Source organism: Rhineura floridana, chromosome 17 (assembly GCF_030035675.1).
Source record: "Rhineura floridana isolate rRhiFlo1 chromosome 17, rRhiFlo1.hap2, whole genome shotgun sequence".
NCBI lineage: Eukaryota > Metazoa > Chordata > Lepidosauria > Squamata > Rhineuridae > Rhineura > Rhineura floridana.
The window spans coordinates 7,273,662-7,383,781 of NC_084496.1; the positions used below are offsets into that span (position 1 = coordinate 7,273,662).

The 110,120-nt window shown below is 46.7% G+C and overlaps 2 protein-coding genes and 2 pseudogenes across 4 annotated transcripts in view; 1 reads left to right on the forward strand and 3 right to left on the reverse strand.

Moving 5' to 3' along the window:
- Positions 1 to 16,511, reverse strand: part of XPO6 (exportin 6) — a 61,127-nt gene extending 44,616 nt beyond the window's left edge. The window contains exons 1-3 of one of the 2 annotated variants that reach the window (XM_061599258.1): positions 15,497 to 16,511; positions 4,623 to 4,713; positions 1,404 to 1,516 (exon numbers count right to left, since the gene is read on the reverse strand). In XM_061599258.1, coding sequence (XP_061455242.1) covers positions 1,404 to 1,516; positions 4,623 to 4,713; positions 15,497 to 15,499 — 207 coding nt within the window. In that variant the 5' untranslated portion in view covers positions 15,500 to 16,511. The remainder of the gene's footprint in view (positions 1 to 1,403; positions 1,517 to 4,622; positions 4,714 to 15,496) is intronic. The other variant, XM_061599257.1, reaches the window with a different exon arrangement.
- A 17,473-nt stretch (positions 16,512 to 33,984) lies between these two features.
- SBK1 (SH3 domain binding kinase 1) lies at positions 33,985 to 98,538 on the forward strand. 2 transcript variants are annotated; one of them, XM_061599550.1, is made up of 4 exons: positions 33,985 to 34,046; positions 94,645 to 94,847; positions 96,474 to 96,676; positions 97,597 to 98,538. In XM_061599550.1, exons 1-4 carry the CDS (start codon positions 33,985 to 33,987, stop codon positions 98,383 to 98,385), a joined length of 1,257 nt encoding a protein of 418 aa, XP_061455534.1. In that variant the 3' UTR covers positions 98,386 to 98,538. The 2 variants fall into 2 exon arrangements, with proteins under 2 accessions (XP_061455534.1, XP_061455535.1); XM_061599551.1 differs by lacking the exon at positions 33,985 to 34,046 and adding an exon at positions 62,241 to 62,464.
- LOC133372136 (5S ribosomal RNA) lies at positions 69,372 to 69,490 on the reverse strand (annotated as a pseudogene).
- Positions 74,193 to 74,311, reverse strand: LOC133372140 (5S ribosomal RNA; annotated as a pseudogene).
- Positions 98,539 to 110,120: the final 11,582 nt, after the last annotated feature.

A 110,120-nucleotide genomic window follows, 5' to 3' on the forward strand; every position in this document is an offset into this window, starting at 1 on the left:
AAGGTCTGCCCAGGGATTCTACCTGCATTCGCTTGAATACAAATAGAACTCTCCATGTGATCAAGGATCTTGATAAAGCAGGATGCCCAACTGCGGAGAGTTCTACTCATATTCTAGTGAATGCACAGCACAGGAAAGGTAAGGAACTGAGCAGGGGGGGGGCGCAGCAAGTGATAACACTGAAGGCGTGGCTTGCTTGTGTGCCCCTTCACCCCTACACAGCTTGGTGGTCAACTATTGCCTTTCTGACTGCACCCTGTCCACACAAAGAAATCCAATCAGCTGTCTAGATACAACCTTCTGGGTTCTCCACCTGAAACATGCCCCTGTTCATGGCCAGAGCATAAAATATTTAACTTTTCAAGACAACTAACCAAAAACAGGGGTTGTAAGGCTACAATGAAGTTATTGGGAAGCATCCTCTAAAATGCAACGAATAAATTTGTTGTTATGTGCCTTCAAGTCGATTATGACTTATGGCGACCCTATGAATCAGTGACCTCCAAGAGCATCTGTCATGAACCACCCTGTTCAGATCTTGTAAGTTCAGGTCTGTGGCTTCCTTTATGGAATCAATCCATCTCTTGTTTGGCCTTCCTCTTTTTCTACTCCCTTCTGTTTTCCCCAGCATTATGGTCTTTTCTAGTGAATCAGGTCTCCTCATGATGTGTCCAAAGTATGATAACCTCAGTTTCATCATTTTAGCTTCTAGTGACAGTTCTGGTTTAATTTGTTCTAACACCCAATTATTGGTCTTTTTCGCAGTCCATGGTATCCGCAAAGCTCTCCTCCAACACCACATTTCAAATGCGTTGATTTTTCTCTTATCCGTTTTTTTCACTGTCCAACTTTCACATCCGTACACAGAGATCAGGAACACCATGGTCTGAATGTTCCTGACTTTGGTGTTCAGTGATACATCTTTGCATTTGAGGACCTTTTCTAGTTCTCTCATAGCTGCCCTCCCCAGTCCTAGCCTTCTTCTGATTTCTTGACTATTGTCTCCATTTTGGTTGATGACTGTGCCAAGGTATTGATAATCCTTGACAAGTTCAATGTCCTCATTGTCAACGTTAAAGTTACATAAATCTGTCGTCATTACTTTAGTCTTTTTGACATTCAGATGTAACTGAATCAATAGGAAATGGGAATACCCCCCTTCTTTTTTGGATTCACTCACACATCTGCCTGGGAAACCCATCTGCAAGGAGCACAAGTGACCAATATCTGCTAGCTGTAGATGAAAGGTCCCCAAAGTATGTTTAAATGGATCATCTGCTCTGCTCTGTATGGAATGGGAAATACTCATAGTCCTGCATCAACTCAAATTATTGCAACAAAGGGTTAACTCAGTGAAACATGAGGCATGCTTTGAGCAGGTTTGCTCTTGCCTGGAATCTTACCTCAAACACTGTCAAACTGTACATCATTACATAGTCATTTCGTGTGCTTGACAGGAAATAGAGGCAAAATCTCCAGGCGCCAATCTGCTGGGCAAAGTTGTTCAGGAGCTCCTCTGGTAAAATAAAGCATTCACTCACAAAAAAATGGGCATTAAAATTCATAATGTCTGAAGTCACTTAGCAATTCAATGGCCAGTTCCAAATTAACATTTGCATCTTACATGGAGGGGGCCCTCTCGGGTTCTCAACCTCAGTCACTGCCAGATCCACCAGGAAATTGGTGGCCTACTAATTATGCCATCTGGGACACCTTATGTAGTTTAGTAGCTTAGTGAAATCTCTAAGCCGGCCTTTGCTAACCTGGCGCCCTCCAGATGTTACTGGACTGTCACTCCCATCAGGTGTGCTGGCCAGGGCTAATGAGAGTTGTAGTCCAACAACAGCTGGAGGGCACCAGGTCTGCAAAGGCTGCTCTAGGCTATGTACTTTTCTCAAGTTCTTCTCCAACAGAGAAGCTTTATACCATCAGTGATTAATCAAGTGGTTCAGGCAGATCCAAAAGAAAATATAGTAAAGCAACTCAATTCTCCAAGAGTTTTTTTTAAAAAATGAAAAAGATGAAACCCTGAATACATCAGTGGTAGAGATATATAACAGTAGTAGATATATCATGGGGGTGAATGTCTACAGTACCAAAACTAAAAGCATGGGTTCCCGATTCAAAAGGACCAGGAACAGTCCTCATTTGGAAACTAATCGTTCATAAAAATCCACAAAGCCTGCCATCTTAGATTTGCTTTTACTTGAAGACATTAAACACCACCAGAAAGAATTCTATACTATAGGTTGGTCTTGCTGCAATACAGAATGACCTCATATCTTATGGGATATTTCCATACTTCACAATACCCAGTTCATATGACGGCTGAGGTGGCCAATATGTTAAATACACGGCTCATGAGTGTGGTCTATTTGTGTGATGGTGGGGGCCAGAAGATATCCAGCTCATGGAACATCACAGAATAACTTCCATGAACAGGATCTTCCAGTTTCAGAATAGCCCTGCTTGGATGCACAGCAACAGCAGAAGATGCAGACTACTAAAGTCATCTAAATCACCATGCCCAAACAGAGAACACACCTTTGGTGAGATTTGCAAAGTGAAGTTCTTAATTTTATATTCCTCAGTTTACCTTAATCTAGCCTTAGAAGTAGTCTAAACCAAACCTGGATTCAATGCTTTTTTCCCTAGTCTGTCTCATCAGCAAAAGGTGGGGGTAGAGGAGATAAAAGGAAAGAGGGTCAGAACTGTTGCCTCCCTGGGTTTAGCATTCTGTGGTAGAAAGCAGGCAAGGCCAAGCAGCTGTCTGCAGGAAACAAGTTTCTGATAGAGCCAAAACACACACGATTTGGACCAGTCTAAAGGACTACACATCATCATTAATATTATTATTAAGTCGCTTTTTTCAGAAAAATGAAACTCAAAGCAACTTACAAAAGCAAACATTAAAAACAAGGATTAACATAACCTAAAATACACAAATTATATATAAAAAACAGAACAGATGCAACTCAATCCCACTCTACTAAAAAAATAAGCAGAAAATTAAGATCCAAATGCCTTAGAGAACAAGATAGTTTTTGCCTGTGCCTGAAAACATAGTGATGGAGCCAGGCATGCCTCCCTGGGTAGAGAATTCCATACACAAGGAGCCACCACTGAGAAGGCCGGTTCTTGTGTCGCCATGCTCCATACTTCCCTCAGAGGGAGCACACAGAGACATGATCATAGCAGGCCTCTCTCTTTAAAGGCAGCCCTGACCGATCATGTAGGATCAAGCAAGGGAAGGGGCATGGACCCAGTTTGAGAACAATGGAAGACACAAGTGAGGAATATTAATCACGTCCATGTCCATGCAGGAAGACAGGCCGTAGGGAGGGGGGTGAGGTAACCAATGAGCAGGAGGGGGGAATTCAACCCCCCGTCCTCCTCATATACACCTTTTGTTCTTAAAATTGGACCTCCCACATTATACATGATTGGGCCAACTCCGCATTTAAAGAGGTGTGTGTACTTCTGCATCTAATTTGACTCGAACAACAAATGCTTGTCAAAGAAACCTGAGAGAAAGATAATAGGGTTTCATGATGGTTCATGTCAGGCTTGAATCACCCTTCCAACTACTGGATGCCTAAAGAAAATGGCCACGCATGTAACCCATGCCTCCCGGCACAGAGATATTCTTTTGAAACAGCTCTCTGGGGGACATATTGTGGAATGTAGACTATTTCCGTGTTCAAATGCATGCAAGAGGTGGCAGCAAGTGGGAGAAACAAAGAACTCAACAGGATGTTTGAAGTTCTGCAGTTGCACAGAATGCTAAATAACTCACACATACTTTCTGAATTCCATCTGTGGTATGAAAATGCATTTGGGTTGTGTATCTACTAACTGAAACAAGGCAACAGTGTTTCTATGGCAAGGGTCCCTGACTTTTGTGGGCCTGGGGGCATATCTGGAAATCTAAGGAACTGTTGTGGACACCACAAAAGACCCATTTCACAGAAGGAAAAACTGGCAATGCTTAGAACAGTCAACACCCTCAAACAAGGTAACCTCCTTAAAAGTCATTTTCTTAAATAAATAAATAAAGATTGGGAGGAGCAGTGGTTTTGACAGGGGCCAAAGAGAGCGTGTCTGAGGGCGCTGTGGTACCCATGGGGACCCCACTGGGGACCCCAGCTCTACAGCAGCCCCCCATGTAGGGAAATAAACCTTGCCATTATCCACTTGCCTGAAGTAGTAACCATTCTCTCTCTGAAGTTTGCTAACCCCCAGCTCAAAGTGTCTTACAACACATTCATTCACTCATGCAGGTAGGCATGTGGGCTACCTAAGCGTTTTGGGCTTCTATGCCAGGCTTGATCAAAAGCCTAAGCACAGATGTTAGTACTTTGCTTATCCAGCTGCCCTCCAGTCAAGGGAGGGCTGGACTGTCCAGCTGGAAACTACAGGGGTCCATCACCTCAAACACAGCAAGTACCTGGGACTCCTTGAAAGCGTGCATTTGAAAGGTGCTTTAAGTATGCAATACAATATGAAATGGACATATAAAACAACACAACTGATTTTTAACTATGAAACCTGTTGCTGTTCCTTCAGGTGCCATGCCTAGCCAAAGACATTTGGTACAGAAGTGGAAATGTACATGGGCTTACCTATCTCACGCTTCCTCTCATTAGTAGTGCAATTGTGGAAAAACTCCGTCATTAGACTCTCCAAAGCTCGCAGAGAGGCCTCTTCTGACGCCTGCCGATGACATTTCAAGAAAAGTGTTAACATTATGCAACCTGGATGACTAGGGTTCTCTCGTTCGATCTAGCATTCCTCCAGGGAGCTTTTATTCATTTCCAATGGCTGCCTATGTTCAACCTCCACACTTCTCCTGCCTTCCTAAACATCTTCTCCTACCCCAATCATTCTCCTTGGGGGGAAAACCCCCCTCAAACTTGCAAGCAAAATTATGCAGAGTAGATCCATTCAAGTTTTGTGTTACAAGCACATTTGGGCATTCTTAGTTCAGAATCTGAAGGTTTTCAGGAAGAGTACAACACAGGCCTTAACGGAAACAAGGCTCAGTTTAAGTAACAGAGTCAGGGTTTACGGATCAGGATTGAGCATGCATAGGTAGAAGAGGAAGGGAAATTTGCACACAAAAATGGAAGAGTAAGTAATAACAAGTTCTGAATGTCTAACGGGACCCAAGTCAGTTTACTAACAGTTACAGATGAAGAGACAGATGAATTATTGGTAGGACAGGTAAGAATTTTCTTTTTCAATGTTACACAGAGAACATAGCCTGACTATTGTTGAATGTTTAGTATTAAATGTCAAATGTAGACAGTCAGACCCCAAGAAATCCAACGTAATTGTGATAGGCAGCTCTCTCTAAGATTCTGCCTGAAACAAACTATTAGTGCTTAAAATACAAAACTGTGTTTCTAGCAAGCCCCAGTCTATCACAATCAGATTCCCAGAATTTCAACTAGAAAGAATGGTACAGCAGAATTACTTTACCAATTCTGAACTCAGAACCTCCTTTAAAAAGCCGAACTTAGGCTGGCTCACACACTGCAGTTTGTATCTTAGCAACAGAATACTGCATTTTCATACTCTCTTCATAAGCTTAAAATAGAATGCATATCCCATAATCCCATGTCTGTTTAGAGGCCATTCCAAAAATTATAAAGAACTGACGGTTGTCAAACCAACCCAGCCTTTATATGCTCAGATTCTAAGGACTCCATCTTAGAAAGTTATTCTTTGATCATATTTTTGACAGTTAGCAGATTCAAATGCAGAATGGTATCTACATTCTTCTATCACCCTTTTTCTTCTGTTCTCGCAACTATTTTGTATGTCATTACATATAATTTCTTTGAAGAGACTTTTGTTTCAAATTCTGTCCCAGCCTCATGCTTAGCCAGAATGCTTAGACCAGCTATTCTGTACCCCTTCGCCTCTTTGCACTGGGATTCAGAATCCAGTGCCAGAACAGGAACGATCTATAGCTCAGAGGCAGATCACCAGCTTTGCATGCAGAAGGTCCCAGGTTCAATCCCCAGCATTTCCAGATAGGACTGAAACCCTGGAAAGCTGCTGCCAGTCAGTTAGATGAACCAACAATCTCACTCTGTAAAAGGCACCTTCCTAACAGAGGTAATAAAACAGTAACATTGTCAAATAACGTGTCCCTCCATAGCAGCAGACAGTACACCTTCCAAGGTTACCTTCTAAACTCTGTTCTGGTCCTTACATATACAATGCTGGAGAATTCTGGGAAACTTGGGTGTGGTGTAGTGGTTAAGGTGTTGGACTAGGACCTGGGAGACCAGGGTTCAAATCCCCACACAGCCATGAAGCTCACTGGGTGACCTTGGGCCAGTCACTGCCTCTCGGCCTCATGAAAACCCTATTCATAGGGTCGCCATAAGTCGGAATCTACTGTGGCTCATACTGTGTCTGCCCACTTTCCTTATCTGTAAAATGGGAATTGTAGTCATGCTGCAATTCCACCTGCCTGAGGAAAATACTTTGGCGGATCTATTATAGTGTGTAGGCATATTTTTTCTCTCTTATAGGCATGCGAGTTTCCAAACATTTACAAAACAATGTGTTTTCATTAACTGGCATGTAGTTCCAAAGAAAGGCTCTCTGGAAGAGGAAACACGAAGATGAAGCAATTTTGTTTTCTGGTATGCAACATTTATGCACTTCCCAAAGCAGTAACTATACCTACATAATGTATCTCCTTTGCTTGCAAATTGTTTAAAGTGAAAACATTGGGGGAGGACAGTACAAAGGCATTATGTTTTACTCAAATAATGGTATCTCCATGAATTCCTATAATCCAGACTGGGTCTCCAGTCAACTCTTTAGAATACAACACACACCTATTTTCTGTATCTCAACAGCTATACCTAAACACTACTTACATAGTCTCTCCCCACCCCCCACCCCCCAAAAAATCCTCTCCCTGGGACTAATGAATTCAATGTTGGTTTGGTTGAGCATGGGCTTGAGATATTTTTAAAAGCTGTAATGTAATGATTTGCTATGTCAACACAAGCTGTTAACCTCACTGTCTTCAATTAGCAGCTCAGAATATCGATTGCAACAATCGTTATGCTTTAAATATGGTAAGCCCTAACTCAGTGCTTAACTTAGCCCCCGAATTGTGGAATAGCCTCCCCAAAGAAATACGCCTGGCGCCGACGCTTCTATCTTTTCGGCACCAGGTTAAGACCTGGCTATGCTCCCAGGCATTTTAATGCGTTTAATGTTACAATTTTAAATCTCTTTGTTTCAGTTTATTTATTGTGATATTTTGTATTTCTGTACTTTTAACCTTTTGTACACCGCCCAGAGAGCTATTCGCTATGGGCGGTTTAAAAATGAAATAAATAAATAAATAAAATAAACTGCACAGAGTGCTTAACACCAACGGAAACAAGTGCTATTTGCAGCTGTAATGCATGTAGATATTTAAAGAGATATTGAACTATACTCAAAGCCCAATAAGTACTGCTGCCAATACTGGAAATGGATTGATCTTCATCATGTCCTTCCCACTTCAAGGAGCTCAGAGAGAGTAGTCTGTTCCCCCTCTCCATTTTGTGCTCACAACAACCCTGAGAAGTAGGTTAGGCTGAGAAGTAGTGACTGTCCTAACATCATTCAGGGAGTTTAATGGCTGAGTGGGAATCTGAACCCAACTCTCCTTGCTCCAAGTCCAATACTCAATCCATTATGCTAGTTCTCCACGTGGGAGCAGTTCTTCCTGATACCTGAAAGAATATTTCTATAACCTGAAAAAATTCCACATTAGACCAGCTTCTCAAATGGAAAAGTTATTAACAAATGCAAATATTAAATATGCTCAAAGTTACATATTACTATAAAAGCAGCACCCCACATATCCAATTCATTCAGCTTTCTTCCAGCAAGGTTTCCTCCAAAATTCATCTCTCCATACAGTTAGAATTTTTGAACTATGATTTCCATTTCTGTGCTATTAGCATTCTTGCAACTATTTACAAATTAAGGACAAGTTCAAACTCATTCCCCCCTCCCCATTTCTATAAATGATCCAATGCTTCTACTGATGGGTCCACTGATACTCTTATTCCCAATATTTTAAAAACTTTCAAGAATTCGTACAAGGGCATTCCCATTGTATGTGTAGAAGATCAGCCCTTGTGGCTTCAGATCACTATTAGGCCACCCTGTGGTACTGTTAGACTTTCAGAAACCTCCGAACTCTAAAATCTTTTTCCAAATCCATGTAGGGAAACAGGCCTTCTGAGAGTCTAATGTATTTGATGTGTGTAAGGTAATCATTTACAGCCTAATCTAACCACATTCTCCACCCTATGCTATAATCTCTCCCACATCCTGAAATAACTTTTACAGCACTTTTCAGCCAAGAGTAATTCACAACTCTAACTTATTTTCGGATGGGGCCTGCACTGTAAAAAAAAAAGTCACACCCTCTCTCTGCTTTAGAAGGGCTGACCCAGCATGCTTTGTGGCTAAATGAGAGTTTGTCCAAACCTAACATTCTAACCTTTGTACTTGTTAGTAGGTGCTCTGAATCAACCAGCTGTCTCTCAACAAGTCAGCATAAACTGATATGATTTCTTCTGATAAAAGTAATGATATTCAACATACGAAGCAAACTAGGTCTGGGGACAAGAGAATGGGTAGGCCTGATGTACTGTGTTTTCATTTTCAACCACAAATACATAAAAGCTTCCCTGTAAACAATGGAGCAGAGGCTGTTTTTAAAAGAGACTGAATTCCCCTTTGTAGTAGTCCCACCTTCCAAAAACACACACAAAATTATATCTGCAAAAATAAAATTCAGTTCCTAGTTTATGTCATTCAGACACATTCTAGGATACGGCCGGAATGTGACCAAGAAACAGGACCAAAGATGGAATTATGCAGGTATGAGGAAGTTTGATTCTGAAGGGCTTATACTGAATTCTACAACCGGCCCCTCCCCATAACTTAAGGCAGATTTAGCCCTTATCACAACTTTTACTTTCCATGCTAAGGCCACCATTTGCTCCTACGGAGCAGCTGTAATGCATGTAGATATTTAAAGAAACACTGAACTAAACTCAAAGCCAAATAAGTACTGCTGCCAATACTGGAAATGTATTGATCCTTCATCATGTCCTTCCCACTTCGAGGAGCTCAGAGTGAGTACATGGCGTGTCTGTTTCCCCCTCCCCATTTTGACCTCACATTTTGTCCCGGGGTAGCAAACACTTCCCAGCCACCTGTAGTTGACTGTGGTTGATAAAGAGAACCCATGGGAGGGGGAATACATGGTGCCCCTCTCCCAATTCCAGCAACTCCTACCTGCACACACATATCCCTAGACACTAATAAAACACTGACAAATTGCTGCCATAAGCAATGCCACAACATAATTACTTCTCCACCCCACTTTAAAGCAACATCCTTTACTTGTCAGAAATTGCTTTCCAACTTGATTGCAGCAGCCTCAGACGACACCACTCACTGTCTAACAGAGGAATCTTTGCAGGGTTGTTATCTTTCCTGTTGCCAATCCAAAATCCATTAAAGGGTCTCATTAAAACTAAGACCACATAAACCTTACTTGCAGCTTTTCTCTTCCTCACATTCTTACTCCTCCTTTCCTTTCCAGTGATATTTCTAAAACATCTCAACTCTTTGGCCCATTAACAAGTAACAAAAAAATCTAGAAAATGAATATGAATTTATCTCCTATTTTAAAAAATTCATATGCAATAAAATAATTATACAATTTAGCAGCATCAGATCAGGGACTATAATGAGCTATGAAATATACAAGTGAGATGTTTGTTCCAGTATATTATTTTGTTTTAAATATTCAGTATCCTGTTCATTAATCCAACACTGGTTCTCAGAACAGCATCAGAGATAGTAGACCAGAATAAATCAAGTACGGAACTAACCTAACTAAGCCTGGTAAAATAAAAATATATTCACGTGGTGCTGTAATATACAAGGTTCAGTGCTAGGCATGCGTCCCAGAAAATAAAACTCTGGACAGGTTCACATACCTGAGAAGACCCTATCTGTGGCCACAACCTTCCTCATATCAATAGAGTGACCCAGAGAAGGGGCATCAGGGATCTTAACACACAGGCAAGAATCGGAGCAGATAAAGCATCTTATTACAGTTATCTTTTGCTTTCTATAAGAAAAGCCTGCTGGATCAGGCCAATGGCCCATCTAGTCCAGCATTTTGTTCTCACGTGACCAACCAGTTGTCCATGGGAAGCCTGCAAACAGGACCCAACTACAAGATCACTCCATGATGAAACTCAAGGCAGCGTACACAGCATTTCAGATTGTCTCCCAACTAGGCTCTGACCACATTCTAATATGTGTAGCCATATAGTGTGCCTCCTGACCACGCCCCTGGGATACTTTGGCCTGGTGTAACTTCAGGAGTAAGTCAAAAGTACATCTACCTTGTGGAGTGCGCTCCAGTAAAGTAAAGTGTGAAAGCCAGTCTGGCCAGATTTTAGAAGACTTGGGGAATCAGGTTTCTTATACTGGCACACAAGTAGATCACAGCACAGGTAATTAGTTGTTAGGGCAGTGCTTTGACAAGTGCTCAAATGTTCTGGGTCATGTTCTTAATTGACAATCACATTTGGGGATGTAAACTGAACCCAGCTCTCTTCTGGGGTTTCCCAGCATTGTTGCATTCTTCATGCTGCTGCAGGTAAATAACAGTGCACTCAGAAGGCCAAGTTATTCAGCCAGCTAATGAAGCATTCGCATGGACCAAGGAGTTCCTTCACCACCACCCACCATGCTACGCTTCCTGATTTGACACATGTCAGATCACAACTACTTTTCTGCATCAGTGGGAAGTGATGTGGAACTTGAGAAAGGAACTTATAATAAACTTGTTACCAAAAAGAGAGACAGCAAAGAAAAAACAGGCTGAAAACAAAGAATGGCATGGAGTTTGTATTAAATTACTTAGACAAAGAGGAATGCTGTTTTCTACAGCAAAGACGAGGAAGAGTGAAATAACAGACACCAGTGTTTTTAGAAATATGTTACAGTGAAGCTGTAATTTAGAAGACCAGACCACCCTACTATGCAATGTACACAAAATATGCTCATAGTATTTGCTCAGACTGAAGCCTGCTTGCTCTGCTATGTTTCCCTACAATTTCTTACAATGTATTTAAGTAAGTGGATGGAAGTTACACACCTGTCACTTTAATAATCAGATATTTCAGTAAGCAGCCTGAAGAAGCATGCCAAGAACCTGTCTGAGATTAGCATTCTTCAAATCCAGTTGCATACACATTTTAACTGGGGGTCCACAAATTTTGAGTGGGCTTGGTAGTTGGCTGGATTTCTGCTTGCCTTGATCCTTCTCTCTGTAGGGGGAAAGACGGTGTCTTGCATTGCAAGGTGACACTTTGTGCCTGCAGTGCCGAGTAAAGACATTCTAGGAAGCAGAGAGAAGTATTGTTGCTCTCCAGGTATCTACAAGGCTTAGTACGCTGTTAGGAAGATTCCACATCCTTCTACAAGAATTCTCCCTGATTCTACACTTACCAATGACAAACTGGCAAATGTATTTATCTAATGCTTACAGGGGAAAGGTACACGAAAAGCAGCAAATAACTTAGGTATAAGACACAAGCTTATGGGAAGAAGCAATTCCATGTATGACCGTCTGTTCAAGAACTTCTCACAGACCCCAAGCACCTTCTTGTTGCCCCCTCCCCTCTGCACTCCACTCACAGAAGCCTGGCTAGCAGAGATAAGGGAAGGAGCCTTTTCCATCATCCTGTCCAAACTGTGCAATGTTCTCCTCAGAGAGGCATCTCTGGCTCCCTCATTGCCCATTTTAAACAGGTTTTGAAACAGTATTATTTCAGCTGGCTTTTTTTTTAAGCTAAGGCCTTAATTGGTTTATTTTGCTGCTTTGACTTCTTTTGTCCTTATAATAGTATTGATTTTTTAAAATATTGCTTAATTACAATGCTTTCTTTTTAAAGTTGTTGCAAGCCACTTTGGGATGACGTGTGCTTTACAAAGGCAAGATACAGCATTTCATTATAAATAAATAATTTTAATTAAATCTTTTAGAGTTAGGGTATTGTTGGGGCTTAACACACTGAACTATACACCTGGGAGGCATCAGTTCAAGTCTCTTCTCTGCTATGAGCCTACTAGGTGCCTTTAGGTTACCTATAAACCTTATCCCTGCTTCCTCTCCACATTTGCAAAATGAGGACAATAATACCGACTTATTTACGAAGATCACTGAGATAACATGGCGGAATGGGCAGATTCCACTTTGCCACGAAGCTCAGTGAGGACCTTCAGCAAGTCACTATCTCACAGCCTAACCTTAGAGGGCTGTTGTAAAACAGAATGATCCTTTTGTACACCAACCCTGAGCTTCTGCAATAATGTAAGCACTCTGCTCAGTGCTATATAAATGCTATTGTTGCCATCATCAATATCATCAAGGTTCCACAATCCTGCCTGCCATGGCAAGTGTTCCGCTGCCCTCTGATGAGCTCCCGGCTTTCTCCGAACCTTGCAGCTGGAGACAGGGGCAGGGAATGTCTCCACAGCTGTGCTCATCTTCTGGGGATGTTCCCTGCACCTTCCTCCCCAATGCTGGGAGGGTGCCTGGGACTTGTTTTGGTACTGCTCCTTCAGAAGCACATCACTCTCTTCACAATGCATTTCAGAGACACAGTGTGAGGCCAAGGGCAAACCATGCCCCTTACAGTAGAGTCCCGATGGCTACAAAGTTTGGGTTGGCTTCCCAAGACCACTAAAATTTGTGGAGCCCCAATCATCATCACCACCACCATCATCAAAGCACCATCTGTGCTAGCAAATCCTTTAACCATAAATGCTCCTTTTACCATGGAAGATGGTTATGACCAGCAGAGAAAAGCTCTCAGATCAATGATCAAAACAGTACACTGCTGCAGAATTATGAAAGACATAGTTATGCTCCTTCTCTCCCTTGCTACTTGGAAAACAGAATTAATAAATTCAGTATGACTCAAATTGCTCAAAGGGAAAAGGAAATTTAGTGGCAATGAACAATTTTAGATATGAGTCTGATGCCTGGTAGTGCAATGATTAAGCCATCCAATTTATATAAGAGTGTGTGTGATATGTGTGTGTGTGTGATATATGTGTGTGTGTGTGTGAGAGAGAGGGGGGGATGTTTGCATATATGAAGTCGAAGTCTCTTGGAGACATTGTTTTAAAAAAAGAAGGCAAATAACACTGCTGGAAAAATCCAACAGATGGCTGCCCAGAGGCACTTAAACATTTGAGGCTGGGTCTGAAGAATTTGAAATATTTCTTCAGCAATATATATGAGTCTATGGATGACACACAATAGCATCATTTGCTGTACAGCCTCTCCAGCAGTTGTTAATTCCACATCCATGCCTCTCTTTAGCTTACATGTGGGTTGGTTATTTATCACTTTGCTTGCTCTTTAAAAAAACTTCCTTTCAACCCAATCCCCCCCCCAGTTATTAAGGCAACAACATTTGGACTCCCCCAATTGACTGCACAATCGGCAAACTAGAACTCTAACACACACCACAGCAATACTAACATCCCCCAAAAGTTACTAGCATCATCTTAAGCACTTGGAAATGTATCCAGATTTCCAGACAATACTAACAGAAACCTCACTGTGGTAAGTGCCCCACAGATAATCTATTTCTGGGTCACAAGATAATGCTGCCAGATGACAGCTCAATCCATCCTTCATTGTACAAAACCTCACCAACATGCCCAACTGGCGTAAGAGATAGGATCATAAATGGGTTGTTTTCAATCTGCGCTTCTCTAAGCACTGTGAAGGCTCCAGATGGCCTCACCTACCTGGAAAAGTATATGAGAAATTAGACATTGCTTGTGCACACCTAAGACATGCCAATATTGTCACTGATATTAAACCCAAAAATGTTTTGCACCTGTAATCTGTTAGATTGTAGAACAGATCATTGATCTTGCATTTTCACCCAAGTAGATCACCCAGTAAAAAAAATATTTCTGGACAACAAATACATAAATTCGCAAACTTTGTCCTCAGGGAGTTCTTTTTGTATCTGACATGGAACACCTGCAAAGATGTTGGGGTGGGGGACACTCCATAGGTCTGATCAGAGTTTATGAGAAACACCAGCCAGCACTGATGGGCTTTTTTCTGGAAATCTTTTGAATTAGATAAGTTTTCTCCTCACAAACTCGTCAGTTATTTTTCTTTATGCATCTCTAGAAACACTCAAAGAAGGTAAGGGTTTATCTACCTACTTACCAACTTGAGTGGCAACATGCATGATACTGTATTCTTGAATATATGAGGCAATGTACATTTACTTGTGTCAGGTGCTAAATTCAAGACCATTAAATTAAAACCCAGATTTTTATTTTGAAAGAAATAAAACTTTCCATGCCCTCAACACACTTGCCTCCAAAAAACTTAATACACTTGCAAAGCAGGAGGTCCTAAGACTAAAGTTTGGGCTGATAGCATGCACCTCATATTGTGCTGGATTTCTTGAAGGCCTCTTCTAGAAATCACAAGAGCAAATTAACACTAACAGCACTAGATATTTCTGAATATACTCCAGATTTGGTCAAATAGAGCAGACTTCTACAAATGCTTGCAAAAAATTCAGTGAAACTTAATTCAGATTAAGCATTTATACTATAGGATGGCATCTTTAAACGCAAAACCCATTTTTACACTCTGTTAATCAACTTCCATTTTGGATCCAGTGCTACAGTAAACGACTCACCCAGTCAAGCTGTTACATTCGCACAAATCTGGGGACAAATATTCAGTGAGTCCACCCACCATGCTAGACTTTTATTACATTTTAAGAAGGGATTCTGCAACACTTCAGCTGCATGCACTGATATTCCTTCTTAAGAACCTGGCTCTCTAGTAAACATACATAATGACAACCAGCTACCTACGATGGCAGCTGACCAAAAATGAGGATCCTAAACCACGAAGTTCACAAGCATCCAAAGTGCTTTACTAGCACAATGCCAGTCATTGGAACCTAACACATAACTCCATTGCAAGACAATGCTATTTTCCAACAATGGCATCTTATTAACATGCCCTTATATTCATTTAATATACCTGGGAAGACACATCATCAGCTAAGCATCCATTCAAGAGTTGTTACTAACACCAATGTATCAGAGTAGCTAAGATAGTAACTATGAGATTAGCAGGTAGCCGTAGGCAAATCTGTCCTCTAGGCCTCAGCATCCCATCTTCCAAATCTCTACCACAAGGATAACACTGGCTTCCCTTTCACACCTTTTTTAAAAAAAGAAATATTGAAACAAAGCATTTTGAACGCTAAAATAGCAAAGTATGTCACAAGTATTATTATACTTTGAAGACACCCACATGACAATCCATCACATACGATCATCTTAACAGGACCAGCTCAAGACTATTCTTAAAACTTACCATTATGGCTTAGGAGGCGTCAGGGATGATTTGGCTCTTAAGAGCTTGGCTTTTTTTCTTCCCCTCTTGCTTCAGCTCACGTCATGGTCAAAGAGATAGCTTCCTAGGAGGGCCTTCTTCCTCCATTTGGGTAAAAAAAAAATTAAAAACGCCCCCCCAAACCCCTTCCTATCTCTTCCCTTCCTAAATGAAGAGGTGAATACACCCTCCCAGTGTTTGGCTTCAGGAACCTATCAGAGAGCAGTACCTAGCAGAATTTTTTTTTAAAACCCAACACGCCCCCCTCCGCTGTCAGCTTCCCCCTATTTTGCGTAAAAAAGAGAAAGTATTTATAGAGCAAGATAATTTATACAATGAGTTTCTTTTTTAAAAAACGAGAGATGTCTATATGGAGACACTCAAGTGCAAGCAGAGGCCTATACTGGGGTGGGGGGAGAAGGGGTTCGTATGGCATGTATTTCTTGAGGAGGGGGAAGAATAAAAAAGGGGAAGATTAAAAAAAATAGGACATTGGTGGTGGTGTTGCAGGAGGGAAGGGCTGAGGGCCTATGCTTAGTGCGTGTCTGTGTGAAGGGGTGTGTGTGCCTATCTCCTGGAGGAGGTGAGAAAGGCAGGGCCCCTCGTGGGAGGGATGAGGGGCCTGCCTGCCTGTTGGGGCCTGCACCTTGGAAACTCGCCTTATCGCCTTTCTAGAGCCCCCCTCATCCTCCTCAGCTGACACCCCTGAGCAAGCCGCCGCCGCCGCCGCCGCCGAGCCTTCCTCAGAACGCTCCTCCTCCTCCCGCTCGGTTTTTCCCCTCCCCCTCTTCTTCTTCCTCTCAGCCTCCGGGTTGGGGGAGGGGGAAGCCGCCGCCACAACCGCTAACGCTGCTGCCGCTCCGCCCACTGACGCAGCCCAACAGCCACAAACGCCTTTTCTCCTCCTCCCCGTCCCCCCCCGTAACTTGGCTTCGTTCTTCCTCCCTCCTTCCTTTCCTTCCTTTCCGTCACACCGGAAGCTACCCGTGAAGCCAATCCTGAATGGCGCGCGCGCGCGCGAGCGAACGAGAGTGTGTGAACGGGCGGGCCGACCGACCAATCCGAGCGAACGGCAGGTGGTGACACTGCCGAACCGAAACCACGCCTTGCCCTTCCCTTCAGCCAATAGACAGGCAGGCAGATATGTACAGAGGAAGGGCGTGAGGGAGAGGATGAGGGAGATTTTTATGTACAAAGATTGATAGATGGATATGTAAGTGTGTATAACACACACACAGAGAAAGAGAGCGCCAGTGCCAGTGCCGGAGTGGTTAGCCAGCTGGACTACGACCTGGGAGACCAGGGTTCGAATCCCCACACAGCCATGAAGCTGACTGGGTGATCTTGGGCCAGTCACTGCCTCTCAGCCTCAGAGGGAGGCAATGGTAAACCCCCTCTGAATCCCACTTACCATGAAAACCCTATTCGTAGGGTCGCCATAAGTTGGGATCGATTTGAAGGCAGTCCATTTCATTTTTCATCATTGGTAGTTTCCCACTAATAGCAACCTTGCTACCTACTGTGCATTTCAAAAACGACAGAAGAACCTAGACTTCAATCTACCTGGATACAACACTGTCCATTCTGGGAACATCTTCTGCTTAGGGGTTTTTCCATGGGAGCCCCTGGCTTGCCACTCTGAGAACAGGATGCTGCCATAAGTCAGGATCGATTTGAAGGCAGTCCATGTCATTTTTCACACACACAATATATATACATATATATATTGTTGTTATGTGCCTCCAAGTCTACAACTTATGGCGGCCCTATGAATCAGCGACCTCCAAGAGCTTCTGTCATGAACCACCCTGTTCAGATCTTGTAAGTTCAGCTCTGTGGCTTCCTTTATGGAATCAATCCATCTCTTGTTTGGCCTTCCTCTTTTTCTACTCCCTTCTGTTTTCCCCAGCATTATGGTCTTTTCTAGTGAATCCAGTCTTCTCATGATGTGTCCAAAGAATGATAACCTCAGTTTCATCATTTTAGCTTCTAGTGACAGTTCTGGTTTAATTTGTTCTAACTTTTTTTAAATTTTAATTGTAATTGTATTTTAATCTTTGTCTTAACCTTGCTTTTAAAATGTTTTTATAGTTGTATTGTACACACACTCACCTGTATTTTAATGTAGTTTTATTCTGTTGTACACCGCCCTGAGAGCTTGTCGCTAAAGGGCGATCTAAAAGTACAATAAATAAAATAATAATATAATAATAACACCCAATTATTGGTCTTTTTCGCAGTCCATGGCATCTGCAAAGACACACACACACACACACACATATACAGAGGAAGGCAATGGTAAACCACTTCTGAATACCACTTACCATGAAAACCCTACCTATTCATAGGGTTGCCATCAGGAATAAAAGTACTAAGTGCTAAATACTCATGACGCTAGAACTCAGGGACATCCGATGAAGCTGAATGTTGGAAGATTCAAGACAGACAAAAGAAAGAGCAGCCCATAGCTGAGCTATGGAATTTGTTCCTAGAGGAGGCAGTGATGGCCACCAACTTGGATGGCTTTAAAAGAGGATTAGAAAAATTCATGGAGGATAAGGCTATCAGTGGCTACTAGTCATTATGGCCATACTCTCCCCTCCACAGTCGGAGGCATTATGCTTCCAAATACCAGTTGCCAGAAACCAGTGGTGAAGAGACTGTTGTTGCGTTCAGGTCCTGCTTTCAGGCTTCCCAAAGACATTTTGGTTGGCCACTGTAAGAACAGGATGCTGGACTAGATGGGCTACTGGCCTGATCCACGCCAGAGCTTTTCTGATTTTCATATGTAGTGTGCCAGCAATGCCCTCTGCTGGAAGATCAATGCCATAGCACTGTCCTCCATGCCTTGGTGAATTTAAAGTCTGGTCTCTACTGGCTGGTTTGGGAACCAATACTAAGTTTCAGCTGTACACCTAAGGTGAGTCATAACAGCAGCACTACCACCCTATGGTAAAAAATTCAGAAGTGAGACACCAAACATATGTTTGGGCTAAAGGTCCCAGATCTGGAAAAGTAGAAAACTGCTGGCTAACTAGAGATGCGGAATCTTTGGCCTTGCAGACGTTGCTGAGCTGCTACCATCCCTGGCCATTGGATGTGCTGGCTGGGGCTGATGGGAGCGGGCATCCAAAAAGAGCCACAGGTTCCCCTATCCCTTGGTTAAACTACTATAATGTACAATTATATGGGGAATTTTTAACTCATTAAACTACTCTGCAAAACATCACAGGGCAGTGACCTAGGAGCAGGCATTTTTGTACCCTTCCCTTTGTCATACGTGAAGCATCATCCATCCATTGCTGGCCCCAAAAGGTTGGCCACCCCTCTAATGGATTCCAAAAAGGCTCTATTTCAGTTGCAAGCTAGTAAGCTTTAATTGGTAGAGCAACCAGTTCGCGTGCATGCCTGCTGAGGAAATACATGCCTTTCAACATGGTAAACGTGATTGCAATCAGTAGGTTGTATCCAAGAAGAGGGAAGGGCCAAAGAAGCTGAATCACCTTGCACAGCTCCTTGAAAGTCCAGACTGAAACTGCCCCACTGACATGGAGTTGGTGTGATGCTGACATCTGTTGGGCTCTCCCTCCCATTTTCCTGGCCACAGATTTCCCTGGTGGCAGAGACTAGGGCCCTGTCTGTACTACACATTGAAAGCAGGCATTTCTTATACATTGTATTGTACTGCAATTTGAATTTCACATTCAAAATTGGGATACGATAAAGCACAATATAAGACAGAAAAGAAGCAATACAAGCACAATTAAGAATCAATATAAATATGAGTGCAATGGATGTGCCACCTCCCATCGTCAATCACAAATCCATAGACATGCCATGGACCACTGAATGAAGCCTGTGGTCCACAGACCACAGCTTGAGAACCCCTGCACTAAGAAAGTCCAGGCCAACAGCCTCGTGCAACTCTTCACAGCCACTACAAGTAGGAACAGCAAAACATGCCTGAGGACTACTCTTTCAAAATTATTTAGATGAGCAAATAAACAATGAACGCATTAGCTGACACAGAAGTGGAAGAGTACAGTATATGAACACCTGTACACAGTAGTTGCTTCAGAATATTCCTAACAATATGTGTGGATTTACATTTTCTTGTGATCTTGTTCCACCAACAAATTAACACACATACACACATCTCCATCCAAATCTCATATAGAAAACTCAAGGGGTGCCACTTGATTCAGTCATGAGTGGGTCAAGAGGGTAAGAATACGGTTAACAAAGAACAGCTTGGCGGATCAAAGTGGATAATTCTGGCTTGCCAATTAAAGATCTTATTGGACTGAAGAAGGCACACACGCACACAATTATAAGAAGTCCTGGCATCAAAGGCGCTTATGGTTTTGCTTGAAGGAACACACCATTACATCAAAGAGCTCTGTATTGTGTTGGAAACTGGGTAAATGCAGCTGTCAGACATAGAACAGCTTCATTTTGGCAAGCGATTCAGATGGAGTCTGGGAGCAGCGCTTCCTTGCTATTTTTAACAAAGCGCTATCAGATCCAAGCCTTGAGCTTCACAGTTTTGGGCTATGAACTCTTTTCCCTTGATCCCTGACCTCCCTGTCACTTGGGGTGGGGGATTGTAAGGCACCAGGACATCCGGTGATCATGCCCCAGCCAGCATTTTACCTCCTGTCCCACTGAGGCAGCATGCCTAGAGAAGGGATTGCAGCGGAATCAATTGTGCAATCCGGGGGTTTCCAGCAAGTTTAACGCCGAGCTGCACTCCAGCAAGTTTAGCTTCTTTTGTCTGCCTGAATCTTCCAACTTTCAGCTTCATTGGATGTCTCAGAGTTTTAGTGTTATGAGAGAGGAAGAAAAACTTTTCTCTGTCTTCTTTCTCCATGTCATGCATAATTTTAGACACCTCCGTCACATCCCTCTCTTTTCTCTAATCTAAAAAGCCCCAAATGTTGTCACCATTCCTCACGGGGAGTTGCTCCAGCCCCTTGATCATTTTGGCGGCACTTTTCCTAACCTACAATGTTCTTTTTGAGGCAAGGCCTTTGGGAGAAGGAATCAGGGCAGGCAGGCAGGTGTCAGCAAGCATCGTGGCCTCTGCTAGGATGCAGAAGCCCTAAAGAGCTGCCCGAAAAGGCTGTGTGCTGCTGACTATTTTTGTTGTGTTCTTCCCAGCCACTGGGTTTGTTAGGCCTTTTTCTAAAAGATGGGATGCCTTATTTAAGCTGGCTATCTATTCCTAAATAGAGGAAAGAATATTCGGTTGAATATTCTGCCTTCTAAACACCTAGATGGCAAATGGATATAGTAAAATTTGGCTCACAAGTTGGCTACAAGAAGCTGATTTCTGCTTTTGGGGTCATCCAGGTGCCTCTTCACTTTTAACGACTGACTTGAGCTCTGTTGTGCTGGGATCACAGTGCTCTGCCTGGTCCAACCCTACTCGGGTTTAAAAAGCTGCATCACTCTCCTTACGACTCCAAAACATTTTGCTGCAAAATATACACTAGGCCTCAACTATATTAAACCAATCTCATGGCCCCTGCTGAAATTCCTGTCACAAGAAGCCCACCGCCACCCAGAAGCCAAGAAACACGGCACTTGGAAAAAAACCCTCAAACTATTCAAGTGACAGTACATGAAATATGCTGACACGGAGTGCCAGGAGCCATGCAAAAATCAGCCACCCAGCTATTAAAACCTTGCGATTTGTCAGAGACTGTGATCAAGCTAATGGGTTTTTATTGAGTTCTATATTGTATTTACACTGCAGGAAGGGGAAGGAGAAATTAAGCGGGAGTGATGAAGGAAAGGTCTCTTATCTGGACACCTGACATGAGATTCTTCCAGGACTCTCGGATTTTCCCGGAACTGCTGTGGTTTGAAAAGGAGTGACTCAGTCTGTGCTTATGAAATATCATCAATGCACGGCGGGCCTCACTTCCCCAGGGAACAGGAACGCTGCTTCTACCAGCTTAGCTACCAGCTACTATACGGTGCCTTTGGGTTAGCCATCTCCTATTCCTGGAACTCATTAGGGGAGTCCCAGGGGCCCGGATGTTTGTCAGTAGATTCTCTCATTCTCCATCTTACTACCTGCAGTTTGCTCTCTCTTTCTGAGTCCCATTAGCTGACAACATTAAATTTTTAACATTTCTTTTCGTGGCCATGTGTTTTCACTACCTGCAGTAGCCTGAGCCAGTCCCAGAGATTATCCCCTTGCATTGGGGACTAAGGATGCATCCAATCTCAAACAACGTAGGGAAAAGCCTGTTTCAGTTTCAGGATTTTTTTTTTGAGGGAAAGCTGTTAGAGTAGAGCGGCCTGACAGGGACGGGCGAATCTGTCAGTTTTGGTTCCTTTGAGTTTCTCATTTCCCCAGTCTTAAATTTAGTTCTGCACTTTTCCAAATCGGTTTGTTTTTTGTTGTTGTTAAAGAATAATCCTCATGAAACTTCTTCAGCGTTTTGGTGCAAATCTCTCCCAACGTAACATATTTTTGTATGCCATTTTTGCCTAATACGCACAGTTTTGCAAAGCAATCTTCCCGAATACAATGCATTTTTGTATGTTGTCTTCCCGTATATATGCGTTTTATCCTAGTATATGCATTTTTGTACATATTACCTGGCTGCATAGCAAAATTTGAAGAATGGCAAATTTTGAAGGCTGGCTGTATTTTGCATCACGTATTCTTTTGGAAAAGGCAAATTAGGTCGGTTCACCTTTAAATGTGCACTAGGGATGGAATCAGTTGTCAATTTCTGTTCTCTCAGGTTCTCATTTTTCTAATCTTAAATTCGGCTCTCCACATTTCTGCAGCAACTTCCAATTTTTTTTTAACCCTCCTGAAAATTCTTCAGCATTTTAGTGTGTTTTTTTCCTAACAAACACATTTTTGCTGGCAGTTTTGACTCATGTACACATTCTTTGCCAACAATCTATCCTAATATAATGCATTTTTGTGTGTTATTTTCACCAATATAGTCGTTTTGTGCAGACTGTCCCCTAAATATATGCAATTTTGTAAGTTCCAACATTTCGGTGCAACACACCGTGCTCGTGTCACGCAAAGAATGATGGGGGGGGAACCCCCTCATCTGCTCCTGAATTGTCAGCAGCAGCTTGATCTTGATCAGGAAGCAAGAATGTATTTTATATATTTCATTTCATTTTTTTTATTTATTTAAAGAATTTTGTTTGACCAATTTCTCCAAGGAGACTCAAGGTGGCTTGTAAGGTACAGAATGTAATGCTATGAAAAGCTCCCCTGGCTGATTTGCGCAGATCAAGATGCTGCAAAAGGGGCAGGAGCAGTCAATGGCAGCTGGTGTCCATTGGGACTGGTGGGGCGGAAGGCAGGGAGCCCAACAGCAGGCGGAGCCAGAGCCAATGACAGGCAGGGCCAGAGCCAATGACGGGCAGAGCCAACCGATTCTAGTTTTGTCCCATTTCTCTTCCCTGCTGAGTTCTACATGGGCAACACTGGGACTGAGGAGGAGGAAGAAGCTGACAGCCAGTGCCACCCCGTGGACTGGTTGTAAGAAAGAAGACAGGGAGGTGGGAGCTGGGTGTGGGCAGACTGAGCTTGGTGGGGCAGTGCTCCACTTGCCCTAATCTACCAGCCACCACTGGGAGCAGCTCAGGCCTGGTTGTATCTAGTCGGTTGGCCATCCTAGTATCAAATATACTCATTGCACACATCTGGATACAGGCTCACAGTCATGATTTCACCAAAGATGCTTCGATTCCCCCTCTGAGGTGGGCGCTTACAAAGAAACAGAACTACCGAGATGATGGCCTAACATTTCATCAGTATCAGAGGCCAAAGGGAGGCCATTCTGATCACATTCATCCCGATAACATCATCACCTGCACATCGCACAGCCCCAAGGCTACCCAGAGGTTTGTTCTTTTGGAACCTGTTTCAAGCTTCAGGGAAAAACAGTTGTTCCACTCTGAGAGTTTTGGGGTTTTTTTCTTTGTTGTTGTTCTATACACTCAGGAGAATTTCAATATCGGTCGAGAACACTGAGGCCTTGAAAGGCCTCTGGCTAATGGGGATGATCTTACAGTCTGGGAGGGCCCTGGGAGGCATCTGCAACGAAAATGGTCTAAGTGGTTGAATGTTAAGGCCGGGGCCAGAAATAATGCTCTCTTGGACATACTTAAAAGTTTCGTCCGGCCCAAACTTTAAAAAGTTGGGTTCCACTGAGTGGAATTCTCTGGATTCATACAGCACATTTCAATCTTCAGAGTGTTTCACATCCCATTAACTCAGCCATCTTTACAACAGTCCTGTAAGTTAGGTCTAATTCACCCCATTTTGCAGACGGGGAGACAGAGAGAGTGACTTGCCTAAGGCCACTGAGTCTACTGCTGAGTGCATAAGAGGTGACATAATAGAAGTTTGTAAAATTGTGCATGGCGTGGAAAGAATGGATAGAGATAACGTTTTCTCCCTCTTTCATAACCCCAGAACTCGTGGACATCCAGTGAAGCGAAGTGCTGGGAGATTCAAGACAGATGAAAGAACTGACTTCTCCACGAAGCGCATAGTTAAGCTGTGGGACTCACTCCCAGAGGACGCAGCGACGGCCCCAACTTGGAGGGCTTCAAAAGAGGATAAGACAAATTCACGGAGGAGAAGGCTATCAGAGGCTACTAGCCACGATGGCTATGCTCTGCCTCCACAGTCAGAGGCAGTATGGTTCTGAAAACCAGTTGCTGGAAGCCACAGGAGGGGAGAGCGGTGTTGCACTCAGGTCCTGCTTGTGGGCTTCCCCCAGGCACCTGGTTGGCCACTGTGAGAACAGGATGCTTGACTAGATGGGCCACTGGCCTGATCCAGCAGGCTCTTATGTTCCTATTTATGTTCTAGAGGAAGAAGCTTGGACAGGAGGAGCAAGATAGAGATTGCCTTCATAGTCCTAGCAAACTGAGCAAGTGGCCTCCCTTTGGTTAGGCAGATTGGCCGACTGGCAACAAGAGTAGCTGCCTGAGTGGCTAGGAAATACCTGGAGGAAAGATACCTCTCGCCCCACCCTAGCTAAGGACGACGTGATTGAAACGTCTGCCCGGGTCAGACACCGAGAGCTCTGTAAACATCTGATGGTGCTGGACCCTGGCTGCTGCCCAAGGATACCAGATTCTGGCGCCGCCTCTGACTCCGGTCACCATCGCTGGATCTACGGAGCGTTTGTGGGAATGCAACAGGCAGTTTAAAGTCAGAAACAGACAAAAGAACGTCAGAAGGGCCGTGCTGGATCAGGTCTGCGGCCCATCTAGTCTAACATCCTGTTCTCACACTCAGTAGTGTAGTGGCAAATTCAGAAGTGCAGGGTCCCTTCATGATAGTCACACCACGGCCCCTCACAGCCATGCCCCAGGATTCTCTGTCTCTTCTGCACTTACAGAATTATTGAACCAGAATGAAACTGATGTTTGCATAGGCTTCCCTCACTCAGTCTCTTCTCTCTCTGGGGGTCAAACATTGCCAGAAACATTTTGATTTTAAATGAAGCCAGGTGTGGGATGAAGATTTGGGTGTCCAAGATACTTTGCCATGAAGACAGTTAACTTCTCACTTACCCTAGGAGCCAATCAGCATGAAAGGGAAGGTGTGTGTTAGCTACTGAGAAGAGTCTTCTCAGTAACTTACCTCCTTTCACTTTGATTGGCTCCAATCAATCAGCACGACAGGGCAAGGAAGCATGTTGCTGGCCACGTGAGAAGACTCTTCTCAGTGGCTAACATGCTCTCCTTTTATGTCAATTGGCTCATACATAAGGACCTGCTGGGACACTGCTCCCAAAAATGTCAGGGGTCTACGACCCTCCCCTGACCCTGAACAACTACACCCCTACACCCAGGGGCCAAGAAGATGCTGATGGGAAGCCTGCAAGCAGGACCTGAGTGTGAAAGCCACGGGTGTGATTCCCAGCAACTGGTATTCAGAGGCATCCTGCCTCTGACGGTGGATATAGAGAGCATTGCTGTTGTGGCAAGCAGCCATCCATAGTAGACACACTTGGGGTGGAGGTAGGAAAAAGAAGGGTTTTCGGAAAAGATGGGAGGGGTGGATATGTTGAAAATCAAGGTGGGGGACATTCGTGAAGAAGAGAGAGGATGGGGCGACTGTTAGGATGTTGCAAAACAAAAAGGGACTTGGCAGAGCAGTTAGTGCCTGTTTTGGAAGGCACTAGTGCTTTAGCTTAGAGAAAAGGCAGGTAAGGGGTGACCTGGTAGAAGTGTATGAGATTATGTACGGTGTGGAGCCAGTGGATAGGGAGGCATTTTTCTCATAATACTAGAACCCGGGGCCATCCAATGATACTGAAGGCTGGAAGATTGAAGAGAGACAAAAGGAAATGCGTGTCCACACAGCACATAGGTGGCGAAAGTGCGGGACTCGCTCCTACAAGAGGCAGTGACAGCCACCAACGTGGACGGCTTTGAAAAGAGGACGAGACACATTCCTGGAGGAGAACAAGGCTATCAGTGGCTAGTAGCCATGATGGCCAACTGTTCTACTTCCAGTGTCGGAGGCAGCATGTCTCCAGATGCCAGCTGCTGGGAGTGACAAGTGAGGAGAATGCTTTTGCGCTCAGGTCCGGGTTGCAGGCTTCCCATAGACATCTGGCTGGCCGCTGTGAGAGCAGGATGTTGGGCTCTTACTGGGAGGAAGGGCAGGATATCAATGTAATAAATAAATAAATAATAGGTGGGCCCTTGACCTGACCCATCACGTCTCCTCTTATGTTCCTCTGCAGTTAGGGAAGCCAGAGCTTGCAGTGTTAAGAGGGAAAGGACGTGTAACGAAGTGCAGACGGCACCTGTTTACCTCTAGACATTTTGGAGGACTCAATGCTAAAAAAAAAATGTGCTGGTGCGCAGAATTCTGCCTTCCTTCCTCCTGGCCTACTCAGGCTCCCTGCACAGCAGCAGCGACCAGACATCACTGTCCCACTGGATCGTGCAGCCCAGGCAACAGTTCTTTCTGAGCTGCATTCAGAGCCTCCTGGCCCCCATAAATTAAGGAGCGATTGATTTTTCCCATTAGTAGGGGCAGGGCTAGTCCAGGGAGATGCATTTCAAACAGAGGCACGCTAAATAATTCAGCAGGAGAAATGACAAAGCCCACAGTGGGGGAGGAGCCAGCCACGTGTGTCCACACCCCTCCTCTCCACGTGCCCCAGAACGCAAGGTCATCACTGCGGCACTCAGCATTTGTCTAGCTACAGGTAGAAACAGCACACCTTCAGGACAGGGACTCAGACTCCGTCTAGCTTATGGGGGGGATTTGATTCAGATTTGCATCGAATTGCGTTTTAAGGTGAACTGACCTCATTTCCGAAACAATATGTGAACCGAAACATAGCCATCCTTTGAAATTCGGACTTCTCTGAATTTTGCAATGCAGTTCTCCAGCCAAGCGATGTGCACCCAAATGCATATGCTCGGACAAAGCGTGCATAAGGATGCATATATCAGTGAAAATAACATATAAAAATGCATTACATTTGGGGGAATTGCTTAGCGGAAATATGTATATCAGGCAGAACTGCATATAAACACGTATATATTTGGTAAAATTTGCACTACAAAGCTGATGAATTTTCATGAGAACTGTTGTTTTTTAAATCGCAAACTGATGTAGAAGGGTGGAGCTGAATTTAAGATGAGAAATGGAAATTGAAACTGAGACATTCATCCACTCCCGGAGACAGGCTGGCCGTTTCAATCATGATACTTTTACAATCTTTGTCACGCAGAAGAATTCTGTGCAACTCTGAAGCCTGCCTTAAGAGTCTTGCACAACCCAAAAGCTTGCATGTTCCTAAACCAATCTGAGTGGGTCAGTTCAAAAATGGGTTTATCAGATGTGCACCTTCCACCCTTTGGGGGCAACAGAGAGCTTGCTGCTGAGTCAGGGCCACAGAAGACAAAGCAGATGGAAATCAGGGATTCATCTGCTGAGAGCAATGGAGGCGGCTGGTCCATTAGGGCGCATGTAGTGTTGCCCCACCACCCTTAGTCAGCCCTCACCCAGCTTCCACCTATCTGCACAACCAACCCAGGGGATGGCACTGGCTGTCAGGGCCCTCCTCTTCCTTGGTCTCAGTTTTCCCTTTGTAGAACTCAGCAGGGAGGAGGATGCAGACAACGCTAGAATGAACTGGCTCCACCTGTCATTGGCTCTGACCCCGCGGATATCACTTTGTTTCGTGAACATCCCTTTGTTTCCCTGTTGGCTGTATGCATGTACAGCGGCTGCACGTAGGAACTGACTCCACTGAACATGAATAGCACGTGGAGAAGGACACCTGTTTTGCCTGCAGAAGGCTCCAGGTTCAGTCCCACCCTTCTCCACCTGAGGGAAGGCAGAGAGCCAGAACCAGAGACAGATCTGAGAGTTCGAGGCACCTTATGGGTGCATCTCTCTCTCTCTCTCTCTCTCTCTCTCTCTGGAACTCTGATGTAGGACAGCCTTGTAAGTAAGTCGCCTGCAGGGGGAAAACTTCCTAGCATACTGGGGGGGGGGGCTCCTCCAGCTGCCTGCTGCATTTTCCTCCCAGGTACAGAGGAGTTGTGGAGTGTCACTCTGGGGGGGCAGTGTGAAACATTAACATGACCCCCCCGCCAGCCCTTCTTGAAGTGCTGCTTGCAGAGAACAGGTTGTACAGCCCATGATAGTCCTACTCAGAGTAGACCCTTTGGTTGTTAATTTATTTATTAAATTTATATCCCACCCTTCCTCCCACTGAGTTCAATGAACATGGCTAACTGACATCAATTCATTTCAGTGCCTCTGCTCTGAGCAGAACTCAGCTGGCTACAGCCCATTGTCTATGATCATTCTCTTTATTTCTGTAAGGCCAGTCTATAACTTGGATCTCACAGAGACACTGAAGTGACGCCTTCCCTAGTTGCTGCTTGACATGCTTTGGCCAGACATCATCATCATCATCATCATCATCATCATCATCATCATCATCATCATCATCATCATTATTATTATTATATTGGGTTAAATTCTACGCAGAGTTGACCCATCAAAGTCAATGGACCTGAATTAGTCATATCCATTCCTGTCAATGGGTCTACTCTAGAACGAACATTGGATGCGGTGGCGGCTGGTGGCTTCGTGCAGTGGGCCAGTGGAATACACTCCGTGATTTTGGCTGAACTTTCAAGGAGCTGTCCAAAGTACTTCAGCTTCAGTGCCCTGGACAGCTCCTTGAAAGTTTGGGCTAAAACCCGCAGCGGATCCCACTTCCCCACTTCAGTTGCCTTATCCCAGGTCAGAGCTTTGGTCCACCTAGCTCAGTATTCTCTACACAGTCTGGCAGCATCTCTTCAGGGTTTCAGACAGGGAGTTTCTTCCAGCCTTCCCTGGAGATGCCACTGGGGACTGAACCTGGGACCATCGGCATGCAAGGCGGATGCCCTGCTGCTGAGCCAAGGTCCTTCCCAAACCCAGAACCTTTATTTATATGAGGCCACCCTATCACTTTGTTCCATGGCCCACCAGCAAAGGAAAGAGACCACCACTTTGCCCAAGGTGCTCCGTCATCGGGAGCAGGCCAGTAGAGCAGTGGCAAACTCAGAGCGGCGGGTTCCCTTCATGTTAGTCACAGCCACGCCCCCTCCCCATTTTTTTTATTTTTACGCTGCTGGGTTGAGAATGAGATCCTTGTTAATGCCTTCTCCCACAACAACAGGCATCCCTAGGAGCCTATAAACATGAAAGGGGAGGGTGTTAGCTACTGAGAAGAATCTTCTCAGGGGCTGACTCACCTCCTCTCACTGGTTGGCTCCAATCAGCAGGAAAGGACAAAGAAGCATGTTAGAAGGCCCTTCTCAATGGCTAACACACTCCTGTTTCATGCTGATTGGCTCACAGGATGCCAGAGATATTGGGACCCTGCTGGGACCTGCTTCCAAAAAAGTAAAGGCTCTAAGACTCCCCTGAGACCCTACACGACTACACCCCCGGAGCCGGCTCCAGCATCTGGGCGCCTTGCTCCTGAGCTTCTCTTGCAGACGATGCCACTGTCCCTGTAATGCAGGGACAGAGAACCTCAGGCCCAGGGGCCAAATGTAACCCTCCAGAACTCTCTCTCTGGCCCTCAGAGCTCTCCTCAGGCCACACACCCCTCGAGGGCCCCACTTTGCACCCTCCTTGGGGTTTTTTGTCTGGCTGGAATCTGCCCTAGAATTCCGATCCTGCTTCTCGCTTGCCTGGACGGAGGATAGAGCAGGGTGTGTGTGAGTGTGCGCAGAAACCAGCCTGCTGCGCAAAGGTGAAGCTCACATTTGTTGCTCCACCCACTTTTGCCTCTGGCCCCGCCCATCATTTGGCATGTGGCCCCCGGAAGGGAAAGTGGCCCTCAGGCAAAAAACCTGGAAACCTATTATGAAGGATGCAATATACTTTCTTAAGCATTTCCCCTCTCCTCCATCATGACTGCCTCTGTGCAACAACAAGTTAGCAGTCCATAGGAAGGTAGGAAGCTGCCTTATACTAAATCAGAGCATCTCTCCCAGCCCTACCTGGAGGTGCCGGGGACTGAACCTTTCTGCATGCAAGGCAGATACTCTGCCACTGAGCTATGGTCCTTCCCCCAGTAGGGTGACCAGGGCAATTCATTCCTCCTGTGCCCTGCTTATTTGAAATATGGATCCAATGATAATACACGATAATACACAATTCGTGCAAGGGAGGAAGAAACTGGGAGCTGTGTGATGTTGCAGAATACATTGTAGACACAAGAGGGCTGTACTGCCACACTGGAGAGCGAAAAGTGGCCAAAGATATCAACCAACTTTTGCATCTGTAAGCTTCTGCTTGTTACTTTCTACAGGACCCATGATGATGATGATGATGATGAATTAAATGTGTATCCTGTCCTTCCTCCTGAAGGAGTCTAGGGCGGCAAACGTATCAACAAAACAATTTTAACAAAAAGAAAGAAAAGCATTCTAAAAACAGTTTAAAACATTCTAGAACATGATTACAGGTAAAAACATTCCAGATCACAATTAAAAACATTCAAAAACACAATTACAGTGAAAACATTCTCTCATAAGTGATTAATCTGCCCTTTGGTATGTGCTGCAGACCAAATTCTGGCTCTCTCTGGTACCAGGGTACCTGCTGGCTACATGGGCACTTACAGATAGGGATGGAGGAAGCATTTCATTCAGTTCACATTTAAAGGCAAGCTTTCATAATTCACACTTACTGAAATCCCGAGCTAAAACTCCGCTGTCTTGTGAGATTTGCATTTTTCCTAGCTTTGCAGTGCACTTTCTCCAGACAAAAGACGTATACCAGAGCCAGGTATGCATACAAAGGGATATAGTTGTAAAAATAACATGCAAAAATGTATTATATTAGGGAAATACTGCTTTGCAAAAATAGGTATTTTAAGCAAAATTGCATGCAAAAATGTGTCTGGAAAAATTCTCAAGAAAATGCAAACGAATTTTAGGACTCTTTCTTTAAAAAAATCACAAACTGATGTGATAATGTGAAGAACTGAATTTAAGATTTGAGAAAGGAGGAACCAAGAGGAAATAAAATGGACCTGTTTGTCCTTCCCCGCTTACAGATGCACAGCGCGCATCTCGCCTGTTAGCTATGCTTGTAAATGAAAAGACTCTGTTAGAGCTTGGGAGATCTGATCCTCGCTGGGGATTCAAGCCTGGCTTCCACTGCCAACCGACCTAACAGGAAAATAACAGAAAATATAGAAGAAACAAGAGGCAGTATTGATTTAACCTACTTTAATGTACAATTGTTAGGGGAAAAGATGGGGGGGGTGAGGAATGGCTTCCCCAACAATTGCAATCAGTAGCGTAGTAGCAAATTCAGAAGTGCAAGGTCCCTTCACGTTAACCACAGCCACGCCCCCTCTCCCTTTTTTGCTGCTGAATGGAGAATGAGATCTTTGTTAATGCCTTCTCCCACAACAACAGGCATTCCCAGCAGCCGATAAGCATCAAGGGATGTGTGTTAGCTACTGAGAAGTGTCTTCTCAGTGGCTGACTCACCTCCTTTCACTCTGATTGGCTCCAATCAGCAGGAGAGGACAAGGAAGCATGTTAGAAGACCCTTCTCAGTGGCAAACACACTCCCCTTTCATGCTGATTGCTTCACAGGATGCGGGAGACATAGGGACTCTGCTGGGACCCTGATCCAAAAAATAAAAGGCTCTAAGGCCCCCGGAGACCCTAGATGACTACACCCTTATTGCAATGGCAGTTGATGCAATGTTTGGCAGTCAGACTTGGCCCACCTAAGGGGGGGTCAAGGAGGCAGGGCACTTAAGTCTTCCCTGAGGACCTTCTACCTCCCCCCATCAGTTGCCACCTTTCAAAAACTGCTCCTGCTCCTCTGTGCCTTTAATAGTAACCTGACCTGCAGGAATGTAGCACAAGTAGTTTTTGCTACTGTTGCCATTGCAGGGAGAACTTCTGCTTAATTTCTGCATTGTGGATAGAGACGGGGGAGAAACTGGATTCAGTTTGTATTTAAAGCTGGATCTATTAATTTTCTGAAAAGAAGAGAACTGAAACACAGCCATCCTTCGAAATTTGCAATTGTCCGAATTTTGCAATGCAGGTCTGCAACCAGGCCATGTTCACAAAAAGCATATATTTAGGGAAAGTGTGCACAAAACGGTGAAAATAACATACAAAAAGGCATTGCATTAGGATAAATTGCTCACAGAAAGTGTGTACATTAGTTGAAACCATATACAAAAAATGTATTCATTAAGAGAAATTTGCACTTATATGCTGAAGAATTTTCATGAAGATTTTTTTTTTTTTTTAAATTGCAAATTGCTGCAGACATTTGGAGAACCGAATTTAAGATTAGAACCGAAATTGACTGATCATTCCATCGCTAATGGCGGGCTGTTGTCAAAAGCACAGGAACATGGGCAGAGGTAAAAACAACCCAACCCAAAACAGGGGCAAGCTTTGACCCCACTCCACCCTTCCTGGAGAGACCCCCCTTCAACTCAGAGAGAGAGAGAGAGAGAGACTGTCCCCAAGCCTAGCACATGGGCACATGAGCACCAATAGCTGTTCGGTCTCGCAGAACATGAGGACAAACAAGGATGGAGAGCCGGCAGTGGAAGAGTTAACCCTCCAGCCTCTCCGCGTGAATCTTGAGCTATTAATACCCACACCGGTTTATCTGTCAGAGGGAGCTGGCTGCTCTGTCAACGCGACAAGCCCTGCGGATCTGCGTCTCTTTGGCAGGTCCAGAAGTTTTTCTACCAGGACGAGAGAGGTTGCATGCGCTTGGCCAGCGTCGGCTGCTCTCCAGCACTCCTTAGCTACGCAGCCTAAACTGCCAAGGAGGAACCCTTCCCTCTCTCCCTCCCTCCCTCCCTCCCTCCCTCCCTCTCTCTCTCTCTCTCTCTCTCTCTCTCTCTCTCTCTCTCTCTCACACACACACACACACACACACACACACACACACACACACACACACACACACAAACAAACATATATGTGTGCAACTTGCTGCCAACAACTCATCCTCATGTTCCACAGATCTGGACTGCTACAACTGGTGATGTCCACACACAAGGTCAGTGGGCTGCCCCTGGAAGAGGAAAGAGAGACCTTCCCTCGTTGCACTAGGATGTCTTGAATGCCAGGCTGCCACACCTGCCTTGGCCATCGGACTTGGCCCAGCATTCATCGTCTCCAGAAGAGCGACAGCACTGGCCGATGAAGCCCAGGAGGGCCGCCACCAGCCGTAGTGTGCAGTAAAGCCCAGTTTGCACCTGCTGCCTGGGAGAGGACCCCAGCACATGCTGACAGGAGAGGCACAGACTGACCTTGGGGCGGGGAAGCAGCTGCTGTCTTGCAAAGCTCCTCTGCCAAAGCTAGAGACATTCTTTGCTTTCTTTGCTTCTGCCCAGAGAGAGGGAGGGAGAGTGCCACCACGATTCAACGAAACAGAGGCCTATCCTGCTGTAGAGCAGAGGGAAGACTTTGATTCTATAGAGGCTACAGAGAATGGTCGTTCCTGGCAAGATGCGATAAGCGGGGCCCTGAACTCTCCATGTTGGAACAGCAAGGGGAGCCGGGCCTGGCAGGAAATGGCAAGCAATTTGAAGGTCTGCAGTGGTCCCACAACCTGTAAAGGAGCCCATTAAGGTCCCCAAACCAACCTGGCTCCTCACACAGGCTGCAACGTAACAGCCACGCCCACTTCGTCAGCCCCGGAGGTCCCTGGTTCAGCTCCCAGCTGGGCAGGGCCTCTTCGGAGGAAGCCGTGAGAGCTTTGCATGCTGGAAGCGGAGGCTGGCGGTCCAAGAGGCCAAGGTGCGAGATGCCTCCTCTCGGCAACTGGTTCGGGACAGCAGAGTGTGGCTGCGTCCCATACAAAAAGAGATGCTAGCGCTGGCCAGGAGTGGCTCAGCCAAGTCCGCCAACTTCCTTGCCCCCTCGGGGAGATGGATTCCTTCTGCTTTGCCTGCTTTCAGAAGGAGGAGCTGCAGCCCTTGCAACTGAACAGGTGGGTCAGAAAAGGGGCTCCTGGACGTGGCACGTAGATATGGGGATGTGCAGGGGAGGGGAAGCGGTCAAGGGATGCCCTGTGTCCTGTAGTAGTCAAGGCCGCCCGGCATTCATAAACAGAAAGGTACCAGGGGCTCAACCCTAACTGGAAACCATGTGTCCTGAAGTGGCCTTCCTGAAGGAAGATGGTTGCCACAACCCCAGTGGTGAAGGAGAGGCCCTTCCCACATGCTTGGGTGCACTGTTGCCACTCTTTCTCAGGTCCCAGGAATAAGTCCTGACATCAGAAACAGACTAGGCTTTGGTAAGAGTTAAACCCTTCCCACCGGAAGCAGAGTAGGAAGATTAAACAGAGGAAGCTGTTGTATAGGAGGTCAAAGTATGGCCCTGTCTGCACTGTACATTTAAAGCACTTGGATACCCCTTTAAACAGGCCTGGCTTCCCCCCAAAGAATCCTGGGAACTTGGTTCATTCAGGGTACTGATAGTTGTTAGGAGACCCCTATCCCCCGTACGGAGCTACAATTCCCAGAGTGACTTAAGAATCAGTCCCTCTTCCCAGGGTGCTCTGATACGGCTTTAAATGTATAGTGCAGATGTAGCCTGAGTGTCTACTTAGCCCAGGAATGTCTGCTTTTCACTGGCAGCAGCCCTCTAGGATCTTGTCCACCACCGGCTGCCTGGCCCTTTTAATTGGCAATGCCAGCGATTGAACCTGGTGCAATCTGCACACAAAGCAAGCCCTCTGCCACTGATCTAGGCCCCTCCTAGAGAGGGGGACACTCTGCTTTGCATACTGGGCTTACAGGTTTCTTCCAAGGTTTACTGGTTGCAGGCTCAGATTGCCCCTTAAAGGTTGCCAGGGACAATGCAATCACAGCCGTCTATGAATCCCTGGAACACCAGGGATTAAACTCAGGACCATCTATGTGGAAAGCGTGCAGTGTGTCCTGATCTGCAGCCCTTCCCCTCTGCACAAAGTGAGCACAATAGCCCTGATGGGCCAGCAGGGCTTTTGCTAGTCTTGGCAAACTGGCAAATCTCTCCTCCCACACACCCAAATTGCCATCTTCCGGAAATGACCCTGCTTGGCCAAAGTCATACCTCCAAGCACAGGCCTGGTGTTCTATCCATCTTTCAAGATCAGTACTTTTGGCAAAAGCCTGCACAAAGCAGGTATGCTACATGCTACATGCTGCAGGTGACAGTGTGGCTCTGGAGCTCAACTGAGCTGCAGAGGTGTGGTCATCCAGGGTCTCGGGGGGCCTTACACCCCTTCCTTTTTTGGGAACTGTCCCAGCAGGGTCCCTACTTCTCCAGCATCCTACGAGCCAATCAGCATGAAAGGGGAGTATGTTTGCCACTGAGAGGAGTCTTCCAATGTGCTTCTTTGTCCTTTCTTGCTGAGTGGAGCCAATCAGAGTGAAAGGAGGTGAGATCAGCCACTGAGAAGAGTCTTCTCAGTAGCTAACACACTCCCCTTTGATGCTTATTGGTTCCTAGGGATGTCTGTTGTTGTGGGAGAAGGCATTAACAAGGATCTCATTCTCAACCCCACATCAAAAAAAGCTGGGTGGTAGCTGTGACTATCATGAAGGGACCCTACACTTCTGAATTTGCCACTACACTACTGCTGAGCGGCAAAGCACACACAAAAAATCCATCATGGTCTATTTCTATATTTAGTGGCTGCCATAAGGGACATAGCATCCGCCTTGCACGCAGAAGGTCCCAGGTTCAATGGCCAGGAGATGCCGGGGATTGGCTGGGAAAGAATCCTGTCCGACATTCTGGAGAGCTGCTGCCAGCCAGTGTAGACAACACTGACCTAGATGGAGCAATGATCTGAGCTGGCATATAGTCCCAGGCTGTGGTCTGAAGGCACACGAGGTCACGATCCTGCTGACGCCAAGCAGGTCTGGTCACTGCTTGGGCGGAAGACCACCTGGAAACCACATGAATGTCCCCTTGGGTTTCTATGATGAAATAAAGGTGGGGTATAAATGTAACCAATCAATCAATCAATCAATATAAAGCAGCCTCCTATATTCCTAAGCACAGTATTGGGGGGGGGAGGCGTAGCTCAGGGGAAAAGCATCTGCTTTCCATGCAGAAGATCCTCTGCACCCTGGAGAGCCGCTGCCAGTCAGTGTAGACAGTGGAGGCTGGTCTGTTAGGGTGAAAGGGGTGCTCCCCCCCCAATCTGGGTCTGCTCTCAGCTGACGCCCACCTGCCTGCCTTCTTAGCTTACAACCAGTCCAGGGGGTGGCATGGGCTGCCCCTTTTTCCTCCTCTTCAGTGTCAGAGTCGCCCTTGTAGATCCCAGCAGGGAGGGGGAGGAGGATGGGGACTAAACTAGGATGAGTTGGCTCCGCCTCCCATTGGCTCTGTCTCCGCCTACAGTTGGGCTCCCTGCCTTCTGCCCCACCAGTCCCAAGGGGCGCCAGCCACCGCTGAGTGAAGGCAGGACCAGTGGACCTGAGCTAGGTGGACCCACGGGTCTAACGAAGGATAAGGCACCTTCTGATGTTCTTCACAGGAAACTGTCACGACTCAACCAGGTCCTGATTGGCCACCACGGCTCAGCAGACCTTTGATGCTGACATGGTTAAAGAGTGCACGATTTATAGCCACACAAGAGTAGGAGTTCCTTCTTTCTTACTTAGCAAGATCGTATTACCTCTTATATACCCAGCCGATCACTGCACTCTGCAGGTGAGGGCCTCCTGCAGATACCATCTTTTCAGGAGGTCTGTTCTGTACGACCCAGGAAGTGGACCTTTAGTGTTGTGGCACCGACCCTTTGGAATTCCCTCCCCTTAAATATCAGACAGGCTCCATCTCTGTTATCTTTTTGGCACCTACTGAAGACCTTCCTGTTTCAACAAGCCTTTTAAGTAGAGACCTTATCCCAATCTGTGTTGGAACTGCTTTTTAATATATTTTTAAATCTTCTTATTTTAAATTGTTCTTAAAGCTTGTTTTTAAAAAGATGTTTAGTTTTTATATGTTTTTAAAGATGTTTTGTTTTAATACTAATGTCTCCTTTTATGATGTTTTATGGTGTTTTTAGTGTTTTTGTCTGCCGCCTTGGGCTCCTACTAGGAGGAAGGGCAAGATATAAATTTTAACAACAACAATAATAAAATTTCTGGCTCTTCTCCTCTGTTTATAACAAAAACTGAGCAAGAAAAGCTTTTCCTGACACTGAGATATAATACTGGTGGTGGTGAGCTGCACATGCTATATTTCTGGGTGCCAGTCTGCTGTTAAAACCCAGGAGCAAGACCAGTAAAGAAAAGAAAAGAAAAGAGAAGAGGGAACCCCCCCAAAGAAAAACAGCCAAACAATATCTGCTCTGCCCACGCCTCTTGGTCTCAAAATAGTTGTGCGCACCAGCCTCGAAATTCATTTCAGATAGGTGTCAATTGAAAAAGAAACAACCCCCTTGCTTCAGCAGCGGGGCTAAATCTGAAACATAGGAAGCTGCCTTATACTGAATCAGAACCTTGGTCCACCTAGGTTAGTATTGTCAGCACTGACTGGCAACAGCTCTTCAGGGTTTCAGGCAGGGAATCTCTGTCCGAAGATGCCAAGGATTGACCAGGAACCTTCTGCATGCAAAGGAGGTACTATACCGCTGACCTATGGCCCTTTTCATCAATTCCTGCAGAGGCATAGGGGAGGGCAGGAGATAAGATGGGTGAATCTGTCCGTTTTGGTTGTTGGTTTTACAAGTCTTAAATTCAGTTCTCCACCTTTCCACATCACACTGTGATTTAAGAAAAAAATCCTCATGAAAATTCATCTCCATTTTAGTGCAAGTTTATCCAAATATACCAATTTTTGTATGCAATTTTCCCTGTTGTACCCATTTTTACAAAGCAATTTTCCCTAATACAATGTCTTTTTGTATGTTATTTTCACCATCATATGCCTTTTTATACACACTTTCTCCTGACATATGCAATTTTTGTAAACTTTACATGGTTGGAGAACGCCATTGCGAAATTCAGTTCACATATTGTTTCAGAAAGTATGGATTAGATAGGTTCACCTTTCAATGCAAACTGGACTGAAGTCCCCCCACCATCTCTAGCCATGCGTAGTTCATTTCCCAGAATCTTGCACTGTGGACTTTGAGCATCTCTTTCTTCCTATGGTCTTCTGCAAAAAAAAAATAAACAGAAAAGAAATCCTGCTGGTATTTTTCAGGCTTGGGAGCCACAGATACAAACAAATATAGCACTTTATTGTATGAGCAGAAGGGAGCCACTGACTGAGGACAGGAGGCAGGTGACATGACAGATTTCCTCGCCTCCTTTGACAGCTGTGTGGCAGGTAGAAACTCAGCAGGGTTATCATGTCTCCTTTGTTTAAGCTGCACCGCTTGGATTTCTGCCTGTCGAACAACTGTCAGAAGTCCTGACCAAAAAAAGAGACAGGAAACATACGAGGAACTCCATCTCTTTCCAGCTGCCTCCTTTACCTGCACACCCTTTCCAGCAGTTCTTTGGCAATCCTCAATTAAGGAGTCCAAGATTCCCCTTTTACCAATTATTATTATTATTAGTAGTAGTAGTAGTAATAGTAATAGTAATAATAAATTTATATGCTGCCCTTCTTCCTATAGGACCCTGGGGTGGCAAGCCCATCATTAAGAAAGAAAGAAAGAAAGAAAGAAAGCATTCTAAACACATTCTCTCATCCAGTGATTTCAGGGCTGCCAGGAAGTGTATCTTTCAGCCATCAAATGCCTGGGTAAACAGGAATGTTTTAAAATTCTCCAGCCATGTAACGTTTACAAAAATTGCATATGTCAGGATAAAGTATGTATAAAAAGGCATATGATGGTGAAAATAACATACAAAAATACATTGTATTAGGGAAATTGTTTTTCAAAAATGAGTACAACAGGGAAAATTGCATATAAAAATGGGTATATTTGGATAAATTTGCACTAAAATGGAGATGAATTTTCATGAGGATTTTTTTTTTTAAACTCTCCTGAAAGTCAGTAACAACTATGGAAAGTGCTCGAGTTAGCTGGGAATTACCTTTTGGGTCAGATTCTTAACAACTGTTTTTGGAAGGCTATAAGGGAGAGGCGTGATTTGGTAAAAAAAAAAAGGGGGGGGAGATTTGGTGGGGTCATGGATTTCATTAAAGGCCCCTCCCTCAGTAATCCAGGCACTACAAGGGAGAGGCATACGACACACATGGGGGAGGAAACCAGGATGAAGAAGGCCCCTTGTCTCTCCCAACTCAGCAGCAACAATTAAAGGTAAAATCACAAACTGCCAGCCAGACTTTTTTAAAAAAAGAAACACGCAGCTTCATGCCTTTAATAATAGCAGCTTGCAGACTTGAGCGGTTCATAGTGCTCATCTCCATGCCATCCAAAAGCTCCCTCTTCTGACTTCTGTCCATGAAGCTGCCATTAAAGGCACAGGGGCAGACCAGTTTCTGGTTAGTTGACAACCTTGCTGGAGTCCTGCCGGCAACGTAGGTAGTGTGGGATAGCAGGGTGATCCTGCTAGCAATGTACTGTTCTCCAGAAGCATCGGCATGGCTTCCGTACAAAATTATTCTGGCTATAAACGGCTACTAGTCACGATGGCTATGGTCTGCTTCCACAGTCGGAGGTGGCATGCTTCTGAACCCCAGTGGCTAGACACCGCAAGAGAGGAGAGTGCTCTCGTGCTCAGGACCGGCTTGCGGGCTTCCCATTGGGGCATCTGGTTGGCCACTGCGCGAACAGGATGCTGGACTAGATGGGCCACTGGCCTGACCCAGCAGGCTCTTCTTATGTTCTAATGCTATGTTACAATGCAAGAGTGACTGGGCAGGGCTCTTGAATGTAAAGAACAAGGCAATGACCTCTGACATGAGAGACCCTTCATGATAGGCTAAAGACCTCTTTTCTCACCGTAAGGATACCGGTATGTAAAGAACTAATTCCTAATCCTGGAGCAGCAGTTCACAGCCAGGAACTAAGCAAAGCTCCCCTGATCCATTCCAGCAATTAGTGTGTTTCCTTCCCTGTGAGCAAGGGAGTAGCGCAAGGATGGAAGGATGCGGCAATGTCGGTTCTGTCCGTTTCCCATTTTTCCAATCTGAAATTCAGTTCTCCGCATTTCTGCAGCAATCAGCGATTTCTTTTTTTAAAAAAACAAATATCCCCGCGAAAATTCTTTCGCATTTTAGTGCAGGTTTCTAGTAAGCAAGCACATCTTTGTATGCGGGCTTTGACTAACATACACATTTTCGCAAGCAATTTCTCCTAACATCATGCATTTTTTTGTATAGTATTTTCACTGATGTACTCATTAGTATGCACACTTTCGCTAAATATGAACATTTGGCTGAGGGCAAGCAGACTGAGGCTGGTGGGGCAATGCCATACTAGCCCTAATGGACTAGCTCCACTATTTATATCATCTGTATCTATCTAGCCTCGGTCCCTTGCCTCGAAATAACAGCCACCTGTCTCATCATATTATCTGAGAACAGGAGTGTAGTCATGCAGGGTCTCGGGGGGTCTCAGACCCTTCACTTTTTTGGGAGCAGGGTCCCAGCAGGGTCCCTATGTCTCCAGCATCCTATGAGCCAATCAGCATGAAAGGGGAGTGCATTAGCCACTGAGAAGAGTCTTCTAACATGTTTCCTCATCCTTTCCTGCTGATTGGAGCCAACCAGAGTGAGAGGAGGAGAGTCAAACACTGAGAAGACTCTTCTCAGTAGCTAACAGTCTACTCTTTCATGCTTATTGACTCCTAGGGATGTCTGTGGTTGTGGGAGAAAGCATTAACAAGGATTTCACTCTCAACTCCGCAGCTAAAAATGTCAAGAGGGGGCATGGCTGTGATGAACTTCTAAATTTGCCACTACGCTACTGTCTGAGAAGGCAAATGAGATAAAGATTGAAAAGTACTTTTTAAATGGGAAGTGCCGTATAAATTAATTATTAATTGTTCCTCTCTCTTGTTCTTGGCATAAACCAGCTATCGATCAAAACAGAGAGAAAATGTCTCAAGCCACAATGATGCTGGTTCCCCTTTACTTCCCTTTAACAGGGATGGGTGTGTGTGCTCATCAAGGATATTCAAGAAATCTCCTGATAACATGCTGTTATATAATGGTTATTATTCCTAGTTCTCTCCAGGATTGTCAACCAGAATCCTGGGGTAGCCCAAGGTTGTCAGTAAGCATCGCTTCAGACCACAAGTGGAGGTTCAGGCGACTGAATGTTCTTCCACACCACCACAGAAGAGAAAGACAATCTCCCTGCACCTAGAAAGCTAGCATCTCAGGGAATAGGCTAGATCAGGAGTAGCAATAGGGCACTCTCCAGATGTTGCTGGACTCCAACTCCCATCAGCCCTAGCATCTGGAGAGTGCCACACTGACTATCCCCAGGCTAGGTTCACACTGACTGGCAGCAACTCTCTTGGGTTCCTGTTAGGAATGTTTCCCAGCCCTACCTAGAGCTGCTGGCAGTTGGACATGGGACTTCCTGCATGCAACAAATATGCTCTGTGCCACTGAACTAAGGCTATTCCCAAGCATTTAACCCAACACCAAAGGTTCAAGGGCAAGATTTTATAAGAACTGCTGATCATTATAAGAAGAATTACTAACTTTTAGAATTGGCACTCACATTTGCTTTCCCCCCCTCTCCATTCTTATTTCCTTATATGTCATGTCTTTTGCATTTAAAGGCAAACCTATCTAATTCACACTTTACAAAACAATATGCAGACCAAAACAGAAATCCTTCAGAATCTCACTTTTCTGAATTTTGCAAGGCAGCTCTCCAACCAAGTAATGTTTACAAAAATATATTAGGGGGACAATATGCACAAAAAGGATTATATAACTGAAAATAGTATACACTAATGCATTACAATATAGAAAACTGCTTTGCAAAAATGTGGATATTCAGAGAAATATGTACTAAAATGCTGCTGAATTTTCATGAGCGCCGATGAGATGCAGGGGTGGGGAGATTGATCCTTTCTCCTCTCCCTGGAGAAAAGCATTAGGGATTTTCCCATCGCTGATTATACTGGAAAGCTAAACTGCAGGGGCTATAGATAGCCATCCCAGAGCATCCCAGCTCTGTAGTCTTCTGCCATCATCTCTTCATTTAGTTCTCCACATCAGTTTGCAAAAAAAAAAAAAGTCCTCATGAAAATGTATCGGCGTTTTAATGAAAATATCTCCTAATATACCTGCTTGTGTGCCATTTTGCCTAGCATGCATGTTCTTGCACAGCAATTTCACCAAAAATAATGTACTTTTGTCTATTTTTTTCATGTTTATGGACCCTTTACCGCAGTATATGCATTTTTGTACACATGACTTGTCTGGAAACTGCACTGCAAAATTCAGAAAGGTGCAAGCTTTGGACAACAGCTATATTTCAGCGTTTGTACCCTTTTGGGAAGTTTGGAAAGCATTTGGTCGGTTCAGCTTTAAACATGAACCAAATCAAATTGCATACTAAAGTGTGTATTGAACCTGAGGCCTTCTGCACGCAAAACAGGTGCTTTCCCCCTGAGCTATGACCCTTCACCAGTTACTTCTACAAACATCTGGGTTCCCTTGACACCTCTCTCTTGTTCCTCAATGCACCTGCTTTGACTCCATTTCTGTTGGCACTCACCACTCGAGGTCACTATTATAAGGAGGGATCAGGAGTAGCGGTAGAAATCCTATACACATGGAAAAAACAAGTGCATCAAGAAAACTCCAGCTGCGTAGCCGTCTGACCTTCTTAACTCCCAACATGCCAATCCATCAGACTTTGCGCGAGAACAAAAAATTCCACCTATTGCATCTTCCAAGCGGAAAATTGAGCGAGGGGAATGGAAAGCGCAACTCTATCCTGCCCTGCAGTTGTGCCTGCTTTTCAGATTTCCTCCTGCCACCCCTCCAACCCACCCCTCAAATGCCCAGATTAACAAGCAGCTGTCACACCCCACCCTAACAAGCTCCAAATTAATTACCTCTCCTCACTTGATTGGGTTGATGGCAGGCATGTGCGCATGGCGTGCATGTCATTCACAGGGATGGGAGAGATAGGTGGGGCATGTGAGTGGGCTTATTGAAGCCCGCACTGACTGTATTGGGGTGTGTATGCCTGTGAGCTCCCTCTTCGTGATCTGCAGCAGGGTTGGGAGCCAATGCTGCCACAGATATGGAACAGGAGTGCTATCCTCTCACCCTAAAGAGGGCCCACGGCCAGTGCCCAACCTGACTGTCCTCTGGCGCTGGCCTTCTGTGTGTGTGTGTGTGTAATTTCAGCCACCACAGAGCCAGAGGCAAACTGAAGCTGCACACCCACCATACATTAAAAGAACATTATTTCCCCCAAAGAGTCCTGGGATCTGTAGTTTGTGAAGGGTGCTGGGAATTGTAGCTCCGGCGGAAACTACAGTTCCGAGGATTCTTTAGCAGAAACAATGTGCTTAAAATGTGCTCGAAATGTATGATGTGTACGCAGCCTGAGACAAGCCACTCAGTGAGAGCAGCAGACCTGCTGAGGTCTCATCTGGGATCAGAGGTGCAGTCATCTGGGAGCTCGGGGGGTCTCAGACCTCTATCTCTAGGATGCAGGGTCCCTATATCTCTAGCATGCTATGAGCCAAGTGTGTTAGCCACTGAGAAGAGTCTTCTAACATGTTTCCTTGTTTTTTTTACTGCTGATTGGAGCCAACCAGAGTGATAGGAGGTGAATCAGCCACTGAGAAGACTCTTCTCAGTAGCTAGCACTCTCCTCTTTCCTGCTTATTGGCTCCTAGGAGTGTCTGTTGTTGTGGGAAAAGGCATTCACAAGGATCTCATTCTCAACCCCTCGGCAAAATAAAAGGGGGTGGAGGGGGCATGGCTGTGACTAACATGAAGAGACCCTGCACGTCTGAATTTGCCATTACGCTACTGTCTGGGATCTGATAAAGGTGGCTTTTTCCCCTCTCCTGACTTATGCAGGAAGGGAGGCGTTCACACTCTCTGCCTATTTCTGGACTCTGAAGTGATCCTTGCTATCATTGGCTTCCTCCCGCCCTCGGCTTGCTAATGTGTTTTAGAGCTAATAAGCTAAGCAGGATCTGAGGAAACAGCTGCTGATGTGATGTGCCTTGTGAGGGTGGCAGAGGAGAGCACATTCCCCCCTGGGATCGGAGCGCATGCCAACGCTCCCTCCCTGGCTCTGCCCGCACTGTCTCACTTCTGGCCCGTGCTCCTCAACCGGCTGGAACCAGGGATGGGAGGCTCTGTCCACTTCGCTTCTCTCAGTTTCTCATTTTTCCAAACTCAGATTTAGTTCTCCAGCTTTCTGCAGTAGCCTGTGTTTGTTTGCTTTTAAAGAAACCTCATGAAAATCCTTGTAGTGTGGAATTTTCCTGATAAACACATTTTATGTGTAGTTTTGACTCATGTACCCATTTTTTCAAGCAGATTTCTCTTCATGTCATGCATTCTTATACATTATTTTCATGAATATATTCATTTTTGTGCAAACATTCCCCTAATATATGCCTTTTTGTAAATCTTGCCTGCTAACTGCATGCTAACAATGTGTTCTACCTACAGCGTTATGGTCCCTTCCTATCTTGATGTTCTGCTTTTTTAAACAGTGGTTATTTGAGATGTGTGCATGAATATGAAGTAATACTTTTTGATATAAGGGTTTTATTATTATTTTCAAGTTAAAGGCTCTGTAGATTAAAGAAAGTATGTTTGCAATAAATTGATTCACTAGAAAAGACAATAATGCTGGGAAAAACAGAAGGGAGTAGAAAAAGAGGACGATCAAACAAGAGATGGATTGATTCCATAAAGGAAGCCACAGACCTGAACTTACAAGATCTGAACAGGGTGGTTCACAACAGATGCTCTTGGAGGTCTCTGATTCACAGGGTCGCCATAAGTCGTAACTGATTTGAAGGACATAACAACAAAACCTGTGATGTTTGGATGGATCATAGCTGGTTCTGGCATTTTCCTGCAATAAGGCAGAGTACTCACAAGAGGGCACTTCAGCCTCAAATATTGCAATGAGGGGGGACATCCTTTGCAAAGACATTTCTCTCAAAGAGGATTCTTTGGGGGGATCAGATGTGACTGTGTTACTTAAGCTATTTATATACCACTTAATTACCAATGTTTCTAAACGGTGTACAATGAAAAAGCATACAATGGATAATAAGATCAATTAAAATTAATCATACAAGCGGAACACTTCCTTAAAATGCTTGCTGAAATAGAAAGGTCTTTGTCAAGTGTCTGACTTTCAGCAGGGAGGGGGGCTTGTTTGATTTCACCCAGGAGGGAGTTCCACAGAATTGGGCCCACAATACTGAATGTGCAGCTCCTGGTGCAATTGGGCCTCTGAGCTTTGGGGCACCACTAAGAGAAACTTCCCCTGAAGATCTTTGGGATCAGCAGTGGTGTAGTTGTCTGGGGTTGTGGGGGGAGTGTAGACCCCTCACCTTTGGGGGAGCAGGGTTCCTATGTACGAGCCAATCAGCATGAAAAGGGAGTGACTTAGCCCCTGAGAAGAGTCTTCTCACTCAGCTTACAACATGCTTCCTTGTCTTCTTGTGCTGACTGAAGTTAACAAGAATGAAAGGAGGTGATCCAGTTATACTCTTCTCAGTAGCTATCACACACATACCCTTTCATGCTGATTGGCTCTAGGATAAGTGAGGTGAGCTTTGCGGCAAAGTCCCTTGGTCTCCCAATTCCTAGTCCCACACTTGGCTTCATTTCAGAATTCTTAAAATCAAAATGTTTCTGGCAATGTTTAGCACCCCAGAGAGAGAGAGAGAGAGAGAGACTGAGTGAGAGGAAACCTACACAAACAGCAGTTTTGTTCTGGTTCTATAATTTTGTAAGTGCAGAAGAGATGATGAATCCTGGGGCCATGGCTGTGAGGGGTGGTGGTGTGACTATCATGAAAGGACCCAGCGCTTCTGAATATGGTGCTTCATGACTGGGGATCAGGCAGGAATATAAGGGATTGGGTGTTCCTTAGGTTATCCCAGACCCAAGATGTTAAGGGCCTTGTAAATTAATACTAGGACCTTGAATGTGGCCTATTTGTGAATAGCTTCTTCCCCACAGCTGAGCCAACACCCTCCCTCCTTTGCCAGGGATATGCAATATCCTGTACCCCCTTGGCCTGGCATAAATGCCCCCTAAGTAGGTTCCCCTTTAAATATGAACGGAATCTGATTTCTTTCCCGTTCCCTATTTATGGGTCACAGCGGCCCCCTTTCCATTCCGCTGCCTGCAAAATGCCACCCCAAATCTGCCGTCCAAGGAAGTGTGTGCATGGATCCAAACTGCCAGTGCTGCTGAATGCGTTTCAGCTGCAAATGTTGTGTAGATACGAGCAGATCTAACAGAACGGTGGTAGGTAGACTTTAGGTTTGCGGGATCTGCTTTACGTCCTTCCTTCATCCCCAGGGGCCGACAGCTGGAACCAAGTGCAAAAAGGCTCTGCATGCTTGCCGTGTTCACTAGGGCTGATGGGAATGGTAGTTCAACATCATCTGGAGGGCCAAAGGTTCCCCACACTGATGTAAAGCAAAAGGGAATGGGTCCCTGCTGAAAATGAGGCCGGTACTATGGACAGCTCCCCAGTGAGTTAGAGCTTGCTGGTGGTATCTCCTTCTTCGGCTTGAAGATTCTGGGAACGTAACACCATCTAGCACAAGGTCACATCCACGCCGTGCATTTAAAGCCCTCACATGCCGCATTAACAGACCTGGAGGATCCTGGGAACTGTAGTTTGTGAAGGCCTAAGGGTGCTGGGAATTGTCAGTCTGTGCCAGGTGTGGGGAACCTTTGGCCCTCCAGACGTTGCTGAACTGCAACTCCCATCATCCGTGGATATTGGCCGTGCTTGCTGAGAATGAAGGGAGATGTAGTTCTGGCTTGTGAGTTCAGAACAAACCACAATTCCCAGGATTCTTTGGGGGAAACCATGATGGTTAAAGTGGTACAAGCAGTGGCGTAGTCGTCCAGGGTCTCAGGGGGTCTTAGACCCCTTACTTTTGGGGGGAGCAGAGTCCCAGCAGGGCTCCTATGCCTCCAGTACCCTGCAAGCCAATCAGCATGAAAGGGAGGGTGTTAGCCACTGAGAAGAGTCTTCTAACATGCTTCATTGTCCTTTCCTGCTGACTGGAGCCAATCAGAGTGAAAGGAGGTGAGATCAGCCACTGAGAAGACTCTTTTCAGTAGCTACTACTTCTTTCATGCTTATTGGCTCCTAGTGATGTCTGTTGTTGTGGGAGAAGGCATTAACAAGGATCTCATTCTCGATCAGCAGCAAAAAAAAGAGGAAGGAATGTTGCTGTGACTATCATAAAGGGACTTTGCACTTCTGAATTTGCCACTACACCACTGGGTACAAGAGTACTTTATATATATGGCATGGAGGTAACCAAAGGCTTAAGTTCTGTTCCCATTTACCTTCCGAGTAGGCATGCATAGGATTGCACTGTAAGCATGCTTACTTTGTCCAGGGGCAAGTACAAAAGCACAAAAGGTAGAATTCACATCCATTGCTCTGCTCACTTTTGCATCTGGAACTGCCTGCCACTGGCACGTGGCCCTCAGAAGGTGGCCTAGAATGAATGCAGCCGTTGGGCTGACAAAGCTTCTCCACCCTGGCTCTAAACATTTCATATGGATCATCCCAGGATCAGATGTGCTCTAGGGACCAAATGCCAGTTGCTGGAAACTACAGGAGGGGAATGTGTTCGTTGTGCTTAGGTCCTGCTTGCAGGCTTCCCAAAGACATGTGGTTGGCCACTGTGAGAACAGGATGCTGGACTAGATGGGCTACTGGCCTGATCCAGCAGGCTGTTCTGACCTTCTTCTGTTCTTACGACCAAGGGAATAGTTTCCAAAAGCCCCTTCTTTTTCTTAAAAAACAAAAACAAAATCCCTCCAAAATTGTACCTCTACATGCAAAATCCATGTGCTATAAATATTATCCATCTTGCAAAGCTGTGAAACCCTTTAGCAGCTCTAACAGAAATTTCTGAATGTAGCTGTTATTAGTGCTAAAAATAATTCAAAACCAAGCAGGGAGACGTGTGGCTGCACGTGGAAGGCACACTGTCAAACGCATTATTGCGAGGTTGATTTAGGAACAAGCAGGCACACACAAAGAGAGAAATCTAGGGCTGCACGCATCCAATGATAGTCCTCCTCACGGCAGACCTGATGAAATTAATGGGCATGCCTAAGGCCCCATCCGCACTATACATTTAAAGCAGTATCATACCACTTTAAACAGTCATAGTTTTCCCCAAAGAATCCTGGGAACTGTAGTTTGTTAAGGGTGCTGAGAGGAGATCCCTAACCCTACTCACAAAACTACAATTTTCCTTGGGAAGGAAAGAGGGATTGAGTGTTAAACCACCCTGAGAACTGCAGCTGGGTAAAGGGAATAGGGGGTCTCCGAACAACTCTCAGCACCCTTTACTAACTATAGTTCCCAGGATTCTTTGGGGGAAGCCAGGACTGTGGTATGAAACTACTTGAAACAGATGGGGCCTAATTTAGGTTCATCAATTTCGGTGGGTCTGCAACTCCTATTTACTTTTGACCAGTAAGCTAGTTTCTGCGCCACCATGCAATGCCACCATGAGTGTTAATGCAATTTTGCGTGTTATTTTCACAGATATATGCGTTTGTAGGTGCACTTTACCTTAACAAATGCATTTTTGGGGTACACATTACTTCTGCAAAACTCTGGAGAGGGGCAAATGTCAAAGGACGTCTACTTTTCAGTTTTCGCATTCCACCCCCCCCCAAGGAAGTGCACATTAGGTAGGCTCGCCTTTAAACGCGAACTGAATCAAATGTCTCCCCCGTCCCAGGCAGATTGCCTTGCTTAGAGGAAATGGCTGGATGGAATCCTGGACGGGAGCATTTTTGTTAGGAGGTGAGGATGCACAGCCGTGGCAAAGGCGGCAAAAGCTTATGGCCAACTCATTCTCCAAGCATGGATCCCTATGCAAAAAAAATGGCTCCATGCACAAGAGAGAGGTATCGAGGTTTGCAGGGTTATGAAGAAATAGCCCTAAGAGAGGGAAATCTCAAAACAGCCTAATGAGGTCGGGGCATGCTCACTGGGCATGGAGTGCTGGCTAACTCTTGGAGTAGGGGAGCAAAACCACACACACACACACAGAGAGTGCTTGACTACAATCCCCATCAGCCTTGACTATTGGCCAGGCTGGCTAGGGCTGATGGGTGGTGGAGTCCAGCAACATCTGGAAGGCACATCTGGAAGGGTTCCCCAGCCCTGGATTAAAGGGCTTGATATAGTTGGGAAAGGGCCATAGTTCAGTAGCAGAGCACATACGCTGCACGCAGAAGGTCTCCAGCTTAGTCCCCGGCATCTCCAGGCAGAGCAGGGAAAGATTCCAGTCTGGAAACCTGGGGAGCCGCTGCCAGTCAGAGTGGGCAGTACTGAGTTGAAGGAGCAATGGGCCGGACTCAGTACAAGCCCACCCGCTGGTTCTGTACCTCAGTGGTGCAGCAAGTGGTGTGCATGCAGACGACCTCCGGTTCAAGAAGAAGGACTGGTCCTTCTTATGTCATCGGATGAGCTTCTCCCAGATTTTCTACTGTATATATAGTTGTACATTTTCTGGATTTTAATTCTTGTGAGCTGTTGGTGTTTTATCCTGCTAAGTCCCTTTGTGACTCCCCTGTTGGAAGTGGGGCAAGAGCAACTCCTGTTTTGCTCTTTTGTTTAAGCTCCAGAGGGAAGATAGGGCTAGGGTCCTCCAGATGGATAGGCTTTGTTTAGCTTTTACCTGTGATGCTCTGACTGACTTCCTTCTGTCGCTAGACTGTGACGTCTTTAGGGAAGCTTACCTGCCCCTCCTCCTTCTGCCCTTTCCACTCCTTTGTCCTCTGGCTGTCCAGGAGAGAGGAGACATCCCTTTGTCTCTGCTCTCTCCAAGCATGGGGCTGACTCCTACACCTGGGCGTTATGCCTCCAACTTAGCTAGTTAGTTACAACTAGGTTTGCCTTTCTATCTACTATGTATTTCTCTAAATAAAGTAGCTTTTCTTATTTTACTAAGTCTCCAGTCTCAGTGATGCTGATGCAGGGTAAAAGCCTGCTTTCTTAGGCAAACGCACGCACACGCTGGCACACTCGCATTTCAACAATCTGCTGTTACTCTCTGCTTGCTGTGGTGCTGCTTTTAAACAAAATTAAGCAACACAACTACACACAGCGCAACATCCCCCCCTTTTGTATACAGCTATTAACAAATGATAAGGATGCCATCCTCCTCGGCATATCCAGACAGATCTCGGGATATCCCCCATCGGAAGCCCTGGACAGCTGTTGCCAGTCAGTGTAGACAACACTGAGGTAGATGGGCCAATGGCACTGAATCCGTACAAAGCAGCTCCCGCGTTCGTCTGGATCGTCCGAGGGAGAGCACCTGCTTTGCACGCTGAAGGTCCCAAAGCTGGGCGGGAGCCCTGTCCGAAATCCTGGAGAGTGGCTCCTGGTCAATGCAGGCAATATACAGCTTGGTCAGGTGTGGGGAGCCTTTGGCCCTGCAGAGGTTGCCGAGCTGCCACTTCCATCGTCCCTGGCCATTGGCCATGCTCGCTGGGGCTGATGGGAGTTGGTCCCCCACCTCTGTGCTCGAGGGAGTGATGAGCTGACTTGGTAGAAGGCCCTTGTCTACATTCCCAGGAAAGGCTGAAGGGACAGTGGTTCTGACTTGGGCACAAGGCGGCTCCTCCTGTTGAACGTCTGTTAAGCCAGGAGGAGCACATGCTTGAATTGCGAAGCCATCGTTACCTCCAGCAAACGTCCCTACCGTTATGCATCACACCTGACCTAGAAAGAGGCTGGAAGAGGGCTTTCAATAGAGAGATGGGAAGGGAAGGAGAGACGTGGCACTGGAACGGTTTGAATTGCAGGCAGCTGGCCGAAGGCCAGGTGGGGAGAAGGGAACCATAATATAAGCATAGTACTGATCATGTGCACGGGGCTTTATAAAGGGCTCTGAGTGTTGGAATATGTGGTTCAACGCCAACTTGTGGGTTGAGGCTGCATGGGGTTCAAAAGGGTAGCTAGAGAGGAGACCTCCTGATTGCTAGACTAATACCTCTCCTTTGATCTCCTGCTGACTCTCCCTTCCTGCTGGACTGATACGCATAGGATGTTGGCCACATCTTCCAGTCTCTTTCCTTCTTTTTCTTTCTCTTGAGAGGGAGAGCAGACATCTTCTCTTTGTCTCTCCCTCTCCTCCAAGCATGAGGGCAAACACTAGGCTTAGGGTTTGCATCTCCAACTTGGCTAGCTAGCTAGATGTAGAACCCTTTCCTATCAAGTATGTACTTCCAGGATAAAGCAGTTCTTTCTTATTTTGAAGCTTAAAGTCTCAGTCTGACTAATTCCAGGGAAGGTGTGATCTTTAGCAAAGATTCAAGCACACAAAGGCTCACTCAGAAGCTCCATTCCCAATTTCACTACTCTGCAACACCGAGAAGGGCTGTAGCTCAGTGGCAGAGCATCTGTTTGGGGGCAGAAGGCTCCGGGTTCAATCCCTGGCACCTCGGGGACGGTTGGGAGAGGGACCCCTGCCTGGAACCCTAGAGAGCTGCTGCCAGTCGGTGCTGACAATTCAGGGCTAGATGGACCAATGGTCTGACTCGGTATCAGGCAGCTGCCTCTGATTTAGGAAAGGGCTGTCGCTCAGCTGCAGAGCTTTGCATGCAGAAGGTCCCAGGCTCAATCCCTGGCATCTCCGGGTTGGGCTGCGAGAAGCTTCCTTGCCTGAATCCTTGGAGAGCTGCTGCCAGTCAGTGTAGACAGCACTGAACTAGATGGACCAGTGGCCTGACTTGGTATAAGGCTGCTTCTTGTGCTTTGATTTTCACCAGCCCTTTATTCAGAACCATGAGGACTGGAAACTTGTGTTATTGTTTAGGTGAAGAGCCATGGTGTAGGGGCAGAGCACTTGCCTTGCGTGCAGAAAGTCCCTGGTTCAATCCCTGGCATCTCTGGTTTGGGCTGGGAGAAGCTTCCTGCCTGAAATTGCAGAGAGCCGCTGCCGGTTAGAGCAGACAATATTGAGCCAGATGGACAAATGGACTGGGGTAGTATTAAGCCAGTTTGCTTCCAATTATCAGTCTGGCTTTCCACTCCAGTCCTCTGATCTGAATACTTTCTATGCGGCCACTGTCTTGCATTTCCTCAGCATGTGGAAGCCTCATGGCAAAGCCAGCCACCATATCCTTTGAATGTAAATGGCAGTTAATTGACTCCTTCTGTCCCCCTGGCTCCGCCCACCGTTCCCTGCCCAGAGATTTGAGTACATGCGAGACAGCGTGGATGTTCACAAATATTTTAAATTTGCCAAGTTATCTTTTGTCCTTCAGATTCAGCATTTGAATCTGTGCTTTGAATGTGAAATAGCCTCGAATCCCCAGATTGATTTATTCCTGACGGCACGTCTCGATTGTCTGATTTTGGCAGGCATCATAAATGTCACAAGATATCGACTGACACATACTAAATATCTCCTCAGGACAACAATCAAATGCTGCCAATAGCAAATACTGAAATCAAATGTCCAATTTTTTAAAAAGGGCACAATCAGATATCACCGGGTGTTACATGGAGACTCCAAACTTTTGGCAAAAGTTATGTTCTGAGGATACCTGGAAAATATTCAGCATCAATATCCATAGAAGAGAATTCTGGGAACAAATCCAAATTCAGTTCTAGAGACTGGCATATCTAGCTGCAAAGTTCCCTTGAGATCAGTGACTTCAGCGGTTTCAATGAGAAACCACTTGCAGTCCTGGCGAAAATCCCCCTTCACACAAACACAGGCACGTTTGAAAGAGCACCACATCTGTGGCTTGCAATTATTTGTCTCGCAGCCTTGCCCCCGAGTCTGTTTTAGATTCTAAGCACCCTTGGGGGCAGGGACCTTTCCTACCTGTTCTTTGTAAAGCACCATGCACACAAATCACACTATTTATAAGCTAATGATAGCAAATAAAGAAAGCTGCAGTGTCTTGTTGTGAGAACAGACATTTGGACAGGAGAGGGTTAATAGACCCCTGCGTATCCAGTAGCTGGAGACTGCTGGGAAATTACAGCTAAGCAGCCCACAATTGCTAGGAAATACCTCAAAGGGGTTAACTTCTTCCACCACAGGCAAAGGCTGCGTACACACCATACCTTTACAGCTTCCACCCCAAGGATCCTGGGAACTGTGATTTGTTAAGGGTCCTGGGAAATATAAGCCCCTGAGAGGTAAACTACAGTTCCCAGGATTCTTTGGAGGAAGCCATGTGCTTTAACTGTGCAATGCGTATGCAGCCACACTCCCCAACTAAGGAGGTATAGCACAGTGGGGAGGAGAGCCTGGCTGGGAGGCCAGAGTCTGTGAGTTCAAATCCCCGCTCCTGGGTGTCAAGGGCCAGCTAAAGATCACCCCCACAGTGAGTGGCTCAGGGGTTATGTGCCCTGCCACCTGTGCAACCGTGGGCAAGCTGCATAGTCCCAAAGAGCCCAGTTGCCCCCCCAGCTGGCAGTTGCGGACCAGGAAGGAGCTGGCTTGTGCAGCTGTGGCAAGCTGAGCAGGCCCTAGCCAGCTGGGGAGGACTAGCCTCAGAGGGAGGCAATGGGAAACCCCCTCTGAATACCCCTTACCATGAAAGCCCTATTCATAGGGTAGCTATAAGTCAGGATTGACTTGAAGGCAGTCCATTTCCATTTCAATCTTAGCGCAGCTGAAGGAATCAAAGGACAGACTGCAGCTGGAGTCCACGTGCCACGTTAAACCATGGTTTAAACAAACCGTAAATAAACCATGTCTTAGTGCAGGAGTGTGGAATCTATTTCAGCCGGAGGCCCCGATTCAAACTTTGGAGACCTTCTGGGGCTGCATTCCGGTGGCAGGTGGGTGGGGGCAAAACAAAAGATGGGAAAACAAACATGTTATGTATCTCCCTCGTCCCATTGTCACAAGCACACGTGCACCAGCTATGCAGGCATACAGCACTCTCTTCCTCTCCTACATGCACTCTCACACACCAGACATGCAGGCGCACAGGCATGCCCACACACACCATTTCCAGCCTCTCCACTGAGGTGTGGGTGGTTGGAAAAATCCCTCTGCCTGCTCTTTAAACCCTCCAGTGCTGCAATGGGAGATAAACCCTCTGCCTGCTCTTTAACTGGCTCTGGCCCCAAGAACATCATTTGCATTTGACCATGTTCCCTGCATCCAGCCACTATCTTGTATTTAGATCTTAGATCTCAGGATCCTAGTAAAAAAAACAACCAAGCAGATCCCACAAGCTTGAATCTTGCCCATATCTTCTCAGGTAGACTATAACAGATCTGGATCTTCAGCTTTTGGACTATACACTGAGAATCCCCCCCAAAGCCCAAATCAGCGTTGAAGAGCTCCTGTCTCTTTAAGGGCCTTTTGGCTGTGTTCCAATAGCTTGAAAGGGAGCTAAAGAAAAAGAAATTGTGTGAGTGTGTGTGTGGGATAGGATAGCCCCAGCTCTGTGTGTGCCTTTGTCAAGCGATGCAAGGCCTTTTTATTCCAGAAAGAATTTTGTGGGGGTGGTTGATGAGCAGATAGTTTTAAAATGGCCTTTTAATAGGTTTTTAATCTAGATTTAAGCCACTTTACCGTGAAGGGAGTAATGCTCCAATTGATTTTAATGGAATTGGATGGCATTCTGCATTTATTTACCAGCAATCTGCCTTTCCCCATGTGAAAATGAAGACAAGGCCTGCTCAGTCGGGCCAAAGGGCTGTCTGCACCAGCATCCTACAGCTAGATGCCCAACAGAAGCCCACAAGCGGAGCATGGGGACAAAAGCTGCCTCTGCTCCTAGAGGCAGTGTATGATGACTATTATTAGAGCCACTGTGGGGTACTGGTTTGAGTGTCTGACTAGGAGCTGGGAGACCAGGGCTCAAACCCACACTCGGCCATGATGCTCACTGGATGGCCTTGGGCTAGTCACTGCCTCTCAGCCTAACCTACCTCACAGGGTTGTTCTGAGGATTAAATCGGGAGGGGAAGAACCATGTCTGTACGCCAGCTTGAGCTCTTTAGAGGAAAGGCAGGATATAAATGTAATAATAAATAAAACGAACGCTACTGGAGTGTAGTTGCAAATTCAGAAGTGCAGGGTTCCTGCATGATAGTCACACCACACCCCCTCATTGTGATTTGATGGACAGAGAATCTTAGTGGGAGTTTGGCATAACAGGGTGTATTATTTTTATTATTATTATTATTAAAACATCTTTAAAAATAAACCTTTAAAACATCTTTTTTACAAAAACCTAAAAGCAATTGCAGCACAGACACAGACTGAGATAACGTCCCTACTTAAAAGGCTTGTTGAAAGAGGAAGGTCTTCTTCAACAGGCTCTGAAAAGACCACAGAGATGGCACCTAATAATAATAATAATAATTTAATTTATGTGTCGCCTATCTGGCCAATGGCCACTCTAGGCGATGTACATCTTGGTTACAATAAAATACATCATCATAATACAATACAAACAATAACAACTGTACACAATGACAGTTCAGAGTAATAGGCAATTTGTCATAGAGATTAACCCTCCCCGGAAGTCCCGAAGGCCTGTCTGAAAAGCCAGGTCTTCAAGGCCTGGCGGAATACATTCAGGGAAGGGGCATGCCGGAGATCATACGGGAGGGAGTTCCAGAGAGTGGGGGCCGCCACTGACAAGGCCCTCTCTCTAGTCCCCACCAACCTAGCTGTTTTCGTTGGCGGGACTGAGAGAAGGCCCTGCGTGGCTGATCTTGTCGGGCGGCATAATTGATGGCGTTGGAGGCGCTCCATCAGATAAACTGGGCCGAGACCGTGTAGGGATTTAAAGGTTAATACCAACACCTTGAATTGGGCCCGGAAAACAACTGGGAGCCAGTGCAGGTCGAACAGCACTGGGGTGATATGCTCCCGGCGGCGACAGTTTGTAAGTAGTCGAGCCGCTGCATTTTGTATAAGTTGTAATTTCCGGACCGTTTTCAAGGGTAGCCCCACGTAGAGCGCATTACAGTAATCCAAACGAGAGGTGACCAGGGCATGTACCACCAGTGGGAGCTGATGAACAGGAAGGTATGGTTGCAGTCTACGTATGAGGTGTAATTGATACCAAGCTGCCCGACTCACTGCCGAAATCTGAGCCTCCATGGACAGCTTGGAATCAAGAACAACCCCAAGGCTGCGGACCTGGTCCTTTAGGGGCAGTCTCACCCCATCGAACATCAAGTCAATATCTCCCAACCTTCCTTTGTCCCCCACGAGTAGCACCTCGGTCTTATCGGGATTCAGCTTCAACCTGTTCCTTCCCATCCATCCACTCACGGATTCCAGGCACTTGGACATGGTCTCCACAGCCAACTCTGGTGAGGATTTAAACGAGAGATAGAGCGGAGTGTCATCCGCATATTGGTGACACTGCAGCCCAAATCTCCTAATGATTGTCCCCAGCGGCTTCATATAGATATTAAATAGCATGGGAGAGAGGATAGAGCCCTGTGGCACACCACAATTGAGAGGCCAAGGGTCTGAAACCTCTTCCCCCAATGCTACCTGTTGATGCCTACCGGAGAGAAAGGAACGGAACCACTGTAATACAGTGCCTCCTATTCCCAACCCCTCCAGGCGATGTAAAAGGATACTGTGGTGAACAGTATCAAAAGCCGCTGAGAGATCGAGGAGGACAAGAAAGGTGAATTCTCCCCTATCTAATGCCCTCCTCATATCATCCACCAGAGTGACCAAGGCTGTTTCAGTACCATGTCCAGTCCTGAAACCCGATTGGTATGGATCCAAATAATCCGTTTCATCCAAGTGTGTCGACAGCAGATTAGCCACCACTCGCTCAATGACCTTGCCCAGGAATGGTAAATTTGAAATTGGGCGAAAGTTGTTCAGAACTTGGGGATCCAAGGAGGGCTTCTTTAAGATGGGCTTTACAATTGCCTCCTTGAGGGCTAATGGCATTACACCCTCCTCCAGGGATGCATTAACCACCGCCTTAATCCCCTCGCCCAATTTCTCTTTGCAGCTCACAAGGAGCCACAACGGGCAAGGATCATTTAGACATGTGGTAGGCTTCACAGTTGAGAGCACCTTGTCCACATCCTCAGAAGGGAGAGGCCGAAATCAATCCCATGTGACCGGGTTGCAACTGGTCAACTGTGGTTCATTTACTGTATCCACGGCGTACGGGATCAAGTTCCGTAAGTGTTCGATTTTGTCAGCAAAGTGCTTTGCTAATTTGTCACAGGAGGCTTTTGACTGTTCCAAGGGTTCCTGAGCAACTGGACCGACCAGGCTTCGGACCACTTGGAACAACCTCCTGGGACAGCACTCTGCAGACGCAATGGAGGCAGCAAAGAACCTCTTCTTCTCTGCCTTCACTGCCACTTGTTAGGCAGCTGCTGCTGCTCTAACCGGTGTCTGGACATCTTCGGAACGTGATTTCCGCCACCGGCGTTCTAGTCGTCTCACCTCCTGTCTCAGATTACGCAACCGTGGTGTATACCATGGTGCTAACTGAGTTCTGTTCAGGGGGAGAGGACGTTTCGGAGCCACCCGGTCCAATGCCCTGGTGATTCCCTCATTCCACTCTATCACCAGGGTATCGACCGGACGGCCTTCAGCAGGTTCCAATTCCCCAAGCGCAGTCAGGAATCCTTCTGGATCCATCAGGCGCCTGGGGCGGACCACTCTAATAGGTCCTTTTCCCCTGCGGAGGGTGTGTGGCATCGAGAAGTCTATATTTACCAGATAGTGATCTGACCATGACACAGGAGTGGAAGAAACCACCCCCAACTTCAGAGCACTTCCCTCCCCTCCCAGGACAAACATAAGGTCGAGAGCATGACCGGCTACATGGGTGGGCCCAGTGTTACTAAGGTGCAGTTCCCAGGAAGCCATGGTTTCCTGGAAATCCCGAGGGGCTCCAATGAGAGTGGTCTCGGCATGTACGTTGAAGTCACCCAGCACTAATAATTCTGGGGACAACGCCCGTACAGCCAAGACCACCTCCAGCACCTCGGCCAGGGAGTCTGCTGTGCAGCGGGGTGGGCGGTATACAAGCAGAATCCCCAAACTGCCCTTCGGGCCTAACCTCCAGTACATGCAGTCAACAAACTTAGTCCTGTGAAGAGGAGGTCTGGTAAAAACTAAAGACTCCCGATAGATGACTGCCACTCCCCCTCCCCGCCACCTGTCTAATATTTAATGGGAGGGAAGTCCAAATTGTAGGTGCCACCACACTAAAGGTCTAATTCCTAGTCAGTAATACAGTTGTCCGTGACCTAGCCCTTTATGAGTACATAGGGTGGCCAAGTGCCCCACTTTACAGGGGACAGCCCTCTACTTGTAGGGTTGTCAGAGAACAATCCTGTCTTTGAAAGAGTCCTCTGTTTGAAGAGCTGACTGGCTCAAGCTTGGTTTACTGATAATGTACCAAAAGGGAGACCAGGAGGGTCTCTGACGATGCCCATCAATATCACTTAGCACCTAGACAGTAGTACTTGTTATTATTTAATTTAGGAATCCCCCTTTTATATATGTTTCAAGGTGATTCACAGACATGTCACAAAACATCTAAAAGCAGTTTTACAAACAGTACAATTTTTTTTTTCTGATGCTAAGTTTTAAAAACGATATGAAATGAACGCCGAAGGCACAGACCTTTTCCATCTGGCTGGAGAAGCTTGTCAAAACAAAAATGTCTTCCGTTGTTTCTGAAAAGTACAAATAGTAGGTGTCTGTTGTATCTCAGCAGGGATGCCGGCTGCTTCACCAAATGGGCAGCCTTACCAACAGTCCTGCTCTGAGTTATTGTGGAACGGGCTTCTAATATTTTTGGGACTCTCTCCTGCAGAATTCTCCTGCAGAATGCAGTGACCTACAGGGTATATAGGAGAGAAGGCAGTCTCTCACGTAACCTGGTCTTGAGCTGAAAAGGCAGGCATGTAATCATCCAGGGTTGCAGCGGGTCACAGACCTGTTACTTTTTTGGCTGCAGAATCCCAGTCAGGTCCCTATGTATGAGCTAATCAGCATGAAAAGGGAGCATGTTAGCCATTGAGAATACTCCTTGTCCTTTTGTGCTGACTGGAGCTAATCAGAGAGAAAGGTGAGTCAGCCACTTAGAAGACTCTTTTCAGTAGCTAACACACAGCCTCCCTTTCATGCTGATTGGCTCCTAGGGACATCTAATGTAGTAGAGTGTGGACTCAGAGATGACATGGAGAGCAAAGGAGATGAGAGAAAGTGGAAAACGGGTGTGGCTGTGATAGCGGTGTGGCTATCATGAAGGGACCCTGCACTTCTGAATTCTGAAAGTGGCCCGGTAGCAGATCAGCAGCGAGTGCAAATCCCACAAGCTATATGCTGGCAGTAGCTAGTTTGCTCCTACAAGCAATAGCTACAGCCTCTGGACCGTCCTCTACATTGGTAGAGCCCCGCGTAGAGAGCATTATAGTAATCTAACCGTGAGGTTACCAATGCAGGGAGAACTGTGGTCAAATTATCCCGATCTATGTCAGAGTTTTTAAAAAGAAAGCTAAAACTAGCATAAATCCTGAAATGTAAAAGCGAAGGTGGCCTGAGTGGCAAAAAGTTGTATCTAAATAACTCAGGGATAGCTAGTGTGGCGCTCTCCCATCAGCCCTAGCCAGCATGGCTAACGGTCAGGGCTAATGGGAGTTGTAGTCCAGCAACATCCGGAGGGCACCATGTTGACGCCCCCTAAACTAACTCATACTCGAGAGTAGACCCACTGAAGTCAACAAATGCATTGTATCTGACGAAGGCTGTAGCCCTAATCCCAGTAAGCCCCAATGAATTCAACAGGATGCAGAAGCAATATGTTTAGGATTGCGCTGTAAGTCATACCCAAAGCAGGCTCATTTAAATCGATGGCTCTAAGCTAGCCATGACTTGATTTCCATGGGCTCACCTGCCCACTATATCACTGCCTTCCTGATATGTCACGCATCAAAACCACACCTCTTGGGAGAAGTGGAACAGAAGCACTAAGCGCTGCTTGGATAGAGCTACTGTGAGATGTCTTTAAAAGAGGATTAGATAAATTCACGGAGGATAAGGCTATCAGTGGCTACTGGCCAGGATGGCTGTGTTCCACCTCCGCTATCAGAGACAGGATGCCTCCCAATCCCAGTCGCTGGGGATCCCAAATGGGGAGAGTGCTTGGGTCCTTTTTGTGGGTTTCCTAGAGGAATCTGGGTAGCCGCTGTGAGACTGAACAGGATGCTGGACTGGATGGGCCACTGGGCTGGTCCAGCAGACTCTCCTTATGTTCTTACGTTTTGGTCTTTCAAAAAGAAAAACCCAGATTTTCTTGGTTTGAAAAGAGATGGAAGAATCATGGAGAAAACATGAGAGAACAATGTCTGGGTGAGTCTGTCATGTGGATATTCCATTTTAAAAGTATGCGGATGAAGCATGGAAATGTCACGTTTAGAGCCTAGTGTGCAAGCCGCAGGGATATGTTGCGGATGTGGCAACACTTAAGGAGAGCATTTTCCACATCACCCGAACCCAGGCCATCGCCACTTTCCCACTGCAGCTACAAAACATAAATATTAATTCAACATATGCGTGCCAACAGTGAAGCTGGATTGTGAAACCAGGTGGGGGTAGTGGGGGTCATTTGGCCTGTTTGCTCGGCTGGAATCCGGATGTTAGAGAAGTCCAGCCCCTTCTCTTGGATTCCTGCATTGAGCAGGGGGTTGGATTAGATGGCCTTATTAGACCCTTCCAGTCAGGGCTGGCACCAGGCATGACTGGGCCCTTGGACACCAGCCTGCCTTGGGCCAGCAGAGGTGTAGCCCAACACTCCCCCATAATAAGCTTGCCTGCGTGCCCCACCTAGCTCTCATGTTGTGTGAATGACGTCCGTGTATAGCGTGCATGCCTGCCATCAACCAAGGTGGCGCTGGGGACATCAGCCCCTTAGGGAAGCCCCTGCCACCATCTTGGGTGATGGCAGGCATGTTGCACAGCGCACACGGCATTCACACTGATGGGAGAGGTAGGTGGGATATACAGGCAGGCTTACTGAAGCCCACACTAACTGTATTTGGGGGGCTGGGAGCTCCCTTTCCACGATCCACAGCAGGGTTGGGTTGCAGGACCTGATATTGCAGCGGAGGGAGCACCACCCTTCCATCCTTCTAAAGAGAGGCCCTTCAGGGGGCCCTCTGGGCCACAGGAGCCCTTGACCAGGGCCCAACCTAGCCACTCTTTGGCGCTGGCCCTGCTTCCAATTCTACTATTCTATGATTCTATTTGTTTCCAAGGTTTTCTCTCCAGCCATGAGGACTAATGACTTAGCAGCAAGGGCAACTCCCTTCAGTGTGGGTATGTTTGAAATCTCCCCAAGTCAACACATTTCAAAAGATCCTCCATGAAAAGTGCCACGACCTGATTCACCAGCATGTTTTACCTTGTTACCCCAAGCCCCCCTCCCCAAATTTCCTGCATCCGTAACAAACCCCGGACTATCAAGACAGCACAATGCGCTGTTGTTTTTAAACGGCTCTTTGCCACATTCTGTCTTGCGTCCTCGATATTCCCAAGTGACAGGCATACACCGGTGTTAATCAAGAAGGAAGACCTTGGAAGAAAAGCACTTGCAGACCCCGCCCACAATCGGTCGCCCCACCCCCTAGAAGCAGGGAACAGAACAACAACGGCAGCAGCTTCAAAAAGAAAAAAAGAAAACGAGGTGGGGTGGGGGCGGGAAACCCATCTAGATTAATCCTGAACCTTTTGGCAGCCGCTCAAAGCAGCCACAGCCCGGGCTTGACCTAGAAAGCTGGAGAGAAAGGGCGGCACGGGCGAGCGGCGCCGGCGGCACCCGAGGGGCTTTAAGACCCGGCGAGGCCAGGCGGCTTCGGCAAAGCAGGCTGCACAGCGCACAGAGCGAGAGCGAAGATCCACGCGGCCGCGACGGAGAGACTCAGAACAAAAGGGAGCCGCCACACCGCGGGCTGCCTGCGACCCCTCCCGCCGTCCTCGCAGCGATGCCTGCCTGCTCCGCGGGCTGGATGCGGCAATGGAGCCGCTAGAGGCAGGTGGCTGCTGGTGCTGCCGCCGTCGCCTCCGGCGGGTCCTGCTACTGCTGCAGAGCCGCTCCCGTCTCGCCGGGGGGGATCAGCGCGCCGGGGGCTGCGGTGCGGCAGGGCGACGGCGGAGGAGCCCCCGCCGGCTCCTGCCTTGAGCGTGGCGCCCTCCCGAGCAGATCCCCGCCCCGCCTCCGAGAGAAAGGACATGAGGACGAGAGCCCCCTCCAAGACAGGTGCGTCCGCCCGGCGGTTTTGGCTTGGGCATGCATCTAGATCTCAAGAGGAGAGGCAGGGTTTGGGCACGCGCTCTCCGGGAGGCCGAGCGGGCGGTGGGTGAGTGGGTGGGTGCGTGGGGGAATTGGGTGGGGGTCTCAGCTCTCTACCACCCCTCCTCCTTCACGTTTGGAAACGGCGGTGGGAGGGAGAGATCTTGGGGGGTTCGGAGGGGGCTGCGCGCGCGTGGAGGAGGCAGGGTGAGAGATCGAGGCTGGTGAGGGGGGTGGAGGGTTGGTTTTTTGGGGGGGAACACTGGAAGAGGATCGATGCCGGATCCGGTCTGGAGAGCGCGCCTGGGGAGGGGCGGGTCCCTCTTCTATAGATGCAAGGCGGAGGGGAGGGAGATGATGGGGGGGGCTAGGAGTGCGTGCAAGGAGGAAATCTCTCTCTCCGGATCGAGAGAGGTGAATAGGGTGCCCTAGGGAGAGGGGGGGAGAGGGGGGAGAGGGGGGAAAGGGGGAGGGGGGAGGGAGCTGCCAGGCGGGGTTTCTCTTGAACACAAAGCGTCGCTAAGAACAATGCACCCCCGCTTCAATTGCTACTTTCCACCTGCAGCAGCAAAGGCGAGGCCATCACCACCGGTGCAACCCATGCCAGGATCGAGAGCCCTGGGGGGCGCGTGAGGAGAGGGTGGGGGTGGCTCTGGCCCAAGGTCAGCGTATGAATTTTTCTGGACACCCCCCCCACCTAGTTTAAGTGCAAGAGTGTGTATATTGACGGGGGGAGGGTTTTATCTCGCAAGAAAAAGCTCCCCCATCTCTCTCCACACACAGCCATACCTGCCACCTACCTTCAGGTGGGCTGGATGATGTCTGCCTTCCAAGGTGGGCTCAGCTTTTCGCTTGCATTGCTTGGGAAAGACCCACCGAGAAAAGCACACTATATTTGAGCTATGGTAATGCAGAGCTGTTAGACACCCCCCCTTTTCCAATTGCGCGCGCGCGCGCGCGCGCGCACACACACACACACACAGAGCTCTGCAGAAGGTAAGCCCCAGATTAAGCATTTGGGTGCGCACCCCTGCACGCATGCACATGGCTTTGTCTGCATGCACCCTTTTCCTGCCGGCTTGGGGGCAATCGCATTGAGATGGTTAGCAAGGGAGAGTGTCTGGTGGGGAGGGAGCAAACCACTGTTTTGATCAATGGGCTATTGTGTGTGTGTGTGTGTGTGTGAGAGAGAGAGAGAGAGAGAGAGAGAGTGAGAGAGAGAGAGAGAGAGAGAGTGAGAGAGAGAGAGAGAGAGAGAGAAAGAGAGAGAGAGAGAATGAGAGAGAGAGAGAGAAAATGAATATTGGTGTTGCTTTTTGCCAAATCTCTTGATGTGCAGAAAGACCTGTAAGGACAGGTGGCGGGCAGGAAGGAAGGTGCTGAAGGAAAAACGTCCCCTTTGTTATGACCCTGGAGTGCTTGTTTGTGTATGGGAAGCTACCTTGTACTAAGGCAGACTAGCTCAGTATTGTTTACACTGACTGGCAGCGCTGGTCCAGAATTTCAGGCAGGAGACTCAGCCTGGAGATGGGGGGGTGGAACTGAGCCAGGGACTTTCTATGTGCAAAGCTGATGCTCTTCCTATGAGCTAAGGCCCATCCCCTAAATCCTGGCCAGAGATGCTTGATTGCAATGGCTTTCACGCCCTTTCCCAGGGAGGATCCTTATTTGCGCTTGGCCTTCTGCAATGCCCAATGCAGCAAGGGGCACTGGATGTGCCCTAGGTTTTTTAGTGGGGCGACAGTGAGGCCAAGGAGGCTGCACCCAGAACCCTACGTCAGCGTTCTCCAACCTGGCACTCTCCAGCATTCGCTGATGAGTGTCCAAAACATCCAGAGGGTGTCGAAGGTTGCCCTACATGAACAGGGTGTGTGTCCTCAAATATATCCCAGAGTCCTCTGCAGCACAGGATTCCTTTGCTGCGAGAAGTCAAGGTGGTTCCCTTAAGGCAGAAAGCTTGGGGGGGGGAGAACCCAGCCCAATGCTTTATTGGAAAGATTTGTTTGCTGGTGACAGAGAGGGCAGAGCCAGCTCAAGGGGTGAGAGACCTGAAACCTCCAAACCTATCAGTTCATTCCTGCAGCTTGGATGTAGAATGGTGTTTGCTAGGCAGACCTATCTCCCTCTAAGTTCCTGGGATGCCCTTAGTGGTACTGCATGTTCCTGAGATTAATCCTATGTCCACTAAGAGCAGGACCTTTGGCGTGGTGGCACCTGCACTTTGGAATACTCACCCTAGAGCATCAGGCAGACACCAACAGTACTGGCATTTAGGCACCTGCTTAAAGCTCATTTGTTCACCCATACTTTTGTAAGAAGTGATCCACCCATGTCGATACATCAGTTTGATCTACTGTTTTGTGATGTGTTTGGTTTTTGCTTTATGAATGTAATTTTTATTGTTGATCATCTGCTGTTCACTACCATATTTTTTTCTTGATTTTTGCCACATAGACATTTTTGCAAATGAAAATGAGAAATAATATAATTTGAGAGGGGTAGCTGTTGCAGCAAAAACAACAAAGGCTGCATATGCACCATATATTTAAAGGAACTCCACCCCAAGAATCCTGGGATCTGTAGTTTGTTAAGGGTGCTGGGAATTGTAGCTGTGTAAGGTGTGAACTACAGTTCCCAGGATTTTTTTCTTGTTGGTCGCATAAACATTTTTGCAAATGAAAATAAATAATAATACAGTTTGAGAGGGGTAGCTGTGTTGCTCTGTTGCAGCACAAACACCAAAGGCTGCATATATTTAAGGTGCAAACTACAGTTCCCAGAATTCTTTGGGGGTGGGAAATGTGCTTTAAACCTATGTTCTGTACATAGCTAGAGAGTCTTGTGGCATCTGAAAGATGACCAGTTTTATTCCGACACAAGCTTTTGAGGACGAGACTCCACCGTCCAATTACATCTCCTCATGTGGACTGTAGTCCACATAAGGTGGTGCGAGAATAAAATTATTTGTCTTTAAGGTGCCACCAGATTATGTGTGTTGTTTCAACACAATGGATAAACTCATGGGCTTCCATTGCTCTCTATGTGTGATAAATGGATGCAGAATGCTTTCTGCTTCCAGAGAGAGAGGTGCATTCCCAGAAGTACTAGGTTCCATATATATATTAGCCATCAGCGGTGGCTGCTGCCCATTCGGACTGGTGGGGCGGAAGGCAAGGGAGCCCCACAGCAGGCGGAGCCAGAGCCAGTGACAGGCAGAGCCAGCTAATCCTAGTTTTGCCTCCATCCTCCTCCTTCTGAGTTCTACAAGGGCAACACAGAGACGTGAGGAGGAGGAGGAGGAGGAAGGTGACAGGCAGAGCCGCTCCCTGGACTGGTTAAGAAAGAAGGCAGGCAGGTGGGGACTGGCTGAGAGCAGACTGAGGCTGGTGGGGCAGTGCCCCAATTGACCAGCCTCCGCTGGTGACGAATGCAGAATGCTTTCTGATCCCATGGAGATAGAGGCATTCCCAGAAATGCTTGCATCAATATATGTTTGTTATATGTGTTGTATCCTTTGGTGGCATCCAGACAACCTTTTTTTGTAGACCGTTCAGCCTGATTTGTTTGTGCAAAGTTGGCAGGGAGATTAGATGACGTTGCTTATTTATTGAGCGTTCGTCCTCATTTGTTTGCAAGGAGGTTAGGCGACGTGAGTGTTATTATCCCCCTCTGTTTAGTGTTTCCCCATCACTATCCTTATTGTCAAAAGGCTGATTTGGCCCCGGAAGGGGGGAGGGAGGGAAGGAGGTTTGTTGTGCAGGAATTACAAATCAGATTTAATTTCACAATCTGTGTGATTGAATTCCACCGAAAAGTCTGGAAGCACCCTTTGCCTATTTTTCTCTCTGTCTCTGATCTTTATAACCCTTGGCCTGCTACAAGTTCCGCCTTTGATTATCTCGATGTCGGTTAAGAAAACTGGGTTTTTAGTAGCGCCATTTATTATAGGAAGCTGTCTCTTAGCCTTGGTTTGCCCATCTTAGACCAGTGTGGTCTGGACTGATGGACAGCCACTCTCCAAGGCCTCGGACAGAGACCTTTCCCATCGCTTTTTAGCTGGAGATGCTGGGGTTGGAACATGGCACCTTCTCCCTGCAATGGTAGCGCTTGGCCACTGACCTATAGTCCCTCCCTGCTATGATGCTGGCAAGGCTAAGACCACGAGTGCCCTGGTGGATCGGGCCAAAAGGCCCATCTGGTCCAGCATCCTGTTCTCACAGTGGCCAACCAAATGCCTCAAATGGGAAGCCCAGGCAGCTCTCTCTCCGCTTGTGACTCCCAGCAACTGGTATTCAGAAGGCAGGTGCCTCTGACGCTGGACATTCAACATACTCCTTGTGGCTAGTAGCCTTCTCCTCCATGGATTTGTCTAATCTTGTTTTAAAGCTGTCCAAGTTGGGGGCCATCACTGCCTCTTGTGGGAGCAAATTCCATCGTTTAACCATGCGCTATGTGAAGAAGTCCTTTCTTTTGTCTATCCTGAATCGTCCATCGTTTAACTTCATGGGATGTCCTTACGTTCTACGATTATTAGAGAGAAGAAAAAAGTCTCTCTGTCCATGCCTCTAGGTCGGCGTGGCGCTGGCTTGTGCCACGATTTTCTTTGGTTCTTTGGCAGGTTGTGGTGACATTGTGCCACACCCGTTTGTAGGCTGAGGTTTGATGGCAGGAAAGGGGAAATCGGGGTCATGGGCCTCTGCGCTGTTTGAACTCAAGGCACTCTATAATGTCATGAAGTCTTTCCAAAAGCTCCATCATGAAACTACTACCCGCTCACATGGCTGTGAGTATGCTTTTAAAAAAAGGGGGGAGGAGACATCTGCAACTGGCATACATTATGCAGATTAAACACATTTGCACATTCCTTTTGTTTTGCATACAATGGGTTGTATCCAACTCAGTCTCCTTCTGCACTATCCATTGAAAGCACTATCATACCACTTAAAACACTCATGGCTTCCCTCAAAAAAATCCTGGGAAGTATAGTTTGTGAAGGGTGCTGAGAGTTAGGAGGCCCCAATTCCCCTCAGAGATCTACAATTCTCAGAGTGGTTTAACAGTCAGTCTCTCTTCCCAGGGAACTCAAAGCAGCAGACCTTCAGCGGAGTTATTGCGTCATGTGCCTGTAGGGCAGAGATGGGGAACCCTCTGTCCCTCTGTTGAACTCTTAACTCCCATCAACCCCTACCAGCATGGTCAATAGTCAGGGATGATGCGAGTTTTTGGGTGAGTTAAAATTTGATCCAGTCCAGAATGTGCCTGCTCCTATCAACTAGGAGGCCAGGCAGGTCTACCACACTTGTTAGCTCCAATGCTCCACCTGGCTGTTGAATGCCAGGTAGGTCAATCAGGCTCAGCTGGTGAGGAAGCCAAGTCTGCTGATCTTGGCAAACCTGTTGTCTAGGGTTGGTAGAGCTGCTGCCAGCCTGGGATTTCTGCCTGATGTGGCTTTTAGGAGGTCAAGACTACTGGTGCCACCATTGGGGGTTGTTCAGTTGGTGGAGACCTGTAATAGGGCCTTCTCAGTGGTGGTTCCTCTTTATCCAGGCATTTGATGGCTGAAAGATCTGTCCCTGATCTTTATTTGAGAGTAGGTGATTGCTTTTAGGAGTTTTTAACTGTTTTTAGAAGCTTGTTTCTAATACTTTTTAGTAGTTTTAATTGTATTGTTTTAGTATTAATATGTTCGCCATCCTGGGCTCCTTTGGAAGAAGGGTGGGATAGAACAACAGAAAGAGTGAATATAGTTGATGGGGTATGTAAACTAGGAAGCAGCTATTTTTAACTCAAATGATATTACCTAGATTTAATTTGAATGATCTGGTTGGAAGCATAGCATCCGGTATCAGCTGGTCTCGTTAAGATAGGCATTATCTGTTGCCAGTCATCAATTTTGGGTCACAGGAAAACAGAGCATCCATGCTTTCTCCCAGACAGATGACATCTCCTGCACTCAAATAAAACAAAAAATTTCAAACAGTGTGAAAACATGAAGAATTTGAATATATGTGAGATGTGGATTGGTATGCTAGGCTGTCACAGAGAAACTAGAAATTCAAAAAGTGATTTACCACACAATTCTATACATGCATGCTCAAACCTCATTGAGTTCAATGGGGTTTACACTCCACTTCCACAGGTAAGTGTGTATAAGATTGCAGCCGTAAACACTTTTTGCAAAACCCACCAACGGGTGTGAATGTAAGGAGAGCCTTGCCGGATCAGATGGAAGGTCTATCTAGACCAGGGGAACTGGCAGCCCTTCAGATGTCATTGGACTCCAGATCCCATGACCCCCAACCAGCAAGGCCAATGGTCGGGTATGATGGGAGCTGAACAACATCTGGAAGGCCACAGGTTCCCTTATCCCAGATCTAGACTTAACATCTGGTTTCACACAGTGGTCAGCTCTCAAGGTGCCTTACAACATATTTAAAATGTAGCATGTGAAACATCTAGAAAGCATTAACACCTTATCCTACAAACAACTATCAACTTAATTCACACTTTAGTAAAGCAATCTCCCTCCCCCCCCCTCTGTATATATTAAAAGTCGCCTTCTAGTCTTCCTCTCCACTCTTTCACACACTATTGTGACACAGGGAAGGTACCGTAGCTTGGTGGCAAAGTATGGTCTTTGCATGCAGAAGGTCCCTCCTAACTGGGAGAGATGCTGCCAGTCAGTGTAGGCAGCATTGACCTCGATAGGCCAATAGGTCTGACTCTGCAGAAGGCAGCTTCCTATAGAGTTGTTGTTGTTACATGCCTGCAAGTCGATTACATCTTATGGCAACCCTAGGAACCTTTTTTGGATATATTAATGGGTTTTCATGATAAAAGGTATCCCGAGGTGGTTTACCAATGCCTTCCTCTAAGCCTACTGCACCTAGTATTCCCAGGGAGTCTCCCATCCAAACATTAACCGGGCCTGACCCTGCTTAGCTTCCGAGATCAGACAAGATTGGGCGTGTTCAGGGCAGTCTGGCCGTAGTCCTATAGAGCAGTGACTGCAAAACTCAGCCTTCGCAGAGCAGTGCTAGAGGCTGCCACTCCGTAGTGCAAACAGATGCCCGGATCCTCTGAAGAAGCCCCTGCAGTACGCTGTCCTCCTCTCAACGAGGGATGGGAAATCTGTGGCTCTCCAGATGTTGTTGGACTCCATCTCCCATCAGCCTCAGCCAGCACGGCCAATAGACAGGGAGGATGGGAGCTGTAGTCCAAAAAGTCCGGAGAGCACCCATTGGTCGTCACCTTGTAGTGGTGAGTGGGCTTGCATGTTCCAGTGAACCCTGTGAGCGATGCCGTCGGGAGTCATGTACTCCCAGCAGGGTCACCCATGGCGGTAAGGTCAAGGGAGAGGAACCAGACAAAAAACGATCCAAGAAAGTCCTCAACAGCAGAACAGGCGGAGGATAACAGTGTGTATGTTACAACAGCTGTGAAGGCGGATGAAGGCTGCAGCAGATAAAAGACTTCCAATCATTGTGGTACCCATGCCATTGGATCAAAGCCTTTTTCTGTCAAGTTTGTTGTTGATCGTCGTGCGCCAATCTCCCCACATAAAACAATTTCACACACAGGCGTCTTCCAACCAAACCAAAGACCTTATCTTGGGAGACAATCTTACTTTGCCACGAGTGATCGCCAATGAATGAATGGTTGGCAATGGCTGCTACAGTTGATTAACTGGTGGCACTACTAGTCAAGGGGCATGCTGGTTTCTATTTGAGGCTGTTCTGTTCTGCTGTGTTGTACTGTGAAGAGGGACGAGGCGGAAAAGATCCAAGCTGGCCTTTTCTTCCGGTGATGAACAGTAACTTCTTAAATCATTTGGTTTTGTAAGCTTCTTTCTGTATCTCAAGAAAGGCATCTCTAGTGGTAATGTGCAGATTCCCTCAGTTATAGCCCGACAAAGCAAGTTTCTCCAACATAAATTCCACCGCGTACCATGGGGGTGTGCAGTGCAATCCTGTACATCCCTATCCAGAAGTGAGCTCCAGTGAGTTTGATGAGACTTGCTCCCCAAGTGAGCGCGTATAGGATTTCAGCCTCATTACCAAGTAAATGTGCACAGGATTAATCTGTCGGTGGACAAGGCTGCTGCTGATGTAAGCTAAAGTTTCATGCAGTGCCTAACGGTTTAATAAATAAATATCATTTGAGAAGTTGATTGCCCTTTTAAAACATGGCGTGATAACATGACGAAGAGAAACAATCAAGTTAACCTGTTTTTTTGTATACTTTTTTCAGAAAATGCTCAGGCTTGGACTTTGATGTGTCGCTGGGGACAGCAAGGTCCATAGTTGCAGGGAAATCACTGAGATCATTGCTGTGTTAGCCGTTGTTATTTGGGCTTGTCATTTGGAGGGTAGGGAAGTTGTAAATTTCCACAGAAAACGGGAGCAGAAATTGCCGATATTCACCCCCATGTCCAGAATTGAAATCAATGTCCAGAATTGAAATACAGTTGGTTGTTGGTGTTGCTTTCAGTCTGCAAACAATGTGTAATTGATTACATTCCTTGTTCCATTTGCATTGCCTTTCCTTTGCCTTGAAATGAATGGAGTGAATAACATGCATAATTTATGTAATTCATGATGCAAGGTTGCCACAGTGGACAGTGAGACAAATAGTGTAGGTTTTGGCAGAAGACAAACTGCAGTGGAACAGAAACAGTGCTGCGTGCAACGAATACAGGGCGGAATGGAAAACAATGCCTCCTTACATCCCTAGTGGACGGTACCACCAAGAGGTCTCCTGTGGTTAGTCTTGGGGTTCAGCTACGCTACACATTTAAAAGATGCTGCTGGCAAGTTCAGCCCATGTTAAAATTTTGAGTGGATTCCAGGGGAGTCTTCCTTGGTGGAACCCACCTTGGATTTTGAGAAGAGCTTAGTGGAATATATGGAGGGTCTCTAGAGCAGGTCCTCCCCACCTCAAGCTAAGCCTTGCTAGGCTTGCCTGGACGCCCAGTGAAGTGAGTCATCATGGTTCACTAGTAACTAAAGGCCTCTGTCTAGAACAGCCCGTGGAACCTTTGGCCCTTCAGATATTGCTGGACTCCTACACTTCCTTCAGCCCTAGCCAGCCTGGTCAGTGGTGAGGGATGATGGGAACTGGAGTCCAACAACATTTGGCAAGCCAGAAGTTCCTTAGCCCTGGGGTAAGCCTAGTGAGGCTTATAGACACTAGGGATGTGCTACAATTCTGCCCAATTTGTATTTGCTACAGAGTTTTCCATTAATTTGCTTATTCTCGGTTGCTGAGGACTGGATGTTAATGTAGCAAATTTCTGCGACTATTTTTTAAAATGTTATTTTAAAAAAATGGCTTCTAAAACATTGATTGTGAGAATGATAATTTGTCAACGTTTCCTTTTAAAATATCGATATTTCTTTCAAAATGCCAATATCTTTAAAGGAAAATATCGATATTTCCTTCTAAAATATGGGTATTAATATTAATATTTTCCCAGTGGGGAAAAACCACAGATTGGTAAAAGCAGCAATGTTTCCTTTTAAAATATGGATATTAATATCGATCTTTTTCCCAGTGAAAAACACAGATTGGTAAAAGCAGTGGCTAGCGGATCCAGAAGAAACTCAAACTGATGCCAGGTTGACGGAATGCTTTCAAACTGGCACCAGCCAAAGCATCCCATCCCTAGCAGATGGTGTGAAATCCTCCATTCTAGTATGTTGCCCTTCCACTTCTGGGCCTGATCTCAGGGTCCAGAATATTCTGTGGAAACATGGAACTTAAATTTGAACAAGTGGATTTCTGCACAGCATTTCAAACTTTCCTAATTAAAAACCACTTGGAGCAAGATTTGAAAGTAGTTGAGCTGCCATGCTCTGTCAAAATGTCTTTAGATTTCCTTTTCTTTAAACCAAGAGCTCCTTGGCAGGAAGACAGGTTTCAAACTGATTAAACTTCCTGATCCTACACTTGTTTTCTCAGGAGTAAATTTCACGGATTTGAGTTGGACTTATGCCACACAAGCAACTGGGCATAGGATTGTTTCTTGAGGCCATAGTTCTACATTACTTGCATTGAATTTCATGGAGCTTATTTTTGTGTATGTATTTATTTATTATTTAAGGATTGTATGAATCACGTCATTTTTTTAAAAAAAATGAAGCAAAAATAGATATGGATTTATTTCATTTCTGAATTGCTTCCTGTGACGCGATTTGCAGTATAATATTGTATTTATTTTATGTAACAGGATTTATACGCCGCTTGATTGTGAAAACCTCAAGTGCGGTTTACAAAAAAAATTAAAATTATTCAGAACAGTTAAAAACCAGTAATTAAAAATGTTTTTTTAAATGATCAGAACAACAGTAGACTAAAATGAGATTAAAAGACATCAACATCTATGTGTCTGGATATTTACAAAGATACAATGAAAATAAAGACATATGTAAAACAGTTACATATATAGAAATAATTAAAACAATCGCATATATAAAAACGTTCTAAAAACAAACACATACACACACAGAGTTTAAAACAATAGAATGCATATAGAATCTGTTCAGATCCAGTACAGTTGCCAGCTGGTTAAAGATCTCCATTTGGAAGGCTGGCTGGAAAAGACAGTAGACACACACCTTGGACTGGGCTTTAAAACTGGCATTGATATGTCCCTGCATCACAGTCCCTTATGTCAGCCTTTGGGTCCCCAGATGTCGTTGGACTACAGTTCTCATTATTCCATGCTGGCTGAGACTGAAGGGAGTTGTAGTCCAACAACATATGGGGACCCAAAAAGTTGAGAAAAGCTGCCCTACATGTTTACTCAGAAGTAATCCCTGCTGTGTCAGAGAGCTGTGCTCCCTGTGTGTGTGTGTGTGTGTGTGTTTAGGATTGCAGCTTTTGAGAGGCTCTGATGAGGCATACTAGAGAAGGCAGAGTTTAAGGGCTCATCTGCACGAATTACCAAATAGCGTTTTCCAAATTACTAAAATGCTGTGGTTCTCTAGACATAATGCACTTTCCAGACTTTTATTGCTTGGATAATCCCGCCCGCCCACCAGCACTGCGCATTCCAGTTCTATTTTCTTTCTGTCGCAGTTTCACGACTGACTTAATTGGGTTTCCCCCAATCTCACAGTGTTAAACAGTATACCTGCAAAAACAGCAAGTGCAGATGTGCGTGCATGTGTGTCAGAAATGGGAAAGCCACTTATTTAGGAGGTGGGATCAGCTTCTGGTCCCAGGACATGGACGCACACACCTGCAGCTTTGGTAGGAGAGATGGGAATTGTCAAACCTTGCAGAGTTCCTTAGTTAATTGCTTTGGAGTAGCATAGCTAGCTCCATGGTTGAGGGTGCCCTCAGGCAAACAAGCCCAGGGGTGGGCTGTCTTCTCCATTAGAGGGCCTCCCTAGTGGTGTCAGGCAGCAACAGTCAGCTGGATCTAGTCGTCATTTTCATCTAGTCGGCTGGACTGCTGATGAGCACCAGCAGCCAACAGCATTTATTTATTTATTTATTTATTTATTTATTCTTCTAACTATAAAAGTATCTGTATACCTCCTTCTTGCAAAACATCAGGGGGGTGTTGGTCATTGTTATATGCCTTCAGGTCGATTACGATTTATGGCAACTCTATGAATCTTTTGAATATATTTGTAGGGTTTTCATGGTAAGAGGTATCCAGAGGTGGTTTAACCATTTCCTTCCTCTAAGCCTACAGCAGCCGGTATTCCCAAGCGGTCTCCCATCCAAATACTGACCGGGCCTGACCCTGTTTAGCTTCCGAGATCAGACAAGATTGGGTGTGTTCAGGGTAGTACAGCAACATAAAAAATGGAAAAGCAATCCAAACCATCATTTTAAATATGCCCAGCTGCCCGAGGGACATTTTACACAACTGCACAGGCCTGTTGGCATAAAAAAGTCTTCAAGTGACACCTGAAGGTCGAAAGCGATGATCGCATCTCTGCTGGAAGAATGTTCCACAGCACAGGACCGGCAATGCTATAAATGTGTGACTTCTGGCCTTTGTGATACCACTGCTAATACATCTGCACTGGCCACCCATATGCTGTCAGGCCAGGTTCAAGGTTCTTGTGGTGATACACAAATTGCAAACAACTTGGGTCGAGGATACCTTGAGGACAGCCTAGCCGCTTTATGCCAGCTCGATCACTGAGATCATCCGGAGGAGGGCTATTAGCTATCCCCCTTGTTACAGAGACCCAACTGTCCTCAGCTGGAAGTCTGGCATTTATACTGTTGCTGGTCCAATGCTGTGGAACACTCTTCCAGCAGAGATTCAGCGGGCACCCTTGCTTTTAACTTTCAGGGATCTCTTTCAGACTTTTTTTAATGCCAACAGGCCTTTCCAGCTGTTTCATTTTTATTTGTTGATTACCCAGTCACCTTAATGATGACCTGTATTTTAATTTTTTAGTTAATTATGTTTTATGTTTTAACATGGTGTGCTGCCCTGATATTTTACAATAGGGCAGTACAGATATACTTTTATAAATAAAATAAATCAAAAAATAATTTTTAGTTTCCCACATTGCTCCAGAGCAGGGGTTCCCAAAGGGTGGCCCGCGGACCACTGGTGGCCCGCGGACCACGTCATTCAGGTGCTCTGTGGCATGTCTGTGAAGAAATCTAAATTCTGTATATAGTAAAATACAGTCTAAAAGAAAGTAATACAAGAAGCAATAAAGATATGATTAAAAATCATAAGCATCTACCATAGGGCATTGCAGTTGCTACAACGGGGGGGGGGAAATCATTAAGTGGACCGTCAAATGACTGGCAATTTTCAAGTAGTCTGTGGAGAAAACAAGTTTGTGAACCGCTACTCCAGAGGATTGTGGGAAAATTTAAAGGATGGCCCAGGTGGTCAGCACTGCTTAGATTGCAGGCTAACTTTTTTTTTTCCAGATAAGCCCTACCTGGTCATTAGGAGCCTGGCAGTTGGAGAGTTGTGCGTTCGATTTCACAACTCCCAAGAAAATGAGTGCTTTCCCCTCTCTCCTCTTGGTAGCTATGTGCATCAGTGCAGGGAAAATATACCTTCTGTTAGCTTTTAGCCACCCTCCCTCCCAAAGAGTCAAAACAGAGGAAGGAGAATCAAGCATCCTTCCGTGGTTACGGAATTTGGGTGCCTGGATCACGTTCACCGCCTGCAGGTGAAAAAGACCTTAACCCATTTTGTTCAGTTTTGTTTTAAAGCAGTATAGTGCAGAAAATATATCTATCCAAGGGGAGATCTAGTGCTATTTAGGGGGATCAGGTGGAAGAGGGCCAGTGATTTTACTGTTTTTAATTTAGTGGTTTTAATTTCTACAGGTGGCATTCTTTCTAGCCAGGGTTGACAAACATCCAGGAACAAACTAACAAACCCTAGCCTGCTGGCCAGTGTTTTGTGTGCTAAACCTGGAGATTTGGGCTGACTGCCCCTGGCTTCCAATGCATTTCCGGGCACAATTCAAAGCACTGGTTCTCAGTTTTAGGGCCCTACCCTTGGTACCTTGATATTCAGGACCACTGGCAGGTTCCACAGGGCCCTCATCACCAACCCTAGTGGGGGGCCCTCCAGTGTGGTGGGGGTCCCTTCTTTACCTTTCTAGTTGCAGCTGGGTGCAACGGCAGCAGAAAAGCTGCCCCAGCCAGGAAACTCATTTGCTGGAAACCATCACGCCTTAATTCCCCTGCAATGCCTCTCGCTCCAAGGTGAGAATGGACGTCACTGTCCATTTTGGTTTCTCGTCTTTCCAGTCTTCAATTCTTTTCTCTACATTTCTGCAGAAATTTGAGATTTTTTTTTTTTCAAAAAAAGAACCTATTGGAAATTCATCAGCATTTTAAGTGCCAGTTTCTCTTAATAAATAGGAATTTAGGAAGCTGCCTTATACTGACCATTCGGCCCATCTAGCTCATTGTCTACACTGACTGGCAGCAGCTCTATAGGATTTCAGCGAGGAGTCTTTCTCCCAGCACTACCTGGAGTAGACATGTGGAAGCCTGGCAGGGGTGGAATGAAAAAACTGGGGAGAAAATATGTTTTTCCCCCCAAAAGCCTTTTTTTATTTTGTTTTTCTGAATAAATTGACACACACACCCCGAAACCCTCCCAGTTTTTTCTAATTTTTTCCAGGTCTTCTCATCTCTAACCTGAAGATGCCGTCGGGGATTAAATCTGTGACCTTCTGCATGCAAGGCAGATGCTCTACCACTGAGCTACGGCCCTTTGCATTACCGTAGACCTTCCCATCATTTTTTGTATGTCGTTTTGGCTAATATATGCACATTTGGGCAAGCATGGCCACTGGATCGGGCTGTTGGGAGTTGTAGTTCAAAAAAGTAACTTTTCCAAGCTCTGGTTTCCCCTAATATAATGCATTTTGTTACGTATTTTCACTCATCTGTGCTTCCAGGCTTGTTGCTATATTTTGAGTGGGATTCAATCACAGACCGGCAGGTTCAGATTGTGCAATTAAAGTTGATTGTGAGGTCTTGCATGACAAACCCGCTTCTTGCAAGAAGTAAACTGACGGGGAAAGTGCGGGATAACCCTGGCTTTGACACGTCGTCTAACCTCCATGCAAACAAATTGGAAGGGAAGGCTCATTCAGTCGTAACGTCGTCTCATCTCCCCGCAAACAAAGCGGGACGAATGCTCCACAGCAAGCAGACTCTCTGGAAGTGCTTCTGGTCCGAGGTGAAATTGGTGGAAGTAAAGTCTGGCAGTGGGGTTTGGGAGGCTTGGATCCCGGTCCCCCTCCCTCCACTACACCCAGCGTTCTTTTTGGATTCAGCCTCTGCAAAGCACTGGGGTGTTGCGTGGGCAACTAACGGCGATGATGGCTGCGGAGGACATCGGGATTTTGCTCTGCGGCGACTGATCAGAAGCCACGAGTGGAGATGACTGTTGACATGCTGAGATTGACTGTAGGGAAGGGGGAAGGGATAGAAAGAAATGAGGCCAAGAAGGAAAGCAGCAGAGAAAGGGTGGGAGGGAGACGAGAGACGAGGAGCAGGTGGCAAAGCTTGGAACGAAGCAGCAGAGCATCTGCTTGGCGTGCAGAAGGTCCCACCTACAATCCCCAGCATCTCTCCAGTCTGAAGCCCTGCAGAGCCGCTGCCAGTCAGTGTAGGCAATACTGAGCTACAGGGACCAAAGGTCTGACTCAGTACGAGGCCACTTCCTATGTTTACCCTGCTTTTGGAAGGGAGGGTCGTAGCTCAGTGGCAAAGCATCTGCTTTGTGAGCAGAAGGTCCCAGGTTCAACCCTTGGCATCTCCAGGTCGAACGGGACAAGCTCCCTGCCTGAGATCCTGGAGAACTGCATCTAGTCAGTAGAGGCAATACTGAACTAGATGGCCTGACTCAGTATAAGGCTGCTTTGTACGTCATTGGGGAAGGGCCATAGCCCAGTGGCAGAGCACTTGCTTTGCACGCAGAAGGTCCCAGGATCAATTCCCAGCATCTCCAGAAACCCTGGAGAGTGATGACCTGGCATAAGGCCGCTGCCTATCTTTCAGTGACTGGTACCAGGGACTGAAATTGGCCACCTGAGCAGCCGGCCAGCAGTCAAAAGAGAAGGGAGGCTTTGAGAGACAGGAGACTGAATTGGCTTTTGTTTCCAGCGCCGTCAACCCACCCAAACGCTGCCTTCCATAAGGAAATTGCCCTGGGCGAGAGGCTTTTGTTTAATTGGAAGTCAATATGTTTCTAGCACAGGGGAGCTCTAATTCCGTCTGACCATGCCTTGAGCCGGGACAGGATAGCCGACCGCTCCATAAGGCAGAAAGAGGCAGACGTAGCTGCAGAGTGGGAGGTGTGTGTGACCTGTGGGGAGTTCTCTTGCACAAGCACCGCTGGAACAAAGGAGAGCAATGTCACGTTGCATATAGGGTGGATCGTGGGCCCAGAGTGAGTTCTTTTCGGAGCAGGGCACTGTTTGGATTTTGGAGCTCAGGTGCCAAAACGATGTGGGCTGGCCCTGATCCTGGCTAGCACAGAGGGTACTTCCAGACAGAGGTGGGATTCAGTCACATCCTGGGAAATTAGGTTGCAATTAAAAGTTGATTTGGCACTCTTGTGCAACAAATCTGCTTCCACCGTCCTCCAAAAAACCCCAGACGTCTTGTGATAAAGTAATGAGGAAATACACTGGAGAGTGTGAGATAAAATTTGCTTGCTGCAACGTCAACATAAGCCTGTAAGAAAAGCCCAGCCAGTGGCCCATCTAGTCCAGCATCCTGTTCTCAGAGTGGCCAGCCAGAGGCTCCAATGGAAAAACCCAAAAGCAGGAGATGTTCCCAGAATGGACAGTGTTGTATCCAGGTAGATTCTTCTAGACTCTAGTCTAGGTTCTTCTGTCGTTTTTGTAATGCACGGTAGGCAGCAAGGTTGCTATTAGTGGGAAACTACCAATGATGAAAAATGAAATGGACTGCCTTCAAATCGATCCCGACTTATGGCGACCCTACCAATAGGGTTTTCATGGTGAGCGGTATTCAGAGGGGGTTTACCATTGCCTTCCTCTGAGGCTAAGAGGCTGTGACTGGCCCAAGGTCACCCAGTCAGCTTCATGGCTGGGTGGGGATTCGAACCCTGGTCTCCCAGGTCCTAGTCCAACACTCTAACCACTACACCATGCTGGCTCTCCAAATATTTAATATTTGGCTGTGTCTATGGTATTATTTCTTTACTACCAATGGTGGAGACTGGAGGCTCTGATGTCAGTGGGGCAGTGAATCCACTCTGAGCTTTAGTCTGAACTTTCAAGAAACTATCCAGGGTTCTGAAACAGCACCTTGAAAGTTCAGACTAAAACCCAGAATGGATTTTATTGATTGATTGATTGATTTTATTTATATCCCACCCTTCCTCCCAGCAGGAGCCCAGGGTGGCAAACAGAAGTGCTAAAAACACTTTAAAACATCATAAAAACAGACCTTAAAATACATTAAAACAAAACAACGTTAAAAACATTATAAAAAAAAGCTTTAAAAATATTTTTAAAAAGGATTCACTGCCCCATGGATGTTGGAGCCACTGGTCTCTACTGATTAGCAGGGGGATATGTCCCAGGGCATTCCCTTTGCATTGAAATGATTAGGGTGCAATAGTGTAATGACAATGTTTAGCATGCAATTTACGTAACTAATGGCGTCATTTTGCCGTAGCGGTCAGCAGGACAAATAATGTCATTTCTGGCAGAACTGTAGCTGGACAGAAACAATGGTGCACACGATGAAAATGGGGCAGAATGGAAAATGACCCCTTCTTACGTCCCTAGACATGATAGCACTCTTTGCATCCCTGAAGGGCTGTCACATGGAAGAGAGCAAAGACTGCTATCTTTTCGGCACCTTTGAAGACTTTCCTCTTCCAACAAGCCTTTTAAGTTGAGACCTATCCCAGTCTGTGTTAGAATTGCTTTTAATATGTCTTTTAATATCTTTAACCCCCTTTAAAAAGATGTTTTTAACGTTTTTTTAAAAAAAATTTGTAACATTGTTTTGTTTTAATGTATTTTAAGGTCTTTTTATGATGTTTTAAAGTGTTTTTAGTGTTTCTGTTTGCTGCCCTGGGCTCCTGCTGGGAGGAAGGGTGGGGTATAGATAAAATAATAAAATAATAAATAAATAATAAAAGACTGCTGTACAGAGCAGCTCGACAATGGAGCCGATTGTCTAGAGCAGCCTTTCCCAACCAGTGTGCTTCCAGATGTTGTTGGACCACAACTCCCGTCAGCCTCAGCTAGCACTGCCAATGGTCAGGAAAGATGGGAATTGTGGTCCAACAACATCTGGAGGCACACTGGTTGGGAAGGCTGGTCTAGAGGAATGGTGGGCTCTCCTTTGCTGGCAGTCTTCAGGCAGAAAACGGATAGGCGTCTGTTGAGAATGTTCTACCTCTGGATTTTCAGGAAGGAGCAGGGGGGTGGATTAGATTACCTCCAAGGGTTCTTACAGCTCTGGGATTCTGTGATGCACACAACCTTGATGAAGCTGAGCAGATCTGGGCAGGAGGCTGCCTTGGAACGCTGTGAACTCCCCAGTGGAAAAGCAGATAAATAATACTCTTCTCTGCGCTGTTTTAATTATAACTGCTGCTGACATGATTAAGGTTCCTATCTCATGCACACCTCCCTGACACTAAGTCTCATGCAACACAAGGGGACCTCCTTTGAAGTAAACAAACACAGAAACTTAGGGAAGCTGCCTTATACCAAATCAGATCATTGATTTTCTCCGGAGCTTCAGACAGAGGATATTCCCATTAACTTCATTATGTGGAGATGCCAGGGACTGAATTTGAGATCTTGTGCGTGCAGAGCAGATGCCCTTTCCCTGTGCTATAGCCCTTTCCCAAAGCTGCATGGCTGTCATTCAGCTAGAAGACTTGTAATTGAGCAGTCACCTGCCTTAACCAATGAGCTTAAATATATTTCCATCGTATTGCCAGATCATCAGTGCAGGTCCCTTTTTGAGTTACTGAGGAGTATGAATACACAGCTAAAGCCATCTCTGATATTTTATTTTTCATTCTCTGTTAGAGTAATTAATACAGCCTCACAAAATAAGCATGTGCACCATTCATTAACACCCACTCTGATTAAAATTGCCCTTGTTGTTTAATCAGTGGCATTAGGTTAGATTAATTAATTTATTTATTTTATTTGTTTCATTTATAGACCGCCCATAGCGAGTGGCTCTCTGGGCGGTGTACAAAAAGGTTAAAATCTAATCATTAAACCAATTAAAGCTGTATTTGCTTGGTGGTACCTCTGTATTTCTGGGCAGAACACGTGCAAAGAAATTAACAAAATTTGTTAGCTGGGAAACAAATTTACTAGCCCCTCCCCAGCATATACCTGTAGTTTGTTGCACATCAGGATCCTGAAAAAAAAGCAAGACAAGGGTCAAGGAAGAATCAGTTTTCCAATTTATGGGAGCTTCCCAGTCCTAAAGCAGACTGAGGTTTGGGGAGCACTGCTTCAATCTCCCTGAAGGGCCAACTTCCACTGGCTGGGAAAAGTGCAGAAAAGGGCAACCAAAATGTTCGCAGGGCTGGAGCAACTCCCCTATGAGGAAAGGTAACAACGTCTGGGGTTTTGAGGAAAAAGCAAGGAAAGGGGGACAAGATACAGGCTCTGCCTCTCATTCGCTCTGGCCCTACCTACTGTTGGGCTCCCTGCATTCCGCCCCACCAGTTCCAAAGAGCACAAGTTGCACTGATGATAATAGTGGTGGTGGTGGTGATGATGATAAGATATGTAGACAGCTGGTATAGCACTGTGGGGAGTCCAGTCTGAGTTTAAATGCTTGCTTGTGTCTCCTGGGTGTCAAGGGGCAGCTAAAGATCACCCCCACAGTGATCACCTGTGCAGCCGTGGGCAAGCTGCATAGTCCCAAGGAACCCAGTTGCCCCCCAGCTGGCAGTTGCAGACAAGGAAGAGGCTGGCTTGTGCAGCTGTGGCAAGCTGAGCAGGTCCTAGCCAGCTGGGGAGGACTAGCCTCAGAGGGAGGCAATGGCAAACCCCCTCTGAATACCGCTTGCCATGAAATCCCTATTCATAGGGTCGCCATAATTCGGGACTGACTTGAAGGCAGTCCATTTCCATTTTCAATAGTATATTTAATAGTAATAATAATATAGTAATATTAATATAAATCAATGTTCTTCAACCTTGGATCCCCAGATGTTGTTGGACTACAACTACCATCATCCACAGCTAACTTAGGCAATAGTCAGGGATGATGGGAGTTGTATTCCAACCACACCTGGGGCCCCCAGGTTGAAGAACACTGACATAGATCATCGTGAAAGAGAAACTGTGCCCGAGAAGAAGGGGAAGGACTTATATACTTATACATACATAGACATATGTATATGTATGTTTATATATGTGTATATACATATATATAAAGGAACAGTAAAAAGAACAACAAAAAATGTGGTGCAGCAATTAATGTAAATCAACTATAATAAATCATCAGAGCCCACCGGTGTTTGGCAGGGAGAATCCTGAAGGGGCTCAAGAATGAAGTGAGTGAGCTATGAACAAAGCAACATAATTTATCATTAAACAGCACTGGAGAAAAGTGAGGCCTGGAAGGGAGCCAGAAGTACATTGTGGTTTCTAAAAGTTGCTGTGCTAACACCGGGAGTCTGGAAGCTCAGACAAGAGCCAAGAGCCAAGAATGCATGTAATATGACAGGGTAGTTTGCCTGGGAGAAAGGGGCATTTGAAGTTTGCAGAGAGAGAGAGAGACTAAGACTTTGGGAGGGTGGCCGGGGGGAGGGGGGAGGGACAGACGATAAGGCACATCATCCCCTTTGCTTTTCAGAAGATGGCTTTCAATGAGGTCCCTTCAGAGGAGGCTGGATAACTGGTAACCCTGGTAACGACTGGGCAAAAGGTGCAGAGTTGCCATGGTTCAAGGGATGAGTGGAGGAAGCAACCCTGGGAACTTGGTATGCAGAATGCTTTGCTGTCTATCAGCAAAGGCCGCTGCGCCCTGTGAGGTCTATGGGATCTTGGGCACCAAGAGCCAGTGTGCAAATTGAATGCATTAACACACCAGGTATAATAAACCTCAGCATTTCATTTTCAAATTAATTGCACGTGGGGCAGGGAGAGAAAAGGCGGGATAAGAACGCAAGAAGCAAAATACAAAATGTTGCTGCCTGGGCATGTGTAGAAAAGAGTGGATACTCACCCATCACCAAAGGAAGGCACAGGGTTGAATCCAACTCTAGTCCTTCTCAGACTAGACCCAGTACAACTAGTGGACATGACTAACTTAGATCTGTTGCGTTGTGTTCAACTAAGCCCTGCTCAGAGTAGACCCTTTGAAATTAATGAACCTAGGTGAGCTATGTCCATTAACTTCAATGGGTCTATTCTGAATAGGACTAGCATTGATCACAGAATCATAGAGGTGGAAGGGGCCTATAAGCCCATTGAGTCCAATCTCCTGCTCAATGCACAAATCCAACTTAAAGCATACCTGACACGTGGCTGTCCAGCTGCCTCTTGAATGCCTCCAGTTTGGAGAGCCCTCCTAGGTAATTGGTTGAATACCACCCATTAATTTCAATGGGTCTACTCCAGGGGTAGTCAGTGTAGTACCCTCCAGATGTTGCTGGACTACAACTCCCATCATCCCTAATCATTGGCCATGCTGGCTGTGGCTGATGGAAGGTGGAGTCCATCAACAACCTCTGGCCAACAGATTTGCAGCATGATGGATTGACTGCATTTAGAATTGCTTTATACCGGAGCAATCTCAAAGTGACTTAATGGAATATGAATCCATACAAATAAAAATCAAACCAACTTTAAAAACCATAAAGAACATATAAAGTGATCATCCAGCATCCATGCTTCGGAAAATATGCCTCCAGTTGACTGGAAGGAAACGGGCCCTCAGAGAATGGCACTTGCAAGCATGAGATAGGATGTATAGATGAAAATGTAGGCATAATGCCTACAATTGAAACAGAAGTACCTCTCGCCATCATGGAGAAGTGATCAGCTTGCTCAGACTGCCATCCAGGTGCTTACTGTCAGTGGAAAGCTTCAAGGATGCCCTCCACTCTCCTCTCCTTATGATTCTTTAAAACCAGACTTGGACCGGACAACCTTTCAAGAGGAAGATCCTTTCAGAGGACCGTCCTCTGTAAAATAGGTCACCTCATGCCCACCCTAGTGTTGAATCAAAGTCAGCTGGGCAGAATATTGGCGCTCCTAGAGAACAAGCACATGTGCTGTGAATCACTATGGGGTGGTATCAACTGCCCGCCCTCACGCCTCAGTCTCCCTCTAACGGTGCCCCTCCTATCTCTGTGTCACCTTGGAACTGCTCCTAAGGTCTGGCATAGCTTGCTCTCCTCTTGCCTGGTTGGCATGCTCTCCACACCTACCCTAGACATGACTGTCTGATACCAAAGCAGAATCTAGTTTAGCACAAAATTTAATGAGAAATACCTCTCAGGTTGCTAATATATATAAGCATCATCCTCACACGTGGTGTTGCTTGGGAGTTCTAAGAAACAACAACAAAAGGACAGTGCAGTTTTAAAATCAGTGTGGGTTTGAAGGGTTTGGTCCACCATCTTGATTCAAAATGGTGCCCAAGTGTGTCCACACATAGAGACCGCAACCGGTTCCTTGATTTGAAGAACCATCCAGCAATGTTTGGTTCCAATATGTCCAAATGTACAGTGAACAAACAACTTTTTGAAATATATAGTAGGAGTGTGTGCTTTGCCTTTATTTGTGTGGTTATTTATGGGGGGCCACCAACAGAGACTCCCACAAAATCTCAGCTGGCATATAAAGGAACAGGTGGTCCTTAAGATATCCTGGATCCACGTTGTTAACGGCCTTGTAAACTAATACAAGAACCTTGAACCTGGAGCATATGGGCATCCAGTGCACAGTCCTGAGCACCAGACTTGTATGCTGGCTCTGTCTTGTTGTTATGTGCCTTCCAAGTCGATTTTGACTTATGGCAACCCTATGAATCAGCGATCTCCAGTAAGCATCTGTTATAAGCCACCCTGTTCAGGTCTTGGAAATTCAGGTCTGTGGCTTCCTTTATGGAATCAATCTACGCCCTTCTGTTTTTCCCAGCATTATTATCTTTTCTAATGAATCATGACTTCTCGTTATGTGTCCAAAGTATGATAACCTCAGTTTCATCATTTTAGCTTCTAGTGACAGTTCTGGTTTAATTTGTTCTAACACCCAATTATTTGTCTTTTTCGCAAGTCCATGGTATCCGCAAAGCTCTCCTCCAACACCACATTTCAAGTGAGTTCATTTTTCTCTTATCCACTTTTTTCACTGTCCAACTTTCACATCCATACATAGAGATCGGAAATACCATGGTCTGAATGATCCTGACTTTAGTGTTCAGTGATACATCTTTGCATTTGAGGACCTTTTCTAGTTCTCTCACAGCTGCCCTCCCCAGTCCTAGCCTTCTTCTGATTTGTTGACTATTGTCTCCATTTTGGTTAATGACTGTGGCCGAGGTATTGATAATCCTTGACAAGTTCAATGTCCTCGTTCTCAACTTTCAAGTTCTGTTGTCATTACTTAGTCTTCTTGACGTTCAGCTGTAGTCCTGCTTTTGTGCTTTCCTCTTTAACTTTCATCAGCATTCGTTTCAAATCATTACTGGTTTCTGCTAGTAGTATGGTATCGTCTGCATATCTTAAATGATTGATATTTCTCCCTCCAATTTTCACACCTCCTTCATCTTGGTCCAGTCCCACTTCCCATGTGAATGGTCTAGCCACAATGTTTTGCACCAGCTGGAGCTTTTGTACCAGGCCGAGGACAGCCTCACGTAGAGCACCTTTCAATAATGAAGTCTTCGCATGCTCCTGGTTCGATCCATCTAAAAGACTGCAGGTAGCAGTTCCGGTGGGCAATCCCTTTGCCTGCAATCCCAGAGAGTCTCCGCAACTCAGAATAGGCAGCATTCAACTAGGTAGACAAAAACTGTGGATCTCTGACCGAATCAGGCGTCGGGTCAAAAGCTGTGGCTGTCGGGACCCCGCCCCACCGGTCCCTGCCTGCACAAGGCCCTCTGCTTGTCCTCCCCACACACACACATGCAATTCCAAGCTAGAAATTGGGCGGCAGGGCTGCCTCGTTGGCTCTGTGCTGTCAGAGTGCTCTGGGCGCTTCAGCAATACAGCAGCCAAGCCCCCACCCCTTCCTGCGGCTTCACGGCCGTCAAGGTAGGGCTCATCCCATTTTCCATCCGGCAGGGAGAGCGGCGCACTCGCCATGGCCAGCGTGTCGGAGGATATTATGGATCTCTGGACTCGCTGCGTAAGGCAGCTTTGTATGCTCATGAAGGTGGGAAACTGCTTCCTGCGCTGTCATAGTGACCGGGTCGTTATGCTCCTGTAATTAGGAGCTGATGAGCATTTCTCAGCCTATCACCCTGCATTCCTAATCAGCTAATTGACGGCCACATCCTCTCCTCTTGCTTGGTTGACAGGGCCTCTGCAGAACCGCATCTCTCTGGATGCTGCAAGAAAAAGCCTTGATTTTGCAGAACGTGTGACATGGCCTTTAATATTTTGGATTTGAGGGAGGGAGGGGGGGTTACTTATTTATTGCCTTCCCAGATCCACTTTCCGCCAGCTCCACAGGCAGTCATCCTTCGTGGCTCTCCGCCCCCCCAGATCCCTGCTTTCTTCCTCGGCATCCCAGCAGAGATCATCACCTCTCCATCCCCAGCAGCAAGGGAGAGAAAAGTGGGGAGCTTCAGGCAGGGCAGAAGGGCAGAGGAGTGGCAGCCGTGAGCTCTCTGGCTCTCTTGGCTGATTCTGACAACTCACTGAGGCCCCGGGTTGCCTGTGAGTCTGGGACTCTGGCGTCCTTCGTTACAGACCCTGGTCCCAAGGGCAGAAAATCCCATGGGAGAACTTAGGGAGTTGCCTTATACAGAGTCAGAGTCAGTCGTGTAAATTCAGAAGTGCAGGGTCCCTTCATGTTAGTCACAGCCCTGCCCCCCCCCGTTTTGCTGCTTGGTTGAGAATGAGATCCTTTTTAAACCTTCTCTCACAACAACAGATATCCTAGGAGCCAATCAGCAGGAAAGAGGAGAGTGTTTGCTGCTGAGAAGAGTCTTCTCAGTGGATGGCTCACCTCCTTTCACTCTGATTGGCTGCAATCAGCAGGAAAGGACAAGGAAGCATGTTAGAAGACTCTTCTCAGTGGCTAACACCCTCCCCTTTCATGCTGATTGGCTCATAAGATGCTGGAGACATAGGGACCGTGCTCCCAAAAAAGTAAGGGGACTAAGACTCTCCAAGACCCTGGACCACTACACCGCTGGTCAGACTGTTGGTCTGTGTAGCTCGATATGGCTGACACTGGCTGGCAGCAGCTCTTCAGGGTTTCAGGCAGAGTGTCTCTCCCAGCTGTACCTGGAGATGCCGTTGGGGATTGAATTTGGGACCTTCTGCGTGCAAAGTGGGTGCTCTGCCACTGAGCGACAGCCCTGGATTCTCCCCCCCCTTTGAAAGTGCCACCGTTCTCTCTGTTCTTTGCTACTCTTCTAATCAACGAATGATTTAAATACTTGACTGTTGTTTGACTGGCCAATTAACCAAGTTGCAGCACTGCCACCTCCAATCAAGCAGGCAACCCTTCTGCTGGTGCCTCCCCCCCCCTCGCCCTGGTCTGCAATGTTTGAAGTGGTATGGTCCGGGAGGAGCTGTACTAGGTGTTGCTTCTGCCCATTTTAATTGACCTGCTCGAATCGGAGAGGTTGGGAGGGATGCTTTCTAACAATCCTGGAGGCCCTGCTCGTGTAAACAAGCCTCCCCATCCCCGCCTCCCACCTTCTTGGGGGCTAATTGCATTGATTTCTGTGTTAACACCAGCCATGGTTTAAAAAATGGGGCAGCTGCACTGCAGTTTTTGTCTTTATTTCTTGCAAGAGGCTGTCTGGACTTCGCAAATGATGGGTGAACTCTCCTGCGCCCTGCGGGGAGGGGGGGACGACAAGAATCGTGTGTGGCCTCCAGCATTCTCAATAAGCTTGCTAATGAGTTGCCAATTACTTATTGGCAGAGCAGATACAGCCAGGGCCCTGGAACACAGGAGAGCTGAAGTGTGTAGCTTCCATAGGCTGGGGACATAAATCAACCGGTCAAGGAAATAAATCATCTGTTCTTACAGCTTTTATGGAGAGGAAGCTCTACCTCCTGCAAACATTTCTACCTGCCAAGGGTCCTACCAAAGGGCAGGAGGAGGGTGCTGTCAGCTGACTGAGGTGTATAAAATTCTGCATGGTTTGGAGAAAATGGCTAGAGAAGATGTTTTCCTCCCTCTCTGATAACACTAGAACTCGGGGACATCCAATGATGCTGAATGTTAGAAGTTTCAGGACGGACAGATTCAGGACAGCACATAGTTGAGCTACGGAATTCGCTCCCACAAGAGGCTGCGATGGATACCAAGTTGGAGGGCTGTAGAAGAGGATTAGGCAAATACATGGAGGAGAAGGCTATCAATGGCTACTAGCCGCTATGGCTATGTTCTGTCTTCACTGTTGGGGGCTGCATGCTTCTGAATACATCGCAGGAGGGGAGACTTGCTCTTGCACCCAGGTCCTGCTTGCAGGCTTCCCAAAGGCATCTGGTTGGCCACTGTGAGAACAGGATGCTGGACTAGATGGGCTACTGGCCTGATCCAGCAGGGCTCTTGTTATGGTCTCCCACCCACATTGCTGCTTTGCGAACTTCAGTTTCCAACTAGCACTGCATTACGTTTTGCAGAATCTCGACGGGGTTTGATACCAAAACAAGCCTCTGTGCTCTGTGGGCAGCCAGATAACTTTAGCGGAGGGGAATTGTCCTCAAAATGTATTATACGAAAAATGGCAGGGGGCACATACATGCTTAATTGTGCAGCTATGCACATAATTGCTCCCCAGGGGGATGTGGCCGCCTATGAACTGTGATTCTCACTGGTGTGGTGCATTGTCTCAGTAAATCGGACTTGAAGCACACACCTGCCAGAAAGATGGAGCGCCACTCTTTTGGGGCAATCTAGTGAAAATTGGCTGGGAGGGACAGATAACTGGAGGGCCGAACAGCTCACCACTGAAAGCACGGGGCCGCCACCAAAAGTGACATGCTGTCCAGTGTTTTCCAGATGAAAATAAGGGCCATTTTATGTATTTGCAACAGTTGGGTCCCCGCATCTCTGAAAGATGCACAAACACACACACATGCACACAACTACAAGCTGACTCTGTTCTGCTTGCTGCACATGGCATTTCTCATTTCCTCTGCAAGAAACCTGTCCTGCGCTGATTTAAAAGCAAAGAGGGAGTTCTTTTAGATAAAGGGATGCAAGAAAACCAGGGCTGTCCTATATGGTGGCATCATAGGGTTGTCTCTGAAGTTATCGATATTGTTGTGAGTTTGGGGGTTGGAATGGATGGTTCCTGTGAGTCCCCTTCCAGCCTCTGATTTGGAGACTTGCACCTGGGGGGAGAGAAACTCACTCTGCTGGTCAGATGAGTTTCTTTTGTTAATCTAATAGAATGACCAGGTGGGTTAATGGGTCTATCAGGTGCCCAGTAACTGGTGAATGGGCCAGGAAGACCCTTTTGTCATTGAAACTCTTCAGGAGAGCCTCCCCCCCTCCTGGCGCCTAGGAGAGGTTTGTGTTTTCAGTGTGTGTTGAGTTGTGTCTAAGAATGGCTGGGAACTGGAGGCAGGCACTCTCTGCACCGTGGCTTTAGGATGCTTCCTGTAAGCCTGATGGAAAATGCAAGATCTGTTGGACTGCTAATGCTTTGAACCCTTCCATCTTAAATGTTGTGCTGTGTGTAGTTGTGTTGCTTAATTTCGTTTAAAAGCAGCACCACAGCAAGCAGAGAGTAACAGCAGATTGTTGAAATGCGAGTGTGCCAGCGTGTGTGTGTGTTTGCCTAAGAAAGCAGGCTTTTACCCTGCATCAGCATCACTGAGACTGGAGACTTAGTAAAATAAGAAAAGCTACTTTATTTAGAGAAATACATAGTAGATAGAAAGGCATACCTAGTTGTAACTAACTAGCTAAGTTGGAGGCATAACGCCCAGGTGTAGGAGTCAGCCCCATGCTCGGAGAGAGCAGAGACAAAGGAGTCTCCTCTCTCCTGGACAGCCAGAGGACAAAGGAGTGGAAAGGGCAGAAGGAGGAGGGGCAGGTAAGCTTCCCTAAAGACGTCACAGTCTAGCGACAGAAGGAAGTCAGTCAGAGCATCACAGGTGAAAGGTAAACAAGCCTATCCATCTGGAGGACCCTAGCCCTATCTTCCCTCTGGAACTTAAACAAAAGAACAAAACAGGAGTTGTTCTTGCCCCACTTCCAACATTAAACCCAGGCTGGAATGTGTGTAAATAAATAAACCATGTTTCATAAGGACACCGCAGTCTCCTTCTTCCCAAAGGAAACCGAACCCTGGGTAAGAGCAGGGACCCCTGGAATCTCACCACTCAGAGACTGGGGAGGCGCGCAACAATATTAAGGGTCATGACTGCCATAGGCCCTTTAGTTTGAATGGGTCTCCTCTGAGTAGAACTTAGGCTGCGTGCATGCCATACATTGAAAGCACAACCCTTCCCTGCCGCTGAGACTCAACAGCGTGCCAGAAGAATGTAGAAAGCTGCTGCATAACAGGTCAGCATACCTTTCCATCTAGGCCAGTATCATCTCCTCTGACTGGCAGCAGCAATCTTGGGCAGAGTCCCTGCCATTATCTGCCACTTCATCTTTTCCTCTGGAGGCACCCGGGGCTGAACTTTGGGCCTTTGGGAAGAGCTGCGGTTCAGTGCCTTTGCATGCCAAAGGTCCCGGGTTCAATCCCCTGCTTCTTCAGGCTGGGTTGGGAAAGATTCCCTCTCTGAAACCCTGGAGAGCTGCTGCCAGTCAGTGTAGACAGTACTAAGTTAGATGGACCATTTTTCTGATTTGGTAAAAAACGGCTCCTTATGTCCCTGTCCTCTGTCCATCTAGCCCACTCTCAGATCTATTATCTACTAACCTCATCCTTTCCCTGGGAGATATTGAACCTTGGGCCTGCTGTATCCTGTAACCTAGCCTCATCTACTCTGACTGTCCACAACAATCTAGGGTCTGGGTTATTCCATTCTCTGCTCATCTCATCCTTTTCCCAAGAGATCCCAGGGACTGCACCGGGGGAACTTTGCCATGCAAAGCATGTGCTCTACCACTGGGCTGCGGTCCCTCCCCTCCGAGGCAAGCAAACCTTTGAGAACTGTGTGATCTTTTGACGAGAGAAGAGGCTGTAACCAGAGGGAGAGCGCGCAATTGCCTATAAATACCTGCCACAGACAACAGAGCCAGGAAGGAGGGGGCGAGTGATCATTTAGTCAATGAGATGCAGTCAAACACGGCAATTTTAGTCTGAGCTGGAGGAAGACAGTGAGAATAATGAATCAACGGAATGAATGCTTGAGCAAAGAGTCCTGGGCTTGCCACCCTACATCTGAGCCATTCATGGCGTGGGATGAAGGGGTCATGGGAGAGATGCAAGAATGCCGCCGTAATCATACCCTGATCCATGCACCTACGTTGCAGTTGGCTTTGGACGGCTCTGAAGTTGTGGTTGCTCCTTCTCCAAAAGGATAACCATCGAGCAGGGAATGGTATAGAAAAGGGCAACCAAACGATCGGGTCTCAGGGGATGGGCCACCTTCTCATAGGAAGGTGCCTTATGCCAAGTCAGACCGTTGGTCCCTTTCGCTCGGGGCCGTCTGCCCTGACTGGCAGCAGCTGTGCAGTGTTGCAAGGTCTGTCCCAGCCCTACCTGGAGATGTCCCTTCTGCGTGCAAAGCAGGTGCTCTGGCACTGAGCCACGGCAGATTCCTCATGAGGAAAGGCAGTCGCCGGAAACTGGAGGTGGGTGGATGTGGAATGGTATGGCTAGAAAGCGAGGGTGGACGAAGATATAAAACGTGTAGAGAGAACTGTCTCATTGTCTGAATAGGCCGTTTCCTGGCTCCCCACAGAGAGACTGTTTTTAAATGTCCCCAGGGACATCAGAGCTTTTATTTCCTCTACCCCGACAACCACTCACTGGGAGACATGTAGGTGGGAATCAGTGTGTCCAGTCTGCCCTCCAAAACCCCTGAACTGAGAGGGGGGGGGAAGCCAAAAATAGAGAGACTGCAAACAGCCCACTGGGGATTGAGCATGCTCAGTGAACATGGAATGCTGAGCAGCCTTTGGGGAAAACAGAAGAAAAACCGGTGTGTGGGTAGGAGAGATGGAATGGAGTGGATGCAGCCTTTGAACAGAAGCACATCACGCTGCAACCTTTTGTTGCAGGGCTCTACTTAATGCAGTTCCTTTTCCTTTCCGGGGGAGGCAGGGTGGGACCAGCCCCGGATCTGGTCTCTGCTCATCTCGGCGCTTTCCACCACACTGGTCCTGCTTCTGTTTTTAGGAAGGGAGACTTGTAGCAGCCAAGGCCAAGCCAGGAGGAGGCAGTGCTGTTTGTGGTGGGTGACATCATGAGGGTCTCAGGCAGGCACCTCTGCAGCCTGGGCTGATGTATCTAGAGCAGGGAGATGGATAGCACCTCTGTGCTGCGCCTTGCAAGGGGAATGGCTAATGATGCCTTTGGGGTTTTTTTCCCAGAAAGGCGTGGATTGCTGCTGTGTTCTTGCCAGACTGTGCATCTACCTCTCCAGCCCTCTTTCTTCTGCAGCACTTGTTCCGCATGAGTCCAGTGTGGTGTAGTGGTTAGAGTGCTGGACCAGGACTTGGGACACCAGGGTTCAAATCCCCGCTCAGCTCACTAAGGTGATCTTGGGCCAGTCACTGCTTCTCAGCCTAAGCTACCTTGAAGGATTGTTGTGAAAATGAAATGGAGACAGGGGGAGGGAAGAACCATGGATGCCACACTGAGCTCCTTGAAGGAAAGGTGGGATATAAAAGGAATGATAAAATGCCATCAGTAGGGCCATTTCGGATTCTGGAGACCCCTTCAGGTTGCCAGCTTCTGAGCGAGCCCCGGTTACTGGTCTCTTAACAGCAGTTTGCTCCGCAGCAACATGGGAAACTAAGTAGGCAATGCCATGCTGGTCATTTGGCAACCTTAGGGTGAGGGAGGAGTGATGATGGAAGAGGCTTGGCATGATTTGAAGGCCTCCTCAGGGTGGGTGAGAAGAAAGGTGCTGTACTATTTTCAGAGTGTTTGTTGTGGGTATATATGTATGTATTTATTTATACTCCATCAGAATTACAGCAATGCTAGTAATCCAAGTCAAACACACACCCTTGTATATTTAAGTAAATGTGCCATTAGTATATTTAACTAGGATTATTGCAATGTGCTTTATGTGCTGCTGCCTTTGAAAACGGTTTGAAAGCTTCACTTAGTGCAGAATGCGGGTCTCGATTGTTGACAGGTTCAAAGTGAACAGAGCATATAACTCCTATCCTGTTCCAGTTACATTGGCTGCCTGTCCGCTTCCGAGCCCAATTCAAAGTGCTGGTTTGGAACTATAAAGCTCCTTACGGCTCAGGACCCCAGTATCATCTGGAACGTCTCTCCCAATATGAACCTACCCGGACACTGAGATCTTCTTTTGAGGGCCTTCTCCAGGTCCCCCCTCTGAGGGAGGCTCGGAGGGTGGTGACAAGGGAGAGGGCCTTTTCAGTTGTGGCTCCCCGTCTGTGGAATATGCTTCCCACTGAGGTCCGCCTGGTGCCTTCATTGACATCTTTTCGGTGCCAAGTAAAGACTTACCTTTTCGTTATTAGTATGCTGCCAAAGCTTCCTGTGGCTGCATGGGGTGTTGTGGTATATTGTTTTGTTTTTATGGTATGATATATTGTTTTTGTTTTTTATATTGTTGTGAGCTACTATTATAACATTAACATTAACAACAACAATAATAATAATAGGACAAAGGCTCATTCAGTAGCTTCTATAATAACTGGGAACTGCAACAAAATGTTGCAGTGTATTCCCACCTGGTAAGTGAAGTGCTCCTGTTCAGATCTTCAGCCAATCTCAAAAAAGAGCTGGGGAGGTGGGAGAGTTTAGGAGAAGAGAAAGGAGAAAAGGACACTCTTTTTTGGTCCTACTTAGGGACCCCTACAGAGTTTCTGCCAGTCAGTGTAGACCAGGGGTGGGGAGTCAGACTGTGGCCCTCCAGGCCTTTCGATCTGGCCCTTGGTTCTCATCCCTTCTCACTAGGCCGTGCCTGCTATTCCCTGTAGACAGGGCTGAGCTAGACGGACTAATGGTGTGACTTGGCCGTTGAAGTGGGGTGACTCGGCAGCTTTCTGTATTCTTGCTCACCTTTCACTTTGTGGTTTGGTCACATATGTACAGAAATTTACTGTCGCCCCTGCACTGCACTGGCTCTAAAAAACCCTGATTACCTGACATTATTTCATTAACTTGAATGTTAACATTGGCATTTACAAATGGTGACATTTCAGAGTTCAAGGTTGTTTTTTAAAAACAAAAATTTGGAAAAAAAACTCGCCTAGATTTTGAATTTGTTCAACAGGCTCGACTCCGGCACTGCAGAGGTGGGTTATTGGAAAACGTGACAAGTTGACAAATGGCTTGCTTTTTCTCTCTTTCAGTGTGACAATGAGTGCGGGCTCTATTGAGCAGGAACCGGCACGCAAACTGGCCTGCTGTGGAGTGCCTCTCATCACGGAGGACATGCAGTCACTGGCCATCCGCACGCTGTCTGGCACGGACATCAACAAACACTATGACCTCATCCGTGAGCTGGGAAAGGGGACTTACGGCAAGGTGGACCTCGTCTCCCACAAGAGCACAGGTGAGCTCAGCGGGGAACCCTGTTGGTGGAGTCTAGGCAAGAGAAAAACGTATAATGCCCATGCCTTAGATCAATGTGTAGGGAATCTTTCACCTTCCATCAACCCCAGCATGCATGGCCAACAGCTAGGGATGATGGGAGTTGTAATTTATCAACATGTAGAGGGGCAGAAGTCCCTGACAGCTTTCTTAGGTACTCCATGGATCTTCTGAGTCTTTACACCTGGCTTTCCAAGCAATTGCCTCCTCGTGTATGTTACATTTAAGGCAGCCTGAGGGCCACATTCCTTTCTGGGCAACCTTCTGGGGGCCACATACCAGTGGTGGGCAGCGCCAGAGGCAAAAACCTGCAGGACAATGAATCTAATTTTTACCTTTGTACAGTAGGATAGTTTCCCCACATTAGTTCAAGTCCATCCTGTCCAAAAAAACCCCAAGTTCCAATTCAAGTTTCTCCTTTTACAAAATGAACTACTTCAGTTCTAGTTCATCCAGAGGAACTTCTTTAGTTCATAAAAAGTTCATCCTCGGCAACAACAACAAAAAACATTCAGCATTGAGAAGGTTACAAGCTGCTGTGCTAAAGTATAGGGCCCAAAAGTAAATCAGGGGCCACACAAAAAAAATAAGATCTCTGACAGACAGAATGTCACCAGGTGAAGCTTTCCCCATTAGTGTATTTCCATATTAGAAAAGGCTTAACCTGTTTAATTTGTGCCACCACACAGGGCATCATTTGCTTTGTCCCTTTACTTCTCACTGCAAGCTGCTATTGTTGGAAGAGAGCGAATCTCTTCAGCAGGGAAGATACATGGAATGCCTCACATTCCTGCCTTCTGATTGCTTAGCAACAGCGATTAAGTGACTGAGCTTCCTTAGCAATGGCAGCATCTCCATATCTGCCTGAGAAGCCTTAGAACATTGCTGCCCCATTTTGCTTTCTAACTTTCTTTATTAGGCGACCTAATAAAGGTTGTCTAATTCAGTTGAACTAATTCTTTCCAAGCATTGTTCCTGGTCTAGCTCGATGTAGCACAGCTGAGGAAGGCCTTGGGGGCAGGAGGTTGGGAAACAGGTGTCTTTTATCCCTTTCTCTCTCCTAAAACACAAACACCTCCCTTTAACCCCAAAGCAGGAGCACTTCTCTTACAGCGTGGAATTACAGTGCACCTTTATGTTTATTTTATTATTACATTTCTAGCTTGCCTTTACTCCAAGGAGCTCAAAGTGGCATGCATTCCTCTGTTAATCCCCATTTTTATCCTCACAGCAACCCTGTGAAGTAGGTTGGGCTGAGAGATTGGCCCAAGGTCACTCGATGAGCTTTATGGCTGAGTGGGGTTTTGAACCCTGGTCTCCCAGGTCCTAATTTGATGCTACGCTACACTGGCTCGCTTGTTCTGTCCTAATGTAGATCAAACATCTCACCAGGACTGAATGGCAAACTCCATAGCTTGGAATAGCTATGCCCCATCGCTTCAGCCCCATCAAAATTTCCTCTCCGATTGTCACCATCGTTCCATCAGGGTGGCGACCTCTGAAACCTTTTTGTTGTGCTTCCTTAAGTCAAAGTGAAGTGACGTTCTTTGCATTCTGCTTCCTTTTGCGTTTCCCTCCCTGTGCACAGGCACCAAGATGGCACTGAAGTTTGTCAACAAGAACAAGACCAAGCTGAAGAACTTCCTGAGGGAGTTCAGCATCACCAATACGCTCTCCTCGAGCCCCTTTATCATCAAGGTCTTTGATGTGGTGTTTGAGACTGAAGACTGTTATGTGTTCGCCCAGGAATATGCGCCAGGCGGGGACCTCTTTGACATCATCCCGCCACAGGTAACTAGGCCTCAATTTCACTGGCCCTTTGGCTGTTTAAGTCTCTCAGTCTTCCTTCTGCAGGCAAAGGAAGGGTCCCAGTTACAGGAGATACGGGCATTCCCTAAAATACTCGCCAGCAAGGGGTGGGTTGCATTAGATCTGCCCTTAGAGAGAGATACTATAGATGCGCCTTTCTGGGTTTTAATCTATTCTGGTTTTCTACGTGATTCTAATGCTTGTTTCGTTTTGCAAAAAGCAATGTTTGTTATTAACGTGCTGCCAAACCTTCCTGTGGCTGTTACGGGGGTTGTCGTTGTGATGGTATAATATATTAATTTGTGAGTTTTTTGCAGTGTTGAAATTTGCTTGGAGACCTTTGGGTGGTAGTAACAGTAATAGCAATAATAATTGTTATAATATTGTCGTAACAATAATATAGTAATGCTACTACAGTAGGGCCCCATTCAACCGCTGTAAAGCGGAACCCATTGAATAGAATGGCGTGTGATGCCCGAAAGCTGCCGTGAAAGCAGAACAAGCGCCGTATGAGTGGGGCTTTAGTCTAATTGCCTCTAATTGAGACCGCTGTATTAGCGAATCACCGTAAAGCGAAGCGCCGTAAGGTGGGGCCCTACTGTACTACTACTAATAACAACAACAACAATATAGTAATAACAGTAGGAATCCACCAGTTCTTCAGCAGACTTCACTTGTCTCTGCTTGGCTACTGGATGGGTAGCTGCAGCAACTGGTTACTCCCATGTCAGTGAGGCAGTAGAATCCGCTCTGGGTTTTAGTCCAAACTTTCAAGAAGCTGGCTGTCCAAGGTGCTGAAACCTATTAGGAGAGTTTTGACTGAGTGTTTTCAGGAGGCCGCATTTGGCCCCGGAGTCTGAAGCTGCTATTTCCTAGCTGATGGTATCTATCTGTGCCTGCAGGTAGGTCTTCCAGAGGACATGGTGAAGCGCTGCGTGCAACAGCTGGGTCTGGCGTTGGATTACATGCACAGCAAAAATTTAGTGCACCGGGACATCAAGCCAGAGAACGTGCTCCTCTTTGACCGTGACTGCCGGCGCGTCAAGCTGGCTGACTTTGGAATGACGCGCAAGGTGGGGTGCCGGGTGAAGCGCATCAGCGGGACCATCCCGTACACGGCGCCCGAGGTCTGCCAGGCTGGCCGGGCCGAGGGCTTTACCGTGGACACCAGTATTGACGTTTGGGCTTTTGGGGTCCTCATCTTCTGCGTGCTGACGGGCAACTTCCCCTGGGAGGCGGCCTCGGCTTCGGACACCTTCTTTGAGGAGTTTGTCAGGTGGCAAAAGGGGCGCCTGGCGGGGCTGCCCTCCCAGTGGCGCCGTTTCACAGACAACGCACTGCGCATGTTCCAGCGCTTGCTGGCACTTGACCCTGAAAAGCGCTGCCCTGTCAAAGAGGTCTTCTTCTTCATCAAGTATGACCTGATGTCGGAGGTGCGCCGCCGGCCCTCCTACCGCTCCCGCAAGCACACCGGAGACAAACTCTCTGCTGGCCCTCACCGCCACGAGACGCCCAGCGCCTGCACCCCGACCCCACTCAAGAGGACCATCCTGACAGAAGGCAGCATCTCTCGGCACTCCGCCTCAGAATCCGGCCTCCCTTCCCCGGTGGGAGGCAACAGAACTGACGGGCGGCCGGACAAAGGCAAGGGCCAGATGGTCCTGGCCACAGCCATCGAGATCTGCGTCTGATCAGAGGACGGCAGGCCCCTCAGTGCCTCCCAGCCTGCAGTTCAGATGTCAGCACGGCAATGTCCTCTCCTGCTCTGGGACAGGCCACGTGCGAAACAAAAAGAAATCCTTTTTATCCCCCAAAAGGAACGGGATCCATGTCTTTTGAAGCAAACAAACAAACAGGGGTGGGTTGTGGGGCAGGGAAGCAGAAAGAAAAAAAAGATGATTCTAATTTTACTTGGTGATCCTAAGGATGCAAACAGTAGTCTGTTGACGTGGCGAAGGCCATGATAGGAGAAAAGGCCTTCCTCGCTCACGAGAAGACTAGGAGCCAAGAGCTGGATGAAGGGACCAGTGGGTTGGTGACTGGAGAGGAGGAAGCACCCATGATGAACTATTGGGGGATTTGTGCCACTGTTTCTCAAGGGAGGAGGAGACCCAGCCAGCTAGTGGCTCTCTTCTTTGCCCGTCGGGACTGGCTTTCAGATGGGTTCTGAGTGGGAATCCTTGCCAAGAAATAATGATGATGATGATGGATGGGGTGGGGGTGGGTTGGAGGAATAGAAGTGGGGCAGAGAAGCCCCATGGATCTGGCAGGCCATTTCTTCGTGGGCCTGCTTGAGGCTAAGCAAAGAGGCCGGGACTGGTTCTTTAGGTCATGGGGGGGTAGGGTCTTACAGAGCCCCCTTGCTCAGCATCAAGCGGCTGACAGTGCCCCTGTGCTCTGCCGCCAGCGGAGGAAGCCGAAGGAAGCTGCCATGCAAGAGGATGATGAGCTCAGCGCACGAAAGCGGCAGAGTCTGGGGGGGGATGTCTGTCCAACGGGCACTTGCACCCCTTGTCCTGGATCCCATCTCCTCTTTTCGACAGGGCCTCCGAGGCGCCCCCAACGGGGGAAAGAGGGAGCCCAACTGGCTTAGCCGTGGCATTCAGCTTGAGCCAACACATATATGGTGAATAGATCCTGAGGAAGTGGATAGGGAGAGTGGTTTAATTTTGGACCGGCGCTAACCCTGCGGCCTGAGCAGAAGGCAGGGTCAGGGCGATTTGGGGAACGCAGAGATCTCACGGGGAGGCCAAGGAAGCCGTTGGTGGCACTGATGTAGCAAGCGTTTCCTGTGTCATGTGTGCGTGTGTCTGTCTGTAAAGTGTGGTTGCCAGGTCGACGCTAAAGGGTTTGCCATGTGGCCATCGCCCCTCAGGAAAGCTGTTGCTTGCTGTTCCTCCTAGAGCCTAGTGATCAGGCTGGGCGCTGGGGCCTAAGCAATGGAGAGGGCAAAGGGGAAGCCCTTTTGGATGAGATCACTGCCAGCCTTTGGTCACCTGTCGGTGTGCGCACTGTGAGAGGTGTGTGTGCGGGAGGAGGGTAACATTCTGTGGGAGCAGAAGCTTATTCCTGTGGCCCTCTGGGAGTCCACCGCCAAGCCTGGGCTCTCTACTTCAGGGGTGGGCAACTTTTTTTCCCCAGGCAAGAGTTGCATTCCTTCAGGGGTGAACTGTCAGGGGGGGGCACATGGTGGTAGGGGGGGCAGGGCAGGAGTCAAAAGTGGACAGGCCCAGAGGCAAAGGTGAATATGGCTACCCCTCCCTCTCTCATTCTGCCACCTCTTTCTCTCTCATTCTACCACCTCTTTTATTCTGCCACCCCTTTCTCTCTCATTCACTCATCCCTTTTCTCTCTCGTTCAGCCACCCCTTTCTCTCTCATTTTGCTACCCTCTTTCTCTCTCATTCTGCCACCCCTTTCTCTCGCATTCTGCTACCCTCTTTCTCTCTCATTCTGCCACCTCTTTCTCCCTTATTCTGCCACCCCTTTCTCTTGCATTCTGCTACCCTCTTTCTCTCTCATTCTGCCACCTTTCTCCCTTATTCTGCCACCCCTTTCTCTCTTATTCTGCCACCCCTTTCTCTCTCATTCTGCCACCCCTTTCTCTCTCATTCACTCATCCCTTTTCTCTCTCATTCTGCCACCCCTTTCTCTCTCATTCACTCATCCCTTTTCTCTCTCATTCTGCCACCTCTTTCTCTCTTATTCTGCCACCTCTTTCTCTCTCATTCTGCCACCGCTTTTATTCCCTTTTCTCTCTCATTCAGCCACCCCTTTCTCTCTCATTCTGCTACCCTCTTTCTCTCTCATTCTGCTACCCTCTTTCTCTCTCATTCTGCCACCTCTTTCTCTCTTATTCTGCCACCCCTTTCTCTCTCATTCTGCCACTGCTTTTAGTCTGCCGCCCCTTTCTCTCTCATTCACTCATCCCTTTCTCTCATTCTGCCACCCCTTTCTCTCTCATTCACTCATCCCTTTTCTCTCTCATTCACTCATCCCTTTTCTCTCTCATTCAACCACCCCCCTTTCTCTCGTGCGCTGCACAACCTTTCTCATTCTGCAACTCCTCTTTACTCTCTCTTTCTGTCCCCTCCTTCCTGTGCCCCCCCTTGCCACCCACATGAAATTTGGCCAAGATTTGCATGCACCTCTAAGGCCCACAGGTCGGCCACCTCTAGTGTTCCTGAACACCAGTCCAGTAAGGAGCCATGGGACAGAAGGCTTCAGGGTACATATGGTAGCCCTCCAGGGAACTGTAAGAGTCTTCAGGGACCCAGGAAATTGCAGAAGTGGACTGAGCAGAGGGTGGCTTTATTCCAGATGTTGTTGAACTACAGCTCCCACCAACCCCAGCCAGGATGGCTAGTGACCAGGGATGTTGGGAGCTATAGTCCAGCAACATCTGGAGGGTCACAGGTCCCCACACCTGCTTTATTACAACACCTTTATTATCAAAAAAACTACTTGAACTGAGGCCTGCCAGACTCTTGCATGGTTTCCTGACCAGGCCTAGCTTTTGTAGGGAGGGGAGAGAGAGCCTGGGTGTCCTCAATAAAGCCTGGCTTAGAGGTACAGCTCCAGATTCTAGTCCTCTAGAACTGCTTGGAATGCAGGGATGTTACAGGAACCAGGACCAGAGCCCATCTGGGAGGATCGCAGAGCAATACTCTGCCTAACGGAGACACTCCAATGACACCAAGAGCTCATTTCATGTAACCCTTCTCTCTGTGCTGACTTTGACACTGGTACCCTTGTGACCAAGTGACTATATTCATGGGTGGGGTGGAGTGGGTGCATTTTTAGCCATCCTAGTATGACAGAAGCACAGACTCCACCGAAATGCTGTTGCCTATGGTTAAGGTTCCGACAACCGATAAACCAAAGGGCTGGGGGGAGAAGAATCAGTCCAGAAAGAAGACCAGTCCAGGTCATGCGCCCGGAGCCCATGGGGTATGATCCCTGTGGCAAGTCACAGGGTGGTGGCTCTGCCTCGAAGGCCATCTCAACATTCAGCCAGGGTTTGGAGGCCGAGAGTGAGGATTTTTAACCTTTCCACAAAGGGGCTCCTATCGACGAGACGCTCTCTTTCCACCAAGGGCTTAGACCAACTCTTACCTCCCTTTGCTGTTGACTTGAACCCCACTGAGCTGTGGGGAGGCCCTTCTCCTGAGCATCTCTGTAGTGGTCCCATTGGTGCTGTTCTTTTGGGGGGGTGCTTTAATGCTGGAGGAAAGCAAGGCCTTTTGGCATCTCTCTTGTGAAGCCAAGTTGTCTCCGTCTTCTTCCCTGTTCCCATCTGCTCCCCGCACTTTCCATCCCCGACTTCGGAGAGAACGGTCCTGGGCGGAGAAACCCAACACAGTCTGTCGTTGTCAGCCACACCCTCCTCCTCCAAACCAGACTGCAGGCACCCTCTGCGTGTGTGTGTGTGCGTGTGTGCACACAAGTCAACCTCCCCAGGGCTCTGTTCTTTCTGCACAAAGGGCTAAAATGCTATTTCTGAAACAACACGTGGTTTACAAAAAACTCAAAAAGTGGCTGCCTGCCACCCCTCCCATGCCCTTCCCACCCCGAGGGGGTATTGCCCGGCAGCTGGTTTTTACCAGATTGTTCATGCGTGTGTGCTTGCACGCTTGGGGGTAAAAAGGCAAGGGTGCACTTTCCGTGTAGTCAGCGCCGTCGACAGCTTGCGCCGGCCCACCATGCACATCCTTGCCAAACGCATCAACCCCAGTTTGTCTGCAAGCTCTGGATCCGCGGCAGCCTGATGTGACCGAGCATAATCTGACCATTGCACCATCCTCTTAGCTGGACTGACGAGGTTAAGGGGAAGAACATGAGGGACACCACTTAACTGCCTTTTCTATTGCCCTTCTTCAGGCAAAAGCTCTCCATGTCGGGGTCATGACCAAATGATCGTAACCTTTTTTGGCAGGAGCTGACAGACCCTCTGCTTATCTCTTCCCCGGGTTCGTGGTCCCCGCTTTTTAATCCGTGTGTGTTGACACTCCACATCAGAGACATCTGGGGTGGGCTCAGCTGTTTCCCTCCCTTTTCTCTTGGCGTCACCCCTGCCATCTTGTTTCTGTGTGTGGGGCGGCAGCCAAGGCTAGACTTTTTTTAGAAATAGGCATTGCACAGACTTTTAGATATTAGCTGCAACGTCTCCTTTTTGCCTTAGGTTCCAGTTGTCCTTGATCTTTTGTGCAATAATGTAGATAGGGATTAAGAACACCATATAGACCTTGTTTTGGTTTTTGTTTTTTTTTAATTATTTTTCAATTGTTTTGAGGGGGGAAATTGAAGGGGAAGGGTGGGGCTCTTTGGGATGGACGGGGGCTGTTGGGCACGCAAGAGTGTGACATGTTTTGCATTATCCTCATTCTTTGTTGTCTTTTTCCGTTCTGTTGGGTGTCCACTTTTGGACTCGTTCCTCCCCCCCCAATGTAAAAGGTGCCCCCCCCATGTTAAACATACATTACCTCAGTTTCTGTTCACTGTTGAGGAGGATAGCTTTTTTTAATTTAAAATTCAACAACATAAAAAGAGTAACAAATAATTTTTTTAAAAGCAAACAAAAAAAGAACCTCCTGCGAAAGATGGGTATGTTATGGAAAATACTACTTTTTGAAAACATTAAAAATAATGGTAATTTCCTGTAGTAGCATTGAGACAGTGAAGCTTTTCCAAATTTGCGATTGTGTGGTAAGGCTCCCTCCTTTCTGGAGAAAGTGGATATTCTTTCCCAAAAGAAATATATTAAATTGGGGGGGGGGCTTGCATTCAGCTGTTGTTCTCCATAAGGAAGGGACCATATCCCAGAGAAATATTGGATTGGTTTGTACATCATTTTAAACCATAGTCAGACTTAACTATGGTTTACTGGTTGAACTCTGCTCCTGCCGCCACTAGGGGTGGGGGAGAAATTTGATTCACAACTTTTGGGAATGCAGGGTTGATTGTGTGGCATGCACAACTCTGTCTGCTCCACACCCCTGAGCATCTGTCGCCTGAGATGGCCGTCTCATTCTGCCTAACAGTAGGGACAACCCAACAAAGGTAAGAATTCCATGGGTGGACTGTGCCTCATCTGCTTCTCACAGTGCCACTCGTAGGCCCCATCTACACTATACATTTAAAGCAGTATCATCCCACTTTAAACAGTGATGACTTCCCCCAAAGAATCCTGGGAAATAGTTTAAGAGTGCTGAGAATTGTTAGGAGACCCCTATTCCCTTCACAGAGCTACAGTACCCAGAATTCCCTGGGAATAGGGAGTGATTGTTACACCATTCTGGGAATTGTAACTCTGAGGAGAACAGGGGTCTCCTAACAACTCTCAGCACCCTTATCAAACAATAGTTCCCTGGATTATTTGGGGGAAGCTGTTATATCTCCCCTGCCCACACTCTACCTTGTGGAGGTAGATATACTTCTACCACACAATATGAGTAAAGCAAAGCTGTTTCTAGGGACCTTGTTTTCTCTCCCCCCCCCAGCCTTTGCTTAGAAACTGCCCTGGCAACCGTAAGCCTCAACCCCACTGGATACTTTATAGCCTCTGAAGATCCCAGCTATGGTTTGTTCTTCTGATACCAGTAACAGTTTATCTCTCCTGGGTATTTCGCTGCCACCATAAATAATTGCATCCGCCCTTATTTACTTTATGCCAACCTACTGTGGTAGCTTTGTCACCAGCTACAGTAAGACTTGTTCTACGTGGTAATGAGGCCAAGAACCTCAAATCAAATCAACAAATGGATTTTATTTGGTTAACAGATTTAATAAATATAAACAAGTTTATTCAGTATTTAGGTTCTGAAAGTGTGTGATTACAAGATGATGTTCGCTAGTTTAACTTATGTTGCAGTTGTCAAAATCTCCTCAGTGAATAAGAATACATACCTACCTACCCTACCCATCTAACCACTTCCCTCAAAATGTAATCCTCTCTCCCTCAAGATCTCTGCCCTATCTGACAACTCTCAGACACAGAGATGAACACACCATTCCCCTTTCACTCAGCCAATCAGCACACAGCATTCCTCAACATTCCCCTTGTCTCCATACCATATTTATTCTAATACAAATCCATTCCAAAACATTACCGCTTTCACTGATTATAACGACTCATGTAAAGCTGAACATCACAAGAACCATGATTGTTTATAAAGTGGTATGATACTATTTATTTATTATTTTGTTTATTAAATTTATATCCCACCCTTCCACCCATACTACTTTAAATGTATAGTGCAGATGGGGCCGTAACGATGTCCAAACTTCACCGGCTCACCTTGCTGTGTGGTAGGATGTTTCCTGGGTGATAGTCCTTTTCCAGGTTCCTTAAGCCCATTGTGTTGTTTTGAAAAAAATCGCACCTTTTGGGGAAGCTTCACTGCATTGCGTTGGTTGTGTTTGTGACTTAGCATTGTGAACTGGTTGGACGTGTATACACCGTTCTTGTAGTGTACTCCGACAAGGAGAGGGAGGGGCCGTTGCCAATCCACATCACCAAGGGCACGTGCCAGTGTGGGGGTACATTCACCCACCCACCCCAACCTGCATGGGCCACTTCTTCCACTCCTTCCTGGAGCAGAAAGAGAAAAACAGAATAAAAATGGAGCAAAGAAACAATCACCATCACACACATGCAAAAGAGCAGAACAAATGTTTGTAAATATTCTGGACTTCTCTTGACTTGTGCAAAGGAGGTTTTTAAATGTTATTTAATTAATTCTATATTGCGGACAATTGCTATAAAATAAAACGGGGGTAAAAACATGTATCTGTCTACCTTTATGCACGTATGAGTCTTTCACTGCTCTTTGGTGGGAAAATACGGTGGTGTGGGAGGAGGGCATAAGAGAGAAGGGGGTAGTTAATTTGATTCCATTCACAGCTGAAGGTGAATCTACCCAATTCGCATTTTCCAAACCAGGCTGCTTGCTGAATCACAACCATCCTTTGAAATTCACGCTTCTCTGAATTTTGCAGCACCGTTCTCCAGCCAAGAAGTATACAAAACTGTATATACTACGGTTGTGAGCTTAAAAACTTATCTGTTACTGAAAAGAACATGCAGAAAAGCATATTATTAGGGGAAATGCAAAAATGTGGATATTAGGAGAAATTCTTACTAAAACTCCGTTTAATTTTCATGAGGAGTTTTTAAAAAACACAGATTGCTATGCAGCTGACTTAACCTCAGATTGGAAAAATGAGGAATTTAGAGAAACCAAAATTGACAAGGGTGACCCATCCTTTGTGGTTATATTTCCTAAGACTAATGCCAATTCTTATCTAGGATTTGGGCAATTAGAAAAAAGGGGCCCCAGATTTTTTTTTTCTGGGTTTGGAAAGATGGCATATATATTTCAGCCACTGACACTCCCCCAGGAGGAATGAGCGGAACTAACTGATTCTACTCGAACGTTTTGGTAGGATCCAGAAACAGATTCCACTTCCACTCTGCCCAGACTCTAGAGTGGGTTGTGGAACCCCAATGGATTCCACAATCGAGAACCCTAGTCTTGTACACACCACACATATAAAGCCCATGGTTTCGCCCAAAGAATCCTGGGGACTTTAAATGTATGGTGTGTATGCAGCTTGTGATACCATCAATCTCCATGCTGGCAGTCTTGAAGCCGACAAGGTCAGGAGTGGTGTAGATAAGGATGTCCTTAGGCCTTGTGGATCCTTGTCTGGCAGAAAGGCAGCCCCAGAGAGGAATCTAAGTTCCCCTTTAGTTTAACAAGCTAGGCCCTTCTTTTCAAACAGGGCTAAGGAACCTGTGGCGCTCCAGATGTTGATGAACTACAACTCCCATCATCCCTGACCATCAGTCATGCCTGCTGGGGCGGATGGGAGATGGTGTCCAGCAACATCTGGAGGGCCACAGGTTCCCTAGCCCTGTTTGAAAAGAAGGGCCTAGCTTGCCTTAAGAAGCCCCTGACTAAATATGGAAGTGGTTCTATTGCTTGGATATTTCCTACCAGTTTCTATCCCTTCCTCTCCCCGAATGTCAGTGAAACAGATCTCCTGAATTCTTTCCACTCGCAGAAACAGATAGGCATCTTCACCGGGAGATAATTGCATTTGAGTTAAATGAAAGCGTGTCGTTTGCCCATGCTGAGCCTGCCAGTGGGGGAAGAAGGAATGTTGTACCTTTGCCCAGACCCGCGCAGCTTGTGACCTACCAAGCAGACAGCAGTCCACCATGGTAACAAAGTAAACGTCCTGCTTTCCTGCCTGGGATTGCAAGAATGTGGAGCGGTGGTGGTTGTAGCATTAAGCCACGTGGCTGATGGACTATATTCAGCTTAGCAGGGGTGTAGTGATCCGGGGTCACGATGGGTCGTAGATCTGTTACTTTTTGGGGAGCAAGGTCCCAGGCAGATCCCTATAAATGAGCCAATCAGCATGAAAAAGGAGTGTGTGAGCCACTGTCCTTTTATGCTGATTGGAGCCAATTACAGTAAGTCAGCGACGGAGGGGACTCTTCTCAGTAGCTAACACAACCATCCTTTCATGCTCCTAGGGACGTTTATTACAGTGGAGTGTGGACTCGCAAGATGACAGGGAGAGCAAGGAAGACAAGGGAAAGTGGAAAAGGGGGCATGGCTGTGATGGGGTGTGGTGTGACTATCATGAAGGGACCTTGCACTTCTGAATTATTATTACATTTATATCCCACCTTTCCTCTAAGGGGCTCAAGGTGGAGTACAAACATGGTTTCCCCCCTCCCAATTTTATCCTCACAACAACCCTGTGAAGTACTGCACTTTTGTTGCAGAAAAAGAGTCTCCTGGGAGCATAGGAAGCTGCCTTGTATTGAGCCAGACCTTCACTACATCCAGCTCAGTACTGTCTACACTGACGGGGGGGGGCATTCCCAGCCCTACCTGGAGATGCTGGAGATTGAACCTGGGACCTTCTGCATGCAAAGGAGAGGCTCTGCCATTGAGTTACGGCCCTTCCCCATAACCAACACCCAATCATACCCATACCTTGGATCATACCCAAGGCCTACCCAGCCCAGCATGCGATAGCGGCCAACCAGTTGAACATGGGAAGCCCTTTCTTTTTGAACTCTGGAGCTAAAGCTCCTCTCCTCTCAGGCATTTGAGCATGTGTTTTAAAGTGATTTAAATTTTTAAATTGTGTTTTAAATGGTTTTTAAAAGATGTGTTTTTAAATTTGTATATTTGTTTTAATGTTTTTAGTTACTGTAAACCGCCCAGAGACCTTCGGCTATGGGGTGGTATATAAGTACAATAAATAAATAAATAAAGCTCCTTGGTAGACCCCCATCTTTTGGATCTTAGAAGGCCCGGCTAAAAACATCTGCCGGAAACCTTCTTGTGGAGACCTGCCAGGAATCAGGCACACATTGCTGAGCTACCTGAAATAGCTGGGCGTGGTCTAAAGCAAGTCTCCTGCGCCCATCAGTGTGGTTTCAACCTGCCTGCTCACAGAGCTGGAATGAGGGGACTGGTTTCTGGGTAAGGACATTGACTTCCACGGAGCTTTGAGCATGCCTAGGGGCTGGGCTGTGTGGCATCCATTCCAGAACTAAGCACTTCAGACAGCATGCACAGAGAGGGCGCTTTGATATGCACTCTGTAAAGGCTGGATCCTGGGAGACTCAGCAGCACAGGCACAGCAGGAGAGTGTGCCCGCCGATTCCCGACATGGCGCATCATCAATATGCATGCCGTGCTTTCCTTGATCTGTGCCTAGTCCTGCGACAGCTGTGCCGATTCTATCAGGAGCACCGAGAATGCCAGAGACCTTGGGCGGCACTGTGAGCGAACACGGCGCGGAGAGGCCACCAGCCCGAACAAACACGGAGGTTTGCCGGCAGCAACGGGCGGCTTGGAGCCTTTGTGGATCTGGAGTTAAGGGGAGAGGCAGCACTTGAATTCAGGGGCCAAGCATGATTATTGGAGACCACTACAAATGTGTGTCTAGGGATTGGGAGAGAAATTAGATTCAGTTCGCATTTAAAGCCGAATCTACCAAATTCGCACTTTCCGAAACAATATGAGAACCGGCAGCCAGCCATCCTTCGGAATTCATGGTTATCCGAGGTATGTGATGCAGGCAAGAAATATCACCAGGCTTCCAGGACACATTCCAGGCAGGCAGAAACTCACAAGAAAGTGCAAATCAGGGTACAGCTCGGAAATGTGTGTGATCTGGGGAGAATTCCAAGGGCCAGATAAAAAGGCCTGGAGGGCCACATCCAGCCCCAAGGCTTGAGGTTTCCCATTCCTAATGTATATGTTTACATCCATTTGCCCAGTGGGTCAGTACTAGTATCCTCCCCCTAGTATCCTGCTGGGAGGAAGGGCGGGATATAAATCCAATAATAAATAAATAAAATATAGCACATATAGCAGGTGTGGGGCTGAGGGTGAGAGAACAATGGCTCACGTACCCTCCCCTTTGGGGTTGTGGCCTCTGCGGGCCGAGTTGAGACTTGAATTGGGGTTGGGTGAGAATCAGCACCCAGCACCCTTGGGCAATGGCTGAGTCCCCAGCCCTGCCCAGCTGATGCCTGCCCTCAGGGCCCTGGGCCTCTCACGCCAGGTCACTGAGTCTGGGAAGTGGCCATTTTCAATTTCCCACAATGCTCTGATGTGCCTGACTAGGAGTGGCCATTTTCCTATCCCACAATGCTTTAGAGCAAAGGTGTGTTGGGTGCTCAAGAGCATTGTGGCACAACTAAGATGGCATCTTTCTAGGCAGTCTGCCACTACTGCCACACTACTACTACTACTACTACTACTACTATTATTATTATTATTATTATTATTATTATTATTATTATTATTATTATTATTATTATTATAATAATAAATATCACACCCTTCTACCCTAAAACAGAGCACTCAGGGCTACTCACAAGAAAATCATACACAATAAAAACAGAAAAAACATTAAATTAACCTTAATTTAAAGGTGAACCTACCACATCTGCATTTCCCCAAACAATACACAAACTGAAAAACAGCCATCCTCTGAAATTTGCATTTCTCTGCATTTCACAATGCAGTTCGCCAGCCAAGTAATGTGTACAAAAATGCATATACTAGCGTAACATGACCATATAAATGCATATATTAGTGAAAATAACATATTAAACGCATTATATTAAGGGAAATTGCTTTGCAAACATTGCATACAATAATTGGTAAATTAGGAGAAATTTGCACAAAAATGCTGATGGATTTTCATGAGGACCTTTATTAAAAAAAACAAAAAAATGCAGGCTGATGTGGAAGTGTGGAAAACTGAGTTTAAGATTGGAAAAATGAGAATCTGAGAGATTTGCCCATCTCTAATCACAGCTCAGTCTTTTAGCCAGGCAGTTACATTAGCTCTCATCTGAGGTCTTTCTCAATTGTGCAGGCATTCCC

Coding starts and splice junctions, on each gene's coding strand:
- SBK1 (XM_061599550.1), top strand. CDS start 33,985: ATGGATTCCTTCTGCTTTGCCTGCTTTCAGAAGGAGGAGCTGCAGCCC. Junction 94,848..96,473: donor CGTCTCCCACAAGAGCACAG/GTGAGCTCAGCG, acceptor CCCTGTGCACAG/GCACCAAGATGGCACTGAAG. Junction 96,677..97,596: donor TTGACATCATCCCGCCACAG/GTAACTAGGCCT, acceptor CTGTGCCTGCAG/GTAGGTCTTCCAGAGGACAT.